The following is a 144,179-nucleotide window of genomic DNA, read 5'->3' as shown; positions in this document are numbered from 1 at the left end:
CCAGTCCCACATCCAAGCAGAACTCCAAGACGACGCTCACACCGGCCAAGCGCCACCTGACCATTGCCTTCTTCAACAAGCGCCAGGAGGAGCGCGGCCAGCGCCAGGCATCCACACAGCCCTGGAAGTAGGCGCTCATTTATGGCTTATTTCATGCCAAAAACCTTTCGGCTCAGCTCAGCTCGCATTTCGTTTTTGGAGCTACATAAATTTGCAAGTATTGATGAGTTTATGGCAGAGTTTTTTCATGGGTTCAAAGACTTATCTTTGAGGTTAAAACTTTCCACAAAGATGACAAAGATGCCAAAGAACCTGTTGAGGCTGCTGTTGAGAGTCCCAGCTTGGATCACACACTGTTTGGCTTTGCACTGAAAACCCTTGGGGCTTTGTTTTCCACTTAAAGCACTGCTGCTCGGCTGCCAATACCAATATTCGTAGCAGTTCCTAGCCAGTTCCTCACCACTCTAGACCTCTGAGCTCTCTCCCCCCGACAGGCTTGGCATGCGCCTGCTTATGTCAAAAATTTCTTCATGCATGCAGCGACAGAACAACAAAACAACAGCGTCAAATTCCATGGGGAGTCAAGAGTCAGGCAGTCGATGGCTTTGGCGGGCAACCAACAAGCAAAAAAAACACAGCGAAGAAGACAACCCAAGTTGGGAAGCAAAAAAAAATATATATACATATATAGGAAAATGAAGAGGCAGCTGTGGGTGGCAGAGGGAGGCGCAGTGGCAAGAACAAGCCCATAATTTAAGTCGGTAAAGTTTTGCGCCTTTTGTTCGCTGCTTTCACTAGAGAGAAGTTATTGAAAATCGCGCAAGGGTTGAGAATGGTTCGGCGGCTGGGTGGAGGGGCAGGGAGGCGAGGAAGGTTTCCTTTCGAAAGGGTTCGAAATTGAAAAAGAAAGCGAATGTCAGGTGGCGGCGGCGGTTGGGTGGTGGTGGCGATGCCACTGGAAAAATGCTGCTCGTGGTGTGGGTGATTTAGTGTTAAATAAAAACTTTTAAATTGCCATTTGATCGTTTGTTTAGCGACAATAATGTCGTCGTTGTCATTGTTGTTCCCCCAACCCACCCAGAGATCCCTATTCCCTGGGTCCTGTGACAGGTTTATAGGTCGCTTCCTTCGCGACAGTCAATGCCGAGTGGGCAAGGGTGAGGCAAGGTTCAACTCGGAATTGGGAACTGAAGTTGGAATTGGAGTTGGAGTTGGAGAGGGCGTCGTGACAATGACATTGTTTCGCTGACAGTTGTAGCAAATTTATTGAAAAGGTGTTCCCTGGTATTTCTTTCCTTTCCTTTCCTTTCCTTTCCTTTTCGGTTCGTTTCGTTTTGTCCTGTGCGGTTCGCTGTGTCTTTGGGCATTGTCAAAAATTTATTGATATGTTGAAATTGCTTCTTGGCCCTGCCATAAAAACTTTGACAGCTCCATTCTTTTTGTGTGTGTGCTGGCTCCGCTGGCTTTCAGCGTGCCGTACGCTCATTGTTGTAAATTTGACAGCAATTGTTTTGTTTGACAGTTTGTCGTCTCTGCCAAAATGATGATGTCAATATGCAAAGCAGTTCTCTGATGGGTGAGTGCGAGGGCGCTGCCAATCGAGGGTTCGACCCGTCCCACATATGTATGGAACGAATGAATGAATGAATGAGCGAGGCAATGGCTCTGAATGGGTTATGGGAATATTGCGAAAAGTTGACAGCGGGATGGCAGGATGTGCTTGAATAAATAAACGCTGATTTTTCTCCGATTTGGGCTTGGGGCGACGCATGGCTTCCACAGCTAAATTATGCCACAAATTTAGTGGATTTTAAAGGAGTTTTAAGGTTCTTTGAGCACCAGAAAGATCTCTATACTTCCTATCATTATATCTGGAAATATTAGTGACCAAAAGTGCTTCATGTTCCACATGAAATGGCATCGAATTTCACACTTTTGCCATTGAACTTGGCCAAGACACAAAGCTGCAATTTGCCTGCCGATCCCAAGCTATAACAGCCACCATTTTCTACTCATGCCAACACACATGCCAGAAAAGGACAGATAGATAGAGAGAGAGGGGAATATTTTTTATGAGACCGTTTCGTTTTTCGCTTAATCGCACTAGAAAATCTCTCGGAATGGTAGAATGGAATACAAAAACAAAACAAAAAACTTGCCGAGCGTTCAACTTGAAAATATGCCAAAAGACAATTGGTTGTCGGTTGTTTGGCTGTTTGGCTGTTCGGCTGTTTGGTTGTTGGAACGCTAAGGGCACGGCCCAGTCCGCAGCGATAGACTCCGGCCTCTCCGAACGTCTTCCAGCTCCGTCGCCAGTTCCAATCCCCTGGTCTTGCTCTTGGTCTTGCTCTTAAGTTTTCTTCAATGCCAAGCGAAGCGTGAATATTATTAGAGAGCAGGGAATGACGGGAGGGGGCAGGCGGCAGGCGGCAGTGGCGGCATTTATTAATAATTACCACAGAATGAAACAGAAACAAAGAGCCAGAGAAAAAGAGAGCAAAGAAATACCCGCAGGGAGAGAGAGGGAAGATGGCTCAAAGAACATAGTAAGAAATTTATTTGTTATTTATCTTTTTTGGCATTATGCATGAATAACAATAAAAAACACACAAACACACACACACACAGACAGAGGCACAGGCACATGCACACATATTTATGATCTTGCTGGTGGCATAAATAGTTAGCCAGAAATGCGGCAGCAGCAAAAAGTACGAGTATCATAAAAATTATAACAATCCAGTCGCTTGTTGCTCGGTTCTCAGGTGTATCTCGCTCTCTCTCTCTCTCTCTGTCCCTCTGGGAGCTCAGTCAATAGATTTAGATCACTTTGCAATGCCAGAGAGAAGGAAGTTGCTGGAAGGTGAAGGGAAGCAGCGAGAAACGAGAAGCCAGAGAATACCCAGGGACCAGCGGCACAAAGACTCATAAAAATAATGAGCTGGGCACGACGACGATGGCGACAATCATGATGTTGATGATGAACAGCAAGACGTTGGCACTGGCCATAGATATGGCCAAATCTACTCAAACATAAATGTGTTCCTATGTATGTACCGTGCGTTTCGTGAATGCTAGGCACAGGGAGCGATGGCTTGAAATATCGTTTAATAAATGGCGAAGCTTTAGCCAGTTTCCAATAACAATTCCTATCAATCAGCTGCTTAAGTTTGAAACTTTCAGTTGAAAATTCAACCTTTTGAAACATTCAAAGATATCGATGCAAAGATGGCAAACGAACCTCAGCTATTACCGATTTCCAGGTGGTTCTTGCCTTAACAAACCCCACTCTATGGACACAGCCACAGATCTACTTAAGTGACAGCATGGCGGGCACACATCGCACTGCTCATAGTTCCAAAAATGTATGTGATGGACAACCTGGCCCAGATGATGATGATGATGGGGATGATGCTAATCTTATTGACTCTCGTAACTGTACCCAAAGTCACATGTCAAAGCGATAGAAGTGAAATATGCCGAGTGCTGGGTGTGCGTGGGGAGGCCTTATCGGTGTGCAAACAATAAAATTCTGTGATTCCGAATGCTAAGTGCGATTACTTACTATTTGTGTGGGGACAACTTCCCTTTGGGGCAACTACTTGTAGCGGCAACAACCACACTCGCAGCACAGCACTCAAGTCACAGAATTATTCTTAGAAAATTAGCCTCATGGCTTTGGCATGCTGTGGCCTGCTGATGAAACTGAATCTCTAGCTGAACCCTCAAAAACACAAGCACAAAAACAAAAACCAAAAGCAAGAAAAGGAAAAGAAAAGAATGAGATTCGTTTTTGTTTTCGTTTTCGTTTTCATTGCCGGAGTGGCCGGCCGTATCTTATCGTTGCCCAGATACACATGCACACACCAAACAAACCGCTGGAACACCACTGGAACACAACTCCCCCGCAAATGCACGCAAGCCCAGCCTGATAAAGTTCAAACAAGAGCATTTGTTTTTTCGGGTGGAAGACGGAGGGCGAGATGCAACGGCCAACAAGCAGAACAATAAACGAATCCAAATGCAGGGCGAGCTCGAGCTGGCTTATCAAAGACTGAAAATTGTGTGCTGCAGATCGCTGGTGTTGTGTACTTTGTCAGGGGATCGTATTGTTAAGCGTGGAACTATTTGGTATTTGCATAAGATCAACAGGTGCCCAGAGGCAGCATTTCAGAGCGACAGCGTCTGCATCCCCCGCGGCGATCGCTGACGTTCCGTTGCGACATCCACAATGGGAATTCGAATCTCATGACGAGCTCTTGAGCGGTTCATACATGTGTGGGGGTTGGACAGTTTGTTAGTCGCTAAAATCATGTCAATAGTTGGAAAAGCCACAAATGGATGTACTCTGAATAGGATCCACACAGGTTCCACAACCAATCCACAATTTACTATAATGTATATTCTTTATTGTTGCTGGAAAACCACAACCAAGTTGCTTACGATCCACATAGGTTCCACTTAGCATCCACACTTCTAAAAATGAGTGGAATAAGCACCTCCAACTAATTCCCACAGTTGCTTACCTCAAACCTCGAATCACACTAATCACAACAATCTTTTACCGATGCCAAACGACGAATTCCCCCCCACACCCACGCTCAGTGAACAACAAAAACGGGGAAAACGGGGAAAACGGGGAAAAGTCTCATCAAACCCTAGAAGGAAATACCCGCAACACCTCTCTCCTGGTGCGCACCGAGCGTCGTCCCCCCACACCCAGCCGTTGCATTTGAGAAATTTCAATAATTGAGGCTCATTAAAAGTGGCCGGATAATGGGAGCCCCCGAAACACTCGCAACACTCGAAACACTTCAGACCACCTAACACTTCCGATTATGAAATTTATTCGTTTGACAAAATGCCATAAGAGATCCGAGTGCTACTCCAGCAACTACTCGTAGCTGCTGTTGCTGTTGCTGTTGCTGTTGGCGTTGTCTGGCAGACAACGGTAATCATAACATGGAAATATCTATAATGTAATTACGGGCAGATCGAGGTGAGTGCGAGTGCGAGTAAAATTAACTGAACATCGCCATCGTCTCTGTCTCCGTCTCCATCTCCATCTCCAATGTTGTTTTTGCCGTCGTAGTTGGAAAATCAAGTAAAACGCCGAAACGATCAGAGCCAACAACGAAGACAACGACAACGACAACGACAACGGAGACAAATACAGCGAATGCGATGCGACTACGACTCATTAAAACAATTTTAAAAAATAATACAAAATAATTACAATAAATTATGATTACGCTTGACAGTGACAGTGGCCACGAATGCTGATGCGTTCCCCCAGTCTGTGGATACTTGGGCGACTCACGGCTTCGACTCCCGACTGCCGACACCCGACTTCTACTTCGACTTGGCTGGTGGTTGTGTGGCACCACCACAACAACACTACAGGTGCAAGTGGGAGACGGCGTCACTGGCTGGTGACGATGAGCAGGGAACAGCAACAGCAACAGCAACAGAAGCAACAGCAGCAACAGCAGCAACAGCAGAAGAAGACCAAAGACGATGACGATGATGACGACGACACCCAGGAATCACTCAACTGTGGCCAAAAAGTTCGTTGTTCATTTGCGCTCGACTCGGGCTTCATTATGCGGGGTAGTTTCAATTATCCAAGTGGGGTATAGCAGACTAGAAGCTGCTTCGAGTTCTTTCCAGAAGGTGTGTCCATCGGTTAGGGTATCAGCGAGTCGCTTCTTTCCGCATTCTCTGATGCTTTCTGGCATTGCTCTCCGTGTGCACTTCACTTCTTCGCTTTAATTCAATTCAATTTGGCCACAAAAATAATTACAAACTGTCCAGGCTAACGCGCAGCGTGTGAGAGCCACTGCCGGTGCTGTTGCCGTTGCCGTTTGCCGTTGCCGTTGCTGGTGGCGCCGCCCAGTGCTGATGACATGTACTACCCGGGGGCAAGGGCACACACACACACACACATCAGACTAAAGATACTCGCTCAGGTCACACGGATATGTCGCAGAGAAGGAGGACGGAATTTATCAAAAGGCCATTAAAATCAAATTGAGGCGCAGACAAGCGACAAACAAGTCCATATACGAGGGAGTACGAGCTGGAGATTGAAAATGGAGACGGAGATGGAGATGGAGATGAATGTCGTGGCGGTGGCGGAGGTGGGTGTCACGAAGTCGCTGCTGAGATGTCGAATGTGATGGAATGATGGACATGTGTATTCGTAGGGCAGGCAATACATCAGCGGATCGGCTCTGTCGATGCTCTGTCAAATGCATTCCTGGCGACATAAAAATCTTCTCGAATCGTTAAAAATGCATCATCATCAATTTGTTGATGCATATTTAATGTAACAAGAGGCTCGCAGAGCTTTGTATCTTTGTATCTTTTGCAGTTGTAGCTGTCTGTGTGTGCCTGTGTCTGTGTGACTGACTGTTCCTGGGGGCCACCACATGATTCCCAGTTTAACTGCAAAGTGCGACATAAAAATTGATTTACTTTCAACGTTGGCAGTCCAAATGATTGGGGCCATATCGAAGGCATTATGGCTCAATTAGAGGCGTTAAATCGCTGACCAGACTGCCCTGTGGCTGTGGATGGAAGTGGAATATGGAGTGGGTGCAGGGGTCCATCCGGATATCCTTTGTCGGCACACGGCACACGGCTGCGGCTGCGGCTGTACCTGTTTAGCATGTCGGTTAACCTCAACAGGTAATCAATCCCCTGCCCGCGGCTGGCAACAAGTGAACGCTACATTTCACAGGCAAATAAGAAAAGAAACGAAAAAACAAGAGCACATCCATCCATCCATCCATCCATCCATCCATCCTCTTCCTGGAAGGCACATCAGCACATCCTTCGCCTGCCCTCGGCGCTGCTTTGTCGGTGAAAGTTCTGACCGCATCTTCCGCCGCCTATCAGCCGAACGCATTTCAATGGAACTATTCCGCTATTTGCCTGTTACCCAAAAGCGATTCTATGCCCCCACCCCCGCCCAACAACAGAGTGAACCACTTTGATTTCCGGTGGTGCGCGGGCTAGCCAAAAACCTGATGGAAACCAGGCACAGGTACATGAGAGTCAAGTCGGGCCAACTTTCATAAATTAGTCATTGAACCCGGCAAATGGCCAGGCAACAATGAAACAACAACAAGCACAGCAACAACAAGCAACAAAAATCATAAAAATAATAAGCTAAATGCGAGCGTAACAACAAAAGAAGGGGCACAACTAATTTTTTTATAGTGTGAATCTAGCGCCAAAGCTTAAAACAATATACGCCATCCGAGAGTCGAGAGTCGAGAGTCTACGTCTACGCTTTAATAACTTTGGAATCTTTTTCCAAATGCGCTACACCCAAGTCCATGGGGGCATTTGGCTTCTTGAATTCAAAATTCTTGCCGCTGATTTCCGCTGAATCTGTGCCGATTCTTTGCTCCAGATTTTAGGTGTATCTTTTTACACCCAAAGGGTTTCTCGGTAAACAGAATTCTTTGTCAGATGAAACGTGTGTGAATAGCTTTTGGAAATGATGAAGAAGGTGCAACTATTTCGTGCAAGATTCTGATGCACATCTTCAGCGTCTTCTGGCTGTACTTGCTTCCATCTTTAAAGCAAGATGCCAGCGCACTCCCCTACGATTAACTCAAGAGCCTCGAAAACCTGACGCTCCGCTCCGGCAGTCCCCGCCGATGCCCAGTCAAGTGGGCCAAGAGAAGGCAACCTCACCCAGCCCAGCAGCAAATGGCGGCACTATGCCCAAAACCGAATAATATTTAATTTATGCAAAACAGCAGCAACATCAAGCGGCTATAACCGACCTGGATGTGGCATTATATATGCTGCCACTGCCTCTGCCTCTGCCACTGCCGCTTCAAGAGAAATTCAGTTCATGAGCTGCGGGTGCAGGCTGAGGGCGGGTGCGGCACATTTCCCCATGTGTTTCCCAGGGGCTACGCTAATTAGCCAAAAACAAAAACCCCAAAATATACAAAAAATACACAACTAACAATGAGCATAAAAATTTGGAATAAAAAAAAACACACACATTTTCATTTCTTTCCATTTTTCGTCTCTATGTTCTTGTTGTGTTTTTGTTTTATTTTTCTGTTAACTCATATTAGAGGCATTCGTCCAGAAAACGAAATTCCAAAATGGCGCAGAGAGATATGTGATATGGGGTTGGGGGAGGGAGGGTTGGAACTGCACGGGGCTACATGGAGCAGGTGGAATTTGAGCAGAGCAGAGCAGAGCAGAGCCACTTGAGCAGAGCCCAGAGATAAGACAACTTGAACTCAGAGACTGCCACTGAGGAGACCCACACCAGGCCCGTGCGTGGCCCTACGCTTGGCTGAATGACTGACAGACGACTGCCTGACTGACTGAGTCTCTGACTGATTCGGCTTATCCGCGGCAACTGTACGGCCACAGCATATTTAAATTCTTCGCCTATTTTTCGGTTTTCAGTTTTTGGCTTGCTCAGTTTTCTGTTGCTGGAAGCCCAGTCGGTGCTGTGATCCATGACCAAGGCAGCGGGGTGGCGCCATCTTAATGATTTGCCAAAAAATATAAGCTCGGAAAACTTTCTAAAGTCGGATCAAAGATCAAAGACAAGATCAAGCGGCCAGTAAAACCAATTCCAGAGCAAAGTTCCCAGTTTGGGGAGTACTCTAGCTGCTGCAAGTTCTGCCATTAAACTGAGAAATCTATTAGCTCAGCGATCACGTTGGGTTCTGTTCCCTTCGCTGGGGAATTTAATTTCTTGATTTGGATTACATTTTTGGGGGGCGCCAGTGCAAGACGAACGGATGTCGCTCACAGGATGTCTTCAATAAGCAAATGATCTGCATCAGCAGAGCCACAGCTGTAGTTGTGTCTGCATCTGCAAAGAGCATTAGCATCAGCATCAGCATCAGCCTCAGCCTCAAGAAGAGGCAGGAGGCAGGAGGCAAGCGGCTAGTGCAACAGACAGCAAGAGCAATGCATTTTTAGTGTAAGCAATAAAATTTACTTTTATTAAAGAAAAACGAACCGAATTCAAAAGAATTTCCTAGCGACTTGTTTTGGCGTCGACGACAACCGACAACCGACATCCAGCGACAACGACAACGACAACGACGACCACATAAATTTCAAACCACCTACACATAAATTTTTGCTAGATATTCGCTACAAAAAATAAACTGCAATAATCATAGCAGCAGCAGCAGCGGCAACAGCAACAACAACAGCAACAGCAAGTGCAACTGTCAACTATTAAATGACATTTAACATGCCCCCGAAGTGGTGTGGATCCGACAGTGAGGCAGGAGGAGTGTGCGTAGTGCCACAGCCGAGGGTGGATAAGACACAACACTCTGCCGCCCCCTGCCGGCCTGCACTCTCTGTTTGTGCCTGTCATCGTCGAGATATGGCGGCATTAGTTTCTTAAAATATCATTTCAAATTTCAAATCAAGTCATCAACAGCCAGTGCGCTCCGTGCTGTTCGGTTCGGTTCTGTTCGGTTCGGTTCTGTTCCCCAGACATCCAGAGATTGCAGGCGATTGCAAATGCTTTTTATCACGGGGACTACACAGAAATTTCAATTACAATTTATGTACTATAAATGCGCTCATCTTTGTATTTTTAGACACACATTCACGAACTCTGCCGCGACTAGCAGTCAAAGCGAAGCTTTCAATGGGAGCACAAGTGCATTCCATGCCCAAATGGCTGATCGGAATCGCACAAGGTTGACCCAGTCTAGTGTCCTCCCATCCCAGCAACCAATGAAAAATAGTTCCATGATTTGTTTATAAATATTATTGTTAATCTAAAATTTCTCTTGCACTATTTGGCAGCTATTTACCGGCTTAAGGCTGGACACGAGCGTGCGACTGGTACTAGTTCTGGTTCCTAGTTTCTGTTCACTTCGGTTGCCGGCTGAGCCTGGGGCTGCAGCTTGATAAGTCGATCAAGAAAGGTCGAAGGCTTGTTTACATAGAACTCTAGCAGAACTTCATTCCTCGTTCGCTCCGCGTTCAGCTCGTCGGTCAGCTTGGCGCACAATTTGGCCAGGTTCTGTGTGTCGGAGTAGCGCTTGAGAATCGAGTCCCCATTGACGTAGCTCTTGTGATCCACGACGGCCGGTGCACGCTGCCTGCAGGCGTAACGCCTTACGTTCCCCTCGTCCTTCCTGTCAAACTTCTCACGTTTCAGAAAGTCCATAATGATTTGGTTGAACTTGTTGGACTGATCCTTGCGCTGCTCCTGCTGATGCGGTTCGCCCTCGCTGTCCTGCATCTGGGGCAGCGGGGCCAGCAGCTTGGTATTGCAGTTGCTGTCCTGCACGATGTGGGGACCCACGCGGTGGTGTGCCAACCCCATCGCGATCTTGGCTGTCTGAATCATCGAATACACTACGTACATCATGGCGTTTAGCAAATGGGAAAACTAAAAGGGAAAACTGCAACCCGAAAAACACCAATAATTAATTTAATTAACCGTTTATGCACCGAATTGTTCGTTACCGAGCTCTTACCAAAAGTGAGTTTTGCTAAGGAAAAAAAATTTCATTTACGGAATTTTACGGAATAAAAAGTTATTTAAAAACAAAAAAATTTCAAACAATGAAACTACGAGGACTGGCCAAACTATACTGAACTGAAATCGTATCATGCCCTACGACACTCATTTGACAGCTCCAAGTTCGATTCCAGCGCCTGCTGATCCCAGAACAAAATTCAAATTCATCAAAAACGAGAGTCGAACGGAGGAGTCGAACGGAGAGTTGAGTCTGGCCATATGGAAGCAGCACGCCATATGAGCATTACCAACAGTGCCAGTCCCAGTGCCAGTGCCAGCCCCCGACCCAGTATCAGTCCCAGACCCATTCCCCGATCCGGCAGCACATTATTCATTATTTCGAACAACTTCATCAGCGGCAGGACAGGGGAAAACAAAGGGAAAGCCAACGAAAGGCAAAGGAAAATGCTTCCATGAACTATTTTCCACATATTCGATGAAAAATTAGATTTGTTTTGCATACAGGGGCTGTGCGGTGCGGTGTGGGGGCGGCTGGGTGTGCTCTAGGGGTGATGCCAATCCCCTAACCATCCAAAAAAAAATCGTTAGAAGTCGTCGTCGCCGTTGTCGTTGTCGTCGTCGTTGTCGTTGTCGTTGTTGTTCCTGCTGCTCTCTGGCCTCGTATTTTGATTGATTTGAATGTTACGTTGAGTGCGCTCTGGCTCTGGCTCTGCTCGGCTGAATGTGTGACTGATGATTGATGGACTTGGCCAGTACCCTGCACCCCAGCACCAGCCCTAACCCCGCACGACCCTCCAAGAAACCCAACCAAAAAAAATTAAATGCACATACAAATATATTTTCTTGTAGCCCCCGAAAAGGAAAAAAAATACTTCCGATTTCCACGAGAGAACAAAAAAAAAAGAAATGTAATTTCCAGGGTCTGACAGGCGTATGTCAAATTCGACGACATGCGAATTTTAATAAACAACAAATTGGCAACAGGAAAAAAACCAAACATAAAATACCCCGAAAAAATACAAAAGAAAAACCGAAGAAAAATGGCAAAATAAATGACGAGGTCTCCGCACTCTAATTGAGAAAGTTTTCGGCGAGAACTTGTGGCGATGTGCTCAACGGATTGGGAAAATTAATGGCAGGGAATGGGAATTGTATATGGAAAGATATTATTAGCGTTAAACCTTTTAATTACTTTCTAATTTAATTCCCAAAATATAAAAAAATTTGTTTGAAAATTAATTCAAGGAGCATTTAGTTTTCCAGGCATCCGGAAAAGAGTTTATCTTCAACTTATGGCAGCAACTTACGCAACTGAATGCAGATTCATTTAATAAAAAATAAATTAAAATAGCTTACAATGTAGCTCCACAATTGAGAGAGGCTTAGGTCTAAGATTTGAGGTGTTTGCATTTAATTTTGTAGATTTTTAGCAGCAACTCTCGACACTCGACAGCTCCCACAAGAGTTCACGCTATTCCCACAGTCGCCGCCGCCTCCTTTCGAAAATGGCAGCAAGGGAATGACCATAAAGTAATGTTCTAAATAATATTTTGAAGTGCTAACTCGCCTCGACCCCCCACCTGGCTTGACCCACTGAACTTTCTCGCTGTCTTTGCTCTCTCTCCTCTCTCTCTGTTTGGAGCTTCCATCTTATAGCTCACGTGTGGGAGCGCACTCAGCTCGGCGGACACTTCCCCGCGCGAACGGACGAGTGCCGGATGTGGTTGCGTAGAAAGAGGTGGCCCTTGAGATTCACCGAAAAAAAGTCAGTGGCAGTGGCGGTGGCGGTGGCAGTGGCAGAGTGGGGAGCACAGCAAAATGTCAGCGGCATGCAACGCTACTTTCTGTTTGTCTACGGCCGCTCCAAGCGACTAAAATAATAACAATAATAGTACATAATACTAAGTCAAAATGCCAACTTCCGAAAGCCGAACTCCGTCATTACTCCATTTTTACCACAATTAAAAGGCAGCCCCACAGCCAGACACAGAGACAGTCGGACGGACGGACAGACCGACTCCGGCAGCGTCTTTTGAGTGTCTGGGTGAATGTCTTTTCTATCTTTTCCCCACTTTATTCCAATTCATTTTATTTATTTTTTTAATTTCCATGTGTAGACCTTTCCTCTCGCCACTTTTTGTGTGTTTGCCTTCGTTTGGTATTTTTTTCTGTTTCGGTTTTCCTCGGGTCTCGTTCAGCTAATGTCAACTTCCGTGGGGGGGGCAAGTTGGGGGCATGGGAAGAGTAGTTTCCTACGGGATACTTGCACAGACGATTAGGCCCATTGAAATGGCAGGTGTGTGTGCTCCGAGCCAGTGGAGTGAACTCGTAAATGGGAGCACAAATGGATCGTTTCCTTCATTGATACATTGCACATTTATCGTACTCTTAGCGAGTGATATTTAATGGAATTCATCCAAACTAATTCATTTAAAAATACGCCAAATTACACGCTGTAAAGTCTGCCTAAACACTTGAGAATAAATGAATCTTTATGCAATAAATCCCCAATATGCTCGCACACAGCTTCAATGAACAATGCACCGATGAGCCACTGCCTCCGCATTTGCATATAATTATTTATTTAAATAAATGTGCAAGCGATATTTCGCGATTAGAAATATAAATAGAGGGAAAGGCAGCCATTATCAGCTGGTGCTTCCCCTTTCCCATTGCAAATTGTTACCGCGATGGGAACCCAGACTCAATCCAATCCAATCCATTCCATTCCCGATCCCAGCCCCAGCCCCAAACCCAGCCCCAGCCAAGGTTCGTGCGTGTAAAGTTTTTTAGTTTTGTCGAGGCATTGTATTTCGAAAGTAGCCTAACTGACAATTTAAACGAAAGATACGAGTACGATGGAAATCGAGGAAAACGCGATCCGCAGCACGCAACGCTGCTGGCAGCGCAGGGGGGGAAAGTGTCTGCAGGGGAGTGCGAGAGTCCGTCTGGTGGAAAGTCTATAAAAAAGGATTCAATATAGAAATTAATGTTGAGCCGCCTCCCAAGAAATCAGCAACCAGGCCGTGGCCCTTGGGGGGATGGGGTAACAAGAATGCCAAATGAATTACGATAAGCAGCAGGCGGCCGTCCACCCGCCAAGGATAAACACGGAGAGCCCTCCAGAGGGGTGTGGATTGCTCGTGGGGCTGAGAGGGGGAGAGGGGAAAGCGATGAGGTGCAGACAACCAGCGAAAGGGGAGAAAAATTGCACCAAAATTAATAAGAAGTCGGAACAACAAAAAAACAAAACCCACACAGGAAAAGAAAACAGAAGAAATTCTTGAAAATCTTCAACGAAAATTTATCAGATTTGGTTGACCCAAAAAATACTCTGCAAATGTGGAAATTAAGCAAAAGGGAGGTAAAGTGGGATAAAGTAACTAAAGTTAATTTTAAGTAAATTTACAAAATTGAGATGAGATTTACACAAAATTTAGAAACGGCCACGGATGGGTGGATAAGTATAAAAATAAAAGGCAATAAATCGATTGAAAATGTAATAAAATAATGGTAGTTCCACTCCATTCACTGTACTTGTCGACTGATACGCCGATCACTCTTTGGTGGACCCATTTTCCTTGCCTTTGGTCATATGCCCCACCATTTCGATGAGAGCGCAGCCACATCAGCCCAGCCAATGGGCAAAAGTAAAAAATTATTGAAACTTTATGAAAATAACAAGGGGAAGAAGGAGTAGCAAAAAAAAGCAGCAGCAGCAGCAGCAGCAACAGCAGCAGCAGCGTAAAAGAAAAAGAATAACCCAAAACGCCCAACAACAATTGTTGCCGGTGTTGGTTGTGGCTTTCTTTCTGCTCTCCCCTTGTTCCTTTCCTTTCTTTGGCCTTTCTTTGCTCCTCACTCTTCACTCTTTACTCTTTTTTTTAACTACAGCAACAGACGGTGTTTGTGGGGAGAGGGGTGTGGGGCTCTGGATGGCATATTGCAGCCTTTGATTCCTTTTCATTTATTTTCTCCTCCTTTGCCATTCCTTGGCAAAGGATACAGCCAACCAGCAACAAACCAAGCCAAAAAAAAGAAACAAAACAAGAAAAATCGAAAGGGAATGGGAATGAGAAGGAAATTTTATTGTTACACCAGAAAAATAACAACAGCAAACGGGCGGCCAGTGCTGCTGCTGCTAGAGGGGTGCTGGGGGGGCCAGACCTGCAGGGCGTCGCATTTCGGCTACGTTTCCGTTTCCGTCGAAGACCGGAGTCAAAGTCCAAGTCGAAGCCAAAGTCGAGGCATATCGAAGGCGATTACCCAAGAAGCAAACCAGCCAGAAAGGGGTGGCGCGGGTGGGGCGGATAAGCACTCCGAAAAAAGTAAGCGAGGACAAAGCGAGATGGCAGTAGGGAATCGGAAGGAGAGAACGCACATAACCAAATGGCTGCAAAGGAAATTGTAATAACTTTTTCTTCTCTTTCTCGCTGCCTCCCCCCCCAGCCCAACTGATTGCTGGACAACGGCAGCAGCTGGTGGCCAGGAGTGGGTTAAGCAACATGGGTTAAGCATTGTGGGTGGGCGGAGGGGGGCTGGGGCACACGGGTACACGAGCCACTGTTTACATTTTTAATAATGCAGCAGAAAAAACTGAAAGACGCCAAAGAAATCGAATTGACTTGCAGGAGATTTTTGAAAGGAGAACGCAAAAAAATTAAAATTAATTATTGAACAGTGGAGTGGCTGGGCAAGGGGGAGCAGCTCCGGCAGCTTGGCACAACCCATGAGCGTAGTCCAGAAGGGGTAATTGGGGTAGCCAAAGGAACAAATCTGCTTGCAAAGGTCACTTCAACGGAGGGTTTTCCCTAGCTAAAATGCCTCCCAAGCCAGCTGTTGGTGGATTTGGGTCTCAAAAGGAATTTGCTGCTACGGAACCACGATCGCGATTGATGAAAACTCTCCCTAACAGCAGCTGTAACGCCTCCAATGACCTCAAATCAAATGAAAGGTTACGAAAACGCGACACCCCTCTTGGACTGCCACGCCCCTGACTAGCCAGGGGCCTGTGACTCTTTGCCCTTTCTTTTTTTTGCTACAATTTACCATTTTTATTACCCAATTTTCTGCGACTCAAATTAAAAATTAATTGTATGCAACAACAACAACAGCCAAAACGGGAAACTCAAAAAGGAACAGAAATACGCAAAAAAAAAAGAAAAGAAGAAACGCAAAAATCTTTTTGATTTCTTGACGACGTTTTTTGCCCTCATCATTACTGTTGTTGTTCGAAATAATTCAATTAAATGACGCCACACGATGATTGCTCTCCGAAAGAGAGATGGGGGACGATAGAGGAGGGGTCTATGTGGGGAGGGGGTGGGGCTGATATGGTTAGCTGCCAGTTAAAATTCACGACGCAATTAAAAACTTCCTGATTAAAGCCCCCAAACAAAAGCCACACGAAAGAACAGGCAGAGAGAGAGAGAGGGAATCAGATCCGAAATGGAATCTGAATACGAATCTGAATCGACTTGGGTACTCACACTCGCGAGCACTTACAGAAATATCAATTAAGTGAATGATCCACGCTCCGCACACCCACCACCCCCCTGTGGCTCCATCCTCCTGGGGCAATGATGAGTAAGTGAATGTGAAATTCAACTTTATTTGAATTTGAATTTATGATGCCATTTCCGAACATCCACTGACCAGAGAAGCAGAACCAGAACCAAACCCCAGTCCCGCATAAGTCTACACATCTTCTTGTGTTTGTGTGTGGATCGCCAAGTAGCAGCTACTAATTAATAATGAAGCGACTGGCGGTGGGGGGACACAACTTAATTGGATTGCAGGAAGTGATGCTCAGTATGTGGCAAGAGTGGAGCCACTAATCGAAAGACAAATTAAATATCAAATCATATTTCAAGTAGGTCTTTATACATTATTCTTAGCTTAAAATATTTTACAACCCTCAGAGGACAAAACAGATTCAGAGAGTATTCAGAAATATGCAGAAAGTGGCATCCAAAATCTCTTCAAAATACTGATAAAGCTCAAAAGAAGCGTCCTGAACAGGCCAGATCGAGACTCATTATCTATGGCTGTATTATAGAAATATCTTTGAAGGAAACAGGTACTATATCAGGAAGCAATCAAATCGACTGCCACATGGAGCAGGACTGTTCTGCCAGCAGTTGAACAATTTCCCAAATAATGAAATGAAATCCCTTGCTCGCACAATGAGTTTTGTTGTCTTCTGTGTTTCGGTTTCGAGTTCGGGGCTGTGGCAACAGTTTCGAATTAATCATTTAGCAGGTAATGCAATAACAATAAAATATTATTATTAACAACCAGTTTGGCCCGGCTACTTGCTGCTTGTCGACTGGCCGCCTCTTGAGTGGCTTCAATAGAGGCTACTGGCGGGCGGTACAGTCGGTGACAAAAGTTGGATTGATGTTTCAAAGTTTGTTTTGGGGAGTTGGTCGAGCGGTCAGCCTAATGCTGCCACTCACTGTGGCCCAGTCATGACAATAAAGCAAATCAAGAGTTGAGCTGGGGGGAAGACAAAAAGTCACCAGTTTATGGCAGCAATTAAGTAATTTTTTAAACACTCTCCGCACTTGGCCAACACAGCAGTCAACCCCAGCCTAAGTAAAACAAATATGAATCTCGGTATCTGGTTATAATTTGTATCTGTATCTGTGTACCTGTGTACCTGTGTATCTGTGTGTGGCTCTTGCTTGAGCAGCAGCAGCAGAAGCAGCAGCAGCAACAAAAGATTGTCATAAAACTGCCAAAAATATACGTTAATTACCTTTTAAAGGTTTTTCAAATTAAACTCGTTAAATTATGAATCTCTCTCTCTCTCTCTCTCACCATCTCTGTCTCTCTCTCTCGCGCATTCTGCTTGTCTTTCAAAAAAAAAAAAAAAGAGATGGCACTATGGACAGAAAGCACCGTTCAGCCAGAGATCCATTGCACATGGCAGTACATATGTACATCCTATACATATGTACATATACATATGTGTACTGTACATAACGTGTGAAGTTAATTAAACCTGTGTATAACTTTATTACAAAATATGATTTTGGTTCACACACACACAGGCACACAAGTGCGAGCGAGATGGCTGGCAATGTCCGCACAATATGGCGGGGCTTTAATTTCATATTTCTGTCAGCATTTAGCATTTTGAACTGTTTTCGGAGTTTGGCTTTCATTTGTGTCGATTCTCAGGAATTTCTCAGGAACAAGGAAATGCTGTGGGAAAGAGCAGGCAGCATTTTGCAACAGCAAACGAGATTCCAGTTCCAATCGAAGATTGTAAACGCAGAAAGACATTTTTGGTGTATGTTCTGCCGATCTTCGTGTGCACTTAATCACTGAAAAACTTCAAGAACAGAGTCCTAGAACTGAACCAAGATAGTAAGTAGTTCCTGTTAAAAGATCTCATAGGCATTTAGCCAGGTAGGCCACTTTCAAAGTTTCCATTTCCCAGAAAGAAAACTTCAATCCAAACCGATGAAAGGGAAAACATTTGCTGCCTTTGAAATAGAAACATTTGCTCCACATCAGTGTCCATCATTTTGTTTGCTCAGCAAGTGCTTCAGTAGCTTTGACATATAAGGACCAGTTGGCCCTCTGACCTTAGCAGAACTCTCAAGAGGGATTGAGAGGGACTGAGAGGATGATGGGAAGGGAGGGCTTCAACACATGCACTGACATATGAATACGAATATTATTAATAAATGAATTGCATGTTAACAATAAAAGTTAAGAGCAGCGACCAAAATGGAGCAAAACGAGCGCCAAACATGTGAAATGAAAAGCAGCTGAAAACTCGTGAAAATGACGACGTCCCTCTGCCACATGCATGGATGTACATGTACAATTTATTTGCGAGCTGGTGTGTGTTTCTGTGTGAAGGGAGTTTGCAGGTTCCGTTCAGTTTTCGTTCAGGTTTCGGGTATCAGGTTAAAGCCACCGCGAATAGTTGGTAATAATAATGAACGAAACGAAACGAAACGATATGAAACGCCTGGCGCTGGCTCTGGCTTTGACTCTGGCTTTGACTCTGGCTTTCCCTTTGCCTTTGCCTGTTTGCTGGTGCGGACCGAACGAACCAGCGAAAAAAAAAACGAAAAACGAAACTAGATTAATATCTCCCTCGAGTCCTTTCAGTCAAGTTTATATACATATACCAACACATGCAACATACACATATGCAAATACGTATCTTTGTGTGTGTGCAAGTTGCTTTGCATATGAATTGTGTGCGCTTCACGGGTCCAGAAGTGGAAGGCAGCGACTTCAGAGACCCGCTGAGGTTATGGCATACTGAAAAGCCATCTATCTATTGGTCGATAAAGGTCCTTCGAAAAGGGAGAAATGATTTTCCTGCTCAAAATGCTGCCAAAGCTCAGCCATAAATGAATGATAATGAATCGGAAGGATTGTCTGCACTCCAGCCAATTCCAATTTACTCTTCATTTTGTGTCCAACAAGAGCCAAAACCACTCCACAGTGCCCGTTTGTGCTCGTTTGTCGTCACCGAAATTGGTCCCTCTTCAGCCCAAATGGCAGCGAATGAGTTCGCGCATGCAATGTGTGTGGCGAGGGCCACATCGACTTTCGTCATCTATTGGCTCTATATGCAAACAATCCCATGTGTGTGCGTGTGTGTGTGTGTGTGTGTGTGAATACACCCCACCATTAACGCTGATTAGCAGGGACGGCGCTGAAAAGGGGTCACCAAAGCGAACTTTTGCAGCAAAAGGTGGCTCCGATCGCACAGAAGATTGTGCCCAAGTTGGGCCAGAGCCGCGCTCTCCCTCTCTGGCACCCCCTTGCGACTACGTCACTGATCTGTTGTAGGACAAAGAACAACAGAAACGGCACGGCCACGAACAGCGAAAAGAAAAAGAGTGCCACAATGCCGTCGTTGACTTTAGTCGTATTCGTTTTAAATGAAAATTAATTTATGCGAATCGATAAGCCCCGTCGGTGGGCCCAAGCACACACCAGAGCAGGGCTCTTGGGGCTCTTGGGCTGTTGGGCTGTTGGTAGGGGGTGCCCGAGGGGCTAGAAACCCATTTAGTGTCCCCTACGTTGGCCTATAGGTGGCGCCAGTGGTTCGATCATTTGGGTCGAAGTTTTACCTCTCACCACCGCCGCCTGCCAACGTTTCACAGCAGACCTGTCCAACCCTTCAACCCCTGGGTCCACTCCAGTCCATGTGTGTGCGTGTCCCAATGCCGTGTCCCGTTTCGAGCAGCAGCAAACACCACCCCCGTGCTAGAACGGCCCCCCCCCCCCTGCCGAGGCCCTGACTAACCAAAAAATGGTTAGTCACTGGTCAGTCGAATGGTTAATTGAAGTCATTTTTCCTAGCCCTCGTTTACCTACGCCGTGGACTCGCCTCGACTCGACCCAACTTGACTCTTAGCACCAATTGGTCATGTGCATTTTATTATTGAAAGGTGATAACAGGCCCAGTCCTGCGTTTGGGGGTGGCCCGCACGGTGTTAAATGGGGTTAAGTACAGCGGTGCGTTTGGGCATGTCCACCATCGACGATGCCCAACTCATGTCGGGGCATGCCGCAGACGAACTAATGGGCTGTCCAGTGCTTGGGTTTGCTGTTGTGTGGGGTTTGCTTTGGCTCTTTAGGGATAGGAAATCGTCTTCAGAGTAGTTGGAGTTGGTTGGGCTTATGTTTTGCTGTGATTCAAGGAGCTTCTGGCTATTTCTTTTCATGGAAATAGTTTGATGAATATAAAGAAATTGGCTTTGCAAATATTTTTAAATATATTTCGAGTATTTATTCCATCAAGAAATAAACCCACTGTTTTCCAGATGAGATCGCTGTACCGTAGAGCTCCTCCTTGATTCAAGAATCCACAAAAAACGAAAGTCTCTCCCGCCAAACTTATGCCCAAAAAGCAAGTGTATGCACCCTTCTTTTTACTAACCAAAAAAACATATTAAATTATTTACACCATTCTCCAAAGAAGCAACCCAAAAGTTTGCATCAAAAACAAAACAAATTGATAGGAAAAAAAGTAGCAGCAAAGTTGCTTCTCTTGATTATCGCACGTCGATCGGGCATAATGTGGCAATCGTTAACCCCGAATGGAGGCCCCCGAAGTATCGATAGCCAAACGGATGATGATGATGATGATGATGATGATCCCGAGGCCTGAGTGGATGCCGACACGTGCCCCCGGTGGCAAAAAGCTTTTGTGTGGAAGTGTGGATCGCCTTCGGCTCTCTGGCTGGGCATCAGTTGAGTTCTGCGTAAAGATTCCCATCGTTGGCTTCGGGATGTGATCATGAGATCTGTCCGAATGCAGCGCACGCATAAGTCATAAGAGATATATGTACATGGGCGAGTGGAGGGGGAAGGGGAAGGGGAATCGGGAGGGAGCTGAACTTAATAAAAATTATTACACCTATATGGGTGATCACGTACGCCAAAAGAGACACGCAGAGAGAGAGAAAGAGAGAGAGAGGCAGAGAGAGTGAGGAGAGCGATAAATTGTACCTAGAAGAAGCGCACAAAGCAAATAAGCTGATGACAACAGACAAAAAGAAGAGCAAAAGATGCGGAGAGAGATGACTGAGAGATAAGAAGTGGAGTGGGAGAGGGAGAGGGAGAGGGAGGGGGGGCAGAGGGACTCCTCTAGACTTGTTTCCACTTATTTTTTTCCTTAATTACACACGGGCTCTCAATGTGGATGTGGAAGTGGAAGTGGAACCTCCTCAGACTTCTGCTTTTGCTTTTGCTTTGGTGTTGGATTTGAAGGCGGGGGGTGGGGTGGGGTCGTTGTGTCACGTAATGAAAATCCTCCCCCAGGGGGGCGGCTGGGCAGGCAGGCATATGTTAAGTCGGTAATAATGTAATAAATATTCAAATTACACTTTTCTCTCTCACATTCGAGTGGCCATATTTCCATTTCCATTTCCATTACCATTTCGAATTTCCATTTTTCCACCTGGTCCGAGTGGCCAGCGGCCAGTGGCCGAAACAAATAACCAAACGTCAACATTAACACAACTAAATGTATATATCAAAAGGTGGACAGCAGCCCCTGCCCCTGCCGCTGCCCCTGGCCCACCTTGCAGGGGGGAATGAATGCCAACTGAGGCGAGGCGAGGCCTGATAGGTCGCCGCCTCGAAGCTCTGCCATGGGGCATATACGAGTATTGGTAGAACAGTAAGCTATGGCACATTTATAGTTGCATTATGCTAATCAAATGACACCCAATGGTGGCATATCGAGTCCCGGTGCCGCGACTCGCGACCCGAGACACGAGACGCGAGACCCGCGACCAGAACCCCCACCAAAGCTGACCCTCTCCCTGTGTCCACTGAGCTGTGTCCCCGCTCTCGAGGGTTGCTTTTGACATTCAAGTTAATAGATCGGTTTTGGCTATAAATTAGCATTTCATATAGGCTTACATAGGTGTGTATAGGTCCACGAATATATACACAATTGCTACATATACATATGTAAATGTAAATGTAGATGTAGATGTCGATGTTCGTGTGAGGGTCAAGTGTGAGTCGCTTGGTGGCGGGTTTTTCGCCCCGCACAGAGAACAAGCTGTCACGACCCATGGGGGAGTTCATTTGGAAGTCCACTATGCCCAGCACAACTCAACAAATTAACCTTAACTTTGGTGCAGAATATGGCCAGGGGAAAGCCCAAGGCAACTGTCGATATATCTAAAGAATATTTTAAGGAATGCAATGAAAGGATCTCTGGATATACTTGTTTGCACTTCCATATCTCTCGAACTTCAGTTTAAAAATCTTCAGCGAGTTGCAGAAAATATTTCACACATATTTTGAGTTACTTTTTGTTGCCACATCAAGTGGCATTGATTCCCAGCGCAGACTTGAACTCTCAGCTGCTGGGCATTAACATATGAAACAAACTCCAACACACACAGCCACACAGCCACACAGCCATGCAGACAGGAAGGAAGCAAAGGATCAATCAATAGGCATTTTGGGTTATGTAAATGATGAGAGCCGTGGCCCAGAAGTCTAGAACTTCATATTTCCAGCATAACGACCTCCATCTGGAGGCCATCGAGGCAGCCTGTCAGTGAGTTATTGAAACATTGAGCCAGCCGCACAGCCAGTGACTTGGACGGAGGTTCGCTGCTCGCAAGGAAGGACAAGGACGAGGAACTGCATTTATAATTATGAGAAAAAATGCGTTGGCCATGGGCAAGACATCTGCACCCATTAGAGAAGACACGAGAGGAGGCTGGCAAAATGTTCTCGGCACTCGGCACTCGGCTCGTCGCTTTGAACGGGGAAAAATAATGAAAATAAATAATATCCGCTGACTGGCATTGATATGCAAATGATTCGCATCGAACCGCACCACACACGGAAGTGTATTGAAATCAACAACACAAAATCCTAAACACAAATCTAAAGGAAAAGGTTTCAAGATCGCATCAGCCTGAGCAGCAACCCCCTAAAGGAAAAGGAATCTCTCTCTCCCTCTCAACCTTCAAGATTATGATTATGCAAATCGGCCAAGGAGCAGGCTGCAGGCTGCAGGCTGCACGATCATCAAGCCAGAGGGTTCGAGCGATGTCTTTGGTGGAGGCAAAAGGGGATTTTGGTATTTTGGTATTTGGCAAATTTGCCAAAATCAAATTGATTGTTCGCCTTTGTGCGATTTGCGACAATTTCGAGTGGCATTTTGTGGTAATTGATACGAGAGTTTTCATCCATAACCGAAACCCTATCGATTCGCCTAACCCTTTTCACCGTGTGTCTATCTGTCTCTCTGTCTGTCTGTCTGTCTGTGTGCCGCTGGGCGATTTGTGCGAAAATTTGCCAGGCCAAAGAATAGAAAGTTGGCAAAACAGTGCCGCAAAATTTCGCCCAAATCCCAATCGCAGGGGTGAAAGTAACCCTTTTTGCCCGGCTTGTAATGAGATCAACTTTGCATCGTTTAACAGTTGTTTCTCGGGGGGCATTGTGATTGTCTGAAAGTGATATGATTTTCCCAATATGTGGCAGGGGACTGTGCGATTGAATACAAATAAATCTGGGTTTCGCCAATGACTTTCTGGTGTGCCCCAGAGCCCGTTGAATATTACAGCGGCTTTACGGAATATTTTATTTCAATTATCAATGCTCTTTGGGTTTATATTTGTTGATGGTAATAAACTTTAGGACTGAAGGTGTTTCATGTAGTTTATCAAGGAGCCAAAGATGCTTCTTAAAGCTGTTCTATCCATCTCCTTCCTAGGTTCCATTCACCTTCCTTTGATTCTTTCATTTCATTTCCAGCTTGAAAACTTCTTCAAAAATCTACTCTGAATAGTTGTGCGTTCTCCAGTGTAGAGATTATCTCTTGCCTATTTCCGTTTTATCTGCACTTTCATCTGGCATCAGAACAAGAATCTGCCATCATATCTGCTAGTCCTCCCAGAGCAAGTTTTATGGCTGCTCCACTTGCACGCTCATCTCCGCTCTGTGCCATCCATAATCATTCGCATTCGCATTCGCAATTCACATTCCCACATTCCCAGCCCAGAGCCAGATCCCGGCACAGATCAAGATCAGCTGTCGATGGCTTTCGTAGTTCCGCTCCCAATCCCGGACCAGAACACAGCCGCTCGTCGAGTGGCAAAGGCAAAGTCGGAGGCACAGTCGGAGGCACGCGCACTCTCTGTGGCAACGTGTGTGAATTTTTTGCCATTCAGTTTTATTGAGTGTATCCACAAGTAACCTTCCTCTGCCCAGCCCAAAAAAAGTAGAGGGCTGGCGGCTTCACGTAAGCTCTTGTGGTCGCAAATGTTTGTCTATTGTTCTAGACGCCGGCTCCGACTCCGACTCCAACTCCGATTCCAGCTCCGACTCTGACTGTTGCACGAAAATTAATTTCCAACGGCAAGTGCATTGGGTCTGTGTGTAGGGGTGTTGATAGAGAGCGGGGGAAGGGGAAGGGGAAGGGGAAGGGGTAGGAGTGGGGTGGTGTGGTGTGGTGTGTTGCAGATTTGCCAAGCGCTGATAAAAACCAGACGCCAAGGCTTGAAAAGGTCGTCGCTTGTGGTTGTTGCCCCTCTGCTGTTGCTGTTGTGTTGCTGTTGCAGTTGTTGTTGCTATTTTGCCATTGTTGGTTGGGGCACAACCGTTTTCGCGGGCCGCATAGCAAAATGCACCGTTATGCGAACAACGAGCCACGAACGAGCGAATGGCGGATGGCGGATGGCGGATGGAGGCGAAGTGCAAACTGTGTGGCGCTGCATTCGGCCTGGCCTGGCCCGGCCTGGGCTGCGTACTCGTGTATCTATGAGATACAAATGTGCAAAAGGCAAGTTTACATATGCCGCATGCCGCCTGCCTGCCTGCCTGCCTGCTGCCTGTTGGCCAATGTTATTTAGTAGTTAATAATGAGCATGTTGCCGCTGTCGTTGTTGGTTTTTCGCCCCTCGCACTGCCACCCCCAGCACCACTCTCCAGCTCTGGCTCGCTCTCTCCCTCACCCTCAGGGGTAGGGTATGAGCGGGGCATTTGGGCATTAGACAAGATCAATCTCAAGTGGATTGATAATGCCTTGGAACTGACTCTTCTGAGGAGTTCGGGAGTGACTTTGAGACATCTTTTGAATGCTTTGAAGTAACTTCAGCTCTACTCAAAAGAAGCTCCCACTTGGCACCAGTAATACAAACATATTTTAGGGAGAGTTAATTAATTTTCTAGAATTATTCAGTCCTACCAATCGCAGCTAAGTATACCCCAGAGCAATCCATCTTCCATTGTGATTCATTTCCCCGCTCTAGGGTAGAGTATCCACCGACTGAGAGCCTTTCTCGAATGAAGAGCCTACTTACTACTTCCACGCACTTGTTGCCCGCGTATCGGTGCGTATATCTAGCCTGAGTTACCCACCTCCTCGCTGGTGTCCTCCTCCGCAGAGCGCATCCCCATTCCCAACCCCATGAGGAACGCAGCTCTACCCATACCGAAGGACAGACGTTGCCTGCTCCTGCATAATGGAATATCGCCTGCGTGTGTGTCTGTGTGTGTGTGTGTGTGTGTGTGTCTGTTGCATGAAACAAAACTCAAGGACATGCCGCTTCTCACGGCGCGTTTGCCCCGTGTATGGTTATGCAAATTTGGGGCAACAAACCGAATGAGATACAATAATAAAATGCATTTGGCGATGGGCCCATTGTTCATCGGAGCTCGTTCCCACAGGGCCCAGGGCGCACGGAGGGATGTCCCAGCCACATAGAGCTCGTAAAATGTATTTAGCTGGGAATTGGAGCTGAATCGGGGTCACCTACGCATTGATTGGCTCACGCACTTGTTGTTTCCTCCATTAATCAATATTACAACATGTGTGTGTGGCTGTGTGGCTCTGTGGCTGCGAAATGTCTTTTGGTTTTTATGCTAATGCTTCGCCCTTTCTCCAGGGGCTGAGTTTTCGCCCGGCTAAATGCCTGAAAATGCCAATAAATCACATACTCGTATGCGAGAAATGCAGGAAAGGGCGGGCAGGGCCTCCACTCTTGTCTCTCTCGCTCTCGCTCTCTCTCTCGGCTTCACTTCACTTGTCAGCGGCATCATTAATAATCCTTTACTTGTGCCCCATAGCCTACTTAGCCGCGTCTTCGCTTACGCAAATCAGGAATGGAGGCGATGGAGGCGATGGATCTGCGATGGAACTTCGCTTTTTGTGGCACAGCCACAGACGAAGGTAAATGATGCAAATAAACAAATGTCATATGCGACTCGACGGCAAAACCCTTTTCCGACTGCCGCTGCTGCTGTCAACCTCAAAAATGTCATTAGGCAGGACGTGCTCTCCTTTCCAGTTTCACTTCCACTTTTCTCCCGCTTTCACATATGCTCAATTCATGTAATTCGATTCGAGGAGCGAAAGACCCCAAAGACAGGCTGGCAGGCAGGCCTTTGCTCACATTCCTTGATTTGGAATTAATGCAAATTAATGATGCTCCCGGCCATCGGTCCTTGACAGTGGGTTTCCTCTCCCTCTCTCTCTCTCTCTCTCTCTGTGTGTGCAATGAAATGGTGTGTCTGGGACGCTTGCAAATAGTTTTTTAATGATTTTCATACTCTGTTTAGTGTGGCATTTTTCTTGGCAAAACATTCGTGGGAATTTGTATGGAAAGAGGGGAGAGATTGAAACATTTATGTGGCTCACAGCTGCCAGAGTGATACGAAATAGTCAAAGAACTGCTCAAACCAATTGGCACATTGCCCCCCCACAGCTCAAAGTCCAATCAAACTGATCCCATCTCGCGTCTGATATCTGTAATGCCATTCCCGATGGCAGACTCAAGTACAATCCACTGGCGAGTGGCACTTTGGCAGATATGGAAACCGAACAATCAAATCTGAATTATTATATAAGCCATAAATGGGAAGTGAAACAAAAACAAAACCAAAACCAAAACGTATCAAAGTCTAAGCGGGGCAATTTATAGTTGCCCCACTCCGCTCCTCTCTCCACTCCTCGCCGCCACAATGAAGGTGGGCTGGAGGGGGAGCACAAACAAAAAATGTGTAGCTGGGAAGCTGAAATGATTTCAAGAAGCCCCATTAACCTCAATTAGTGACTTTGGCTATGAACGAGATGCAAAACAATGGCAAAACCGAAAACTCAAACTGAAAACTGAAATGAAAACAGCAAAAACAGAAACTGGAGCTCGAAGCTGAAGCTGAAGCTGAAACAGACACACACAAAATATGTATACGAAACACAAAACTCGAACTGAAACTGCTAATTAAAATAATGTCAATAAAATTGTTGTCCATTATAAGGCAGCCGAAAATTGCATCTGAGGCCCCACACACACACACACACACACACAAGCGATTGGCAAATGGCGCGCCGAGAGGGCCAAAAGTCGAAAGAAACTGAACGGCAAAAATAATCACAACCTGGCCATAAAACCCAAAAAACTCGAACCCAAAGTACAAAGCCAGCCACATAAACGAAAAGCGAAAAAATTGAAACAATAAGTAAAGGAGTTAGCCGGCAGCAGGTACAGTGCGTTTCACAATGCACACAACACGCGACAGACACGGTGTCAAATATGGAGTGAAGGCCAATTCATTTATCTGGATTAGTAGATTGCAGAAATGTTTAATATAGAAAGAGGTCAGAGAGGTCGGGTCAGACATGTGCAGCAATCAAATATGTTTGCTTGTAGTCAATCGATAGTTATCGATGACTGTGTTGAAAAGGAATCGAATTGGGAATCGATAAACAAGATCGCTACATGTGGGGCATGTTTATGGATTGAGAGTTGCATCAAGCGTTTGCTTCTCGAAAAGAAAACCAAAAATAGAACCAAGTCTGTTAGCACTGAAACGCACTGTCCTACAGTCACTCACATAAGTACACACATGTGTGTGTATAATTTGATAGGTGCACATACGAATATAAGCAAGTAAAACTGAACAATCGAACAAGAAAATATTCCCACAAATTTCGTAAGCTCGAGTCTGCAATTGCCGGTGGGTCGGCGGCTGCAGCTGCTGCTGATGGCAGAGCCAGGCTAATTATTAGTTAACTTGTATCTTTAAGATACAAGAGAGTCAGGTCGCAGCATTGCTTAATAGACCAGAACACACCAGAGCTAGAGTCTGCCTCTGTGTAGAGTCTCCCCCGTTCCTGCCCATCTCCATCTCGCCCAGTGCTGTCCATTGTCATAACACGTTTCCGTGCTGTTGTCGCTTAGAGTTTTGTTGTATCTCATGGATGCACACAGACAGACAGAGCTAGTCAGACAGTCGGAGAGTTTGTCTGCCAGTCCATCCAATAGTACAATTCATTGGCTTTCCCAGCGTTGTCAAATGCATGATTTTCACATGTATCTATTAGATACGTTTGTATCTTTTTTTGGCGTACTGCAACGAGCAGCAGCAGCAGCAGCTTCAGCCCCAGCCCCAGCCCCCCAACAGCAGCAGCGTGTCAATGCGTAGCAAACGGCACAGTTTACTCCGAGCCCCCAGCCACGCCTACACTCGGACAAATTATATATGTGGCCTGCCAGCAACTAGGTAATTTTCCAAGAAAGAAAATCTCTCTCTCTCTCTCGCTTGCTCTCTGTGTGTGAATCTGTGGGAAGCGACGTGTAGCTCATATCTCTAATGAGAGCAGGGCATGTGTTCGTTGGGGGTGGAGGAGTGCAGGTCAGAGGTGGAGGGGCAGGGGGAGGTCTAAAAGCTGACAGCTTGCCGAAAAACACAGCAACAAAAAAGGCAACAAAACTTCAAACGATCATCACTCGAATGGCAGAAATTTGCATATTTACAACTGATGCCAGGACGCAGATACATTTACGGAGATACACCAGCCACGCGCACAGTGGCTCAAGGGTCAGCGGAAAATGGGAGTGGAAAAAGAAGAGAAAGTGGCACAGCAAAGTCTCAACTAAGAAGTTCCGCTAAAAAAAAGCCTCAGAAATATTTTTAAATTATTTTCGAAAAGCTTCAAGATTAAATTGAGGGATAAAATCACAGCTGAAGATTTTTTATTACCAAAAAACTATTTAAAATGTTGTTTGAAAGTGCTGGCAAACATCTAATAGTCTTCGAGTGTTCAACCAGGCACAAAATATGAAGGCAAGAGTCACATTTTCCCTTCTATATTTTCAAGCAAATGTCCCTGAAAACTTTACTTCAAATGAAATTTCTGCTTCAAAGTTGTTGTTCAATTGAATTTATACTTTCTAGTGCCACCACCTGACACGTGCAACCACTGTGCATTGGGGAGGGTTCGGTGGGATTGTAGTTGCTGTTGCTGTTGTTGTTGTTGCGCACTCATTAGGGAAAGGTCAGAAGTGGGTTGGAAAAATCAAACATTTGTGCAGTGGATGTTCCCGCAGGACGCCTGTGCTATCTGTAATGCGTCGTGAGCGTTTGTATCTGTGTGTATCTGTGCCATTGGTAATTGTATCTCTGATGGTGTTTTGAGCCAGTGGCATATGCAAGAGTCATAAATCGTTGCTCTGGCTGATGCTGCATTGGGTGCTGCTGCTGCTGGCGTATTCGACACCCGCTCTGATGATGAGCTATGCGTTTTCTATGCAAATCACAGCAGCAGCAACAGCAGCAGCAGCTCCGCTTTCCGCCTTTAATTGAAATGCAAATTCAGTGAGCGAGGAGATTGGCGACCGACTCGCGTCCATTGTGTAGTGGATCCACGATGGATCACGCTCTCTCTCTGTCTCTCTGTCTCTCTGTCTCCACAAATCCACAAAAACACGATCAAATGCGAGCGTAATCCAATACCAGAGGCGGATAGCTGACGTCGGTTCTATGCGCCTGCATCATCCGCATCTGCATCTGCCTCTGTATCTGTATCTGTGGCTGTAACTTTTGTTTGGCCAGATATCCAATAGCCACATCTATGGCCCAGGTATCGGTGTCCATTAGACGTAATTAGAACGAAAAGCTCTCAAAAAAAAACGACTTCAAAAAGGCAAAGATGGTGTAGAAATATTTGTGTGGTTTTTTTTTTGTGTGCAACTGAAATGCATCTGGCGGATTCCAATTAAAGACGGATCCATGGAACGGCAGAGTGGCAGCGTCAACGGCGCTTACCCAGGCGTTGAAGGATGATGTTTACCAAAGCGAAATGCGATCTATATCTTATAACTTGGCCGCGTGATCGTGGCCCCCGATGATCGCGACGTTGCCAATTTTCATTGTAATCGAAACTTGAGGCAGCTGCTGCCGCTGTCGCCCTGTCGCCCTGTCACCCCAGACACGTACAATATTTACCACCCCGTTCGGCGTCTTCGCCCTTCGATGATTATAATAATTTGGACGCGAAGAAACACAGCCATAAGAAAGGAAAAATTGTTGCCTTCGCCTACTTAGGAAGTGGGACGGGCAGCCAGTTCCTTCTCCTTCCTCCTCCTCCTACTCTACCAGCAATATGCAAATTAGCACGAGCCCCGGCAGTACACACCCGGCGAACCTCGCAACGAAATGAACCCCTCACGAACAGCACCTTGAATCGCATCGCATCGCATCGAATCGAATCGAAAGGAGAGATCCCTTTCAGGCTCCGAGTGCTCAGAGTGCTCGATGTTGAGTCCGAGTAATGAGCAAAGGTGTTTAATTGTCGAAGCACCCATTTGAGGGAATGAAATGGAATTGTTCCGCTCGCGGAGCAGCTGGCAGCAAGTGGGCAGTGCCACGCAGGCAGTCAGTCCATCAACCCTCTTGAACTTCATTACCATTTGCCGTTCATATCAATCGAAATGCTTCGAAAGGACTCTCCAGACATCGGACACATAAAGAACTGAGAAAACTGTATTCCCTCCATCATAAATTTGACTGCCAAGATCCACAGATACACGAAATGAACCCAACAGGGTTCCTCTTAATTATAGCTTTGTCTCTGTGGATCCCTCGATTTCTGGCACCCAAAAACCTCAAGGATACATATCGAAGAACAATCCCTCTGGAGACCCAATAAAATCCAACAAACATCCTATTGAGCTTCGCTTGTAATACTTTTTAATTTATTTTTGTTCTTCTCTTTCCACGCATTGCTGGCCCCCAAAAACATTTTACACCCCTTTTCCCACCTGTTGCACGCCCAACAATTTTGCATTGCATTTGACCTGCGGCCATGTAAACCATTCTAGGGAATCATTTATCTATTACGCAATTACAACGTGCAACAATTGCCTGCCGCCTGCCGCCTGTTGCTCCTGCTGCTGTACCACTTGCTGCCACCGTGTGCCCGTGGCACCACCACAAGGGTTAAAGTTGCGAAATTTGTGTGTAAAATTTACCCTTGCCGTGATGGGATGGGGTATGGCGATTTTCGCGAATCGTTTGCCAGGCATTAATGTTAGCAGGGCATTCATCATTAAGTCTTTTTCTTTGCTACGGCTTCCTGGTTGGCAGGATGTGGAAGGGTATTGATGATTCGGTGACTTGTATTTCCGTTGTGGCACGCACTGTTAGCACCCCTTTGCACACTGCCTTACGCATAAAACACTCTTCTTCCCCCTTGCTAACTTTCTCTTCTTAGGCAACAAATCCTTGGGCTGCTCTTTGGCTCTATCTTAAATCTCTTTCTTCACTATTTCGGCTTAGCTATTTCTATACGATTTTTGACACCTTTCTGCAGCTTGCCATGCAGCTTGCTCCTCTCCCCACCACCTGCACCTTTTCTAACACTCTGAGCCCCTTCTCTGGCAACAGTTTCTTGCACCCTTCACTGCAGCATTCCGCTTCCCTTGCTCTGGGGCACTGCTTCTCCACTGTATCTCTTTCTGTCTGGGGCTCTTCACCCTTTAGACCACACGTACGCACACACATCCCCTGCCACCGCTAACCCTCTCCCTCGCTCGCTTACTCTTTCCCCTTATCAGTAACTTCCCCGTTGAGGCTTGCATTTTGCAACACCTTTCGCCTGGCCCTCGCTTCAGCTCACTCGGCGGCACCACCTCACGCATTCCTGTCTCTCTCCCTGGCAAACACACACTCCGCAAACTCTCTCCTCTCCTCATCCGCGCTCGCTCTCACTCTCCTCTGCTCGCACGCACTCCACTCCAGCAGTGTGTGCATTTGCAATTATCGCGCGTTTATTGCAAAACAATGCAAATACAAATGCAAAAGCAAAAGAGAGCAAAAACCAAAAACAACAAAAGGTCCAGTTGTATCAACTGTTGCTTCTTCTCTCTCTGCCTCCCCATCTCCTTCTCCTTCTCCTGCTTCTCCTATTCGCACGCATGTCGTGTGCGTTTGCGTTTTCGTGTGCATATTCCTGTGAGAGTGTGCGTGTGTGTGTGCGTGTGTTGTGTTATGCAATTTGCTTTTGTTTTTGCTGTTGTTGCCATTTCCCTCGTTCCTTCTTCTTTAATTTCGGCAAAACAACAAAAAAAGGTCAAAAGGCAGAGCCGCTCCTGCTTCCGTGGATGTCCTGCGGCGACGCAACGGCGCTGCTCCTGTCGCTGCCGCAGCCACTGCCGCTGCTGCTGTTGCCCTTACTGTAATTGCTGTCAATCTGCCACTGCCACCGCTCTTCCTATTGTTGTTTTTTTGTTGTTGGTTTGCTGATTTTTTTTTCATTTCGAAAGGGAAAGCAAATTTTCGGGGTTTTTTTTCTCCTGTGCGATTTTTCATGTTTACGTCTAATTAACAGTAATTAACGCATTAAATGGGCGTGTGTACGAATTTTGTTATTGTATTTTTATTAAGGTGAAAGTGTTTTTTCTTTACCACCGGACAGGTGCATGCGGGTCCAAGGGGTAGCCCTTGGAATTAAATTAAATATTTTTGGCAATTAAACAATTGCATACGGTAAAGTAGATGTGTAAAATACATTTTTTGTTGCTCACTCAATAATATAAAAATAAAATATTCATAAGAAGCATACATTTAATGTAAGGAAATGCTACCTTAAGTGCGCTGCAAGTTATTTGGGGCAAGGAAAATAGTAATAATGCCAAGAAGAAAAAAAAATAGCATTTTAAAATTCCAATTCATTTATTTTATATGCTTTTTCTTTCTTTCTCAGTTGATAATTGAAAATACTCCCACACAAGAGGAACACAAATAGGTATTCCCCATGAAAGAGAACCACTTGAAAGATTTACTGAAAATCCCCACCGTACCGACCTACCTTCCACCTATCAGATAGCCCCACAGAACCCCTTCTTGGATCCATCTCTTTGAAAACAAATCAAATCAATTTGCTGCACACACAGACACGCACACACACGGAGACATGTGTCAGCGCGCTGTCGAAGCAGCCAACCAAAAAGAACGCTAATATGACACTTTAACAGTTAGGCCCCATACACACTCACAAACTGGCAAGCACACAGCTCGCACACACACACAGCTACACACACGGACGCACAACTAATCAAAAAACACGAAAAAATCTGTCAGCTCTTGGGTAGAATGGAAGTTTTGATACCCTGTAACCAGTCAGTGGATGCAGTTTGTGGGTTATTTTTGTGGCATATCCATGATATGGAATTTGACGATTTTAACACCTATTAATATATGGGTAAGACGAGAATCTGTTGCAGTTGTTAATGGACCAGGTTTCTATTTTGTATGCGCCCCAAAGAATGTGACCAAGAATGTGCTTCCGATGCTTCTGTGTCTCAAGCATCTCGTCAGACCCAACATGCCCACCCAATCCAAGGGTACCACAAAAATCATAATTTCAATCGGCTTCAAACAACAAAGATAACGAAAGATAGAAAGAAGCAGCGAGAACGCAAGAAGATGAGCTATAGGGTGGGAGAAAGAGAGAGAGAGGGACAGAGTGAATGGGAGTGAGAAGAGGAGCAGCCAAGAACACGCATCGGCACCTGCATAGCGCGCACTCTCTTACACCTATGCAGCCAGACCCCAACGCAGCAGCAGCAGCAGAGGCAGTGGCAGTGGCAGCGCAGCAGCAGTCAAAAGAAATAAAGCAAAAATGTGTAGTAAAAATAAATGAAAGAAAAAGAAGAAAACCGAAAAGCTGAGCGCAGAAATCAACAGCCGCACTCAAAACGAACTCAAGCCTCAGTCGCAGTCGCAGTCGAGCGCGTGCGCGCATCGAAAGAGAGACCAGCAGCAGCAGCGACAGCAGCAGCAAAAAATAAACTTGAAAGCAGAAGAAATCAAAGCCAAAAGCTGTTTGAGAAAAAAAAACAAAACAAAAAAATAAGCCAAAGAGAAGCCAACACATGCAACCAGACGGACAGAGGGAGAGGCCGAAAGCCAGGGCCCAGAGCGAGATGGAGCGAAGTTAAGCTCAATTCAATGGCGTTTTGGTGCGAGCGAGTGAGCGTTTGCCTTAACTGATTACAACAACAGCACTAGCAGAGGGGCAGAGAGGGCCGGCCGGGCGCACCAGCTAGAAGTAGTAGAAAAACCTAAAGAGAGCGGGTGCTGGTGGGGGGAGGGGAGTCGGTCCCAGCAAATTTGTTGCGATGCTGCGTCGTCGTTGGCGTCGTCGTCGTCGACGCTTCGTCTTCGTTCGATGAATGATGTTGGGGCTTCTGCTACCTGCGCAGCGACAGCGACGACACACACACATGTCGTGTCGTCGCGTCGCGTCGCTCGCCCCTCGTGTGTGTTGTCCATTGACGATGTCGTTGTCGTCGTCGTCTGCTGCTCGCCAATCAAATGGGGCGGGGCCTAAATGGGTATTTCTTTTTTTCTGCCTTTTTTCTTCCTCCTCTTCTTCTTTTTTTCTGTTTCTTTTTCTCCTCAATTGGTGTTGGTGTCTGTCGTGGCGGCGCTGCCTTTGTAAGCGTGTGTTAGTACATGTACCTGCATAAGTGTGTGTGTGTTTCGTGCGATTTGGTTTTGGTTTTTATTATGGGAATTATCGGGAATTGAGCGAAACGACTTGCTTGGCCTGTCACACGAATGAGCGCGAGCTACCCGAACATTGCCACGTTGGGTGAGTGGAATGGCAGAGAGATAGAGAGAGAGTGCAAGTGTTGGTGAGAGGGTGGGTAAGTGAGTGAGTGAGCTTCGGAAGGCTAACGGTAAGCACGATCTGAGGGGATTAAACTCTATGGAAGCTGTGATATTCTTTATGCTCTGAAATATTTGGTATGTAATATATTAACCCTCAATTTACATTAATTATTAATATTTCCGGGTTGAGGTATTGTATTTTTCGTACATTTCAATGGTAATCGAAACGGGCAATAAAAATTCCTTCCTCCGCCTCAATTATAGTAAACAAATTGAAGACTCATTCTCAGGGCTATGTCTTTCTCTGCTAAGTTGCACATTTTGTTGAGAATTCATCATTACATTCGTGGCTCTTTCCTATTTTCCGATTAAACAAGTAAGCAGGATACAAGAAAATGCCTTTGTGAATAAATATTGCCTTACCGTAATTTTGAACTGATAGTCCACATCCCATATTAACTTTTATTTCATATCCATATTTTGAATAAATAAAATAATATTTGTATTGCCATGTTGCCTACTGCTTTGTTCACGCTTAAAACTCGAACTTCATCATCGATAGAAACTTCCAAATAAATAATATGTATCAATATTAAAAGACAGCAAGCAATTCCATAGAATCAAGAATGGAGAACTCAAGCCCCAATCAGGTATAAAAATGTATTTTTCTATTTAATTTTCCTGGTGGATTTTCCACTCAACTCTTGTTCGAAAGAGCTCGAAAGACTGGCTCTCTTTCGAACTTGTTTCGGCTGCGACCCCTGTGACCGCTTGCAAATGCAATTCAAACTCAAACTTGATAGAGTAAGAGAGGGAAAGAGAGAGAGAGAGCGCGCTCTCCAGTTTTTGAGTGTGGTTTGGCTGATTTGAATGCTGTTTTGTGTTTGAGTGGTGTTTGCCTTTGAATGGTGTTCGTCGGTGAGTGCTTCTCGCGCAATGTAATCTTATCAGACACTTGTTCGAGGGAGAGTGCACCAGCAGTCCATCCATCCAGCCAGCCAGCTATCCATCCCATCGATTGTCAATCACATGTGCACAAATGAGAGGGCATGAAAGCTCTGCCGCTGCCCCCCAAATGGTTGGCTGAGAAAAAAAATCGAAAAGCAGAGCGGAGGAGCAACGCAGCAGCAGCAGCAGCAGCAAAGCTAGCGCCAAGAGCCGAGCATCGTGTTCTGTCTTCGTGTGGGTGGCTGCCCTTGCTCTCGGCTCCACGATGCGGGCGCCGGAGCCACTCTTCTTGCAAAAACTGCAGCTCCGACTCCGACTCCGAATAGGTGTAAGCTTCCACCCCACTATCCCCTTACCAAATTTTACTTATTGTTACTTCGCTGGGTGTGTAGGCGGTAGGAGGGGGTGTATGCATGGGGTTAAGGTTGCCTTTGGCCTTTGCTTTTAGCCTCAGCTGTGGGAGTGAGGCATTGCTATTCGATCCATTTAAAACAGTAGGAGCAGAATTTGGTACATACGAGTATTTATTATAGATGAACGTTAGTTAATCTCTAAAATTTGTAAAAAGTGCAGATCGCGCACTGACTTAATCTTCGATAAAAATTATATAATATAACCAATAATTCCTCCTTAAATTTCTGTTCTATTTTTGTCTATAAAAAGAGCTCCACCTTTAATTAACAGAACATCCTCTTTAAAACTAGAATAAAAGTACCGACTGCCATGTCCATGTAACATGCATTAATAATAGTAATATGTAATGGAAAGAGGTGGCTGGATATAAATTCTGGGAATAAAGAAACAGCAAGGGCTTGTGGGATATGTTATGGATTTAGGGTCCACTCTACTCTACTCCATATTAATGGATGCATATTGGAACTACATAGATACTTTGGTTAAAAAATTAACAAATTTGTGATAGCAATAAGCTTCAAATTGTGCTGCATTTTTGCTTATTAAAAACACTCAAAAGTAACCAGAATTATTTACAAATGGCATTTAATTGCATGCTTCAGTGCCGAATTTCATCACGATAATGGAAGCCTGAAAGAATTCGCCAAACAATTTTGTATTGGCACCGAAGAGGTAGGAAATACTCGCAGGCTTAGTTACATTTGCCGGGCTTAAATCCAACGGAGCTCCAACTGCCCGTAAAGGAGTAAAGGACTCTGCGCCACCACAGATTCTATTCCTTTGTCCTGCGACGCGTCGTTCCGCCATCGAGAAAATAACCGAGGAAATCCCAGACGCAATAATAATATTACCTCCCTCCACCCACTGCACCCCCTCCATCACGAACAGTCCAACAAAAAAAAAATAGCATAACGGTAATTCATAAGCAAAACCAGAAACAAAACACAAAACAGTAACAAGAAATCACTCACGAAAGTCAGCCACAAATCTGTTGCTCTCTCGCTTACACTCTCTCACGCTCTCAGCGTGCTCGCGCGCTCTCCGTCTCTGTCGCTCTCTCTCTCTCTGCGTTGCACTCAATCTGCGGCTCAATAAACAAGAACTACAAAAGGAGGTGTTGGGCGGTGGGCGGTGGGAGTGGGAGGGCGCAAGTCCCTATAAGTTTTTCCCAATAAGAAAAAAGGCATTGCTCTGCCAGCAGCAGCAGAAGCAGCAGCGACGGCGACAGAGGCCCTGCTGGCTGGGCTACAAATTGAATGCCAGAGCAGCGAGCAGAGGCGTCGCTGCCCGCCACACATGCAAGAAGGGTCCCCCCCTCTCTGTGAAGCGAGAGCGAGCGAGAGGAGAGTAGCGCCAAGAACGGGTATTTTTTGAATGAATGAATTTCAATACATGCAGCTGACAGCAGTTATCAGTGGCAGTGGCAGTGGCAGCGCAGCGCGGCGGGGCAGACAGCGACGGCGCAGAAAAATGCTCCAACAACAACACCAACAAGCAGCAGCAACACAGAAATCAAAAACCTATTGAAAGAAAAATCAAAAGCAGCAGCCAGCCAGCCAGCCCAGAGACGCATTGAGTGACTCTCCTCTCGCTCGAGCGCGCTCTCTCTCTCTCCATCTCTCTTGAGTGGAACCAGAGTCTGCCTCTGCCAGTCTCAGCCTGTGTGTGTGAGCTGCGACGCAGCGCCATGCCGCCGTTCGTTCGCCGTTCGAGGGTTGTCGCTGCTTCGTTCATTCTTTCCGTTTCATTCTTTCCGTGGTCGTCGCCTGCGCCGTGCGTGTGTGACTGAGACTGAGACCCCGTTGAGGAAAAAACGGAACGGAGACCCGTAGACCGTGGACCGTAGAGTTGTCGAGTTGTGTCGTCGTACCACGCTCCACACAACGAGAGCAGCAACAAATATTGAAAGAAAAGGCGCTACGGCCGCCCCGCCCCCCAACCATTCGCTCTGTACGTCAGTGTGTGTGCGTGTGTGCAAGGTGTGTGTGTGTGTGTGTGTGCCCGTGTGTGTGTTTTGGTCTCCGGTTGCACGGCACACACGATATAAACAACAACAACAAAACGAAAACAAAAGAACGAAAACCCGGAACCGGACCCCATAAAGGAGGATAGATCGATCCCCGCCCGAAAACAACATCAACCAATTGGAAACCCCCAAAAAAGATACGAAAATCGGTTATTTTTTTCAAGTGATTTTTCTGTTTTCTGTTCAATTAAAAATCAGAAGAATGTGCGCGTGTATTAGTGTCGAGTGGCAACAACAACAACAACAGCAGCAGCAGCAGCAGCAGCAAGAGCAACAGCAACAACCTGAAACATGTGCAAAATAATCAACAACAGCAACACGATCCACAACAACCACAGCAACACCTGCAACACGATCCACAACAACAACAGCTGCGTTTGGGCCCAGGATCAGCAGCAGCAGCAGCAACAACAAACAACAACCAACACAACAGCCATGGCCTAAACTCAATAATCAACAACAAATATCCAATCATCGATCAACAATCAACAATCTTCCCCCCTAACACATTCACTCACTCACTCTGTCACACTCTCTTGCAACAAAAAGCTCTTCCTCTCACAACAAATTGCTTTGCATTTTCTTTGGAAATTGTTGGAAAATAATCAAAATCAACAACAACAACAACAGTTATTGAGCAACATAAATAAGAGAGGAAAAATCAAAAAATAAAAGGCTTTGGGTTTTTTCAAATGTATTTTATGAATTTTTTTGGGCACGTAAAAAGTAATTGCAACAATACACCAACCAAAAACAACAACAAATCAGGTGTCAAATGTGATGTGTGACTAAAACTTAATCAAACTAACTTACTAACAAACAAACGAGGAACAAACAAAAAACAAAACTGAAGAAACTAAAGTGTAAAAAGTGGGAAAACAATTTGCGGCATTTAAATGCCAGGCCTTAGCCACAGATTTATTGGCATTACCAACACCAAAAACAACAACTGCAACACTTGCAACAACAACAACAACAACAATTGACAGTCGAATCTTTGGAGGAAAGCCCACGAATGCAGCCAACATTGCCACAAGCCGCTGGGACAGCCGATATGGATCTGACGGCTGTTCAATCAATCAACGATTGGTTTTTCAAAAAGGAGCAAATTTATTTATTGGCACAATTTTGGCAACAGGTAAGAGGAAAACACCAAACAAATCCCCACCATTGAAAAGTGCCTTCCATGCAGAAAAAGTGTCGTCGTAGGGCTATCTTTTAATGCGAGGTTTATCCAGCTGATATTTAGCTCATTTTGTAGTTGTGGCACCCACCAGAAAAAGTTCTTAATGAATTCTTATGATTTGGGTGGATTTTTGTTACATCAGCAAAAAGTTAACTGCGGTTTAGTGATATCCAAAGTGTCAACAAGTTCTCCTAAGTGTAATTAAACCCCCCCAAAAAAGACTTATTAATGAAATCCGAAGAATGTTTCTGAATATTATGTTCTCTGTTTACGTATATTGTTTTCCTTTTGTTTTGGTTCTTCTTTTGGGATTTTATTTTGGGTGAAAAATATGTCGCTAAATTTGATTTTTTTGTAATTTACAAAAAAAGTATCTCCTAGCGAAAGCTGCGACCTCATGCAAGAGATGCCATGGAAATGAAATTTCACCCATCAACAAATTATTGGAATTATATTTAGGGCGTTCATCTATCCATGAAATTATTTAAAAGAAAAAAAACTGCTGCAAGATGCAAAATGTGTGGCGAGGTTCTCCCACAACCGGGCCTGCAGAGTGTGGGAGCCAGCGGGGGAGACGGGTGGCCTTAAGTTAACTTTTTTCACTAATTGAGTTTGCGTGTCTGTGGCAAATGTATGTTTTATTGTTGCTAGCATTTGTTGCCTGCCTCTAATTTGTGTTGTAAATGTATTTATTTGTTGTTCCCTCGATTATTGATTTCTGTGTAAAAATGAAATGCAAAATGCAACAAGCAAATAATTTAGTGAACAATTTATTGCATGAATAACTTCCTTTATGTTTGCTTGTTTTGCTTTTGGAGCAGACAAGATCGTCAGGCAGACAGACGGATACCCTCTAGGGAGGGAATTTGGATGGGGGGTGGCGGAGGATGCCCAGACGATGTTGAAAAATTCATTGGCTTCATGCCAGAGTCTGAACAAATAAGGCGGCAAAAGAAGTGGCCTGTCCTGCCCCGCCCCTTCAGGACCAGACATATGAATATTTCCCTTAGATATACGAATATAGAATGAATGTGCCTTAGAAACACGAATGAATATTCTCTGGGTGCTGTGGCAAGTTAATTAGGTTTTGAGGGGCACTTTTTAATTGGAAGAGAGAACTCCATCTCCACTCGATTGATCCTCCAAAAAAGAGTGAATAGTGAGGGATTTCCCGTGAAAAAATAAAATCTTGTGGGGGGTTTTGCCGTCGGCAAATGCAAATATTTGTGCACACGATGAGTGGCATGTTGCAAATAAAAAGCCGAAACCCAGTTCTCAGAACTCGTTAGCCAGAACTCCCCTTCTCCAGCCATTCAATCTCCGCTTCTCTAACGATCTTTTGATGATCGATTGCCGCTCTATGAATCAATATTTGAGGCCAAAACAAAATTATAACTCGATCCCCACATCCCGCCATACAATAACAAAGAAAAAAGGTAATTTGCCATACCAAAAATAGAAGTTTTATTAAGTAAATTAAAGACAAAAAAAGAAACAGAAAAGCATACATGCTCCCCTCCAGTCGGCAGCTGTCCAAAGACATTCTTTTCCCCTTTTTTTTTTATTTCTTTCTCTCTGTCGTGTGTGTTTGTGTGTGTGTGTGTGTGTGGTATTTTTGTGGACATTTATTTATTTACATTTTGTCTGCAAAATTGACACAAATCGAAATCGAAAAAATGTGCTCGCATTGGCATTTAATATTTTTCGGATTTCGAATGTGGGGCAGCCCCAAATAAAAAAAGAAGAACAGAAATTAATTTCCGTAATGCAATCTATAAACTTGACCCAAAGACCCGAAATACAAAAAGACAGAACGAGGGAGCGATGGAGCGATGGAGGGTTCTACAATTACCAAATAATACAACAAAAAAAATGAAGAAAAAAACAGAATTGCAGACTGAAAATTTGTCATTGATTTGTGCTGTGATCTGCAAACTGGAAAACGCGGGGAAACACAGAAAAACTAATTGCCAAATGCAAACGAAACAGAAACCGAAACCGTATACAAAAAAAAAAAAAACAAAATATACAAAAAATTATATATGATGATAGAAATTCAAGTTTTTTGGGTTCCGTTTTAATCAAATCAAAAACCGGTTCAGGGTTTAGCCACCACCACATCCGAGACACACACACACCATTTATGCCCGAGAGATACAGATGCAAACAGGAGGCGCCGCATTGATGATAGTTTATAAAAAGTTTTTAATTTTCAAAGATGGCCGATGTGCAGGCAGGATGGCATTTGCATATGCCGAAAAAATCGAATCGAAATGAGCATCAGCCATGGGCCAACCCTTGGGATGTCCACGCGGGCTTAAGCCGTTAGATACACACGGTTACAGATACACAGATACACCGTGGATACGTAGATACAGATACAGATCGCTGCGTGTGTCGTGTATAATTTTTAGCGTTTTAAGTGCAATTTACCCCCGTGCTCGTGCTGTGAGAGAGCAAGCTAATGAGTCAGAGAACCCCCGAGAAAGAATCATTCAACCACCCCGTCCAACCCGTCCGCGCGTCCAGCCCGGTCCGACCGGCCACCCACCCACACACACAGAAAAGATACAAGATACAAGCAGAAAAAATATAAATTTGTGAGTTCTGTTCAATCGTTCGATCGCTGGAAAGATATGTTAATATAATTAAATTAATTTGTCAGCGCGGAAATTAAAACACAACGAAATAAAAGACCGAAACAGAAACAGAAACAGAAACAGAAATATCCCCCACACACCAACGCACACAGATGCATGGCCACAAATTGTATCTATGAGATGCGACAAGCGATACGAATACGAAATGAAAATCGAACAATTAAAAGCTTGTGGTGGGTGTAGTCTGAACCACGAACCCCGAACCCCGAACCCCGGCCTCGATCTGAACCACGCCACAAATAATTCCAAATAAAAAATCGTTTGAAAATTATTATTAAAAATTGAGTTCATGAACTGTGGCTCGCCATAGATGTACATATCTATGCCTGTATCTGTATCTGTATCTGTATCTGTGTGTGCGTTGATCAATTTTTATATGATGATCATTTGATGTTCTTTCTCTTTCCGGTTTATGGCATTAATTATGAATTTGTTGATGAAGCTAATTGAAGCTCTCTCTCATTCCCTCTCTCTCGATGTGCGGCAAGTGAAGAAGTGTCCTCACTGGAACTCTGCATTCCGAATGCATTCCAGCCATCAAAACTCTGACCCCAAAAACTGTTGTAAGCGCTTAGGCCAGTAATTAGTTAATTTGGCATCAAATTAGTGCCATTCGGAGTGCATCCATCTATGAAATGAGGTCTCAAGTAACTCTGATTTCAATCATTGAAATGGTCCACAAATTTTCCTCCCATTTCATCTACATATAGAATAATGAGTATTCAGAATGGTTTTTGTTCAATTTTGATTAGTTTATTTTGGAATAGAGTCGTGTATCACAAAAACTATGCACAAAATCAATGAATCTCCTGAACTAACTCAGCCCATAACCATCAAATAGTCTTTAAACTTCGTGACCATTCGATCCATGCAAATATTAATAAATCAAAAAGGTTTCCGCTCATTGAAAAACCTCAAGGAACTCAGCTTTAAACTTTTTGGTACTCTGGAAACTTTTCTCACACTCAATCCGCACAGTAACGAGCACATTCTGACAGATTTGGATGAGAAGCTCAAGTCTTCTGGCCATCAAATCAACCTAAAAAGCTTCACACATGCCAATGGCTGTGGATTGGGTGGCGGTGGGATGGCAGCAGGGGAGATGGGGAGACATGACACTAATTGAGCATAAATATCATAAATGCTAAATGCGCGGTGTATTGCGTGGTGTGCATCAATTGTCATTGCATCATTAATTCCGCATCTAGAGGAACCACCGTTCGTTCATCTTGCGTTCCAATGTTCCACAAAAGCAACACACATGTACACGTATCTCTGGATGGGGATGCCAAAACCCAAAAGGAGAGGAAGCGAAGAAAAGATTCGACGGCTTTTGTGTACAACTTAATAACAACTAATTGTCTTTTTATATGCATATACTCGTACGCGAGTACACAGAGCACACAGACGCGAGATATAGGAGCTCTCTAAACCGAAAAGATCGAGCCAGAAAGAGCAAAAGGAGGGGTACGGGGACGGGGCTGGGAAAGGGAAGAAGGATGGGATGGATGGTTGGGATGGATGGCAAACCTGTCTTGAAAATCTCTTTTGTTTTTTGTGTTTGGCTGCTGCTGCTGCTGCCGCTGCCGCTGCTGTCTTTCATCTTTCAGTTGTCAGTAATTTGTGCAGCTCAATATATCAGTCGATATCTTATGAGTTTTTAATTTCAGGTTTCTCGTACTCCGTCGATCTATGTGTCTCTCTTCAGCTGTCTCTGTCTCTGTCTCTGTTTCTGTAGCTGTCTCTGCCTCCAGTCAGTCTCTCCATCAATTTGATTTCCTACACCGAGGCACAGAGAGTTTTTCTTTTGCTTGAAAAGGACAAATCGTTAAGAGAACCTGATGTTGGAGGATATTGAATAAAATATCATTTTGTGCACGCCCCTTTTTCGAGAACTTGACTCTGAAATGTCGGAGATGGGAGATGGGAGATGGGGCATGCGGCATGGGGCATGATGATGATGAGTTTTGAAGTTGCTGTTTCGTTTGGGGTTCCTTCCTTGCAGTATTGGCAACATTTTGTGGTGTGATCGATACGGTTGAATGCAAAAAAAACGAAAAGAGACAGAAACAAAAAGCGAGTGCCTCTGCCTGCCTGCGCCTGCCTGCATCTCGGCATTCTCAGAGATCTCTGTAGATCTCCTTCAAAGTTTCGTTTGTTTGAGTAATGACCAAACGCCTGGGGAGTGCACATTAAAAAGGAATCATCATTATTGGCAGATACATGCCAGCCGGGGGGAAGGAGCAACGGGGCAGCGGGGCAAGGATTTTATTGGCAACATCCATTAAGAGATCTCTCTCCCAGTCTTTCTCTGCTGTAATTTGTGGAATTTTGTGATTTTGCTGCCTTGCTGCTTTGGTGTTTCAAATGTTTTTACAATTTTTTATTGATGCTTTGATTAGGCTGTTGGTTTTTGCAAGCAGAAACAACACACACACACACACGCCCCCACACGTTAGACCGTGCCCCCTGCCCACTGCCTCCCCCCCGTGTTGCAGTTCTGTCACCGTCTATGGGTCTGCCTCTTGCTCTCCTTTTCCGTTTTTTTTTTCTTTCGTTTTGTTTGTATTTTTTTATTATTTTTGGCACGACATGAAAATTAGTTTAGAATTTAATTCGCTTTGACTTTTGAGTGCTTGTTACCATTTGCAATCATTCCTGGCCCACTGCCACGCCCCTTTTTTTGTGAGTCGTTTTGTTGTTGCTTAATTTGATTTTATTGAAATACTATTTGATGTGGGGCATAACTTTTGCTGTTGGTTTTTGGCTGCTTACACGCGTCGATTTTTCCACACTAAAATCAACATTCAACGTTCGCGTCTCTCGGTGTTCCCTTTTTATTTGTTTAAGGAAAATATCCAACAGATACAGAACGGATATCTACGGAAATCATACGCCAGAGATTTCGCTGAGTGTGCAATTGTTGGTTTTCCACCAAATTGCATGCCTTTTGGGGTCTTTGTGGGGGGAAATGTTAATATTATGATCAGTTCTTGTTGTTCACACAAACTCTAAGAGATTCACACAATGTTTTTCGAGACAATTAAGGGCGGAACTTGAGAAAGGAGAATTGCCTGAAAGTTCCACAAAATTCAAAGCGATTCAATGGACATTTTCTTAGGATCCGCAGAGGTTTTCCTCGGATGCGCATGTCCCACAACTGGACCTATAATAATCCCCTCTAGAAGGAGAAACTCGTTTGCATGTGCCTGGGTAATCCTTTGCTTTATCGTTCGATTAATTTACGGCGTGTCATCCCATTCATCCGATGATTCCGTTCTGCTGTCTTCAAGAGAACTCTGCGCTTCTTTTCCCTGCCTGACCCTCCGAAAGGGGAGATGTTTGACCCTTTCGAATTGGTGGTTGCACCAACCACACACACAGATCGTGTCATGCCGGAAGGGTTGCCTGCGGCCGGGGGTTGGGATTGGCATTCACATTGGTTTCGGGACCATCTCTCCGTCGAGGTCCTGTTTCCCAGTTCCTGCCTATAATTTATCAGTTGGCATGCAAATGAGTTTGATTTTGATTTATTCAATGAGCTGAAGCACAATTCCCAATTTTTGATATGAAAAAAATAGAAATAAAAAAAAAACGAATCAAACGAAAATTATTTGAATCGTTGTACGCGCGACCCTTTTTTTGTGGACAGCTGGGATTAAATTCTCGATTTTTTAGGCCCTTTTTTGCGTTGCATTTTCTAGTTTTCATGCCGCTGCCGCTGCCGACTGCTGCCCCGATGCATGCCACAAAGGCAAATCAACGCTGCGCCTCATTGCAAGGCAACAGACGTCAAAAAAAGGAGAGAAAAAAGCCAACACACAAAAAAAATATATATCTGCGAGAGAGATCCACGCGGCGGCTATGTGTCTGTGTGTGTGTGTGTGTGTGTGTGTGCGGCTGTGTGTGTGCCCCGTCTGCCCCACTCAATCATAAAGCATTGGCAGGCGTAAATCAAATCAAGTAGCAACGGTTGCAGTTGCACACACAGAGTGGAGTCGGGAGTCGGGAGTCGGTAGTCGGGCCGATGCTTGCTGCATGTTGCACGCACCAGGCAGAGGCGAACGCAGAGGCAGGCGGCAGCGGCAGACAATGATTAAGTAGGCAAAATACACACACAAACACACACTCTCTTGCCCCCGTCTTGCCGTTCACCCGTTTCTCCAGTTGCCTCCTCCATTCTTCCCTTAACCGTTTCCCGATTCCCTTGGTTGTTTTTTTTATGTTTTTAATTATTACCGTACGGTGCCTGACAAAAGTCTGCGGCCCTAAACAGTGACAAACAATGCGCACATGTGGCTACCAGTCGCAGTCCCCTACTCTTTGTTGTATCTGCATATATAAAGCATAAGCACATATAACCCATTGATCTGAAGATCTATGAGGCATCCATCTGTGTGGAGTTGCCATTCGTTTAGGGGATATTTAAACAGCAAATCATGCTATTGATCTTCTAAGCATCTACTTAGATTCTAGATCTTTATTTGTTGATATTTATTTCTATTTTTTTCTATTTTTTGCTTCAATCCTATGACTTCTTCTCGACTTGTGTTTTGTCCATCATCTTCTTCGCATATCGTTTGCATCTTTCCATTGAAATGCAACTTCAACGATTGATAGAAAAATGAAGAAAAGAAGCAGAACTCAAGAACTGCCATAGAACGTACTCCAGAGCCAGAGTTTTCGTTGTTCTCAAGAGTTCGATTCTCTGCTGCTCAGAGATCTGATGGATTGATATGGGATATGGGTTTTATGATGAACGAACGACCGAACAAACGCCTACATATAAATGGGAAAAATTCTCATCACGCGGGGAGAGCCCGCTCCTCTCCTCTCCTGGCTACTGTGTCGAAGCTTTCGATTGCAGTCCCAGTTCAAACTTTGCTTCTCTGTCGCTGCCTCTGTCTATGTGCTACCACCAATTCGTAGGTTTCTCTGCTGACGATGCTTTTTCAAGTTCCATCTTCGGTTCCAGCTTCTGTTGTTCCCCAAATAATGCTTAAACATATGAATTATTATATAGATCAGCTGCAAATGTACACCACATGAGTGTAGTGGCGGTGGAGGAGGATGACAGATCCCACAGATACTTGAAAATGTTCGCTGTTGTTCGGATCTTGTCTTCTGTCTTCTGTTTTACTAAATACTCTGGCTGTTTAGTGGCATAGTGATGGGGCGGTGGCGGTGGCGGAGGCAGGGGCAGGCCATCAGCCGTCGACCGACCGTCTCTTTCGAGCGATCAATGTGATCAATCGTGCTTCAATTTTTCTTCTTTTGAAAATGAGATTTCATTTCGGTTTCGTGCTGCTTCTGCTGCTGCTGCTGCTGCTGTTTCTGTTTTTGTCAGCGGAAATCTTTTGTTGCCTCTCAAGTGGCATGGACTCCGCCGCTTGTGTGTTGTGTGTTCGTTGTGTTGTATTATTAGCTATAGTTCAATGTTTTTTTATATTTTTTGTGTGTGTTCTTTCATTGCTTCGTACGAGAGTGCGGGTGTCGGACTGGGACGGGACGGGACGGGATGGAGGTCTCCAACAAGTGGCAGTTGAACGGTTGCTAAGTAGCTCGGATAATGCCACAGCGTAATGCCCACACACCCCCGCCTTCAAATAATTGAGTGTCAATTATACACAGAAGTCGGAGAGTGGGGAGCAGGAGGCTGTGGCGGAGGCGGAGTCGGAGGCGCAGGCGGAGAGTCCCCCCTCCTCGCCTCTCTTGAGATGAGTTTTTCGATGTCAGCTGTTGAAAATATTAGGGAAAATTATGGGTGTAAATATTATGCATTTCAATGGGATGCCTGTTGGGGGAGGACGGGACTGTCTCTTAATGTATTTCCTCCGCTCCGCTCTTTGGCGGAAAAACATCTTCACTTATTAATTTATGGCCTCTGGGAAAATGTGTGTGTGTGGAAATCTTGAGTATTTTTCAAATATTTTCCACTCTGGTCAACCGCAATAAAGGGGGTGTCGAAAAATTGGAAACTCTACACGGTTCAAAGACTCTACAGCTTTTTACCCACTCTCTCCAGTCTCTATGGAAAGTCTACAAACTCTCCAATGTGAAGGAGACAGCTCCAAATGGGTAGCCAGTGATCTGAATGGTATTTGCTTTTGATTTTATGCATTTCCCAGTAACGCTAAAAAGTCTACAAACTCTCCAAAGTGGCGGAGACTCCTCCATGTGGCAAAAAGATGATCTCAGAGTAGTCTGCATTTGATTTTATGCATTCGCAGTAACTCTACAAAGTCTCCACAAAACTCTCCACAGCCAAAAAATACAACAACAAAAAATGTGTCTGTTGGCCACAGACATGCCGCATGCACATATAGATATGCATAAAATCAAATTGCACTTGTTGGCAGCCATCGTCGGTCGTTGGTTGTCGGTCGCCGTCATCTCCGTCTCCGTCCCCGTCTCTGTCCCCGTCTCTGTGTTCGTCTCCGTGTCGTCTCTGTGTGTCGTGGGGCAGGGCACCCTCTCTGGGGAACATTGGTGGAAGAGGCTAATAAAAAGATACAATTTTCGCTGCTGCCATATCGAACGACATAAAAACTGATCGACAACGACAAATATAACTCGGTGAGGCGGTGCGGCGGTTGGGTTTTGGGGCGGCATCGCCAGCGAAAAGCAACAAAAACGAGGAAGAATATAATGTCCACAACAAGCGAATGAATGGTATGACTCTGGTCTGGTCTCATGGTCTGGTCTCTGGTCTCTGGTGTTGTTGTAAATTTTAATGATCTGTCATTTCGATTTATTTTATTTTCAACCGAAAAACCCCGAAAGAGACAGCAACAGAGATACAAAAGAAGCGACTCTGATCACACAGAGTCCGATCGCAGAGCGCACGTCAGCTGCATATTAAATTAAAAGGTATTATATTGTACTAAATATATATGTACATATGTATGCCCGCTACCTCCACCTCAGCCACCAGAGGGTAGGGCTGGGGGCGACACATGCGACACATGACGAAGTGATCTGCTCCGGGGTCTGTTGTTCGATAAAAATATCCACAACACATCGATAGAATTTGAATTTTTCAGTTTCAGTTTCGGTTTCAGTTCTGTTTTCAGAACCGAACCGAAAACCCCTCCTCTAGCCATTTGGCATAGTTTTTTTCCTCTCTTTTTGCCCTCCCCCCTTTCGGGGCTCCCATTGTTGGGGAACTAATTCTTCGCCTGTGTGTTTTCTGATTTGATTCGATGGGAACTAGAGCGCATTGCATGCCTTTGTTCTGCCCTCCTCCCACACCCCACCCCACACCGCCTTTTGCCGTTTCCCACTGTCCCCGCCACATTATAATTTTTTTTTATTTTGATATTTTTCCGTTTAATTTATTTGTTTTTTTGATTTCACAATATTTCGATCGACCAAAGCTAATAAATTTTAAAAGCCAAAAGCAAAAAAAAAAAACAAGTTAAATAAAAAAATAAAAACGATAATTTTCGAGGCTTTCAGAAGAAATGAAAATTTATTGAAAATCCGAAAAATCACAGGCACAAAAGACAAAGGAAAGCAAAGTTTTTGTCATAAAATTTTATAACTTTTGCGCTAAAGAACACACAGATACAAATGCAGATATCTATAGATACAATAAGTATCTATAGCTGCGGCATGTGTGAGAGATTTCTTTAGCGCGTTGAGTAGGATATCAGTTGTGAAAATTTATTGTGATTGCCAATACTCTGCTTGCCGCTTGCCGCTTGCTGCCTGCTGCCTGCTGCTGCCTTTGCTTTTTCGTGTGGTGTGGGCGTGGGCCCATTGTTTGGGATTAGTGAGTGCCACACTGCCACTGTTAATTTGTTAAAATTTATTTCAAATATATCCACTATTGTTTCTCTGGACCTTGTTGTCTGTCTTCGCTTTGTGTGGCATGCTGAGGGGGGGCAAGAACGGGGGTATTTATGGCTGATAGTTTTGCTCATTTTGGCCATCGCTATCTGGGCCCCATAAATATTTAAGAGCTCATAAAACGTACCACCCCACCATTCTCATAATTGGCAAGCACTGATAAGCCCTCCAACCCCAGTTTCCCTTCCCCTTTCCATAATTATGATATAATGTTGCTCTTTTTTTTTTTGGTGAAAGTTTAGTCCCTTGCTTTCCAGCTTAATTGCCAAACGATTTTTGGATGTGGCATGTGTGTGTGTGTGTGAGTGAGTGCCTCAATGAGGGTTGCACGGACTCTGCCGAAATGTGTGTGTAAATTTCTATTGAATTCTGATGTTTGGGTTTCTGCTGTTCTAGGGGGTTTTCAGATAGATCTCTTAACCGTTTATGAAGTCATAATTTTGTGTCATATCATCATCATGCCAGAGATCGGTGGCACGATGATAAGCCCCCGGTACACTAGTGCCAGGACCTCTCCGCTCAAGTGTTTAATTTGTGTGTGTTTCAACGGAATCTTTGGCTTCGATGTGTCATTAACCCTCCACTCAAAGAGGCATTCGGAGAGACAGGAAGGCAGTGCCAGTGCTGTGTGTGTGTGTGGCATTAACTGCTTTTTGGTGGCAGTGCCCCAAAAACTATGCCAAAAACTTTCAAGGACAACCATGCATCCACAGGGGGAGGGCGGCGTGCGGAGTGCGGAGGGTGTTGCGTTTGCGGCATTTCCTAGACGCACACACATGCTGCACGTTTCTCTGTCTTTTTGTCTGTCTCTTTCATTTGGTGGCGCCACCGCAAAACGTGCGTAATTAAAAGTGTTTCAGTGTGGGGCGACTGTGTGTGCCCCCACCCACCCGTTTACCGTTCCAAACTCCACTCTTGCTCTCTGTTTGGGAGAGCTTTAACTGTTGCTTGGGTTTAAAGTTGTCTCAAAACGGAGGCATAGGCCTCCGTCTCCTCCACACAACACTCTGCCAGCACCCTAGACACAGGACTCTCTCCTGCTGCTGCTCCCGCTCCTGCTGCTGCTGCTGCTGCTCCCTCTGTTGTGGCATATTTGAAGCTCAAGGACGTGGCGGCTCCTAAGCTTAAGACACAAGCAGCAACAACAGCAAAAAACCAGCCACACAAACACTAATACAAAAGCCAGCAGAAAGTGCCTCCCCCTCAACGTTTTGCCTGTTTTTTTGCTACTAATTTTTGCTAGAGAGGGTCGGGTGGGTGGACGAGGGAGACCTTAATTTACTTCTTGGGTGGAAGGACGGGGCCAAGCGCCTTACACTAGGCTACAGCTATTTCGACTCTTCCGACTTTTTTTTGCTTGCCTGCTTGCCTGCTTTTCCTTTAAATTTAATTTCTTTTGCTAGTTTTTCAGCCAGCCAGCCAGCCAGCTGTCGGCTTTTGCTTAGAATTTTCGTTATTGTTTTGTTGTCTGAGGTTAGTTTTCACTGCCGCCATCGTCGTCGTCGTTGGCGTCGTCATCATCGTCGTCGTCGTCGTTGGCGTCGTCGTTGTCGTCGTTTTCGTTGGCGTTGCCTCTTGGCACATTTTCCCTGCCAGCCAGCCTGCTGCCTTTGCTGTCTGTCTGTCCGTCTGTATGTCTGTGTGTTTGTGCGCCTTTTACTGTTGGCTTTAATTAGAACATTTCACTCTTTTCGCCTGCCAGCCACTGGGGGTGGCAACAGTTGGGCGGCTTTAAGTTTTTAGAGACAGGCCGAAAAACACTCACCCGACTCTCGCCTCCCCCGCCCGACTTCCCAACTCAACTCTGTCTTTAAAGCAGCAGCAAAAGTCAGAGCCACGTAAAGTAACCCTTTTTTCAATGGCATTCTGGGGTTAATGCATGGAATGCCACAAGGGGCATGGCATGCGGGTGGTCAACTGGGTGGGGAAGGTACTTAATTCCTTTGCTTTCAAATCAAATTTCAGCATAAAATATTCATCGATAATTAATATTTTTCTTATTTTCATTTCATTGCAGGTATGTGACAAAAAAACGAGAACTTATCGATAACCGATCGATCGATAAACGATATTTTATCGATCATTCTTTTCGGCTGCTGTACAAAATATTTTATTTTTTAAAAGTGAGTCAAAGAATTAATTTTATGATTTGTTTATCGATCACATTTCGATAAATAATCGGTTTGTTTTTTTTACGAATTCATATGGAATTTTGGAGTGTTATTAATTGTGTGTGTGTGTTGGGGTGTGTGTGTGTGTGTGGCACTTAACGCGCACATCTGTTGGACATAACACACTTCCCCTTGCCACACATGCCCCAGCCAGCAGCCAGCAGCCCCCACGTACGCGAGGGCGCATCTCATTGAATTCGTTGCACCGTGGCCCGTCCTCCCGTCCTCTCAAACACACAATATGATGTGATATGATATGATATATGGCAAAAGTCAGCAGCAGCAGTCACACACCTTTTCGGGGACACGGACCCCAACACCAAAAAAAAAAGACAAAAACCGAACAAACTCCTGGGAGGAAACTGAAACTCCGAAAATAGAGACAGATCCCCGAAGCGGAGTTTCTCGATGCTCGCTGCTCGCTGCTCGATGCAGTTCGCTCCCTTAATTAGGGTAATTCCATATTTCATTGTGGAAGAAACATAAGTCCACATTCTGATTTATATGCACGCCCGCGCATTTACACTTTGTTTTTTCTTCGCTGTTGTTGGATCTTCGATCCACAGCAGAATAAATCTCTTGTATGCAAATCTTCAGACCAAAAACTGAAGGGAGAAATCAAATTAAAGGCAAAAGGCATCGTCGTTGCATGCCCCTCAATTTTTAATTTGAATTTCCGTTCGGCATAAAAACAGGGCACAGGAAGAACAGTGAGGAAGAGAGATGGAACACAGGGACTGCTGCGCCTAATAAATCTATAAAGTGGCAAACGCAAGTACACGCATTATTACTTTGATTTTTTATGATGGAAGAGGCACACACACAGGAAACAGACCCAGAGATCCCACACACCACACACCACACCACACCGCCGGGGGCAGAGACAGAGACAGCAGCCCCGAGGCAGTGTAGGAGAACAATAAAAAAAAAAACAGAAAATAGTAGATCTCTGGCTTCTGTGTGTTTCGACTTTTGTTTCATTTGCTGATTGCCTTTGATTTTTCGGTGTGCTGTGTAGCTTCCAGTCTCAGCTTCGCCGTCAGCTTCAGCTTCAGTCTCTGGCTCAGCTTTGCTTTCAATTTATTTTGGACCCCGCGACTTCCGTTTGTTCTACATTGACATGCCAAAGTCGGCTCGTAGTCGGTCGTCATCGCTCGAGTCGTCAAATCGAATTCAATTAAGTGTCTTTCCGCCGCCAACGTCCGGCGCGGCGGCGCGGCGGCGCTCATCTCCAGAGACTCGCTCAGCGGATCGCTCAGCGGAGACCAAAAACTGATTTACCAGTTAAACGCAACACTTTTTCTGGCTGAGGCAATTGATCATACTAATGATTATTATCTGGCTGTAGGAAACCCAAACCCAAGCCCAAATCCAAAGCCCAGCATCCGAGTCTCTCTCTCCCTCTCTCTATGTCTGATAATTGAAGTCAACTTTAGGCTGGAGCTTAGGCTGAAGCTCATTGTAAGATTGTTTAACTACCGGATGTTTTAAGCAGCGTCGATTGCCATATGTGTGGTTGTGGATTTTCTTTGATTTTGATATATGAATGTACAGTTCATTCCCCATACAAAACTCAAGGTTCAATCGCATCAAATGTGATGTGTAATAGAAGTTTATTCACTGGAGATTTCCATGAGCCAATAAAGTCGTTAAGCCGTTTCCCTTCTTCGATTGATTCGCTCCCAAAATATATTCCCATAAATGAAAGGATACATGCAGCCGCCTCCCCAGTGACCTCAGTTTAGTTGGTGGTTTTGTGGTTTAAAGTCAAGCTTTTTGTTTGGCCATAGCCACTCCAGTAATCGAGTTACGTGAGGAGGACAAACACACAGACTCATCATCAGAAATAGCGACTGGCAAAGTGAGGGCCAATTTATTGCCCATGTACAGCGCTCACAGCCACACACTCAGCAGCTCCGCGTGTCCCTCCTCCTCCTATGTAGTAGTGCCATCATATATACAAATATCTATAGCTACAATCTACAATCCATGCATACATATGTATGTACATGTCCCTCCTGCCCGTTGCCTCCTTCTTCCTTCGATGCTTGTATATAGAAAATGGCAAAAATCCTGCGCGCGCTCTCGAAAAGAAATAAATTCCCTTATATTTTTCTTCCTTCTATTTTTTTTTCTTATGTGCCGCGATTGCTTCTTCTTCGTTTCACCATCTTTTTTTCTTTGCTTTTGCTTTTTTTTCTATATATATTTTCCTCCCGATTTTCATTTCTGCTAACGCGCGCAATCAAGAACAGGAGCTGCACACACACACACACACAAACACACACACACACAGAGAGGGAGAAGGAGAGAAAGAAAGAGAGAGAGAGTCGAGTCGAGTCGAACTCCTAGAACCTCCACCCGTCCATCCCCCTGCCCAAAAGCCCCCACAACAATCCCTCCCATTCCCCATTTATTTTTCTTGTCTTTTCTTTCGCTTCGAGTTTCCCCATTTGCTTCTTTTTCTTCTATTTTTTTTGCTTTTTGTTGCCCTGTTCTTCCCACACATATCGGGAAATATCCTTGAATCGGAATGCACACGGGCTCCTCCCCCACAGAACCCACCCACCATTTCTGCTGGCAATCATCCCTACCGTACAAAAATCTATACACGTCAGAAAAGAAAGAAAGAAAACGAAACCCGAAAGTGAAGATGAAATGAAATAAAGCAGCAGCTGGAATGAGTGTTAGAGGAGGACACTCTGCCGGGGCTTGAAGGGGGGGTAGGTAGGGCTGGGAGGTTGGGGTACAAAAAAAAATATAGGGAGCGCATAAAAATTGGCAGCAGTTTGGGGGGCCAGCAGTGGCAGTGGCAGAAGCAGAAGCAGTCGTTGTCGTTGGGTTCTCGGGGCAGACAGCATCGCAGACAAGTAAACTTTTTTTATGCCCCAAACCCCCGTTCTGCCAAACACACACACACAGTCCCTCCATTACACACACACATACACACACACAGCCATAGACAGAGAGACAGTCAGCGGAGGAGAAGCTCTAAAGCTGCCATCGTCTCGACCAAAACGACAAATGTGAAAGGACATTGTCGTCGTCGTCGTAGTCGTAGTCGTACTCGTCGTCGTCATCATCATCGTTGTAGTCCTCGGCTTTGGAGTCCCTGTCCTCAGGATCCTGCTGCTACTTCTCCTCCTTCTGCTTCTCCTTCACCGCCTCGTCCTGCTGCCTGCTGCTTCCTTTCCATCTCGTTATTACGACGAGGACGAGGACGACGCCTGCAATGACTCGCAGAGCTTGGGTGTCTCTGTGTGTCTCTGTGTTTGTGTCAATGTCCATGTCCGTTCGATGCTCTGAGTGCGTCGACACTGGCTCCCCCTCGAACCCCCAACCATCATAGCACCACCCCACCCAGAGAAGACCTTGCGGCAAGACCCTCCTCTCCCGTACAACGCCCCTGCTTTTTGTATTGGCAGGACTTATGGGGGATCTAAAGGGGATTTGTATTTGTCTGTGTGAAAGGATTCGCTGCTGCATCCAGCAATCGGAAACCAATCGGATTCGGATTCGGAATCGGATTCGGTAATCGGAAGACACTTGAGCAAGGGCTCAAGGGTTTCCTTCGAGTTGCTTAATAGAGCCTTGGAATAGGTTTCATTAGGGATGCACTTTACCAATCGAAATCGGTTATCGGCAGATAGCCACAAGGGAAACACCCAGGATAATCCTCCATCAGAATCTGTAGTCCCTCTTTGGCATCTGGCGGACAGTCAGTCATATGTGGATTCCGTAAGCGCACAGAACTAGGGTTTTTGCTTTCCTTTGCTTCTGCTGCCACAACCATCGAGAGACTACAACAACAATATGTGCCCACAATATACTACACACATCTACGGCACGATATATAAGTAACCATAAACCAAAAGGACGACGAGGACTCCACAACGAGGAGCAACCGAACGACGTGGCTCCCTTTCATTTCATTTTATTTCTCTTTTTTTTTGTTGTAGTCCCCGAATGTCCTTGTGTGTGTGCGAGTGTGTCCGACCCGTCCCGACCCTACCATACACGCTCCCCATTTTCGTACGTTTCGTTTCGTTTCGATTCGTTCTGCTCGGTATTTATCGACCAATGATATTGGAAATATGTCAGGGAGATGCGCACAAGGAGCCGGCATTTGCTGCGCTTCGGACCAGCACAGCGGCAACGGGCAGAGAACGGGGGAGACCCCCTACACCATGGCTTGCTGGAGTAGTGATTGGGGATTGGGGATTGGGGGTGGGTTGGGTCCATCCATCGGTCCGTGTGCATCGATTTGGGCACATCCCTACTGCCGTTTTTTGGGGCTACTTTTTTTTTTGCTGCTTCTGCATGTGTGTGTGTGTGTCTCAGCGAGGGATGCTTACCCCCACACACACACACACACACACGTGTCGCATCGCTGTCGAACGCCCCTTTTGCGACGCTGACAGAAGCAGCAGCAGCAGCAGAAGCAGCGCCAGGCGCCTGCCTGACTGCCTGTCGTTTACCGTACATTTTCGCTGTGTGCCATTTTGATTGGAAAATCGCTACGCAATTGGAAATTTTTGCTATTGGCTGTGCGTTCGATACACACACACACACGCACGCACGCATATAGCGTACACACACACACACCCATAGAAGCAGCGCTGCCGCTGCCGCTGCCGCTCTGTCGCTGTCGCTGCCCTGGGGTTGGCGCTTTTATGGAAAATCAATCAGCAGCAAAAAACAAAACAAAAATACAGCTGTAGCATGAAAAAAAAACCACTCAAGTGCGCGCTCTCTCGCTCTGCCTCTCTCTCTCTCTCTCTCTCCCTTTCGCTCTGGCTGCAAGTTTTCGTCCAAGAAACTGCAACAAAAATTATTTATTTGCGTTTGTTTTTTTTTTGGTTTCTTTCGTTTTTGTTGCCAGAGAGCGAGAGCAAGAGCGCGCGCGAAAGCACTCGAAATAAAGCTCAATACGAAACGAGGCATTGAGTGGAAAGTGTGAGAGAGCATGAGTGAAAGAGAGAGAGAGCGCCTGCTCGAGAGAGAGAGAGAGTGAGAGAGAGGTCGTTCGTTGCAGCTGATAAGACACACACAAACACATCTGCGGAGTGGTTCAATGTGTGTTCGATAACCCAGAGCCAAATGAATGAAAGAGCAGAAGCAGCAGCAGCAGCAGTGGTGTAAGCAGTGGGAGAGGGAGAGACGGAGAGAGGCAGGGTCGTGTCGTGTCTGCCGGCTAGATGGAGAGGGTGGAGGCAGCAGGGCGGAGCGTATCGAAGGGAGAGGCCGGCACACGCTGACTGCTGTTCCTGCTGCTGCTGCTGCTGCTGCTGCTGCAGGTTTCGACACTGCATTGAGCTCGAGTCCGTTTTTTGGTAGAGATGTCGGCACTCGCATTCGCACTCTCTCTCTTACGTTGACTCTTTCTCTCTCTGGCTCTTGCTCGCATGTGTGCCTGTGTCTGTCTGTGTGTGTGTGTGTGTGTGCGGACATCGACTGCGTCGCCGTCATCATGAACATCATATATAGATAGATTTTTAACAAACCTGATTGGATGTTATTGACTGGCGCACACACACACGGCCACCCGGTCGATGATTCGTGCGCCCTGCCTGACTGGTTTCCACACACACTCACACACACTCTCGCACACACATGGCACGTATACACACGTCTGCAGCTATGTGTGTGGTCTATTGACAGGCAGCGGCGACGTCGGCGGCGGCTGGTGCGAGTGTGTGCCTCGTATGTGGAGGGGCCAATGGACAAGGCTCTTGCCTCCCACTGGCCCGCGTCCCGTCTCCCGTCTCCCACCACCAACCATAGCCACATACTGTATGTATTTTATGTACACACAAAATGTACAATTCATGTACGGACAAGTGGTGCTGCAGAGCACCGATCTCTGTGATTCACTTGGCTCTTCGATCCGTATCTGATTCATGCCACAAGCCACTCACAGATAAGCACTGCAGGCAGTGATTCATTTCAGCAAAGAATTTGTATTGGCTCGTATCATTGAATATCTCATATTTTATGGCCAGATCTGTGTGTACTGCTCGGAGTTTGCCTTTGGGGGCTATATATCAGGGAGTTGCTTCAGATCTTAGCTTTAAATTTAAATTTCTTGAATCAAGTGTATCCGAAAAACGTCTTTAACATTCAGAAGTTTTTTTACCTTAATATTTACTGAAGACTGAAGAGTTCCTTGAGGTCTTCGATGCTTCTGGCAGCACTATCTCTTTGTAATTGGGAATTATCTCTGTTATAAATATCCCCGTCCCCAGTTTCATATTGCAAAACTGTTCAGAACTTTAAATCTTCATTTAACTGAGTTTCTTGAGGTTTTCTTTTATAATATCTCTGATTAAGATGCCAGTTTTTGTTACTTTATAGCCTCATATAAAAGAGTTCGTTGAGGTTTATCCTTGAAAAGTTGCCATCAACAGACAAATCGATTGTTTACAATCCATTTTAAATACTTAAAGAATTCCGTTCCCTAGTTTTCGGGGCCAAAGCCACTTTGCCGAGCTGCAAACCCAACCCAAAGCGGCACCGACATGCACATAGTCCATAGTCGCATCAGCTCATCTCGGCCAGGAGCTGAGTTACTTGAGGTCAACTTGTGCTGGAAGCTTCCCCCACTGCCTCGCCCCTCTGCTCCGCCCTTTGTATGTACACGCTGGGTGTGTGTGTGGTGGAAAAACCAATCAGAAGTGGGGCCCGAAAGGCGTTGCCAATATTATTGAAAGCAATCCATATAAAGCGCACAGCTGTAAATACAGTTACAGGCACTCTATATCTCGCTCTCTGTGTGTGTGTGTGTGTGTGTGTATTTCTGTCTCTGTGTGTGCGTGCATGGATATCTTTGTGTGGCTGTGTGTGTGTGTGTTTATGTGCGAAAGGTTAACAGCTTTTCGTGCTCGTTTGGCGCTGGCAGCGCTGCTCGTTGCCTTTTTTTCCATTCTTTCTTATGCTCCCTACACACACACATACACACAGAAACACAGAAACACACACACACACACACACTCACACTCACGAAGATACATGGATACTTGGGGCTGGCTCTCGTGCTCGTCGCTCGGGGTTTTCGTCCAATCGAATTCAATTGACGCACAAATTTTTATGTACGGGCGCAAAGGAACAAAAAAAAATACCCAAACCAAATGGAAAAAGTAAGGGAAAAGCAGAGAGGAAAATCCTGCAGCGACTCCAGCCTCACTCTCAACCCTCTGCGGGCGCCCAATCACCCAAAAACCCACCACCCCCTGCCCACCCGGCCAACAGTAGAAACCCCGCCATAAAAACCGAACCCAAAAACCGAAACCAATCCAATTTGGTATTGCCCCCCCGTATGGGTTCTTTTTTTTTTGTTAACTTATTTTCCCCCACCAATATCGCCTCTCTCTTTCGCGCTTCCTCTCTGGTGCTCGCTCTCTCTCTCTCTCTCTCTGTCTGTCTGTTGCTGTTCTTGTCTGGCCAGTGGCACCCGAACCGAAGAACCGAAGCTTCAGTTCTGGAGAAAAAAAATGAGTGAAAAAAAGCAACACAAAAAACCATTGAAGGGGGGGGACTGTCGGGGAGTCAGACCAGACAGCCATAAAACAGAGGAAGAAGCAGCAGCAGCAGAGGGGGGTGGCATCCTTCGGGGTTGCGGGGTGAGAAAAAAGAATTTACAAGCGAAGGCGAAGGCGATGGCAGGGCAGAGGCACTTTCACTCGACTCAATGCCGACGACGATGACGATGAGCATCGTTGAAGCCTTAAAGCTGCCCCAAGGAATTGTCAACCGAACTACTCCCCACCAGCCCCCCCTCTCCCTTAAGTGCAGAGAAAGAGAGCGAGAGCAAGAGCCAGAGCGAGTGAAATTTCTATTTTGGGGTGGAAAAAAAATAAAAAGGCGAAGGAAAAAAAAGAACGAAACGAAACCGAGAAAAAGGAGCGAAATACATACGAACATCGATTTCGATTGGGAAGCCATCAACAGCTACAACAACTATGGAATGTTGCAGGGGGGTGGGCACTAGGGAGGATGTGGCACAACGAACACTCCCCCCGCCACCCGTCACCCTAAAGGAGCTTCGTTTCGTTTTCGAGCTCTGCGCTTCGTGTGTTTCGCCTGTCGATGTCGGGATGTCGTCTCTCTCTCGCTCTCTCTCTCTCTCTCAGCGCCCTTTAAGCTTTGGTTTTTTTTTCTTCGCTCCTCCTGCCCCCCTCCGCAGGACCCTCAATGGATGCGTATGTGTGTGTGAGAGTTGGTTTTCTTTTTCCTTTTCCACTTTTTTTTTGTCGTGCGTTTTGGGGCATTGAATTGGGGAGAGAGCGAGGATGAGGCAGTGGGTGGCTGTGGGGATTGGGATTGGGATTGGGTGTAGAAGGTTGACAAGTTTCATGCCAAAGGCGCCCAACCAGCGATGAGGAAACGTTGGGCAAAGGCAAGGAGCAAGGGGCACGGGGTGTTCGGTGTTCGGTGCTGGGTGTTGGGTGTTGGGTGCTGGTGGCGGTGGTTCGAGGGGATGTACGGGCGGCACGTCAATATATTATATACATGTGTAGGGAGGCGCTCCCCAAGAGCTGCTTCAAGAGCGGCAGCAGCAGAAGCAGCCACAAAAAAAAACGAAAAGAAAATGTGTGGGCAACGGAGGAAGGACGAAGGATGAAATGTAATCAAGTGCACACATACAGAGAAGAGACACTGCTCCTCTCTCTCTCGCTCTCCCTCGCTCTTCCTCGCTCTTCCTCGCTGTGTGGCAAGTGGAAAGCGCTCGACTGTAGAAAAATAGTAGCATGCTTTTAGGTGCTAAGCAGCGCACTCAACGATGAGAGGTGTGTGTGTGTGTGTGTGTGTGTATGGGTTCGTTATTTATGTCATTATTGAATATGCGTTCGAGGCGCAGCCAACCCAAATCCAGGCAGGCCCTCTTTAGACATGTGTATCTTTTGGATACACAGATACACACATCTTTAGCTACAGATACAGATACAGCCACAGCTTATGTACCACACACACACACACACACAGAGACACAGAGACAGAGAGAAAGAGCGGAGCAGAAATATCTTTATGGCATGCGTTTTTATGCTTATTCGATTTTATTCGAGTGCTAGCAGGCAGCCACAGATACACAGATACACAGATACAGATACAGACACACACACTCACACATCTAGCACGCGGGAAGTGTGTGGGGGGGCAGATACACAGATACATTTGTTGGAGCATCAGGATTTGCTGATGCTGAAGCCGATGCTTCCTTCCTCCTCCACTCCACTCCACTCCACTCCATTCCACTTTTCCATTTCCATTTCCATTTCCATTCACTCTGCCACTCTGCATCGCATCGCAAGCACCGACTCCCGAGTCCCTCCTGCCTCCAAGCCGCCACCTCCCTCACGTCTCCGATTTCTTTTCACTTGGTAGATTTTTCTTCTTTTTTTGCTTTTCCATTTCTCGTTTCCTTCATTTCTTTTTGTGCCACTTGTGCTCCGCCCCGTTTTATTGTAGGGATTTTGCTTTATACATATGTATACACATATACATATGTATATATTGTATATCTATCTATCGGTATGTGTATAGGTTTATGTATCCCCCCCCACATCGCCACCCCTGCACCCGATTGTATGTATAGATAGGATGCGATATATAGGAATTTTTTCGCTTTGCTACGTTTCCTTTCTGTATTTCATTTCATTTCGTTTCGTTTCGGATTCCTTCACTTCCTTTGCTGTTGTTATCATTTCGATACTGGGCGCTGGCCACTGGCCATTGGCCCCTAGAAAAGAGGCATGCAACAGGGGAGGGTCTCCACAGGAGCTTGGACTCGCTGGAAAGCTATTAGGTTGCATTCTCGTGATGGAAATTCATTGAATTATGAATGCGAAAAATCTCCACAAAAACTCTCCACAACAACTCTCCAACTCTCCACAAAAACTCTCCAGCTCTCCACATAAGGAAAATGTTGGGTTTTAACCCATTTTGCACCCTAAACGTATAATTTTATGGTAATAGTTGCAAAACTAGAGTCTCCAAACTCTACACTAAAAGTCTCCAATTCTCCACATCAATCATTATTCGCATGACATCAAATTATACCGACCAACCATCGAATCGTATGTGTTTTCCATACATTAAACAAGTCTCCACTCTCCAATATGTTAACATCAGCCCACTTTAACCTGTCCATCAGCACCCTGTCAGCCACCGAAACGAGCTCCAGGGCAATCTCTACACGAAACGAGAGCACGGCACACAGAAAACTACGCACCCAAGTAGCTCAAGGCTTTCACACCCAACTAACTAGTCAGAGAGCTAACCGACGCCATTGCCTAATCACATTGCGGGCCACACATAGTAGAGCCACAGTGCCACAATGCCGTATACTTGTGTGTGTATATCTGGCCGATTTCTTACAAATCATTATATGATCGCGTAGAGCCCTCCCCATAAATCTTTCAACATGTTTAGCCAACAACTAAACAATTTATGACGATTGTCTCTCACTCGGAAAGAGGTTTGAGTGTGTGTGCGGGTATATGGCACGCCGATTAACTGATATCATGGCTATATCTATATATACGTATTATATCTCGTGCTCGTCAGCCAGATATGACTGCCACTTCTTGAATTGCCTTTTGGAGGCTCTTATCTGTGGATGTCTCTGCTCTTTTTTTGTAATTCATTTTTTATTTATACACCTATTTGTTTGTCCACTAAGCAGGCGGCGATAAGCAGCCGAGATCTTATCTGTACATGTCTAGTATATGGAATATATCCATAACAGCTATGGCTGTTTCTGTTTCTGTATTTGTATCTGTATCTGTATCTAAAGACGGCTGTTGGTTGGGGCTTCGCCTCGACCAATAGACGACATTCGAGGGTCTCCACTTGACTGACTTGATTACGTATCTATATAAATATGGCAGCTATATGTCTCTCTCTAGATATCTTAAGCACACATTCGACTCAAGTCTAACTCTTTATCTTTATCTGCCTCCTGCAATGTATCTGTACATCCCTTGCTGGCTGTATTTGTATCTTTAGCAATATTTGCATTGCCGGATTGCCACACACCAGAGACTCTTTCCGAGTATATTATGGCTATTATAGCACCTGATTCCCCAACACCCAACGGTCCCCCTTGGGCGGGTGGGGCTGCTGTTGGAACAGAATTGATAAAAAACCAACAAGAATTTAATTTTATAATTATGATGATGATGATGTATTTGTTTAGAAATGGTTGCTGCCGCTGCCGCTGCTGCTGTTGCTCCTCTTCTTTGGCTCCATCTAATATTCGTTTCGCCCTCCTCCAACTAATTCCACACAGATACTATTCGTACACACACACACAGAGATGCCTTTAAGAGCGAGTGAGAGGGCTACAGCTTCAGTAGCCGCCTTGCGATTATTTTATTTCATTCGTTTATTTTTTTTGGGAGCTTTAGATTTGATTTTATTTTGCCGTTTATCACAAAATGCTGCGGCCATTGCGTGCGTTCACACACGTACATACAGACATACAGACATACATCCATACAGACATATATAAATCTGTGCATATATATTTGTGGAATATATTTGTTTGTCTGTGGCTGAAGTTATTTTCGCGCTCAGAATTTTTTGTCCAGTGATTATCTACATCAGTTGTTAATTGCTATTTGACGCGCTATATCGGCTACCGACGTGTTTTCCCTGCCAGAGTTCTTCTCTTTACATTGTTCCTGCTCCGCGAGCCAAGAGCCCACAATTTCCATCCGAAGTTCAAGTGCAACGGCAAGCCCAAAGCTCTCGCGTCATTTGGCTTCGGAAAGTCCCCGATTGATATTCGATTTCCAGGGAATTGTCCTATCGACAGCTTCTCTGCGGTGACTGTACTCTGGAGGCAGAGCCAAAACGGAAGTGTCTCATGAGTGACTCTACTTCATTCATGCCCAATGTGAGAGCTCTTTTTCTCTTGTTGAGTGCTTTAATCAGTGGAATGTGTTTCAATAATTCTAAAGGAATACTTTCGGTATTTCCTGCAGTTTATTTCTACAGCCATCTTACAGTATTTAGTTGTATTTTGTTTGGCATTTACCTCATTAAACTTCACAATTAAACTAATTTCTTTGCTCTCTTGTCGTTGCAGGTAATTTCAATCAACCAATACGCCTTCAACTAATTTCACATTCAAAATTCGTAAGTTCTTTATTGTTTTTGTGTTTGTTTTGTGTGTTCCGTGCCCCTTCCCGCCGAATCTCAATCAGCGACAGACAAAACACAAAACGACAACGTTTTTTTTTTGTGGCCAGACACTCTGCTCCACTTACTTTTAAGGTAGAGAGCAACTAATGATGTTTGTCGCGACTCTCACAACCGAAAGGCTTTGGGGCCTTATAATGATAACTACACACAGCACACACAGCACACACACACACACACACACACATGAATCGCTGGTTTGGGGTCCTCCTGGTTCTGTTTTCAGATTCAGAATATGTTTGGTTTTTCTCTCTTTATTTTTATTTTATTTTTTTTGCCGCACATTTCATTCATTTGCGTTTCATTCATGTTGTCGTCGTCGTCGTCGTGTGGCTGTTGCTGTTGCTGTTGCTATTGCTGCTTGTCCTTTCCAGCCACCAGGCCTGAACGCAGCCTCACAACCTCGCATTCTCTTTATGCTGCTCTCCTGCAACAAAATATGTCAAAACTTGTCTCGTCTGTCTGCCATTAGCAGCAGCCAGCCAGCCAGCCGCCCAGCCACAACAGCAGAGGCGGCCAGCCCTTGGCACAGACAACAGCACACAGAGAGTACGGAACGCCCACACAAAAGTAGGCGCAACAACGTCATCATGCTCATTACCCAACCACATGATGATCCTCTCTCATTGTCATCCCGCCGAAGAACCTCAATTTGCAGACCCGTTTTTTGGGCTTAAAGATTTGTACACTCTGGTTTTCTTTTCTTTTATTTTTGTTGCTTGCTGTTCAAGGCTAAAAAGGTGGAGTATGAGCGGCAGGGCGTAGGGGGGGAGGGGGAGGAGAGAGCTTCACCTTAAATGTAATTTATGTGCCATTTCACAATAGAGACGCGACGCCTGATCCTTGGACCGTTGCACACGACTTGATTGCAGCTACTGTGCAGGCGAAAGAGGAGAGACTTCGCCTTCATTCACAAAAAAGAAAAAGATCTTCCTCTTAGTACCCCCCCCCCCCCCAATCTCTCGCCCCCTCCCTGGGACTCGCTGGCATTGAACGCCCCCATATTATATGCGAGTGTCTCCTTCATTATATGCAAATTTCAATTATTTGCACAAATCAGACGCTCAAGATCTCTTCAGGCCTCAGCGACGGCAACGACGACGACGACGACAACGACGCATTATTATCAACCCCTTTGGCACTGCCCCCGCCCCCTCCCCCACCCGTTCGATACCCCGCCCCCTAGCCGATCCCCAAGCAGAAGAAGCAGCAGCAGCAGCAGAAATATTGTTCAATTTCGAACATTTTTTCTGTGGTTCGGTCGCGCTTTATCGGAGCAAACAGGAAGAGGCCATAATATAATTTATTGTATTAATGCTTGCGGAGCAGCGTCCCGCATAACGCTTGCTGCCCTGCCAGGCCAGCATCATCATCGTCATCGTCATCGTCATCATCATCATCATGAACCATCATCGTCAGCGTCACAGTTTTCTGTGTGTGTTCGTCGTTCAATGGAGAGCCACACATTTCATTGATACCCGCCGAACAACAACAGCAACAACAAGAACTACACAAAAAATGCCAAAACTTGTATTCTTATATTACATTTGGTGTGCTTGTGTGTATTATTATTAATTTAAACATAAACATGGATTTCCTGTTTGCCCGCGTTTGTCGATATGCAAAATCCCCAGAACAAAACCCCGCGAGAGCGTGGAAGTACATTCATCTCTTTCGGGGGGGACACAAACGGACCAGCGAAGCGGTTGATACTCTTGCTGGAGTGGTTCGATTTCGGGATGAAAATAAAGGAGAGTTTTATGGGAACAAATCTCTGGAGTTTTACCTTGCATGATCTCTGATTACAATGGTCCATCAATCTATATCTATCTCTGAGAACTCTTTTGAACGCTTCTACAAATGTAGACCTCCCTCCCACGCAGAAAGGGTATTAAAAGGGGGCACAGAAATAATATAAAACTCTTGATTTGAGTGATTCTTTGTGCGGATTTTGGTTCTGGTCTTTTGGCATACATAATTCCCATTCGATCGAATTTCACATTTTTGTGTCTGGAGGAAATTAAATGAAGCCTTCTTTCTCTTTCTGTTCTGATGATCATCAGCCAGAAGCAGCGACAGAGACAGAGGCAGGCAGGCAGGCGGGCTGCCAGACAGGCAATTCCCTCATTGAATGCGTGGGAGCATTCGATTTTGATTTGCTTTCGGTTTATGGCCAGATGAAGGTCACAGCTTTTGGCTGGCGACTCATCGCCAAAGGAGAGGATGGGATGGTGTCTGTTTGTCTCTCATCTAAGCACCTTTGACCCACTCTCCACAGATCAAAGTTTGCTTCTTGATCTCCTTTGCCTTGACCCCCGCTTGACATTGAAAAATCCCCGCCCATACTGCCACACGGCAATGAGCCCAACACAAAAATATTTGCTGCTCTTCCCCCGTTCCACAGTTTTCGCGCAACCTGCGCATGTTGTTGACATTGCGTGAATGTGGGGGGCGGCTTGGGGGGCAAGGGGCATCTCCCAGTGGCAACTGCAATTGACACAATTTTGCACACAAAAGAGAGAGAGAGAGAGAGAGAGAGAGAGCGAGTGGGTGAGTGTGAGTGTCAGTGAGTGAGTGAGAGGCTGGTGTTGGGGGAGACAAGGCCGGCCGGCTGGCATTGACCAAACGCACAGCAGAGCACAGCACGTGGCCTGGTTTTTGGTCTCGACACCCAACTCCCCCCACAACTGTGTATCTGTTTCCAGTATATCTGTGTGTGTGTGCGACGAACAGTCACCGCAGCATACACATGCAATTGATTTGTACTTTGGGGTCAGGCCCCCAACAACAGCAGCAGCAGCAGGAGCAGCAGCAGCAACAAGCGAAAAGAGCAAAGTGCGAGGGTATCAACAGTTTGTCGAAGGCCCTCCTCCACTCCACACCACACCACACCACACCACTCTCTGCCTCTGCAACAGCCGCAACATTTGCACACACACACACAGGGGGCAGCAGACCCACATTCATATTGTGGCCTGGCATCCCTTTCTGCCTGTTTTTTTGTTGCCGCCGCCGCCGCCTGTCATTCTGTTGTTTCTCCCACAGAGCGATGGAAGCGAGAGGGGAGTAGGCTTTAAGCTACGAAATATCTATTCCATCGGGGGTCTTCTATCTGTCTACCTAGCTGTTCTCATTTTCCAACTGTAAGTGGCTTAAATGTGGCTCAAAATTCAAGTGGAAAAAGAGGAGTTTCATGGCTAAAAAACTGGATATTCGCTTTGCACTGCCCTTCATTCCATTCTGTCATTCAATCCCAGCGCTTTCTCCACTCTCTCCTCTCCATCTTTCTCCACTCAATCCCGACTATTTCTCTTCATCTTTCTGCACTCAATTCTGCTTTGTCCTCTCCGTCTTTCTGTTCAGCTCTTGTGCTGCTCCTCTGCTCCACCGCTGTCTGCTGTTGTCAATTAGTGAAAATCGAATTAATATTGTAATACTTTAATGAAATAATGCATGCCATGCCAGACAGCGGGGCATGCCGCACGGGGCATGGCACGTGGTGCGTGGAGGCGACAGTTATTTATGCGCAAACGACAAGATGAATCTGAATATGCGAATGTCTCTTCGGTCTGTCTGTCTGTCTGTCTGTCTGTCTGTCTTTCTGCCTGTCTGACACTCCGCCAAAAAGCCAAAAAAAGCAACACCAAAGTTTATAAAAATAAACGAAGAGGCATCCACAGATAGAGGCAGCAACAGCAACAGAAAGAGAGCCACAGGAATGAAGTGTGGAAATATGAAGAGAAGGGAGTTGAAGATGCAACAGACAGAGGGCCACAGGAATGCGTGTGTGTGTGTGTGTGTGTGTGTGTGTGTGTGTGATGTTGCAACATTGTCAATCGTTGGGGCGGTGGTGACACTCTCTCGCATGCTACATGCGGGGTGGAGGGAGTGCCAAGGTGTGGAATGCGTGAATGTCTATGAAATATGCTAATTACTCGCAAAAGATAGATAGAAAGGCCAGAGTGGATAGCAGCGTGGGGGGAAGGAAGATGCTATCTGATTATTTATCAATAAAAGCATTCATAAATCAATAGTTGAATCGATAAACTATCAAAAGAGATACCAAAGCGAGCACTTGAATGATAAATTCCTGCAAATACCTGCTCTAACATTTCGCCTTAAAGCCACATCTTTCAGCCGCTCCTCTCACGATTCGCTGCAGCCATCAAGCAATCATTCCATCAATCATGCCATCAGTGTAACAATTTGAACCAAACAATGAAAGCCTCTTCCCCAATGCCTTCTCGTTACTTAATGGCATAGCAGAACATGGCAGAGATGCCTTGACAGATCGCTCTAGATTTCAGCTCTCAACTTCTTCATTGCAGTCTCTAGGCATCCATCTAGCCATCTCTTTCTCCATCTATCCTTCTCTTTCTCCAACTAAATCTCTCTCTCTCTCGTTGTCTTTCGGTCTGTGGCATTTATATAAATTATTGGCAAAAATGCATAACGGCTGAAACAATTGAAAATGCAATCAAGTGTTGGCCAAAATGGCGCTGCTGCTGCTGCTGCTCGCTGCCACATCGTTGTTGCTGTTGTTGTCGTTGTTGTTGCATCTCTTGCCAACGACGGCGGCAACATTTGCATGCCCCAACCAGCAGCAGCAACAACAACAGGAACAACAACGTTGCCAATTAATCAAGAAATTCTTAAATAATTATTTGCCTATTTTTATAGTCGTGGCAGCGACACAAGAGGCAGGCGGCAAGAGGCAAGATGCACCATATAGAAGAGAAGAGTGTGCTGGTGGAGGGGGGCGTCTATCAGTGCTGGCATCAAGGGGGTTTCGAGCGGAGTCGGAGGCAGGGGGCTGCCACATTATAGACAGCCGCTGCGGCTGACTGACTGACTGGCACGACGACATCGTCTGTTGGAGTGTAAATTTGTTGTTTCAGATACAAAGTACATAGTATTTTGATATACATATGTGATTTGCATGTACATACAGCTGTGTGTGTGTTCATTTTTCTGATATTTTATATAGGGAGTAAAAAAAACACACCATGCACTTTTCGATTTTCATTTTCTGTGATTTGTGGTCGCTGCCTCTCTCTCTCTCTCTCTCTGCCTCTCTCGTTCCATCTCTTTCTGTGCACTGGTTCATTGTTGTTGCAAAAATAAGTTGCACAGCCAGCGACAGAGACAGAGCCAGAGCCAGAGCCCTGCCCCTCCCGCTCTTCTGGCCACTCTCCCGATACTTATGCGCCTCCGGGCATACAAACAAATTTCTATGAAGCATTGCAGTTAGATGAGCCGTTTAGTGACAGTCAAGTCGCTGCAAAGGGGCACGGCGTGCGGGGCACAGTGCGAATCAGTGGCATGCATTTTTTTTGTCTATATGTATATCCATATGCGAGCACATACATATATGTACGTACATATGTACATATATTGAGTGGTGCTCCCCCCGCTCCTGTTGTGTGCTGTGTCTTGAGTGCATTGCCATCGCCATTTGCGGGTCGACTAATAATAATAAATATTTTTACAGAAATTAATTAACAGCAACAGCAGCAACAATGGGCAACAAAGTGTTGAAAGGAGTCTGCCCATATATCGGATTTACATATATGTATGTAAATATGTACATATGTATGTACATATCTCTCTCTCTATATCTGTTCGATCTTTGTGGGCTACGAATAGGTGCAGGAACAGCTCAGGGGAGAAGGAAATATATCGAAGTTGGCAGCAGAAGATGAGAGCCAAAAGCGAAACCCGACAATCGTTGGACATATTTCAGTGTAACATTAGACCCCCAGTAGCCGCTGTTAACGCGCTGTTAACCCACTGTTAAAAGCACAGCACAACAAAGCGAACATATTCACGCCTTTGGCCGCTGCTTAAGGTTCCTCTAAGTACAACAAAAGGAAACTCACCCTCTCCATGTGGCAATTACTCAAATTCAAATTAAGTGGCAGCACACCCACACACACACACACACACACACACATATGCACCCAACCCTGCCCCCCGAAGAACAGCGAATGCCAACCCCGAGAAACGAAATACCAAAATGCCGCAACTTGTCTCGTTTTGTAAATAACAAATCAGGCATTTATAAATGATGTGAGCATAACATTTTCGGGGCACCCAAAACCCCCCAGCCCGGCACAGGACTCTCGATGCTTAAGCCAGGACTCGGAGCACTTGAAACAAAAGCCAAGGCAGAGCGGCAAAGGCAACTCTTTGGCAGCTGACACGCGCTGCTGCCTTGCTTGTTGTGTGCCCCAACAAAACTGTCTCTCTCAACTCTCAACTCTCGACAGAAGACCCCTCGCACTCCTCCTCCACACCCAATCATGCCCCATCAGAGCCAAAGGACAAGCAACGTCTTCGTCTTCGTCTTCGACTTTCGGTCCTTGTTTGTGCCGCGCCGTCTTCATACGTCTCTAATAAGACATGATTGTAATTAATTAAATTAATTCGTTTCGGTTTTAATACACGAAATGTTTTTCGATTTTGCCAAAGGACTCCCATGCCCATCCCCCCCGCACAACAAAAGGGATGTGCCACAAAAGGATTGGGCAAATGAAAGCGAAGAAGAGATTTCTGATTTACGTTCTCAAATATTTGTTTGTCACACACTCTTCAATGGATGGATGGGATGGCTGTCTGACGGCAGGTGAGGGTCTGACGCAGGAGGGGAGCTCCTGCTATCTATCACTCGAGCAGAGCAGCCACCCACTCTCCCGCCATCCACAGCTGTCCCTCCCCCCACCAGCCTCGTGGCGTACCCTTGGCAAACTATAAAATGTTGTCGATTTTGATTAGGCAAACTTGACAGGCAACTTTCTGGGAGGTGGGCTGGGGGAGGACTGGCTTTTCATTAAAAATGCCAACTGAGTTTTCTCTCTGTCTTCGGGGGTTGCTCCGGCATCCTTCCAGCCCAGCCACTGGGTCCTTGAAGTTGCCTTGGTTTTTGATTGGAGCAGCACGGGAGAGGGGTAGGGAGTGGAGCGGCGGTGGAGCTATGACGCTTTGGTGGAACTGGGAAGCATAATGAATTGACATTGATTGGAAATTTTGATTGAAAAAGGGTCGTCCTTCGTCGTCGTCGCTGAAGACTAAAACTTGTGTTTAATAAATTGCTACAATTTTTGGTTTAATTAAGAGATTTTTCGATAGAGCAGAGAAATGGATACCGCCTTCGGGTTGGGGGCGGGGCGGGGCGTGGGAGTGGCTGTATTGATTCAAACATTAATTCGCTCATTTATATTAATGCTTTGGTCTGATTAAAATGGATAAAGGACAGCAGGCAGGAGCGCCTAGAAGGGCAGCTAATTTTCATATATTTTAATGAGATTTTTCATGGGCACAACTGTACCTGGTTTTCCCTTTTTTGTTTCTGCAAAATCATTAATTTCGTTTAGATTTTAAAATGTCAAAATTTATGTAGCACACACACACACACACACACACAACCCTTATGTGGCAGCCTCCCCCCCAGAAGCCGCTCCGCTTATCCCTTTGAGGCCCGCATAAAAATGTCAAAAATTACAAAAGAAGGAAAGGAAAGCTTTCTGCTGGGACAGGGGGGACAGGGGGACTTCTAATCATTATTTGTATGGCCTGACCGCCACACACATCCACATCCACATCCTCCCTTTTATTTTGTTGGGCAAAAGACCCACATATATGAGTTATATTTATTTGTATTTGTCTGGGGCATGCCACACGCCCCACTCCCCTGCCCCGCTGCGATATCCTAGTGCTATTTGGTCAGTGTAATGCTTAATTATTTACTTAGCAACACAAAAAAAGAGAAAGAAAACACACACACAGAGTGGAAAAATGCCAGCAGCCGAAAAGGCCTACGAAACAAAGTGACCAAAAAAGTAAGGGAGTGGAGCAGGGGTAAGAAGAAAGGGTGGGGGTGGGCCAGAGGGTAGACAGAACAATGGATCCCACACACACACACACACACAGAGAGAGAGAGACCATCATCATCATCCTGCTACAACAGGAAAAAAAGGGTCATCCACATATGTATGTGCGTTCATTTTTGATGTACGATTCGTCCTGTGAGGAGGTGTGGGCCGGGGGGTGGGTGGCAAAAAAAGGTATGCATACGTTATGTAATAATAAGGATAAGCCAAAAAATTATTATTACTTTTGGTCACTCATTGAGGCAGGGGCAAGGGGACAAAACAACAGAAATCCCCAACAAAAAAACAAAAAAAGGGTTGACCAGCGGACAAACCTTATGGCAAATGGCAGGCGAGTATTGTTAATGATAGATACGGGGAGCAAGCAGCCAGTGCAAGCACAATGCTTGCAAATCGATGATTAGGCAAGTTAAAACTCAGAGTTTTCCCGTTTTTTAGGGGGTTTTTTTGAAGCATTTATTGATTTGGGTGTGCTTAAATTTTCCTCTAAGCTTACTGATCCTTTTGCTTTCAACTTTAAGGATCTAATTCCCGCTTCAAGATCTTGCAAGATCTGTTTGTCAGCTTAATTGCTGCCTCAAGTGGCAAGGCACATGCCCCTGGGAGCAACAGTCTGTCTGTCTGCCAGTCTGCCTGTCATGTACATAAGTCCAAAACTTTTGACGGCGGCTCGAAGCGTTGGCCCCATGCCACCAGTGCCTTTGGCAATTAGAAATCGTCTAATTTGATGCACGAACACACACACACACACACACATGAATATGAATGTGTAAGTGTACTTTTTTTTTAAAAAGGAGACTCCACCGCACACGCACACGCAAAGACAAAAAAAGCGAGAGACAGACATTAAATTCTTCTTTGACACTTTTCCCCAGTAGATCCCCCAAAAGCCTTTGCCTGCCCCCAAACCCTTTTCCCTCTTTGCCTGTCATATGACGCATTAAAAATCGAAGCCAACCCCCTTCCTGGACGGGGGATTTTGTGTCTTCTTCTTTTGCTTCTCGTGTGCTTTTGGCGCACGCATTAATCCTTTTTTCCAGCATCTTTTCCCCACACACACACACACACACGAAGCACGCGTGTATATAATCCTTTTTTACAGCCCAAGCCGCCCCAACACACTCGCTCATCCCCCCACACTCATTCCGCATTCGACGCTTCATCTTCGTCAGCAGCTTCTCGCATATCAAAGCTAATTTATATTTTGTATAGCATACATTTGGGCGTGCACGCAGTTTTCTGTTACACACGCCCACACACACCCCCGCTTCCTTCTATCACACTCTTAGATCCCCATCTCTTACCCCCCCAGTGCTCTTCCCCCTAGTTCTATCGCACCACCACCCAGTCGCTCTTTTGTTTCACTGCCTGATTTTTGATAAGTAAATAGAAAATTTTATAAAATTTACATACACATGTGCACGAGTGTGTGTGTTGTGTGTGTGTGGGTGAGTACTTGTGCGGGAGGGGCAGGGGGGGTGTGTGCATGTGGGTGGTAAAGGGGGGACTGCTTGTGTGGGGTGGAAAGAAAAAAGAAACAGAATTTTAAATTAGAAAATATTAGTTGGCCAGAGCCAAAAAAAAGAAACACAGAGAGACAGCGAGAGAGGGAGAGAGAGAGAGAGTGGGAGCACAGAGAAAAAAGCAACAACAAAAATGGAAGGCGAGAGAGAGAGAGAGAGAGAGAGCGAACGGTTCACAGTCGAATGTACAGTTATGTATTTGCATGTGTGTCTGTCTGTCTGTCTGTCTGTGCGTCCTGTGGCCATCCTTTACCCCACACACACACACACAAGCACACACACACTCCTTGCTTCACACTCAACTGTACTTTGACTTTATCTTGTGCTGCCTCCTCCTGCCTGGCCGCCTGCCTGCTGCCTGCCTGCCTTTCTCCAGCTGCTTCTTATTTTTGCTGCTGCTGCTGCTGCCACTGTTCCTGCTTGTGTGTGTGTGTGTGTGCCACTTGCCTCCTCTTTCAGAAGCAGGCAACAGCATCAATACATCATTTTCGTTTCGTCTTTTCTGTTGCCCCTTTCTCTCTCTCCCACTCTCTGTGTTGATTTTCCTGCCACTCTTTTCAATCTTTTTTGCTGCTTTTTTGTTGCAGTTTTTTGTTTTGTTTTGGGGGAAGGGTTTCGCTCTCTGTGTGTATTTTGGGTATTTTTTGTTTAATATTTAAATAAATAATTAGCAAAAAGGGATATATGCATACAGACACACACACACACACATGTACATATCCTTCTACGTCTGTATGCATCAGCATGTGTGGCGTTTGTGTGTGAGGGCATGCCCCCCAGTCTGTGTGTGTGTGTGTGTGTGTGCGTTGCTAATGATGTTTGAAATTGTAAAGCAAATGCAAAGGCATGCCCCGAATCCAAAGAATAATACGGTGGCACGAGGCATGGGGCAGGCAGCGCACTTTCATGGCAGGATTCGTATTTAGTGGAGAAGAAGCAGCAACAGCAGAGCGGGGAGAGGGGGAGCAGCAGCAGCAGCAGCTGCAGGAGGAGCAGTAATTAATGGATAACAGTTGAGCAGCTTACCAGTAAATATGCAATGCTGGGGCTGGGGATTATTCATCAAGTGGTGGAATGGGAATTTTAGTGCCGATCCCAGAGGGGGAAGAGATGCCAAAGTGCATACGCTGTGGCCGCATTCCTTTGCTCTTTCATTCCAAATCGAAGCGAAAACGAAGGCAAACAATGCGGTCTGTGATGAGTTATCGATAGAGAAGGAATACAAATTGATAAAATTTATGATAACATCATGGAAAGATTGTTTTATAGAGAATAAGCAATGATAAATAGGTAATTTAATGTATGGATGATAGTTATCAATAATAACTGCCAATTATCGATTTTTACCCATACCTAACCTATCGATAAATGATCGATATACGGCATAATACATTGATTGATCCATTAACGCTCTTCTTTCATTCGTTTTTCTGTGAATTTGCTCCCATCTTGTGGCTGTGCTCGCTCTCTTTTTATTTCGTTCTCCCTCCTCCTGTTCCACCCACTCCCTCTCAAGCTGTCATTTGCCTATCGTGCCTTCACAAACATAAAGATATGTACACTTATGCTGCTTCTTCCTTTTGGCATTTGTTGTTGCTGTCAGGGGCATAAGCTCTCCTTCTGCCACACACACACACACACACACACAGAGAGGCCTTCCTCCCTCCCGCCACTTAAGCGATGGGCCATGCCAAGGCTTTGTCTCTGCGCCTAATGTCAGGCTACAGATTTGTCTCTTGCACACACATACAGGCCTTCCCTTTACTTTTAAACACTTTTCTCCTTCCGCTTTGGTTCGCTTTTTCTTCTTGCGATTTTTCTTTTCTCTCTCTCTGTCTTAATGTGTGTAATTGTGAAAATGCTGCCTACTCTCTCCTTTCGATTGGAGCCAAAGCAACACCACACCACTCCCTTCCATGTCCCATCACGTCATGTCATGAAGGCGTTCAAGTGGCAGTACGGGGGAAAGCCCAAACCCACCGCCACTGGGCTTCAAAGGGAGCAAACTCGAACCCCCTGTCATATCGAACACACAACCCCCTTGGCTGCATCAACATCATTTGTTGCAGCATTGATTTGCTTTGATTTATTGTCCAAAAACCGCACAATGCGCTGCAATCGTCTTTGCCGCCGTGTTACCCCTTCGAATGTCGCCGCACAGAAAGAAAGAAAGCAAAAAAAAACTGAAACTGAAAAAGGGGTTGCCCCTGCGGCAACAAGAAGGCTCGCTGGGGCACTCGAGAGCTTAAGCTGAAGCACACAATTCATAACATTGCCTTCGTACTAATTACAAAAAGTGCTCTACCCCCTGAAGTCCTGACAGCTGCTGCCGCTGCTGCTGCTGGAAGCTCAAGCTCCTGGAGTCCTGGAGTCCTGGAGTCGCCCCTGAGCCTCTTGCGTGCGCGAGTCTTGAGGCAGCCACACAAACACACGACAGAGAACTCACTTCAGACAAACAGCTTGAGACAATGCCGCATGCTGCAACTCCGCATGTGGAAAGGGGCAAGCGCAAGAGTTGACATGTGCCAAGCACACGACAAACAGCGCGACGACAGGAACAACGCAAGGCACAAAAAAGAGAAGCAGCAACGGGAGGCTCCTGCCACAGCGCCAATAGTTGATACAATTCCCATCGAATGATCTCTGGCATTTGCGCTTGCTGCCGGTTAAAGTAATGCCCAACTGAGCTGGCGGTTAGCTGGCATGCAGATGGGCAACGGGGATGGAGGAGGCCACCAACATTTCACTTAACATTTTTTGGGTTTGTGCGCGCGCGAGATTTGTGTGTGTGTGTGTGTGTGTGTGTGTGTGTGTGGCGCTCCTTTGAAGTGGCAACGAGGCCAAAAAATATTAAATGAAACCCAACAAAAAATGCTCCGGGAGTGGACGCTAAAAGGGTGCTCAATACGGGGAAAGCCTTTTCTGCCATAAGCTGACCACACACACGAGGCATGGGGCATGGACCATGGACCATGGGGCACGAGAGCCATTGAAGTGGGCCCCAAAAATATATATACAAAAAAAAAGGGAACACAACCGAACGGTTCGGCTCGGTTCGGTTTGGTTTGGGCCAAAGCCACCCGCATTTTAGTTAATTAACTCATTTGGTTGTCCGTACCGACTGCTAAGCCGGACTCGGACGGACCTCCTCGAATTTGGGCCACACAAAGAAGCCTGCTGCCTGCTGCAAACCTTTCACCAAAGTTTCCATTAATTGATTTGCCAAAAAACGAAAAAGAACGTATAGCTGCCAGACGAGAGAAGAGAGCGAACTATTTTCCAAGAGCCGGGAATGTCCAGAGCAAGTGTTGGCGTTCCCACGGGGATTGCATTTCATTGGGCGCCAGGGCCAGGTCCCGGACGGAGCAACCCGCAGTTTAAGAGTCGTCGCGCAGTTGGACAGCCATTGATCGATTCCTCGCCAGGCATAAAGTCAACCCGAAAGAAATGCGGCAAAAAGTATCCTTCGCTTCGTCGTAGTCATCATCAGCCATTATGAAAACAATTTTCAAGCTTAAGCAGCTCATGGAATGGCAACAAACAAACCAAACAAGCCCCCAGAATTGCTACAACCCCAGCCCCGGGCTCAGACCCAGACCCAGACCCGGGCACTGGTGTCCTGTCTCTTCCCTGTCTGCTGCCTGCCTGTTGTCTGGGCTCTCGAATGTCTGGCATTTGAAAGGACACGAAAATGCAGCAGCTTCCATGAGAGGCAACCGCTTGTGTCTGTTGTTTGTACTTAAGAGCTTTTAAATATCATAAATATATATCTGCACTCCACACAGAGAGGGAGAGAGAGAGTCACTCCACTCCCCCAGTCAGCGGCATAATGATGATGACGATGACAAATACATGCCTGGAAGGGCATAAGAAAAATGATTTGCTTTTCCCAGGGATATTGTCATTAAGCGACAGGACAGCAGCCCCACTCCTGCCCATCGATTGTTTGTGGGGACAGAGTTGTTTAAACACGAGTCGAGGATCAATGTACACGACATGCATGTTGTTTTTTGCTTGGAAATACTCTCTCTAAAAACATTCAAGAATCAGCTTTGAATATCTTTTTCCAAACTTCAACTGCAAAAGCATTTCATGGGAATGGGAATGGGAATGGGAATGGGTTCCTTACCGACTATCCTTACAGCCATCGAAATATTGGTGAGGTCCTTACACCCTTTTTCTATGTAACGACTTCCTGCTTAACTTCTTCATCGATATGGAATAGAACTTGTGCCCCAAGGAACGGCTGTGGCAGCATTTTGGTGGGCCTGGGGCCTGGGTGCCATCGACTAATTTCCAAAGTTCTTTATTGCCTGCAACGCCCTGTTAGAACCCCCAAAACTGTTCCTGCCCCCTCGACTTGCTCTCTGTTGGTTTGTTTTTTGTTAGCTTCCGGTATTTATACAAATAAAATTGCACAAAACCCCAAGCCAAGCCAAGCCAAACCCAAACCCGAGCAGCAGCAGCAGCAGCAACAACAAGTACAAATCAACATGAAAATCGAAGCCAAAGAGCCGTAAAAGTCATTGCCATTTGTGGGGCTTAGATCCTGGCTTTGGGGTCTGCCCCGAAGGCGAAGCCCTAAAACTTGTCGGGAATGGGAATGGGAATGGGGATGGGTGCGGGCGGGCGGCAGGCGGCTCCTGGAATCCCAGACTAATTTGCCAAAAAAGTTTACACCGCATATTTTTGTAACCTTCTCTCGCCTGCCCCCCCAGCCTTTCTTTTCAACTGTGTTGGGTCGTGCTTGTGTTTTTTTTTTGGCTCTCTGTGTGTGTTTTGGTTTGTTTTAATTTTCGATTCCTTCTGCGAGGATTGCTTAGTGCTTGATGGTGCCTCCTCTTGCGGCATTGAAGGTCAGGCCTGCCGCCTGCCGCCTGCCGCCTCCCGCCCAATGTTCAAGTTTCAAGGCTTATCGATACGAAGCGATAAACTATAAATTTGCTGCTGCTGCTGGAGCTTCTGCCACTCCTTTGGCTCCTCCTGCTTCTTGTTTTTTTTTGCTGGGTTGCCAATGCAGACGGCATTAGCCATGGAATGTTTTTTAAGCCTTCCTTCCGTCTGAGTCCTTGGAGTTGTTCGAGTGTCCATTGGTGTGTGTCTGTGTGTCTGTGTGTCTGTGTGTGGGTGCAACAAAAGTTTTTGCAACGTATTAATTTGGCTAAATTTAACCCGTAATGACTTTAAAAGTAAAATTAATGAGGGTCGATAGTTGTGCGGTGAAACCTTCAGCCTTTTCCTCGGCAACAACATATGTGCGGCAGCTCCATAACTAATCTCCCCGCTCTCTCTCTCTCTTTTTGTGGCTTGCAGCGCGCTACCCTTGCCGAGAAGGAAGTGAACACACTCAAGGAGCAACTGTCCACCAGCAATACGGATCCCGCCAGCGGCAGCATCCACAGCGAGAGCGACAACAGCCACAACCACAACACAGGAGCGTCAGCCGCAGGAGCAGCAGAAGGGGAATCAGGCGCACAGGAGGTCGAGGATTCGGATCTGGAATTGGCCAGCGGAGGCGCTGGATCGGGATCTGGCCATCAGCTGAACAGCTCCATTGTTGCAGCGGCCATCACGCTGCAGCAGAACGGCGGCAATCTGCTGGCCAACACCAACACGCCGTCGCCCTCGCCGCCGTTGCTCAGCGCCGAGCAGCAGCAACAGTTGCAGAGCAGCCTGCAGCAGAACGGTGGTGGTGTCGGCGGCGCCTGCCTCAACCCGAAGCTCTTCTTCAATCACGCCCAACAAATGATGATGGAGGCGGCGGCAGCTGCCGCAGCAGCAGCAGCAGCGGCGGCGGCGGCTGTCCAACAGCAGCAGCATCAGCATTCGCCTCTGCATTCCCCAGCAGCGGAGGCAGCAGCCGCAGCGTCGGCTGTGGGACCCACAGATCATCAAACGGTGGCCACCGAGGCCACTGCCACCACCACCACCCACACAGCCACCACCAACACCACCAGCAGCAGCAGCAACAACACCACCACCAACAGTAGCAGCGGCAGCGGCAGCGGCAGCAGGAGCCGCGGCAGCCACCTCCACAACGAGGATGAGGAGCAGGACGAGGACGATGATGAGGACGATGAGGAGGAGAACGCCTCCATGCAGTCGAATGCAGCGCATTTGGACGATGATGACGATGACATGGAGCTGGAGCCCCATCAGTCCCTGGAGGCCATCGAATCTGCGGCAAGAACTGAACCACACCAACAGCAGCAGCAGCAGCAGCAGCAGCAGCGGCAGCAGCAGCGGCAGAGGCATGCGGCGACTGGCGATCTGGAGGAGGTGTCTGCTGTGGCGGCTGCTGGCGACTCGGAGCCTGTGGCAGATGATGAGGAAGCTAGTTTAAATGTTAGCAATAATCACAATACCGATAGCAATAATAGTTGTAGTCGAAAGAACAGCAACAGCAACAGCGTCGGCCCGGGTGTGGCAATGCGTGATAGCAATGATGATGATGATGATGATGATGATGTGGACGATCCGCATGTGGCGGCATCGGTTCACAGTGCCGAGGATGATGACTGCACCAACAACAATACCAGCAACAACAACAACAACGGCGAGAAGCAGCGCAGGAAGCGCAACAACAACACAAACAGCAACAGCAGCAATCAGCCCGCTGTGCAAATTGCTGCCAAAGACAAAGAGGTAAGTGGCAGAACCCCGCCCCCCCTTGCATCTAAGAATTTATGCTAAGTTGGCAGCTTCATTTGAAAGTTTGATGCACTGCTCAAAGTGCCCATAAGCGAAAGGCTTGCTTTAGTTTTAAGGGAAACGAGAGCTTCGGGTTGGCATAACCCTTAGAATTTGCTTGGAACTGCTGCAGCCAGCTAATCCTCGCTCTGGCATGGAATTCCTCCCCTCCCACTGAGCGAGTTTAAGTGACTTTTTAATTTAATAAACTAGAGGGCCGTCTGTGCCCGCTTCCATCATCAGCAGCATCGTCGTCGTCGTGGCGCTCCCTCTCGTCCTACTGCAGACAATTACCCGGCGCAATGAAATGTAAAACCGTTAAGATTAGACAAACGTTGCCGCCCACAGCTGGCAAATTCCTAGAGTGAAAAGGATGCAGAAAAAAAGGGGAAAAGGGAGAAAGAAATTCCAACCGCAGACGACGACGCACGACTGACCCTCGCTCACTCTCCATTGCCATCGCTCCCGCCCCCCGTCCCTGACCAAGCAGCACGCACAATTGAGAAAACACTTGCACAAATAAGCAAACACCCCCTTCAGGGAATCCACCGCTCCCCCCGCTGCCACGCTGCCACCGTTTTGTTAGAACACTTTTCTTGTAATTTTCTAGCCAAACAGTATAAATGTTGCCCCCCCCCCAGAAAACAGAAACAGAAACCGAAACTGAAACCCAAACACAAAAAGGAAAAAGCGAAAGAAAAAAACCAAAATACAAGGCAAACAAATGAGCGGCAGAGAAACAGGGACAGGAAGAGGTAGGGAGAGAGAGAGAGAGAGAAAAGTAACGGGACTTTTGACTTCTTCTTTACACGCCCAAGAACAAGAAGCAGAGAGCAGAGAGCAGGAGAAAGAGTGGCCAAAGGGAAGCAAGAGGACTCCGAAAAAATAAACAAGGGGAAAAAATACAGCCGCGTCCCGTGTGGATCTGGGAGTCAAAAACCAACAGCAACAACAAAAAAAGGGCAGAAAAAAAAGGAAAGAAAAGTTAAAATGAAACTTTTTTCACAGGGTTTGTTGGCCGAAGGGGTAGAGTGTGGTTAGAATGGGATAGGACATGGACAAGGACAAGGACGCGAAGGACCAGGGACCAGGGACCAGGGACAATGCAGGCCATGGCGTGGGTTGGGTGTAAAGTGATATCATTAAAATATTGACAAGACAATTTTTACGCCTACAAATTTGTTGAATGCCTTTGTGTACACTGCTGGCAGGCGGGGCAGGGACAATGAGTGAGTGCAGCAGGGCGAGAGAGCGCTGGCTGGAGCTCCCCAAGGGATGGCATGTCCAATGAGGCATATCAGCTCCAAGGAGCTGCAAGCAATGCCCTTCCCTGGCTATTCCCTGCAACTCTGCACATTTCCTGCTGCTCGTTTCGGTGCATATTTAGCAGCCCCAGCCCAGCGGAGTTTCCTTCTAATTTCTCTAATGCAAAACGTGTGGCAGCCCGCCCCGTCGCGGCGCGTTGCACTTGCCACACACCGCATTGAATGATTGCTTATCGCCTTGAAAGAGCAAGCCACATCCTTGCCGTGCAGCACCCTTGAAGGAAAGCTGCGACTTGAAGTGTTTTTGTGTGGCTTTTTGTGTGGACAGAGTTCGGGGCAGAGCTGAGGGAGGATGCATTTCAGCATCAATCATTATCATTTGCCATTAAGTGCAGCAGCAGCAGCAGCAGCAGCTTCCATTAGCAACCCCTAGGTGTTTGCTGCAACACAAAAAGAAAGAAAAGAAGAAGCCCAAAGTCGAGTCGCAAGCCTCCAAAGACGAGCAGCAGCAGCAGCAGCAGCAGCCAGAGCAGAGCAGAGCATTTCTTTAATGTTTTATCACTTCACTTGGCCAGACAGCCAGAAGCCCACTGGTGAGGCGGCTTTTGCTTTTAGCCTGAGTTTTGTTTGCGTTTTATGCGCGTTTTCTTATTTGAAATCCATTAAAAGCTATTTTTGCCGCTCTGTCGCTGCCTGCCTGTTGCCTGTTGCCTGCCTGCTGGTGGGCCCAAGCTCATTAGTTTGATTACTGGCGCCCCGACCCCAACCCTGGCCACCAGCCCCATCCCCTCGTCCCAGTCCCCAGCCAGCCTAGTCCTAGGTCCAATTCCCCCCCCCAAACCACAGTCACTGCGACACATTCACTCCCTCATTCGCATGCAGGCTGTGATAAATGCACTCGCCTGACAACTAAATCACTTATGCGAGTGCATCAGCGAGTGTGAGTGTGTGTGTGTGTGTATCCATGAGTGTCTCTCGTCTGTCTATAAGCAACAGATTCAGATTCAGATTTATCTGTTACACATGTTCATAAATATGCGACAATATTTTCTGTGTCCTCGAGCGTCCAAAAAAGATGATCGACAGGAATGAGATGCCAGAGAGCGGTGCAGTGCGGTGGCTGCCACAGAAATGATGTTAAATGGAATTGCAACAGTTGTTTGTTGTTAGAGTCACGAGAGTGCCACAGCAGCAGCAGCAGCAGCAGCAGCAGCAGCAGCAGCACCCCTCCCTGCCACTCTTTGGGATCCCATCTGGCCGGATCCCCAGCCTGCAGTCTGGTTGCTGGCTTCTCCGTTTGTTTTGGCTATGGGGCGTGTGTTTATTTTTTCGCAGAAGTGCATTTTTATAGACAAAGTGCTCGCCTCCATTTGGCCAGGGCTAAAATTAAGCATCGCAAAAGCCAACACACACAAACAGAAAAAATTAAACGCTCAAAAAAGCAGAACAACAAATTAGCAAAATACAAAAGCTTCCGCTTCGATTTGTCGGCTAAAATATACATTATTTATATCTGGATTTGGTTGCCCCTAAAACCCCAATGACACGTTCGTTGCCCCAAAAATGATTGTCTTTATCACGCGGCAAACAAAAAAAAAACACAAAAAACAAACAACAAACAACAAAAAGCGGAACCACAAACAAAAAACACACAAAACAGAAGAAAAACTAGAGAGGGAAACAGAGTAGAAAAAAAAGAAATATATTAAACATTTTGCAACCGCAGTTTCGATTTCAGTTTCTTTTTGTTGTTTTTGTTTTCTCTTTTTTTGTTCATAGTGTTATCTGCATTTGCGTATATTTATAGAAATTCTTTATCGACACACATTTTCAACATTTATGTTCATATTTATTTTATGCACTAAATGGAAACAGCAACACGAAGAAGAAAAAAAACCACCAACGAAATCCATTTTTTATGACTTTGTTTTGTGGTTAGGATTTGGTGTTGTTTATCCTAACACTACACACAGATGTATGTATGTATGTATGGTGATGTATGTACATATATTCATTCATATCCGATTAGCATTGAGAAAAACAGCAACACAAATCCATCAAGTGGAGCGTCAGTCGGGCACATTCCTCTGCATTCATTGATAAGTGCAGAGCGAGCCCTGGGAAACGATTGATGGATGCGGCTAAGCAGTTCCCTTAGGTATGCCTTCAAATCTAAAATAATTAAAACTACATGGCACAAGTGGACAGCACTCGAAGATAGAGCAGCGATCGCCCACCCCATCGGGGGTGATAAGCATCGCCGAGGGTCGAGCACACACACTTCCCGTCCCGCATCTCAGCGCACCAGCATAATTGTTCGACCCCTCTCCACGCTCCTAACATAGATAGATAATCGTAATCATAATAATAATAACGAAAATAATCATCATTTCTCGTGCACAAAATTCGATTTTGTGCTTATCATCGCGTGACGGCTCCATCGGCATATTCAATTCGATTCGATTCGATTCGATGCCAATGATGAGCAGCTATCAAAATGAATGTAACACGCATTGATGGATGGTTTTTCCGCAACTAATTCGAATTTAAATTGAGGCAATCGTGAGTGCATAAGTGAGTGTCTCGCACTTAAAAGATAGTTATTGTTTGCTCGGCCAATCTACGTCAGAGGCAAAACCCCACAGCAGGAATTCTTCTTTGGAGGAGCACAGCAACAGGCAGCAAGGGGTGGAAGTTCTTTGGTACATGTCACGGTTTTGTGTTGACACATCTAAATATTTGGACACACTGGCTGAATGCCCGACATGCCGAAATGCCGAAAGACAATGGACAGGAGACAACAACATCCATTCGGGGCCGGGGGGCGGCTGCTGGCTGCTGGGTGCTGGCTGCTGGGTGCTGGAGTGGAGAATGAAATGTTATTTTTAAATGCAAATCAAGCGGAAAATCCATCAAATGTCTAACGCAAATGGTCTAAAATTAAACCCACTCAAACAAGCGGAGCCAAGCACCAGATCAGCTCTTTTCTTGTTCAGCAACTGTTTAAACATCTCATCGATTCGATCCCGATGCCTTTGCCCGAGAGTTTTTCTTCCTCTCTTTCGGTGCTCTCTGTGGCCATAATCTTTGATTAGAGGCAAGGCCCCCCAATTATTTTAGATTTCTATTAATTTAAATCTCATTATGATTAACCACGAAAATAGAATAGATTTCATATTGTGATTCCCATATTTTTGTTGTGCGATGATCATGGATGGTTTTTGTTGCTCTTTTTTGTTTGTTTGCTGCTTGTCGAATGTCCGGAACTTGAATTGAAATCAAGCCGAACCGAAATTATTGGCGATTATTCGAATTTAGTATGATTTTTTCCAATCAAAGCAAAAGTTCAATTTCAATTGTGGCTGCCCGTGCGGATGTGCTGCCAAAATGAAGCGGGTAAGCCAGTCAGCCAGTCAGCCAGCCAGCCAGTCAGGTGTGTGTGGCGTGCTCAGGGGATATTTAGTTGTTGCGATTGACTTGTCCATCGAATCACCGATTCACCCCCACACCAAAAGAGCACCATTTTCTTGTCATTAGTTTCAATTCAAAGAGCAAATACAGCATCAGTCTGAATACTCGCAATGTTTGTGTAGAGGGAATACTGGGCAAGCACAATTGCAATTATTCAATTCAAATCAATCAGCATACAGCTACAGATACATACTCTTGCAGATAGATTACTGGAGACATTGAGCTTAGTTTAGGATTGGACTCGGCACTCTCTCTCTCTCTCGCTCTCCCTCTCTGGGTCTGTCGTTGCCTGCCATGATTTCGCCTGCTAGTTTTTTGTATTTGTATTTGCTTGCTGACTGTCACCGCAATTTCTGATTAAAGTGAACAAAAAAAGAGAAACCAGTCATTATCATATTGTACAATACAACCAGTACATGCCCCCCCATCCCCCTCGCTGCGCCTCTTTCTTTCGCTGTCTGTGTGTGTGTGTGTGTGCCCCACAAGTCAACAGCCCCCTGCCTCGTGGCCAGCTGCTGTTTTTTTTTCGACCAATTGCGGATAAATTCAATTTATTTATCGCATATGGATTCTGATCAGAGAAAGACAGAGACTCTCTCTCTCTCTCTCGCTCTCTCCGTGTGTGTGCGTTGTGTGTAGATTGCCACTATCTAGCTCTCCCTCTCTCTGTCTTGCTGTGGCATGATTGCTGCTGCTGCTCTAGTGGATGTGGGATGGTGCTCCTCTCCCGCTCTCTATCCATCTCTCTGTGTTTGAAAATGTGGGTAAATGTGTGATTTTGATTTTTTTAAATTGATTATTTCCTTATTTTCGTTTTGCGGTTCGCCTCCCGTGCCACCCGCGCCACCCGCGCCTCACTCTGCTGCCATTGTGTTGCGTGAGTTAGTTCAGTAGTCAATTTGAATTACGAGTATTTTGCTGCTGCTGCTGCTGCTGCTGCTGCTGCTGCTGCCATTGTCGCTGTGGACATCAGCGGATCAGCAATTGCTGATTGAGGCTGAATTGAAAAACTTTCCCCAAGGGAAGTGCCATGCCCCATGACAGGGCCCCACTCATGACTGACTGCTTAAAAATCCATTTGCCACCTCGCACGAAGAAATATGATAAACATAAGTTGTGGATGAGCCGCTGGTTCGGTGGCGACTCCTATCTAATTAGAGGCCATTAAATGCCCGACAGCCAGAGAAATGCAATTGGCAAAAATGTCCAAATTGGAAAATCCCCCGCCTGATTTATGGCCAACAAATAAGCAACAGCAGCAGCAGCCACAGCCAAGCGGCACCTGGGAGGTGGAGTGGAAGTGCCAAATGAATAATCTAGCAAGTCTCTTGGGCACCCAAAATCTCATGTAGCCATCAATTTGCCCTGCATGGATGTGTGCCTCTGTGTGTGTAGGTGGAAATCTGTGAAAATTGTCAATTTCGATTTCATCTTGTGGCACCTCCGCACGGACACTCGAGGACTCCGTGCCGTCTCGGACTTCCAAGTCAATTACAGGCATGAGCGGAAATTCGAAATATTTCAATTAGAAGAAGGAGCAAGACACATCACAACATCTCCTCCATCCACACGCCTGTCAATAAATCAGAAATGTAATTTAATTTTTTATTTCTTGTATTAATTTACCATTAAATTGAGTTTTGCAGATACTTTTTGCTGCTGCTCCTACTCGTGTTCGCACGAGGTTCCCCCGCACACTCATGGCTAAAAGTATCTGCCTCTGTTGCTGCTGGTTGCTGTTTGATTAGCTTTTGTCTTGCTCTTCTTTTTGTGCTCGCTGTTTGCCCAACCTTCAGGCTTCCCAGACAGCATCGTGTGTTTGCAGCTACGTGTGACAGAGACCCCGATCCCGTGCTGATGAAGAAGTGTACACATCTCTTTTGGCTTTGTCTTAAACAGAACGAGGAAGAGCCATTACTTAGACAATTGATTTCAAATTAAAACTAGAGAGAGAGAGAGAGAGAGGGAGAGCTCCAAAGCCTCGTAAAAAGAAAGACTCTCGTTGAAAATGAGGAAAATATGTCATTATTGACGTCCTTCTGCGTTTAAGTTTCGGCCATCAAACGCAGGTCTTCAGACACCTCCCTGATCCACCCCAATTGAACAATTAAAAAAGGCTAAGGCATAAAAATCGTTCAATTTGGGGGGGAGACTGCAAATGAAATGGGGCTGGCCAGGAGCTGGGTTGGGGCGTAAATGCCTGGACTTTAATTAGTTTGCTTCAATTTTGATGCAAGCCAACCGCGACGTGGCCATCATCCGCTATCCGCTATCCGCTGAGAAATCTCCAACTCAACGCAAATTAAGCGTCGTCAAAATAATTGCCGCTTGCCAAACCAGACACAAATGACAGTGGGACGCATAGGCAGCGCCCAGCGTTTGCATTTGCTACCTTCGAATGATCAGTTTACCGATTTTGATATAGATTTGTGTACCTTAAATATTACTTTGCTTGTTTGTTGTTGTTTAACTTTCGATTTTGTAGCCTTTTATCGCCGATAGTTCAGAGCTTGAGCCCACTGTCTGTTCCATTGCGCAGCACCCTGACCCCAGTCCATTTGATTCCGTTTCCTGCGCTCCTTCCGCGAGTACCAGCTCCAACCAGGCGGGCAATTAAAATAAGCTCTTGCCATATCTGTGTATTTTTTCGCCCGACTTCTTTTCGTGGCTGTCGGTTTTATGCATTTCCAGCGGCATTTTCCGCCCGCTTAATAGAAATGAAATTGTCATCAAATGAAGATTGAGCTTAGAGCCCGAGACGCAGTCGAGTTAATCGATGCACAGACACAGACACAGGCACAGGCGATGACGATGACGGCGCTGGGCGATGAGGGGCCAAATTCAATTAGAAGTTGACGCTGATGTTCAAATCAAATTAGAGTTTCCCTCCCTACCCCCACCAGCGGCTGGCTCTTCCTTTCCTTTTGCTTTGGCTTTCCGTGCGGAATTTCAGTTGCGGCTTCGACATCGATATATGGCGGGGGGCCTCCAATCTGTTTGCTCCGAGTTGCAGCTGTCGTCGTCGGTGACTCTGTGCCCCCGGACCCAATGCCCCACTGCTCTTAAGTAGCTTTATGTGTTGCAGTTGCAGACCCACCTGCTTAGCCCACACAACATTTCAGCAATGCCAACAGAGACAAAAAAAAACACACAAATAAAAAGGACAACTGCAAGCGGAAGGAAGTTGAAACCATTAGAAACTGACAAACCCACGAAATGGCAGTTGGAGCTGGAGGCTGAAGCATATTAAGGTGTTGTGCGGCACTCTCTCTTTTGTCTGCCGCACTGCCACTGTGCCTCTGCCTCTGTCCAACTTTCAACATGATGTGGCATATAGCATCCCGAGACCCGAACATCCGTTCATATTTTTATATCCCCAAAAAACAAGAGCTGCAAAAAAAAGCACAACAAAAAACACAAGCGCCACACAAAAGGCACACAACAATGACAGACCTGTAGCCGAAGGACGAAGGACGACCAAGGACCAGGATCAGAACGGCACTGCTCTATGCCTTACGAATGTTTGCTCGAGAGATGTTGATTGGCATTGCGTGGATGGGGGGGCAGCAGGCTCCAGCACAGGCCAGGGTCCATGTCTGCGCTTTGCTCTGTCCAGAATGTCGAGGAGGATGCGGGCGGACACACACACACACACACACACACAACGGAGCAATGCTCCGTGCTCATAAATTATTGTCTAGACTATGATTTTAACGTTTTTTGATTATGAAAGCCACCACTCCACTCCACCCCCTCCTTCCTTAACCCTTGTCCGCAATATATAAAATAAAAATCGGTGGGTTATAACCTTTTTTTTTGGTTGTTTGTGTCCTGTTCCTGTGCCTTTTGCGTGTGTAGATATCATATCAATAAGCAAAAGGATTAGACATGTGACTGGGCTCCGAATACATCCCACCCGCGCCCCCTCCCCTACCCTACCGCTCTCCGCGGGAGGCATAACCCACTCAAGGGCCAACATTTTTTGGGTCGTCGTGGACGTCGTTGAGTGCTTATCGACAAAAAAGACAAAACACAGCAAAACCCAGCCAAAAATTGAAACAAAATTTGGATATAAAATATTTTTTTGTACTTTCGGGCAATATGAATAAAAGTCAAGTTCACATGGAGCCCGGAGGAGGGCTGGGGGCGGGACAGCCAGACAATTATTAAGCAAAAGTTTAACGAATTAGAAACAAAAGTGCGGGGCGGGGTGACTGGCTTTGATTAAAAATATACGCAAATGTGCCGTCATTCATGTATGATGGAAAGGATGAACCCAAGCAAGGATGGAGGTAGCAGCCAGGCAGGCGGCCCCCACTTAAGGGTTAAAGCCCAAAGTAACGGGCCCGCCCGTTCCCCATCTTGCGCCTTGCGCTGGGGGGGGGGGAAAGACAATAAAATCGAAACATAAATCGAAAATTGTAAAATTCTAATAAGAAAATGTGCGCGGGTGGCGGATGAGTTGAGGGAGGGGGGGGGGAGGAACCGTGGATGGTCCTGGGAATTGTAAAGCTGTCAAATTTTAATTACAAAACTTTATAATCCAAAAAATACAACAACATCAAGCGGTGGCAGTGGAGGCGGCAGCGGCAGCGGCCCACAAATGAGAGGGATAGAGGGAGAGAGACTGAGTGAGTGAGTGAGAGAGACGCACAAAGACAACGCGAGTTGCGTGCCCCCAGGGGGCACGGCTCCACCACCAACAGGCACAAACAGACATCCCATCCGAATCAATTCAATAACTTCGCTACCGCTCCCTGTGCGTGTGTGCGTAAATAACTGAATGAATGAATGAATGACTGTTTGACTGACTGACAAACGGAGCAATCGGCAAAGAACGCAAAACTTGACTGAGTTCCTCAGTCCCCCCTGCCAGCCCGTTTTTCGGTGGCTTGGGAACGGCCTTTCCGTGCCAACTTCAACTTGCAAAATGTTTGATTTATGCCTTTGAATTGTTGTAAATTGCCATTGCCAGCACTCCGCCCCCCCACCCGCACACTCCTCACCCCCACCCACGCGCACCCCACCCCGAGGCAATTGACAAATAATGCAAAAATTCCGGGGGAAATTACCTGCGATTTAAGGTCTTTAAGCTGATGAATTGTCTGTCTGTCTCACTGTCTGGCTGTTCGTTTGAATAACTGAATGAATGGCTAAGTGAATAAATGAATCGCTGATTGAATAGGTGAGGGCATGGACTAAGAGCTATGCCCTGCGATCTCTGCGACACTCGAAGATCACTGCAAAATGACAGGAGCCCCCCACTGCCCAGCACACATGTGAGGGGGGGGCCTTTTGTTTCTGTTGCTGCTTTTATTTCATATTTTCTGCTTCACTCTTTGTTATCTTTTGTTGCAAATTGCCAACTTGGGCATTGCCAGATGCAAAACAAATGCGAGCAACAGCAGCAGCAGCACACAAAAGCCCCGGCGTCAAAGCTCTCTGGGGTGCACTTGGCAGACTTTAAAGCTCCCCCACCCCACAGCCAGGCGCTGCTCCTTGCTGAGACGAACTGCTGCCAACACTTGAAGCAATCGAAAATCAATGACAAAAAGCAAAGCAACAAAAATGCTCAAATATGGAAACGAAAAGCCGTGGCAGCATTTTTGGGATTGTGCTCAAGCCTTGGCTACCCTCGGGCAGCAGATTATTTAGAGTAAAATAAAAACAAAACAAGAAGCAAAGAAAGACATTTGACGACATTGAGACAATCGATGCTCTGCCGCTGCACAGCACTACCCAATCCTGCCCCCCACCCGCGCGGTGTTGTTGCTTTTTACTCATTTGTCTTTTGGCTTTTTGGAAATTAACAACACAACGTCCCCCACCCACCCCCCTGCCAGTGTGGCTGCGGCTGCTGCTCCTTGTGCTGTGCAAAAGTTACCCCTTTTTTATATGCGCCATCTCCATCCATCGCCCACTCTACAACTGCCTCCCACTCCCACTGCCACTCCCACTCTGCCCACCCACTCGTCGCATATCTACAAAATATATATTTTAAAATTTTTATGCCCGAATGAATTTTAATTCCTTTGACGGTTTTTGCTGCCTGCCAGCCAGCTCCAGCTCCAGCTCCAGCCTGGCAGCTGACGGCCTAAAAGTCTGATGATGCTACAACAACAACAAAAACGACACCCCCGCCCCGCTCCTTCCGAGGCAAGAGTGTCTTTCTCTGTCTGTGTGTGTGTGTGTCTTTGATTGCTTATTGTTAATTTGTATTTGTAGATTGCTGTATCTCTCTGTGTGTGTGTGTGTGTGTGCTGCTGTTCGCTGATTAAACCCTTTTTTTCCAGAGAGGGAAAGCCCAATGCTTGAAGCAAAACCCTTTGCCTCATGTGGCACACACACACACACACACTCGAAGTGCGAGAGAGAGACAGAGGCATAACCTTAATTCCTTTTGGCATTTTATGCTTCCTTCAGCTCCTGCTTGCCTCCACCTGCTGCTGCTGCTGCTGCTGCTGCTGCTGCTGCTGCGACGTTTCTCGTCTTTTGCCTTCGAGTGTTTGTTATTGTTCTGCCTCTGCCATGTGTGTGTGTGTGTATCTGTATCTGTGTATTGACTGCTTTGTCAATTGTTATGCAAAGGGTAAAGCCAAAAGGGTTGGAGCATTTTTGGCTGCTTGGCAATTTTGTTAATTACAAATCGTTTGCTTTTCGCTCGATGCTAATGTTCACTCTCTGTCGCTCGCTCGCTCTCTCTCTCTCTCTCTCTCTTACTCTCTGCATAAACTAAGACCCCATCCATCCATATATGACACCCCCACCTATGATCCACCGCTGCTGCTGCTCGTGTCCAGCCTTTGTCCGAGCACATTTCTCGAGGGGCGGGGAGTTGCCATGAAAAATGTAAATTTTCATAATTTTACAGTCAATACGAAAAGGGAAAAGCCACCACCTAGTGCCCATGAGTATTTGTTATAGTTTGTTTGATTGCTGCCTCCACACTCCAATCCGATGCCTGTCCCATCCCGTATCCCGTATCCAGGACTGGGATACATCCCACAGGCGGCAGCAGCAGCAGCAGCAGCAGCCTCATCAACCACAGAGTTGCAAAAACTTTCTGCTTTTCAAGGGTTGAAAATGATTTCTGCTTTCCGTGGCACAAGGATGGGGCAGTGCCACGGCCCACGGGGCAGGGGGATTCATGTTGAAAATCCAAAAAGTTGATTTATCGTTTTAATATTTCTTTGGCACCCAAACAGAGAGAATTCTCTGTGTGTCTAAATACAACAAATCGAAATGACAATATCCAGCAAGTGGCAGCCAGCAGAAACCTTTCCAGCTGATTTTCCATATGGATGGTGATCAAAATGCGGGTACAGTTGCCACCACATATGACTATGCAATGTAAAGAAAGGATGAAAACGCGAATGAGCGAACGAGAGAGCCCAGGAACTGCCGCTAATTACGTTTATTTAAGAAAAGCTGCAAAAATTCCGTTCACTCTTTCTTTTCTTCTTTTTTTGTATTTCCTCCGAGCAGTTGGCGGTTTGTGTCTGTCGAGCAGTTGGCAATTAGAAGCCACCCCCTGTCGCCGTCACCGTCACCGCACCCAAAAGATTTTTATGCAATTAATTTGAGTCGTTTGTCGTCTTGTCATGTCTTCAGACCCGTTGGCAGGGGGGCAGCCATTGGGGTTGCTGCTGCTGCTGCTGCTGCCACGTCTTTGTCCCGTATGCTAATGAAAAATCGAACACGCATGTGGCATGGGGGCACATACTCGACTCCACAGCGAACCCTTTCACGTGTGTGCTGCATGTGTGTGTGTGTGTGTGTCCTTTGATTGATAATAGAATTAACGGGGCCTGGCGGCTGTTTTGCATTTTTCGGCATGCCATCCATCCAGGCATGTCATGAGGAAACATGTGGCAGGGCACACACAGGCATGCATGATGCTTTTTTAATGCCAATTATGTATTATTGCCTCTACCCGAAAGCAGGCCATTGTTTATGGCCAATAATCATCAGGGCAGCCCATCCACAATTATTGATAAAATAGACACGAATCGGAGCCCCCCGACATGTGTTCCCATGTTGATGAAATTATTGTTTTATGCCGCTGTTCGACACAAATCACGCAGTGACACGCAAATTTGTTGTTAGAATTATGCTGATGTCCCCCCACTTGCACCGTTAACTTATTTGATTAACATATGCGAGGGTAGACCAGCCCCCCAGCCCCCAGCCCCCCCCCCCCCCCTGCTACTTCGATATTCGATGCCTGATGGCGAGGTACAGTTGAGCGCAAAAGTTTCTGCCAGCGACCGACCCTTTCCACTGGCATATGCTTCAATTAAAAACCGCGCCATAAAATTAATTTTAATCACATAATAAGAAATACACACACACACACACATGCCACGCCCACCTGCCCCACCTGGCTGTCATTAAAAAATTTCGTTGCATGCCACACGGCTGCTGCTGCTGCTGCCGCTGCCGAAAAACTTTATCTTGTCAACTTTTGCCGAACAAGACGACGACGCAGGAGACGACACTGTGGCAAGCGGGGAGGGGGAGGGGCAACACACACACACACACACACTCCAGCACACACATCGTTGATGTTGTCGCTCGACGCACTTAAGAAAAATTCCCTTGTCAAATTTGCCAATTATCATATTTTCATCAAACAAACAAAGTTCCTCCTTCAAAACAAAAGGATGCAGGAGCAAGGCATAGGGACAGGGGTGGGGCAGGGGGGCACTGACTGTACCTGGCGGCGTTTCTCGGTGGGTTTTTAACGGGGGGGGCTGGCAATCACCGCCAACCGACATTGACGTTGTTGTTAATTTTATTAAAAATTATTTTATAACTCTCTGAAAACTTTTAAACCAAAAATGAGACGAGGGGCTAGGCCTGACTGGCGTCTCGATAAATTTACAGAAATACAACCCTTGAGCCCTGTAGACAGAAAACTGAATGATCCGTCACTAATCTTTGACTCTTCTTCTCATTTCTTGCAACAGATTAAAGCACTTCTCGATGAGCTGCAGCGCCTGCGTGCCCTGGAACAGACGCATCTGGTGCAGATCCAGCGCTTGGAGGAGCATCTGGAGGTGAAGCGGCAGCACATTATGCGCCTTGAGGCACGCCTCGACAAGCAGCAGATCAATGAGGCGCTGGCCGAGGCCACGGCCTTGGCTGCCGCCGTCAATGCGGCTGCCAGCAACAACAACAACAGCCAGAGCAGCGACAACAACAAGCTGACTGCCACCTCGCCACTAGAGGCAGCAGCTGGAGCTGGAGCTGGAGCAGCAGCAGGCAACGACCTGAATGCCAGCCAGGCCTCAGTCCAGGCTGAGGACGATGACGAGGAGGAGGAGGAGGATGACCACCATCAGGCCATGCACGTGGACAACGATGAGGGAGAAGAGGCCGCCGCCACCACCAGCACCCACCAGCAGCAGGTCGACGAGGAGGACGATGATGAGGAGGATGACGAGACCGAGGATCAGGAGCATCATCAAGCGGCCATGTCAAACCAAGCCACAGCCAACGCAGACAGCAGCGAGCTGAAAATCAAAAAGGAACAGCAGTGAGTAACCATCAGACCAGTCCATGCCATCTACATCATTCATCCGCCCCGTATGCCCGGCAGCATTTTGATATCCTTTTTCTATCTTGTTCTCCACCCACAGCAGTCCCTTGGATCTGAATGTTCTGAGTCCCCAGTCGGCCATTGCGGCCGCGGCCGCTGCCGCAGCTGCCGCCGCCTGTGCCAACGATCCCAACAAATTCCAGGCTCTGCTCATGGAGCGGACCAAGGCCCTGGCCGCCGAAGCCATCAAGAATGGTGCAGCCGGCGGCAGTGACGCTGCCAATGCGATCAGCGAAGGTGAGTTCCACAAATTCCATTTGTTTTCTTCTTCTTTTTTGTATCTGTTTCGGTTTCTGTGTGTGTGTGTGTGTGCGCGCGCCTGTGTGTGGGACTGTACTTCCGGTGCAACGGCTGCTGTTTGCCTTCAGCGCCTCCTCTCTCTCACCCGCTCTCTCTCTCTCTCTCTCTGTCTGCCTGTCGATCAATAGCCCTTCTTATCAATGGGGGGGCCTCAAGCCAGTCGAGCTTTGATTTTGATCCGACTGTTGGTCGTTCTTTTATGGTTTGTTTGAGGCAGCGTTATCGCAGCAGCAGCAGGAGGAAGAGGTGGAGGTGGAGGCCAGCAGAGGGTAGACGCAGCGGGCAGGGGTGGCTGCAGGTCTGGCGCCAGCATTTATGACTCTTTGGTGGGGGGTGGGGGGCAAACACGGTCAGAGTTGCAGTTTTTTTTTTTTTTTTTCTTTAATTTATTTTCTTTTGCAATTCAAAATAAATATTTGCATCGAGCGATTGATGTGTGGATGTGGTGCCATGTGGTTCTTCTTCTTCTTCATCTTGTTGTTGTTGTTATCGTTATCGTTGTTGTTGTTGTTGTTATCGTTATCGTTGTGCATGCTTATCGATAGATCCGACCATCAGAGAACCATTCAAAGAAAACCAAAAAAAAAACAGACAAAACATGCGCCACTCTCTCTGTCTCTCTCTCTCTCTCTGTCACTCTGTCTGTCTCTTGCTCTCTCTCTCTCTGTATTTAAATATATCATATGCAATTCTATCTACCAATATATAATCATAAATACCACACACACACACACACACACACGAGATTCTTTGTTATTTTGTTGCACTGAAAATTGGCGATAAAGTGATGAAAAGTGATGAAAAATGATAAGAAAAAGCACACAGAAAAAAAAAAGAAACAAATATGAAACCGAATTGAAAATCTAATCAAAAAGTAAGAGAGAAAAAAGCAAAGAAAAAACAAACAAAAAAGAATAAACAAATTTTGATTCATTTTTGGCGTTTTGTTCCATGGATGTTGTTGAATAATATGAAAAATAAAATCCCCCCATTATGATATTGCCACCAAAACAAAAACAAAAAGCAAAAGCAGCAGCAACAAATCGCACAATTTGTCTGTTGTTTCCCGTAGAGATGCCGCCGCCAGCAGAAGAGGTCAACGCCTCCTCCGACTCCGACTCCGGCTCCGCAGGAGCAGCACCTGCAGCAGGAGCCGCAGGCGCCGCCGTTGCATCCCAAAACCCAAATGAAAGCGAAACGCATGAAAACGAAACGGAAACGGATGCTGCTGAGGCAAACGATGAGCAGGCGGCCATCACGCGTCCAAAGCAAGAGCTCGAAGACGACAATGAGAATGAGAACGAGGATGACGATGATGATGAGGCGATCTTGCAGCCGCCCGCCACGCTTGAAGAGCAGCTGGTCAACAGCTACTGGCGACGCGGCTTCGAGAGTGCCAGCCCACTGCCGCCCAAGCCTGCCACAACAGCTGCCACCATGCCACAGCCGCAGCCAGGGAGCAAAACGCCAACAATTTATCAAAATGTTAATGCGGGGCAGCAGCCACAGTTGCTGCCGCCACCGCCGCCACCACCGCCAACCTTGCAACAACAACAACAACAACATTATCAACAACAACAACAACAACAGCAGCAGCAGCAGCATGGACCCTCGTCCACAGCGTTGCTCAGTCAATTGGTTAACTCCACTTTCTCACATGCCAATCACTCCTCCTCCTCCTCTCGCCTAGATGCCGGCTCCCATCCGCACCACCACCACCAGCAGCAACCACAGTCGCTGCATCAGCATCAGCAGCACCACCAGCAGCAGCAGCACCACCACCTCCAGCAACAGTCGCAGCAGCACAACAGCAGCGGCAGCAACAGCAGCAGCTGCAATTCGGGTCCTGGCAGCACCACCGATGGCGCCCTCAACCACCATCACGCGCACGGACATGGCCACCATTTGGTGGGCCACAATCCGCACGGCCTGCCCCACGGGCATCCGCATGGACAGCTGCTGCATCCGGCAGCGGCCCACCACCTGCACCACGCCGACTCCAACTCCTCCAGCGCCAACAGCACACCCAGCAGCACCGCCCAGCTGGCGGCCAGCCTGGCCAGCACCCTCAATGGCAGCAAGTCCCTGCTGCAGGCAGCCGCTGCCGCCAATGCCGCTGCCGTGGCAGCCGTCGCCGAGGACAACAACAACGGCCTGACGCCCAATGCCAATGCAGCGGCAGCAGCAGCGGCCATGGCCGCTCACGCCCAGCATGCGGCGGCCCTGGGACCGGGCTTCCTGCCCAGCCTGCCGGCCTTCCAGTTTGCCGCCGCGGCGGCCGCCAATCAGGATGCGCGCGGCCACTATCGGTTCGCGGACGCGGAGATGCAACTGCCGCCGGGTGCCTCGATGGCCGGCCGCCTGGGCGAGTCGCTGATACCCAAGGGCGATCCCATGGAGGCCAAGCTGCAGGAGATGCTGCGCTACAACATGGACAAGTACGCCAACCAGGCCCTGGACACGCTGCACATCTCGCGCCGTGTGCGGGAGCTGCTCTCCGTGCACAACATCGGACAGCGGCTGTTCGCCAAATACATACTCGGCCTGTCGCAGGGCACCGTCTCGGAGCTGCTCAGCAAACCGAAGCCCTGGGACAAGCTGACGGAGAAGGGACGCGACAGCTACCGCAAGATGCATGCCTGGGCCTGTGACGATAACGCCGTCATGCTGCTCAAGTCGCTGATACCCAAGAAAGGTGAGTGGATTAGCTATATCCTAACATGTTTATCCAGCTGCAGCTGCAGCTACCGGTCGGGGTTTGGGCTTACGAAGTTTGACAGCTGCCAGGGCGAGGCCACAGGGCACAGACACATGGGAAATGCGGCTGGAAGTTACTCCAAACAAAAAGGCAATTTAAAGGTTATTTCAATTCCAATCCATTCCATGCGCTGCGCTCTTTGAACTAGTTCTCCAAAGAGATTGTTTCTTTCCCATGAATCCCTTTAACTGCAGCTTCAAAATATGTTTCTATCTCTCAGCGCAATCTCTCCCTGTCTCCACTTCTTACTCACTCTTGCTCTCACTCTTGCTCTCTCTCTCTCTCTCTCTCTCTCTCTCTGTGTGTCTCTCCATTTGTGGCTTATGGCGTTTTTCATTTCATTTGGCCCGCGGCCAAAACATTAAATTGTGAAATTTTAATTATTTTTGATTTTTGCGTATAATCAACGTGCCAACAGCACAGCACAGAGACTTCCACACAGCCGCACAGCCGCACAGGCACACAGTCACAGTCATAGTCATATAGTCGCAGCGAGTGGCGCGCTGTGGCAAAGGGGGTGGTGGCAGTCAGGCAGTCAGACAAGTAGAGAGACATTTCAGTGCATTTCGAGCGGCCATTTGCCTGTCGCCATAAATTTCACCAAATTCGCACATTAGGCGTGAAAATGAACAGGAATTTGGTGTGTTCGTTCGTTTCTCATCTCATTTCAATTTCGTTTCATTTCGTTTCGTGTTTATTTCATTGTTCCCCCGGCTGTTTGTCAGCTGATCGTCAGTCAGGCCGCTTGCTAGCTCTTGTTATCTGTTGCCTTGGTTGCTGGCGGCTCCTACGCTCTTTCCGCATATTGATTAGTCATCAATTTTATGGAACTCCCCAACCCCCAACGACGAGTATGTCAATGCAAAAGTATTTTTAAAGTGCCGTTGCACGCATAGCACCCGTTCAAATAACCATTCCATGCCATTCCCCTGCAACCCATTCCATTCCACGCTCCACCTGGTGGACAGGGCATATGCGTGTGTGTGTGTGTGTGTGTGTGGTGGGGGTTGGTCTAAGTGCAGGCAAATGTTGACAATTAATTTATGACGATTACTCATGGCAGCTAAACTAACTGTAGCCCATAACTGTAACCGTAACCGTAACCGTAACTGTAACTCTGTTTATAGAGCGTGTGGCGGTGGTGGCAGGAGATTCCCCTTTTTTTCCCTTCCACTCCCATGCTAATTATAAGCAAATATGGGGTTTTAGCTATTAGCAGATCTGTTCTTTGGATTAATATGCCACTCCCCCCATGGACAGAAGACAGCATTTAGCCTTGCCTACTGCTAGGGGCAGGAGCATGAGCAGGAGCAGGAGCAACCCACCTGCAGGGCGGTTGGTGGCACTCTGCCTGCCACTACTGTGCCTTCTGTCAACTCTGTTGGTTAACAATACTTTGAAGTCATTGTGGCAAAAGTTAACCCAGGATCCGCGTCAATGAATTTTGAATTGTAATTGTTTAAAGCGCGTTATGAGCGAAACGGTTAAGCGGGGGTCTGAGTTGGGGTGCAGGAGGAGGAGTAGCAGCAGCAGACGACTGCCGTGACAATTGGTCTGTGAAAGGCTTGAAACAAAATACAACAGAAATAAAAAATCATAAAATAAAAATTCCTATATACATAAACTCCCTATTGCACATACATATATATACATATACATATATGTATATATCTGTGTATATATATAGCGAAACGGCAGCAACAACAACAAGTTGCAACTGGCGCTGGCTCGGCTTCTGCCACTGCCACTGCCTCAGTCGCTGCTGCCTTCAACGAGGCATGCAAAACGTTGACGTGCCGAGCGTTTGAAGTCGTCTTTGTGGTCGGTCGAGGATGGGGCAGTGGCACTGCCACTGGCACGGGGTTGAATGGTTATTCCGTCTAGGGTTCTCTTTCTCCTCCTCCTCTCTCTCTCTCGGTGTGTGTGTGTGTTTGTGTGTGTGTGTGTGTAGGGCCATGAAGGAGTGGGAAGCGCCGCAAAAGTTTTTGCGTTTTCGGTTTTTGCTTTTGCTGCCTCTATTCCTCCCTAGGTTCTTCATGTTTTTGTAACATTTAACGACAATTGTTGCATATTAAACTGTAAAACTTGGACAGGACAGGGCAGGGGCAATGGCAGGCAGCAAGGATTTGCACTGGCACTGGCACTGGCACTGATATCTGTCAAATCGATCAAATGGTTAGGGAAAAGCTAAAATAGATACAATAAAAGAGACAAGATTGGTAAAGAACGAGCTAAACATCGATTTGCAGTCTTGTTGATGATTACCAAACGATAATTAATCGATTTACACAAACATGCATGATAATTAATCGATTCAAACCATTGGAACACATTCCAAGATCAATCTTTCCTTCGCTCACAGCAAGCTCAAATCACAGTTATCGCACAGTTATCGCTCTTATCGATAACACTTCGATATCACTTCACTGCACAACTCACTCCACTGTGCCAGCACTTTTGTGTGGCTCAAAAGTTCTAGTCAGAGTACACAAAAAAGGAAAAGAGAAGCCAGTTGACAGAACTTTGCCCGAATAAATGCCCGATGTCAGAGGATTTGGGTGTGGCAGCTGCGGGGGGGGGCAGTGTAAAACTGTAGAGGTAGCACCGGGTTAAGTGCTCAATTGAAACTCATTTAGCCTGGCCAACGCTCAAAGCCAAACAACACACACAGCGAAAAAAAAAGCATTAAAAGGGAAAATTACTCTGCGTATACGTAATGACAAAAGAGAAATGCAGTGGGAGGAGGGAGGAGGGAGGAGGGGTGCTGTTGCTGGTGGCATGGAGTGCTGCGGCAAGGGGTCTAGAGGAGGGGAGCCAGCCATTATAGCAGCTAATAATACTAGCATATTAACACATAATTTCTGAGCAGACATCGCCGTTGTCGTCTATTTGTTTTAGCCAGGCCAACGCAGGCCAAAGCGGCGGAGTGCTGCCAGTGGCCAAAAATAGAGCCGCAAGAAAGCAGCGCAGAGAGCAGAAGGGGGGGGGAGGGGCATGTGGCAGCACGGGAAGAGTGAGAGACAAAACAAAAGCATTCCAAACGCCAGAAGATGCCGGTCCGACTGCCTGCCTGCCTGCCACACATTTATTTGCGGCCGCTTCACAAATTATTTGTCACAAGCCATAAAGCGCGCTATGCATGAGTATATGCCTGTGTGTGTGTGTGTGTGTGTTACCAACACTCTCACGTGCTTCGAGAGAGAGAGATGGAGGAGACATAGGCATGCGATCTGGTCTGACTAAGTGACCAACGGGGCGTATCAATTCCTTTGCTTGTACGCGATATTTCGGCCTCATCTTGATTGTATTTTATTTGATTTGATTTTATTTATACACAAACACACTCACACGCCACGATGCGGCCATTAAAATTGTTCATTGAGTGGCATCGCATAAGTGTGGCGACTCATTGCGGCAGCAGGCAGACAGACAGACAGACAGACAGACACACAGGAGGAGCAGCGCTGAATGGGAGCGGATGGCCTGCGTGGGCAGACAAAACAATAAGCATAAACTAGCATAAAGCTCGCTCAACAATTTTCATAAATCTGCCGATCACCAAATAAGAATGCAGGGGAAATTCTTGAAAGCGCAAAGGATTGGATACCCTGGAATGCGTGGAACATTTCCATGATTTATCGAATGGAATATCAACACCAGATATTGCTGCAGCTGTAGCAGTGTGGGGGAAAAGAGTTCCAGGAGAATCTCTTTGGTTTATTTTAAAAACAAATCATCATACCCTCTCGCTCAATGGGTATTTTTCAGAGCAGCGGAAAATGGGTAACAAAATGATGTGAAATTTATTTTATTTTGAATTTCTTTGATATCTTTTGTGATGAACGAAATGGGGCAATCAGGCATATCACGGGAATGGGGCTGGGGCTGGGGCTGGGGCTTTGGCCGAGCAACTGTAGGGGCATCGAAGAGTAATGGCCTCCGATCGAGGAGTGCTAATTTGATGGGGTTGCCAGCAGCGGCAGCATGAAAAATAATATCTACCACAAGTCCCAGAATAAAAATATAAAATGTATACTAGAGGTACGACCCATACCCTCCCCCCCAGTAAATTAAAGGAAGGGGAAACTTTTGGGTTTTGCTACTGCCTGCCGCAAATTAATGTTGCACATGTCGTGTTCGTGTTGCCAGTTCTTTTTGCTTTTTGCTTCTTGATTTTTGTATATCTTATTTTGCATATAAGGCAGCTAATTACTTTGTAATGAACTTTGACAAGAGCCAAACACAGGAAGAGAAGCAGAAGGCAGGGACTGTGAGGTTGGGTTGGAAGGGGAGGCAGGGGAGTTGGAACAACAAAGCGAAATCATGACGAAAACAAATTAAAATGCAAGACAAAGTTGCTGCTGCTGCTGCACACACACACACACACACACTGGCCCGTTATTTCGACCCATACCCATTCCGGGCATTCCTAACACGCGTTCCAGCCATGCCGCTCGTTCCATCACCTGCTGTTGTCTCTCTCTCTGTTGCTCCTGTCCTTTCTGCTGCTCCTCTCTACGCTCTCTCCATCCCAGAGTTCTCTCATATTTTCTGCTTAATTGCAAGACAAACAATGTGTGAGGGAGAGCACAGGCAAAGAGTTGCTGTTGGAAGGTGAAACGTTTTCTTTTTTTGTGTCTGATAACAGGTGAGACTTCTGCAGTGCAGTGGCAGTGCCAGCCCCCGCCCAATCCTGTCGAAGCTCTTCAATTCTCCATGCTACGTTTGCCCTCCGCTCAGCCAGAATGAGCAAGAAGCTTCCAATTGAACCAAGTCCTGCTGCAGCGCGCCTTCCTTTTCTTCATGTGTTTTCTGTCCTCTCTTTTTTGTTTGTTTTAATTGACACTTTTGCTAATGCCAAGCAACAACAAATGGATAACTGACAAAGGGAAGGCAAAGGCAGGGGCACGACGAAAAGAAATACAAATGACTGGCATTTTAATTAGAAAATTTTTCTTGCAATTAATGCAAATTGCGTGCGTGTGCCAATTTCAATGTGCCGTTCAATTCCACCCAGTCCATTCCCTTCCCTCGCTGGCTGACTGACTGACTGAATATTGTGTGGTGGAAAAAGGGGGAACGTGGTGAACCCTTTCGGTGCGACGCGACGCGACGCGACATGTTGAAGTATGATTACATATTTGTGTGCTGGCAAATATTTATTGTATTAGAATAAAAAACAAACGAATCAGCCCCACATGGCAACACCCCCAGCCACAGCCACACCAGGAAAAACCCAAAGACGAGGAGGAGTATCTCCTGAAGCTGAAGCTGAAGCTGAAGCATCCAACCACTCATGTGTCTGGGCGGGCTTCTTCTTTGCCTCCTCTCTGATTTGTTGCATAAAAGGCAAATATTCATCAGGCAAATGGCTGGAGCGGGCTAGTGGCCGCCTGCCGAGATGGGTTAGGATAGATTGTCATATATAAAAATATACAAATACAAATACAAATACAAAAATATATCCACTCCACATGCACGGCTACACACGGAGGTAGACAAATATGATAGCTCATATCTGGCGTCCGGCACAAATCCGAAATCCCTTTGAATGACAATTTGGTCAACATGTTCCTCTCTAATAAATTACAAAAAAAACAAAACAAAACACAAAAAAGAATTGAGGATTGGGGAAGCACAAAATGTAAATTGCAGACAAAAAAAGTGGCCATCCATATCTATATCTATATATATTTATATATATATTTCTGTGGAGTAAAAAGTTGAATGATGGCCGCTGGAACCCAAAGCAAAAAAATAGACTGCAGGCAATGAATCGCTGAAGAAGGTTTGGGGCGGGCCAGCAGGCTGCTTTGTCTGCCACATGAGACGCTTAAATGATGGCAACATCACTTAAAGTCGCTGCCTAAAGTGCAGAGCTTTAATCTATGAACTCCAGGCCATATTCCATGCCCTCAGAGCGGATTGCCCATCGCCACAATCTTCCACTAAGACCGCTTAAGCTGTCTGTGTCTGTCCATAGCCAAAGCCACATCCATTTCCATTTCCATTTCCATTTCGCTCAATTTCTATTCTTTTATATCCTGTTGCAATCTGTGGAGTCTGTGGCCCGGATCTACTGCCATGGTCTGGGTCATTCCAGGTGTCATCAATGTCATCTTCGACTTTATAACACAAAAACACTTTGTAATCCCCAAATGAAGCGACGACAAGGAGTCCAATTCACATAAGGAAAAAATGCGCACAAAAATCATTTTTCCAATTTTTATTCGCCATCAAAAAATGGAAGGTGGACAACGAGTGGGAGTGGAGAAGGTAGCCAGGACTGGACTGGACTGGAGTGCTCCGATCTATTGTAGTTGGCCATTTTATCGCCTTTATCCATCTATCTGTGTGCCGGCCACTCCCACACTCTCTTCCACTCTGAATCTATGAATCTCTCGCTTCAATGGCTCTGTCCAGCAGGGGCTGTGGCTTTTCTTTTTGTTGTTCTGCCGCTGTGCCGGGGGTACATTTGTCATTCATGTGTTGATTTCCGTTTCCGCTTTTCCGTTTCGTGGCGATTCTTTGGCAGTTTTTTGTATTCAAGTGTTTGCTCCTTTGGGGCATCGATTATGCTTGGCAATTGTAAAGCGATTTTCAGTTATTTCATTTCGCACAGTCCACAGTCGACAGTCCACAGTCGACAGTCCACACATTTGTGCCCCATTTGAAGTGCCCTGAACGTGTGCGGCTGATTGATGTTTGTGCTGTGGCAGCCACAAAACATGCCGCAGGACATCACACAGGAAATTCTATGCTGGCTTGCGAATGCGAACCACTTGTGTGATTATTTTGCAATTTACCACTCGATTCTCTCTGCCTCTCGCTGTGTCACGTGAAAAAGCCAAAAAGCAAAACGCTTCTCCATTTCAATTCAATTTCTGCACAACAATTTTTTCAGTCTTTCGTGCATCGTTTTTTTGTTGCTTGTTGAAATATGTTGTACACATTTTCGTTTGCATCCTTTTGCTCTGCTCAATTGCAATTGAATTCATTCATTTATTCATTTCGTTTATTCAACTTGCTGCTCGCTGCGACCAAACTCCCGCTTCGATGAGCAAACTCCACTCAGAGGAGGAGGAGGAGCAGCAGCAGCAGCAGGAGGGGGAGCAGGAGGGGGAGGAGGGTTGCCAGGCGCGTGCCAAATTAGCGCAATGCTCTCCCCTGCATCGAACAACTATTTCAGAGTGTGGGGGGAGAGGCCACAGGGGCACAGGGAGCCGCAAGTATAAATTTTATTTGATTTTTTTCGTGGACCATTCATCGTTTTGGCGTTGGTTCTTGTTGCGGGAATATAATTGAGCAGCCCAGCCCAGCCACTCGCCTGCAATTTCTGTCAGTGTGTTGGGTTGGGGGGGAATTTCTCTCAGTGCTGGGGCAGGGGCCGGGGCCCTTTCAACTGCAGCGCCGCTTTATGGCCACAAATTCGCTTTGGCTTTTTGAACGCTTTATGGCTTAATTGGTTTTCGGTTTGGACTCCAAGTCGCAGGGCAGGAGTGGGGCTCTGAGTCCATGTCCTGTCACAGCCAATAGAGCGAACCTTCATAAATGAGCGGAGCGGAGCCCAGAGCCCAGAGCGGCGGCCACATAAACTTTACAACCTTTAATGGGATGTATATCCAGCCAGCCATCCAGCAGCCGCCTTTACGATCGCCCTCTCTAATCCGCCCACCCCCCTCTCTCTCTCTGTGCTCCTCCTTGGATGCTTCTTGCAGATTCGGGACTGCCACAGTATGCGGGACGTGGCTCGAGCGGCGGCGGCGGCGGCGATGACTCCATGTCGGAGGATCGCATCGCACACATCCTGAGCGAGGCCTCGTCGCTGATGAAGAGCACAGCCGCCCAGCAGCAGCGCGAGCAGCAGGATCAGCACAGCAACGAGGACAGCAAGTCGCCGCCACAGAGCTGCACATCGCCGTTCTTCAAGGTGGAGCAGCAGCTGAAGCAGCAGCAGCAGCAGCATCGCGACCAGCAGCACATGGCCTCCGAGCAGCGGGACGCCGTGGTGGCCGCCGCCCAGCAGCAGCACCAGCAGCACCAGCAGCAGCGGGAGCAGCGCGAACGGGAGCGCGAGCAGCAGCAGCGACTCCGCCACGAGGATCTGGCCCAGGACAAGATGGCACGACTCTACCAGGAGCTGATAGCCCGCACACCACGCGAGGCAGCCTTCCCCAGGTGAGTGCCGAACCCCGAGCCCCGAGCCCCTCAAGGGAGCAATCTCTGAACTGCCGCTGACATCTCTCCTCTCCTCTCTCCTCTCTCTCTCTCTTGCAGCTTTCTGCTGTCGCCATTCTTTGGTGGTGCCGCCGGCATGCCCGGCGCGGCCAATGCATTCCCAGTTCCCGACGAGAACATGCGCCACGCCTTCGAGCGGGAGATCGCCAAGCTGCAGCAGCAGCACCAGCAGCAGCAGCAGCAGCAGGCGGCCCAGGCGCAGGCCCAGGCCCAGGTCCAGGCCGTGTCCGGCTTCCCCAACTTCTCCAGCCTGATGGCGCTGCAGCAGCAGGTGCTCAATGGCGCCCAGGATCTCTCGCTGGCCGCCGTCAAGGACATCAAGCTGAACGGACAGCGCGGCTCGCTGGAGCACAGCAGCAGCAGCTCCAAGGACGGCGACCGCGACGATCCGCGCGACTATCCGCAGTCGCTGCATGGCCGCAAGTCCGACACACCGGCCCCACCCGCGCCCCCAGCTCCGCCCGCGGGCAGTGCCGGCAGTGTGCCCGGCTCGGCCAACAGCCTCTCGAGCGTCCGCGATGGCGGCGTGGGCGCCGGCGCCGGCGCCGGCTCCGTTGGGGCCGGCAGTCATGCCAGCAACTCGGCCGCACCCAGTCCGCTGAGCAACTCCATCCTGCCGCCGGCGCTGAGCAGCCAGGGCGAGGAGTTCGCGGCCACCGCCAGCCCACTGCAGCGCATGGCATCCATCACGAACTCGCTGATCACACAGCCGCCGGTGACGCCGCACCACAGCACACCGCAGCGGCCCACCAAGGCCGTCCTGCCGCCCATCACGCAGCAGCAGTTCGACATGTTCAACAACCTCAACACGGAGGACATTGTGCGCCGCGTGAAGGAGGCTCTGTCCCAGTACAGCATCTCGCAGCGGCTGTTCGGCGAGTCGGTGCTGGGCCTGTCGCAGGGCTCCGTGTCCGATCTGCTGGCACGGCCCAAGCCCTGGCACATGCTCACCCAAAAGGGGCGCGAGCCCTTCATACGCATGAAGATGTTCCTCGAGGACGAGAACGCGGTGCACAAGCTGGTGGCCAGCCAGTACAAGATTGCGCCCGAGAAGCTCATGCGCACCGGCAGCTACTCCGGCAGCCCCCAGATGCCGCAGGGCCTGGCCAGCAAGATGCAGGCCGCCGCCCTGCCCATGCAGAAGATGATGAACGAGCTGAAGCTGCAGGAGCCCGCACAGGCGCAGCACATCATGCAGCAGATGCAGGCGGTGGCCATGTCCGCGGCCATGCAGCAGCAGCAGCAGCAGGCAGCCGCCGCCGCCGCCGCAGCCGTGGCCGCACAGCAGCAGCAGCAGCAGCAGCAGAGCCAGCACCAGCACCCCCATCAGCATCCACATCCGCATCCGCACACGCACCAGCAGCATCAGCAGCACCAGCAGGCAGCCGCAGCCGCCCAGGCAGCCGCCGCGCTCCACCATCAGAACATGCTGCTCACATCGCCGGGCCTGCCGCCGCAGCATGCCATCAGTCTGCCGGCCTCGGGCGGCGGCGCCGGCTCCTCTGTGGTCTCGCAGCCTGGCGGCCAGGGCAGCGCCGGCGGACCCTCGGGGCCACCGTCGGGTGGCGAGAAGAAGCCCATGCTGATGCCGGTGCACGGCGGGGCACATGCGCCCAATGCGATGCGCAGCCTGCACCAGCACATGTCGCCCACCGTGTACGAGATGGCGGCACTCACGCAGGACCTGGACACGCACGACATCACCACGAAGATCAAGGAGGCGCTGCTGGCGAACAACATTGGCCAGAAGATCTTTGGGGAGGCGGTGCTGGGCCTGTCGCAGGGCTCCGTGTCGGAGCTGCTGAGCAAACCGAAGCCCTGGCACATGCTCTCGATCAAGGGCCGGGAGCCGTTCATCCGCATGCAGCTGTGGCTGAGCGACGCCAACAATGTGGAGCGGCTGCAGCTGCTCAAGAACGAGCGGCGGGAGGCGAGCAAGCGGCGCCGCAGCACCGGACCCAACCAGCAGGACAACAGCAGCGACACCTCCAGCAACGACACCAACGACTTCTACACCAGCAGCCCCGGACCCGGCTCCGTGGGCTCCGTGGGCGGTGCGCCGCCCAGCAAGAAGCAGCGCGTCCTCTTCTCCGAGGAGCAGAAGGAGGCCCTGCGGCTGGCATTCGCCCTCGATCCGTATCCCAATGTGGGCACCATCGAGTTCCTGGCCAACGAGCTCAGCCTGGCCACGCGCACCATCACCAACTGGTTCCACAACCATCGCATGCGGCTCAAGCAGCAGGTGCCGCACGGCCAGCCCGGCCAGGACAATCCCATACCGAGTCGCGAGAACACCAATGCGACGCCCTTCGACCCCGTCCAGTTCCGCATCCTGCTGCAGCAGCGACTCGTCGAGCTGCACAAGGAGCGCATGGGCTTGGGCGGTGCGCCCATACCCTACCCACCGTACTTCGCGGCGGCCGCCCTGCTCGGCCGCAGCCTGGCGGGCATACCGGGCGCGGCGGCCGCTGCTGGCGCTGCTGCTGCTGCGGCGGCTGTGGGTGCGGCCGGCGTCGGTGTGGGGGACGAGCTGCAGCTGCAGGCCCTCAATCAGGCGTTCAAGGAGCAGATGAGCGGCCTGGATCTGTCCATGCCGACGCTGAAGCGCGAGCGCAGCGATGACTATCAGGACGACCTCGAGATGGACGCCAGTGGCCACAACATGAGCGACAACGAGTCGCTCGAGGGCCAGGAGGCGGAGGACAAGGCCGTCTCCGAGTACGAGAAGGTCCTGCAAAAGTCCGCCCTCGCCTCGGCGGCTGCCGCCTACATGAGCAACGCCGTGCGCAGCTCCCGCCGCAAGCCGGCGGCGCCCCAGTGGGTGAATCCCGCTGGCACCACCACACCCAATGCGGGCCTGGCAGCCGCAGCCGTGGCAGCGGCCGCAGCGGCCGCCGCTGTGGCGGCCCAGGCCGGCGCGGGCAGCGACAGTGAGCGCATCATCAACGGTGTCTGCGTGATGCAGCAGGGCTCCTCCGACTATGGCCGGGACGATGCTGACGGCAAGTCCGTGGAGGCTGGCGGCAATGACTCGGAGCATGAGCACGCCCAGCTGGAGATTGACCAGCGGTTCATGGAGCCCGAGGTGCGCATCAAGCAGGAGGAGGACGACGACGAGGAGGAGGACCAGCAGCAGCAGCAGCTGGATGGCGGCCTCGATTGCGAGGCGAGCGAGGCGGAGAAGAAGCTGAAGGTGATCAACGAGGAGAAGCTGCGTCTGGTGCGCGTCAGTCGCCTGAGCACCGGCCAGGGTGTCGTCGACTCTGAGGAGTCAGCAGCGAGCTGTGTCGCCGCCGCAGTGGCCGGTGGCAGCGGGACAGTGGCAGCCGCCGCCCAGGCGGTAACCAGTGCCGCGCCAGCCGCTGCGTGGAACTACTAGGACAGTGCAATGATCAACGATGGAGCAGATGGAGTTCGAGATGGAGTTCGAGATGGAGACGACCGTTTACTTGTGATTAAGTTTGGATGTTTAGACCTAGACGTAGACCTAGACCCAGGACTCGCCTCGAGCGGGCTAGATATACATAAATATCGGATACATAAATAGCACCTAGAACGTAGAGAACTCTATAAACATAAACATATATTTTTTTTTGTTTTTTTTAATCATATTTACGTACAATATAAAATACGATACGGATACAATACCCATGGGAGTTAGGATAGCAGCGTAGCCTTAGGTGTCTGGCTTTTGCCCGGAGTTGTAATAATTGTAGCTAAAAGTTTAGAGACGCTATGCGAGGAGCGCAAAAGTATTAAAATCACCCATGAAGTCCCATAAGGCCCCTCCCCCCAACTACCCCAAAACAAAGCAAAGCAAAACAAACGAATAAGATAACAGGAGAGGAAGAAGGCCCCCACTGACTTGCCCAAGAACTTTAACCAAAAGCCAAGATCCAATGATAGCGAAAGAGATCTTGCAAAGATTTTTTTTGATTTGTTTCTACTTGAAGACTGTAAGCGAAGGCGGTAGGACGGATGGATGGATAACTGCGTACATAAGTATATGCAGATATGTCCATGCATCACTTTGTGTTTGTCGATCTATTATTACCACAATTACGATTATGATTACACGATTATGATAATGATAATGATAATGAATATGAATAATGATAGGGCACTAGGGCTCTATGCACCTTGTTCAATGGTTGGAGTGTAAATACGGACTAAGACGAACCCTGGAGATGCCGCTCTGTACATAGGACTCCTCGCGAGGCATGATCTTTCCTTCGTTACTTCGTTCTTCCTTCGTACTCCAGCAGATCTTCCCCTCAGTCCCCCGACTTGTTAAACTATCTTTTGATCTCAAGCAAAACACACACACAAAACGAACGGAGAAACGACAAACGAGAAACGAGAAACGAGAAGCAATTAAGAAACGAAAACCCAAAGTAAAAGATAGTTGAAGGCAAGCAACATTGCAGCGAGGAAAATGTTTTCGCCCTTTACCCTTTACCCTTTTTTTTTAACATATTTTTTTCTCTTTTATATATAAATAAATATTTGTTGAATAAAAGTTCAGTGAGCGGAAGGGAAGCGAAATGTGAGGAAGGGTTTAAAAGTTGAGAGGAGAAAAGTGAAAAACGTAAAATATATAACAATAAATTTTGTAAATTTTGAATTTACATAAAAAATCAAACACACACATACACACATACACACACACACCCCCACACCAACACACACAATGATAAAAAATTGAATAATTCATAATTATAGCAAAAGTAAAACCGCAAAATGCACTAAATTATTATTTATAATCTACTTACTCTATAAATAATTATGCATAAATACATACATACGCATATACACACACACACATACATATATGAGTATATGCAACAACAAAAAGCGTATGCGTAGAGGGAGAGGGAGAGTCGAGGAGGAGTTTATCAACGTGTAGCCTAACGGTAATTTAAATTCGCATTAAACCCTAGCATAAATACCAACAATTTCTTCTGTGACACTCAACTATTTCGAGATGGAAGCGTAAGCAAACACAAACACAAACACACTTTAAAACACAAACCGCATATCGTACTAAAGAAATTATATACAAAAAAAAGAAAGTAAAAGCAAAAGCAAACAAAAAAACAAAAACAAACAAAAAGAAACATAAAAACCCTAATGTAAGAGAGCCAATTTTTTTTTTGCCTAGCGCCTAAGTTTACAAAGTAATCGTACAATTAAACAAATTTCAAAAATAAAAACCAAAAGCAAGAAAAAACCGCAAAAAAAAAATCAATCTGTTTTCCTAAAACGAACAACAACCAGAAAAAAAAACCAAACAATTTTTAAGGAATATTTAATGCAACCTTTTTTTTCCTAGGCTAAATATTTAAGCATGAAAACAAATTTCTCAAAACCAAAAAGAAAATATACATAAATAAAAGCAAACCAGCAAAAACTAACTAAATTAAAAACTACACAAAAATAAAAAAACATTTTTGCATAGGCCCGAAATTTGCCGCGTTATTATTATTATTATTATTATTATTACATACATATATATGAGAAGTAAAAGCAGTGGTTGACGAAGAGGAGGCGAAGAGGGAGGAGAAAAAAAATACCAACATATACCAAACACATTTCAAATACCTAAAACAAAAATACAATTTGCGTCTTCAAACAAAATTTATTCAAGAATAAAACAAAAACGAAAACGAAAACAAAAAAACGTAAAGCAAAAATATTAAGCCAATATTTAAAAAATATGCAAAAGACAAACAGCAAATGTGTCAGCGAATCTGTTGAGATCTTCTTGAATTTACAAGTATATATATATATATATATATGTATATGTATATATTATATGTATATATAGTTTTTCCAATCGACATTTCCTTTCCTCCTGTTTGTGTTTAAGTTAACGTGTTAAATACTTTGCATTTTCGTACGCTTTAGCTAATGGATAAATTAAACCTAATATGGATATGATAAACGATATTTAAAGAACGTAAACATATATATAAAATATATATACACAAAACAATGGGGGACAATGATGGTGGGGACCGGGACAGGGACACCTGAGAAGACCCCACCCAACCCCATGGGAAACCCACACGACACGATGAAATTGTTCGCAACTTTTAGTTTTAATTATTTCGTAATACACACCATTTTTTTGTCTTTGTATTTTTATTATTATTATTATTGTAATTATTATACGGTATATATATATATATATGATATATCTGATATATATATATATAGAGGAAGGATCGCAGAGAAGGAAGAAAAAACAAAAGCAAACAACATACCAATAATACATGAACATGAACGAAACTTTATCAAATAAAAATGTTTTATTAAACGAAAAAAAAACCCATCGAGAATCCTTTTTTTATTTTCCACAAATTTGTTCCACAAGAAAAACCAAAGCAAAAACAAAAACAAAAACCAACGAAAAGTATTCCCTTGCTCCGAGTCCAAAAGGCCTTTTGATTTCATTTAGCAAATCGGATGCCGCTGAGGAACGAAAGTACTCGCAATCTCTTATAAATGTCGTATCCCTTCCTGACCCCGCCCACAGCCCACCCACACACACACACACACACACACATGCACTCAGATGTTGGCTCGCGTGTAGCATACTTTGGGGGAGCTGGAAATATGAGATCCCCAATGCCATGCCAGCCATGCGGGGCATATGCAGCATTTTTATACACACAACATTATATATAGTCACATTTATATACACACAATATGCGGTGCTAGCCAAGTAAATTAAAGCAAACGAAAGAATACTTCAAATAGAGCAACAACAACAAATATATTGAAGCAAGCACACAGATTATACAGATACAGATACAGATACAGATATATAGTCTATATGCATACATACATACATACATATATATAGTGACGTAGGCAGATGAAATTTTTTGCATAGATCCGTAGATCCTTAGGCAGGCGGAGCACAGAAGGGGGAGAAACATACGTAATTAATTGTAAACTCGATCAAGAAAAGAAGCGAAACGAAAGAAGGTGGACACACATTTGATTAAATCAAAACTCGAGCTGTAAATATGAAACACAACATGAATTATGAAATGGCATATGCGCAGAGATCTTAGTAATTATTGAAATTATGAAAAATATCCTTCCAACTTAAGCACACCAGAACAAGAGCAAGGCGCAGGAGCGAATATACTCAACACTTTTATACACTCCAAGATGAAAGGCAGTTTTTTTGAAGCTCAACTTTGGTAGAAAGTTCTGCACACATCTACATATGAACGGATATGGATATGGATATGAATATGATTATGAATATGAATGAATTTAAGCCCATGGTGATATACACACACACAAACACACCCACACACACACACACACACATATAAAAGTAAAAAAATACAGATATGGTTATACAATTTTTAAACAATGCCAAGTATCCCTTGCTGCCCCACTCGTTCCAGCCCGCGTTTAGCCCCTGTAGCTGTACATATTGACAAAAAGAGAAAAAAGCAGTAAAAAGCGAGAAACCTAAGAGTAAAATAATACAAGAAAAACAAGAACAGAACAGAAACACAAACCAGACCATATCAATATTATGTTTAATAATATGTACGACTAATATGCGAGTTATTTTAGCAGACAAGAAGCAAACCGAAGTGCAGAAGAGAAGCAGAACCCAGCCCAAGGGTTGGGGGCACCATGTCTTGATTATAATCAGATACAGTTAACCAACAGATATAGGATATACATATACAGATATAAAGATAGTTGAAAGATGATGCGAATGAGCAGAAAAACCGTAGTTAACACACACACACACACACACCAAGCGATTCTCCGACAGCCGGCAAAACCCCTCAGTTTTCCACCAACAATGATAACGATCTTAACGAGAACCAGCACCGTTTTTCAGTTTGAAATCCGCCCAAACAAAACAAACCAAAAACAAAACAAAAGCGAAAGAGAAAGAGAAAGAGAAAGAGCAATACAAAATGATGGTGAGAGAAGGGAAATGAACAACAATTAAGATTCTTAAGCAAATTAGCAAAATGTGCACAAAAAACGAAAGAGAAAGGGAAAACATAAGAAACACAATTAAAACAACAACAAAAAGCAGCAAAAATATCAAAAATATACATATAAACGAAATTAAATGCAAGAAAAACCCATAAATAGAATATATATATTATATATATATGTAACAAATAGATACTAAAGTTAAGCACATACAATTTTTGGCAAAACCTTGCAACCATTTTCTAAGATCTAAGCAAATCCAACACGAAAATTAGCCCCCAAGTAAGCATAAATGAAACATGCACACCCCGAGACACACACACACACACACACACACACACACACACACAGTCACATTTTTTTGTAGCATTTCTTGTATAAATGCACACGACATTGAGCATTGAATAAATAAATGGCATATTTTTTTTTAAACCTAAGCTAAATCGTAATTGTTCTTTGATTTGAATCATTGAAATTATGGATCCGCCGTGTACTTCCGGCAACGAGCATTTTGCTAATAAAATCAAATGAAAACCGAAACTGACACTGCTGCAAGAAAACAAAAACCACAACAACAACAACACCAATTATCAAACAACAACAACAACAAATTATATTAAACAAAAGTGGCAAACGATGAAAACGATGATGATGATGATGATGATGATGATGAAGAGGCGCACGAAATAATGCAAATATAAATAATAATAATAATATGATTAATAAATTAGTTTATATAGCATGTAAAACTGAACAGAGAAATCAAATTCAATAAAGACGAATCTACTGTATTCCAATCAGATGGCTGGTTGTAGAAGTAATGAATTATCCGGGGGAGCTGGAACTGAAGCTGGGAAATAGCAGAGCAATGCTCAAAATATAATTATGGTAGCCAGATTTATGGTTAAAAAGATAAATAAGCCAACAATCAAACCAATAGGCCATTAGCCATAAAAAAGCGCATCTACATCGATGGGCAATTTACGGCGTAGAATATAATTTATAGTTACATACGTGCAGAGTTGTAAACCATGAGTTGCAACACACAGCTGCGCCACCTGGTGAGCCAATCGTGCACCATGCAACGCAGCGCGTAGCTCACGTTTTTTTGTCGCTAGCCGGCTGCTCGTAGTTCACTGGTTTTCCGCCAGTTGGCGCTTTACTAGAAATTACGTGACATTTCTTATTTCGACCTAGCAGGCTCCCATTCAAAATTCCCCTTGTCCCAGATTCGTTTCGGTATTTCCCTTCAGTCTTTCGATATCGATTTAGTCTCACGGCATTTACACAAAATTGTTATCAAAATTTCTTAATGAAAATTTAAATCTTTGGTTCCTGCACTCTGACATCCCCTCGGCACCGCAATGAGCAACGGCAGCAACGGGAGCAACGTGCTGCCACCGAACGGAGATGGCGATCACGAGGAGTCGTCCCCCTGGCTGGCCATAATGGACACGGAGGCGATCGAGGACAACTTCACGGAGCACTATGGCGCTGAGGATGTACGCGAAGAGCTGCGCCAGATAATGGCGCGCCAGAATGCCGATGGACTGCTGAGCGGCTGGCAGCCTCTGGCGCCGGCTGAGAACCATTCACTGTCGGACACTGGGTCCTTGCTGACGCTCAACCCGTCGCCGGCCAGCACCAACATTGCCGAACAGTACGGACGACAGGATCGTGATCACTTGCGCAGCAACTTGAGGTTGGACTTAAGTCGATCCCATCATCTCCGGAACATTGACTCGATTCCCTACCTGCTGGAACGGCCGCCCTTGCCCTCACATTTGCGTGGATTAATCAAGGCGCCCGATGCCAGCGCCAGGGCCAGCGCCAGCGCCAGGCGGGCAGCTAAGAGATCGCCTCGCCACTTGGGCCTAATGGGCAAACTGAACAAGGTGCGGCTGCTGGGCGAGCTGGTGGAGGTGGTGGAGTCCGTGCAGGGAGAGGAGGAGTTCTGTGAGCAGCTCCAGCACCGACTAATGGAGTTCCGGCGCACGGGCTTCCGCGACATGGAGCCGCTGATGTTTGGCAGCGAAGACCAGGCCGAATTGGTGGGACAGCCGCTGGAGCGAGTTCGCTTTGCCGAGGCCATTGCCTATCTGGATCAGAATATGCGCCTGGACAGGGATCTCTATCAGCTGGCCGAAGAGTCCCTCAAGCGATTCAAGTCGCAGCGGGCTGTGCTGTACACGCGGGCCACTGAGGCACAGAATAAGTTCTACGACCTGCTCGATCAGCTCGTCGAGGGCGAGAACTGCAGCGACATGAATGTTGTAAGTAGACAACACATCAGTTTCCCCCTAGCTACTGAAGCACCTCCCGCAGTTGGTGCGCAGCGAGTTGCACGAGTTGTCTGGGGCACGCAAATGCCTGCGCCGAGTCGTCAACCAGATGATTAGGCACCCCCTCACGGAGAGAACGTACAGCGAGACAATGCGCCTGATCAAGTGCTTGGTGGCCAAGCTGTGCGTCCTCATGCCGTTCCACATACCGTGCACCGTCCACTGGGGACTGATCCGCAACGAGGAGCTGACCCAACTGGCCAGCTCGCTGAGCGAGGAGCTGGCGTGCCTGCAGCTGGAGCTCTTTCGCCAGCGGGAGCAGCTCTGTCTCGAGCGCAGAATGGCGCAGGAGCGCACCAGCGGCCATCTGCTGGAGCTTCGCGTTGGCAACGCCAAAGCTTCGGATGAGGAGATCTCCGACCGGTCCGACCGGTCCGACCGTCAGACCATTATCGAGATGCTGGCAGCTCGGCCACAGCAGTTCTCCGACTCGGGCTACGGCTCAGACAGAGACTCCGACAGCAGCTCCACCACGGACCAGTGGCGCGGCAGCGACCAGCGTTCGGTGCAGCAGAGTGCGGACGAGACGGCGACTCGCCGGCGGAATTTCGCGGCGGCCATGAGGCGCTACAAGGACGTCCAACGGCGGCGGGCCGAGCTGGGACTGCCCAGCTTCGAAGCGGAATTGGAAGAGCTGTCCGCCAGTCAGCAGCCTTGTAGTTTATGAAGAGATCAATTCTACTACTAGAGCTGCCAGAGGGTTTCAAAATTCCCAGTATTTTGTGATTATAAAATTAAAAAACAAAACACAAGCCGCTTTCCCACTTGCATATCCAATTGTTGAGTTGATGTCAGGTGCCAGGAGAATCTCCTCGAGCAGCATTAGACAAAGGAACTGATTGTTGGGGAGTTCTTCCGGTGTTACTCCACAACAGAAGTGGTTTCTGACCTAAGAACGGAACGGGTTTTGGTGGTGAATAGTTTATTTATTGTTTGACATACACAATTCGCTTATACACAGTGATGCAGGCCCAAAGATCAGTCCCAAATCTGTTTAGCATTTGGTTTGTTCGTACATTTTTCTGTTTCTGTTTTTGTTTTTGTTTTTTTGGTACATATGTATAATATATAATTTATATAATTTAGCAACAAACGAGAACCAAGTGGATGCTTTACATTTCAATTGGTTTTCTTTGTGTGTGTGTTTTTTTTGTGGTTTTTTTTTGGTATTACATCATCCAAAAAGTAGAAAAATGTTATTTCTAAAAAAATACAGGGTAACATTTAGCTCTCATATCCAATTTGTCTTTGCTTCTGCACGTATTACATATCTATATATATAAATATAATTCATATTTTGTTTGCTTCATTTTGTTTTCCTTGTCGATATATTTGTTGTTCATTTTCCTATGCTTTTATTTACTTGCTTTCCTTTTCTGTTTTGTTTTTGTTATTCTTGTGTTTGTACAGAGGTTTTGGAGACATAAAAACAGGCGCTAGTTGAAACCTTGGAGGGCAAACAGATTGATCATCCTCTTCCTCAGAGATATATATGTATGTCTTGTATATAGATGCTATTTAAGTTGATTTCAGATCGCACAAAGAGGTTGTTCAAAAGTGACACAGAGACGGTTCTGTGTGTGTGTTCTGTGTGTGTGTTTGCGGCATGCAACAAGGCTATACCAAAGGCAGGGCTTAAGGAGCAGGGAGACCTCGCTTCAAGCTAACAAATCCGTGGAAACTGGTAACAGTGCGGCCTACACCTCAATCAAAGTGGAGCAGTGGCTGGGGCGGGGTCTGGGGCAGGCACTTACAATAGCTCAACATAAACCGACATCTCTCGATCCTACGGATCTGCCCTATAAGCTAAATATCTAAATATAATTATATACATCTATGGACTAAATTCACAGTTCACGATCCATCAACGCATGAGAAAGCACTTTTGATGGGGAAAGTGTAGCGAGGGAAATCCCCATGGCCGGACGTCTTCCTTAGAGAGAGAGATGGAGATTGGTATGGAAACCCCATTGAGGTGTGCAAATTCCAGATGATTCCGGTACTCTGATTCCTCTCTGCTTTCCCCATTTCGATATATCAATATAAATACCCACTTAAGTCACTTCCGGAACACACAAATAGATAACGAAACAAACGAAAATTGATTCACATTTGGATTTGTGTGTATTTGGTATGCAAAAAAAGTTTTAAAATCGAATATATATATGCCCCACATCAATATGCATGCATGCATATATATATATCTCAATAATAATAGTAATAGTAATGGTAATAATAATATAATAATAATAATAATAATAAAGATGTTGTATAATAATAAAATAGAAGAAAAAAAAACACATTAACAAAACAGTTTTGCTCATCGCGGGCAGAAGTCGGGTAGGTTGGGGTAGGGTAGTGTGGGGTGTAGGATGGGGGGCCTAGTACCATATCGGAACAGATCAGATCGGACCGGCTCGGTTCGGTTCGGTTCTCCACCTGCTCTCTCTCTCTCTCTCTCTCTCTCTTTCTTTTTTATCCGTTGATTTAGTATTTGTATATATATAATATATGTGTGTTTGTGTATAAACAATAAAGCTTAATGGTTTATAACGATATTTATATATGCATCTATGTACTTTGCTATTGCCGTGTGTGTGTTTGTGTGTGTGGATATTTATATTTGTAGAGTGTGGGCTGTAGGCTGTTGTGTGTCCTAGAGCTATGTATTTAGAACTGTCAACTGTATTCAACCTAGGCGAAAAAACGACAACAATTCGGGCGGCGATTGTCTTTCGCGTGGGCATGGCATCGTATGGTGTGCCTGGGCTCGGCTCGGCTCGGAGATTTTACAATCATTTTGATGTTTTTTTTCCTCCTCTTTGCCCTTGCCACTATCCTCAACACATGCGCTTCACGGCCATTCTAGCATAATTAAACTAAAACATAATAGTAATAATAATAATATAAAAAAAAAGAGTTTTAATATTAAGATTTTTGAGCAAACAAAACACATTTCAACATTTGTTTCAGTTTTGTTTGTGGTTCTTTTTGTTGCAACAACTAGCAGATTGGTTTCTTTGACATCAACATTCAGTTTAAGTTTTAGTTTTTAGTTTTAAGTTTAATTATATAACTTTATAATGCGTTCTTTGCTTTTCTTTTCTTCTCGTTTCGTTTCGTTTTCTTTTTTCTTTGCTAAAAAGGTACATGAAGTGTATACACTTGGGGCGTCTTTGTCCAGTTCTCGTCCCTCCTCTGTTCTTTTCATATACATATATATATATATAGATATATTTATATGGTAATAAGTATTTCTTGGTTTCCACAGATGTATGTATATATATGTATATAGGATTTGTGTTTATGTTTTTTATGTTTTTGCATAGATTGCAGCATCGTTTCAACGGCGGCTCTTTCGAGGCATTTCTCGGGTATATACACATTCCGCTCTAGGCTCTGATTTAGAGGGGGCAGAGGGTCCTGATTTCAACTAAAGTCTGCTTACAGTCTGATTAACAATTCTTTTAGCATTTCAACTACGTAACCATTAGTGGGTAGAGGGGGAGCAGTGGGAAGGGGGCATGGGGCATGGGATTGGTGGCCTAACTTAACTAGGGTTTCGCTTTTGCTTTGTGGCTTCAACTTATGTCTAAATATCTTTGATTTAACATTTTTGTTTTGTTTTCTTGAGTGCCGTCGTCGTGTTGGGTGTGTTCTAGCAGTATATAGTGTACATGGCATATACCTAACTGTATATTGATCGCATCGTCCGTTTAACAAAGCAGCTCGAACAATTCTCCACAGATCTCGTTACTTCTTATTCAACTTTTGCTAAGGACTCGATTCGTAAGGCGCTAAGTGTGTCTGGGCTTCCTGCTTATGTATTACTCTTTCTCTTTCTTTCTCTCTCTCTCTTCTATATTATATATATGTATAAATGTATTTATAGATCGTGTAAGTAGTTTTCCATTCATGTGTGTCTCTGTCTGTGTTTGTGTGTTTATGATTCTTATTTGCATAGAAAACATTTTGCTTACAGCAGAAAACAAAAACTTTAAAAATAATTCTTTTTACCTTTACTTTTGTTGTTATTCTTAGTATAAAATTGTTTGCTTTCTTGTTTCTGCCTTTTTTCCTTGTTTTACAATTTTTATGGTTTGCATTCTTTTGCTTTTTTTACAATTTCATACTCTCTTTTTTGTACAACTCTCTTCTTCTTTTTGCTTTTCTTTTTACAAATTTTATGCTTTGTTTTAGCTTTCTCCTTTGTTGTACAAGTTCTTACTTGCTCTTTTTGTTACAATTTCTTGCCTTTTGTGTGTTTATTTGCTTTCTTTGTTTTACAATTTTTTTGTTTTTTGTTTTGTTTTGTTTTGTTTTGTGGTTTCTCGTTTCATTATTTTGTTAAGGATTTTCCTACTTAAATGAATTTTTGTGATTGTTTCCTTTGTCTGTCTGTCGTTTGATATAACGTTAACCGTCCCTTTGCCTGCCACTCTGTCTCTCCCTCTGATACGCTGGATATTATGAAACAAAGCCGAAAAGATCAAGGGCTGTACACTTAAATAATAAAATAGGTTCTTGCGGGTGGGTTCCACATGCTACACTACACTTTTAGCAAAAGCTTAAAATAATATTCTCCTGAAATAACATTAAAATTTTGATTTTCAATTTACAGTTTTTTCGATTCAAATCACTTTTCTACCTATTTGTAAAAACATTTTTGAACAAGTAAAAAAAAGATTAAAAAAAAAAGCCGGGAAGCAAAAGATATTTATAATTATATAAGTTACAATTTAATTAGAATTCGTTACGGTTTCAATTTTGTTACTTCCCATAGATGATGTGTGTGTGTGTGTGTGCGTGTGTATAATCGCATAAAATAATTGTCAAATATTGATGAAATGGCCAGCAATCGAGGACCGGAATCAAGTCCAAAAGACGTTTAAAAACTAAACTAAAACCTATCAAAAAATAGTCATAAATTTGTATAACAAACACAAGGATTAAAGGAGTAGCACACACATTCAAAATAAAGGAGAAGAACGGTTGAGGGGGCGAGGTGGCGAAGGAATCTGTTAAATCTTACGACTAAATGCTCTTATTTGAACAATTTGCAATTAGAAAGAGACAACAACACAGGGTACGTGGCCATTGAGGGGACATGCTAGTGGCTGTGGAGGGGTTAGGAGACTGTCCTCCGCCGGCCTCCGGCCTGTCGCCACATTCACCGCATCCATGCGGACTTGCGCTTGATCTTTGTACGCAATCCACGCACAGGCTTCACCTTATTCTTGGCCGCTGCCGCTGCTATTGCCGCAGCATTGGCCATCGCAGCAGTGAGATGTTGGGGCAACATGGCTGCCTGTCCTCCAGCCAAGTAGCTGCCATTCACGCTGCCAAACAGCTCTGTATGCTGTTGATGCTGGTGCTGCTGGTGCTGTTGGTGCTGCTGCATCTGATGTTGCTGCTGCTGCTGTTGCATCTGGTGGATCTGGTGCTGCTGCTGCTGCTGTTGGGCCAACGCCACATTGGCGGCGGCACTGCTGAGGAGTGCCATCTTGCTGCCGCTGCCATTCGAGTAGACAGACTGTGGTGTGGACGACAACAGTGGCTGGTACTGTTGCAGGAGGTGGTGCTCGTGATCCTCCTCGAGACTGTGGCTGGAGGGGCGCTTGTGTGGCGAGCCGTGACTGCTGCCGCTGCTGCCGTTGCTGTGATAATGCGTGGTGGCCACCGAGCCGCACTCAACGATGGATGAACGCGACAGTGAGAGCAAGGCGTCGACACCATCACGATGTCGCTGCTGATCGGCCAACTCCTCGGGCGTAATGTTGTGACTGTGGAGAAGAGGGAAGAGAATTAGCTTGATTCAAGGATCCCGCTCGCCATGCACTACGAGACTCACTTCTCCTCGCTGCTGTCGTAGGCCGCATCGGAGCTGGCGCAATTGCTGTCCGATCCACCGCCGGCATTGGCCTGAGCCTGAAGCTGCATCTGGGCGGGTGTTTGCCCCGCCAGAATATTGCCATTCATAAGAGGTGTGGAGGCGCCGCTATCCGCATTGCTATTGCCGCCAGCGGAATAAGTGTGATCCTCGCTGGGCGAACTCGTAATCACTGGAGCCCTGCGAGAGACAAGGACACATGAGGGTAGAGGAGGAGACTCTACGTTTTGTCCGGTTTGCTGGCTTACCCATTTTGAAAGGACTCGGTGAAGGCCTTTGGTCCGTGTTTGAGGAAGAGCATGGCCGCCGCAGCGTGCACATCGTCCATGCTGTCCGCTCCACAATCGCGCGCCAAGCGCTCAAAGTTAATGCCATCCCCATTGGCAGTAGGGCCAGCAGCAGCAGCAGCAGCAGCCGCACCTCCGTTGCCCACATAAATGTACCTGCCACCGGTACCGCTGCCGCTGCCGCTGCCATTGCCGTTGCTGCTGCTGTTGTGGTTTTGGTTACCCGCATAGTCGGCCGATACATCGTCATCGTAGACATCGCCGAGGAGCAGCTGGCGCGTGGGCGGTCCACCATCTTCGCGGATTTTGCGGAAGGCCTTGGACAAGTAGGGAAACAGCTTAGGATCGACACGCGCATGACTGGCACTGGCTCCTCCGCCGCCAGCGCTCGACAGTGGACTGGTTGGCATGGCGGCCGATTGACTAGCACCACCGTTGGCCAGCACCAGGCCATTGCTTTTCGTGGGTGTGGCCAGTGCCACTGGAGCCGTAGAGTTGCCACAGGCAGCGGCGGCGGCGCCGGCAGCCACTCCATCAAGTACATCATATCCGCCGGATGATTGGGCTGCGCCCTGTCCACTGGGACTCTTCAGCGATGTGCTGATCTTGTCCACCGCTGAATTCGGAAAGAATGGCGACCGATTGAGGGCCTGGATGAGATTTTGACGCTGTTGCGGCTCCACGCGCCACAACGAACCCTTGCCCATATTGGGCGCCTTCTCCACTTTGACGAAACTCTTGTTGAGCGACAAATTGTGACGCACACTGTTCTTCCAGCCATTGGGGGCCGTCTTGAAGTATGGAAAGTGCTGAACAATCCATGCATAGATCTCTTTCACAGGCAGCGCCTTCTCGTTCGAGCCCTCAATGGCCATAAAGATGAGGGAGCTGCAGGGACAATTTGGAAATCAATTTAGAATCGAATCTAAAAGAGAAGTTCACTGGGATCGCTCACCTAAAGCTATATGGCGGCTTGTTGTTTGTATGCACTAGCGGATCGTATGGCACATTGTTGGGATGCTTTTGCTTCTGCGGTGTGCTGCCTGCTCCTGCACCACCTCCTGCTCCGTTGCTGGTGTTGTTGGCGTTGTTGCTGTAGCTGGTGTTCTTGGGTGCCGATACCACATATTGGGGCGTACTGGTGTGCATCCTGGAGTTCACTGTCATATCGAACTCCTTCAGCGAGTCCTCGTTCTCGTAGCTGCTGTAGCTATTGGGACTGCGCAGATTCAAACCAGATCCATTATGATTCCCCATTGCTGCATTGATGGGCGGCGGTGGCGGCGACACAGACACATGCATGCCACGCTGTTGCTGTTGCTGCTGCTGTTGGAGATGCTGCTGCTGCTGTTGTTGCATTGGCGTGGCATTTGTGTAGTAGATGCTGCCACCTCCTCCCAGGGTCGTCTCCGTTGGTGCAGTCGAAGAACTGCCAAAAAACCAAACAGACAGAGAGATTATTTTTATGGACTGCCAACGAAGAGGCGGAGATCCTTGAGATACTCACATGACATGCGTTGAACCGGCGAGATTATTCACAAAACTGTAGCCACCCGTCAGGGGCGAGGCTGTGATCAATCCCGTTGTGGTTATCAGCGTCGAATGCTCGGGCAGGTGCTGTCTGTTGCTGTTGCTGTTGCTACTACTGGGATTGCTGCTGCTTGTATTCCAGGGCATTGTGCCAGCGCCAGAGAACTTGACCGTTTCGTAAACGGTCGTATAGCTGCTGGTTGCCTTGGGGCCTGGACTATTTCCGGCCCCATTGCTGCCACCCGATGATCCATTCACCGACATGGAGGAAGCGGATGCGGATGCGGAGGTGGACGTGGAGCTAAGCGATGAATTGTTGGAGGATGCGGGCGAACTGACCACCGTCACTGTGGAGGCCACATGGTTGCTATGGTCCACATGGACGTTCATCTTCTCCCGCAAATATTTCTTGTGGGGATGGTGGGTGGTTGTATTGTGGTGGTTGCTGCTGTTATTATTTGGGGAGCACGGCACTGCGGACGAAACGGAAACCGTTGCCATGGATGTGGGGGAGGAGGTCTTGAATGTTGTTGCACCCGTCCCATTGCTGGTCACATAGAGCTGTTGAGGCTGCTGCTTGGCGGGCGAAATTGTGGCTTGTGCTGCTGCTGGTGCGTTGCTGCTACTGCTGCTGGTCACCACCACAGGCATGTAGCTTGTTCTTGTGGCCGTCGTCGTCGTCGCTTTGGCGGCCTTGTACTCCACCACTGTGGTGGTGCCGCTGGGTCCCTTGTGCACTGTCGTGGTGCTGTAGACGCCTCCCGGCGTCCCCTGCTGTTCGCCCGTCTCCGCCATATCGATGCTGCACGCCGGCAGCTCCTCAATGAGATCGCCGACATGGCAGACTGCCGCAGGAGCCTTGAGGGCCACAGCTGCTGCCCGTTTGGCCTGCGATGCGGCCGTTGTGGCCCCGCTGCTCGTGACAATCCCCTTGATCAGATTGCTGTCGCTCAGCCACGACAAGGAGCGCAGCTCTCCATCGTCCGCTCCCGCTGCAGCCGCTGCAGCGGCGGCCAATGCATCTGCCGAACCCATTTCCAGGGGCTCGGCGGCTAAAAGTACAATATTTCCACCCGTTCCAGCGCCACCACCGCCCGTGGGCGTGGTAGCGACTGCTGTGGCACTACTGTCGTAGGCGGTGAAGCCGCCGTTGTGGTTCGGTTGGAGGACGACATATTTTGAGCTGGTGGCCTGCATGTTGCCACCTCCGTGATTGATGCTGCTGCTATTTCTGGTACTCGTGGTGGATGATGATGCTTGCGCTGCTGCTGCTGATATTATGGAAGATGCTGTTGATACTGGTGCTGCTGTTGATGCTACTGCTACTGGTGCTGCTGCTGTTGCTGAGGTGCTGATAGGTGGGGGGATTACGCTGCGGTATCCATGTACGGCACTTGGTGCCGACGCTGGCGCTGCTGTCGTCTGTAGATGGCCACGCAATTGGCCAAGATCCCGCGTGGTCAGCAGCTGTGCGGGATTATCTGTGGACATGCTGCAAGAGAGAGAGGTCAACAAATTAGTGAGGAACTAAGAATCGTAAGAATTGATTTGTAGTAAGCCTCAAAATTAAGTTTCATACACAAATTTCCCATAATCGAAAGGGCACCTCGATTCCTTCTGAGCTACGAAAAGCAAATATCGTGCGTGGAGGCGGGTAAATAAACAGTTTTTAAGACGAAGAAATCAAAGACAAAATGCTTGTGCTTTCATTATTATTTCAGCAAGAATAGTAAGGCCCATAGACTGACTCAGATCATCATCATGGAACGATCATGAGTGCTCACTCGACTGTATCTGGAAGATATTGTCTCATCGTTAAACCTAAAATTCTTTGGATAAATCACTTCGCTCAGACATGAACATCATTTCATCGAGTATTTTTAGCCATTTTGATGATATAATGATTGATTTGACGAAATTATCAATGTTGCTGCACTTTGCGGCGAGACAGTCATTAAATGGATGTCGTGAGCGTGACTAGACACAATCGGTTGTTGTTGTTGTTGTTGTAACGAACGTCCTTCACACAGCATTGATTGCCTACTTTGCTGCGCATTGTTACACACGTACAACGAATGTACGCGAGTGTGTTCAAACAGCAGCGGACATACGAATAGTTCCGCTGCTGAAAGAGCACACACTTTTCGAATACACAATTTTTAGACACTCTGAAAGATTGTCAATACCAAACATTTCACGGATTTTTCAACCTATCATCTCTTTCTGACTGTTACAATTACTTTGACCGCGACTGTGTGCTTTTCACTTCTGCTCTCCCACTCTGGCTATCTCTGTCTGACTATCTCTGCTGCTGCTGCTCTCTCGTTTGTCGCTGCCATTTTATTGCTGCTTTGCTTGTTTACGCGTGTTAGCTTTTTGTGCCGTTTTATGACGCGTCGGCAGGGCAGCAACAACGTCGGCGACGTCACCCACAAGCCCGAGTCGCGTCGCTTGAAGCTAATAGCGCGCTCTGTCTGACTGCAAGGGTTCACCTGCCATGCCCGCTCTCTCTCTCTGTCTCTCTCGGACTCAGTCACTCCTTATGCCTAGTGCTGTGCCTGCTGCCTCGCCTCCGCTGGCTGGCATGTGTGAGTGATTAGTGGATTATCTTATCAGCAGTTTTCATTTTAGTTTCGTGTGTTCATGGCTGTTCATGTGTGTGCGTTTTGGGCTTTGGCTATAGTTTGTTTTTCTACGCTTGCATTCGAAGAGTAATAGAAGCAAATGAAAATGTAACAGAAACGACAATAAATCAAAGAGCGAGTCCAAAGATTAGTATTTCATTCATGCATTCATCCCCACCTCATTAACCTCACTTTTACATATTCTCCTGCTTTTACCCAAGCTGCTCTCACATTGCATTTCAAGACATCACGGAAGAAATCAAAACAAAAATGCACCCCAATGCGATGGGCAAAGTGAGAGAGCAAATGAATCCTTCATTCATCATTAGTTTATTCTCTCTCCATCCTTTCAGTCAGTCTTAAGTCCTTCAACAATACCCAATAACCCCGCAATCAATAATTGCTTCATTCCATTTATTCATCCAACAATTGATTTCATCTAATATTCATTGAACCCCCTAAAGCGCAGTTTGCAATTAACTTAAATATTCATTTGCCCTTTTTGGGCCAACTTTTTTGCTGTTAGGCAAGCGGCGACACGGTACTATGGGTGGCATGGGGAATTTAGTGCGGTGCCGAGGTGGCAGCCAACAAAGTGTATTATTATTTATTGATTTTCAGCAAAGACCAAACATACACATGTATGTATGTATGTGGGTATAACAAAAACAAATAATACAACAAAATAAACACACTAAAAAATGTCCGGCAAAGAAATTTACTTTGACATGCCGTTAGTTGGTCTTCTTCGTCTCTCAATATTCGTTTTTGTTTTGCATGTGCAAAGAGCAGCAGCAACAACAATAAAGCGCGCCACAACAAACGAGAAAGAGAATGAGAACGAAACGCACAAAGCAATAGCAGCAGGGAAACAACAATAAGAAGAGCACAAAAACGAATAAAAAGCTCGCACTGTCGCTGTCGCTACCTCTGCTACTGGCTACGACGACCTCCAAAACTGGCGTCGCAACGCTGTGCCGTCTCTCCCACCTTACAGTGGCGTCTCAAATAAATAGACAAGGCTCTGGGAGCAACGCTGCGACGCAGTTTTTTCATACCTTTGCTAAGCGAAGTATTTGCGACTTTGCAATGCAGAAAATATCAACCATTTCAGTCTTTTATATGGAGTGAGTTTATCGTATAGGATCAAGCCGCAAGTGTATCAAGAGCTTCGGCCTCTGAAGCTGGCCTTCCTTAACCGATTTTCGAAAGTTTACGTCGTTGTCTTGGCAACTTTGTTTTGCTGCTGCTGCTGGAAAAACAACAACAATAAAAACTAGCGGCAAAACCAACACAAAATGTATAAACAATTCTAAACATTTTTGCAAGACAAAAGTGGGATGGTGGGGGGAAATAGGAGCGATGGAAAGGTGCTCCGAGAGTCTCCCGTCTCTCTCTTCTGTTCTGTACGAATGAGACACAAAGAAAATTGTTTGACTTTAATGAGAGCGCTCTCGAAAAGGCCTCACCTTGTATTTAATACACTTTGGAACAACGTGGTTTTTTGTGAGGACAGGCCAATGCGAAGAGCAGTGTCTGTGTGTGGGGTGGTGTGAAAACGTGAGGTGGAATGGGATCAGAGAGGTGTATTTAACCGGAGAGGGGCGAGTTATGGCTATGGCTGCCTTTGACATAATTAATTAGCAAATATGGCCGCTTAGAGACAACAACACAACTGCAACTATTTGTTAGACACACACACACATAGGCAGCCACATGTAAAAACAAACAGACTGTGGTAGCCGCTTGCATGACGTTCCGATACACAGGCCGCAGCCGATACACTTCGCTCTCTTAAATGCCGTAACACAACACGCTCTCTTTCCTTTTGCATTTGCTCTGTTGTTTATCTTTTTTGTTTGTTTTCCAAAGAGAGCGGGGAAGGCCTTGTGAGCCGCTCTTTATTTTCTCTTCTGATTTTATTTTGTTTATTATTTGCCTTTTCTTTCTCTCTCTTGTACGTTTCTTGTTTTGGCTGTGTGGAGATTAGGAGGAGACGCCGACGCCACCTAGTCACATTTTACGTTCTAGAAACGTCAAATGTTCTGTGACCTGCAGACCTTTGTGTTGGCAAGCAGTTGGAAAGCAGGAGAGGAAGCAGTGGAAAGAAGAATCAGCAGCAGCAGCAGCAGCAGCAGCAGCTGCTTTAAATGTCAACGGGAGGAGAGCTGCCACCCACAAATGTCAGTCAGTTGTTCAGTGGATAGAATGATGGAATACAAGGATAAGTGGGCGCAAGGATGAATGGGAGTGTTGCGAGTGTGTGGGAAGGACAAGTGTGCGAAGGAGAAGCGAGGTGAAAGGAAGCAAGGAGAAGGAAGAGGAAATGAGGCAACACTTGCATTTTGGTGGCACTCTTCTAATGGTGACTCTCCCCCAATTAGCCGCAAACTGTAGAAACAGGCAGCAGCAAGAAAGCAAGCAGCACATGGCGATAACTGTACCTGAGCGTATGTGTGCTGCTTGCTAAAAAACACACACAAAATAAAGAACATAAACAACAATCGCTAATGAAACGCCAGCCAGGCCAGCCACTGGATGAGGCCGTTGCTGATGATGTTCATACGGAATGATGATTCATCCAGATACACACACACACACACACACACACACACATGCATACATACGAAGGCATCAAGTGTATGCTATGTATATGCAATATAATGAGCATTCTAAGCCAAGGGGGAAAGCTCTCGCCAAAAAACCAGAAAGTATCATAGACATGACCTTTTCATAACACCCCCATCTGGAAGGAACGTAACCTTTGACCTTAAGGATACACACTGTCTATTATTAGCAAGAGATGCCGCTGTAGCTGCAAATAACTTTTGCAGCCTCTCCACGACATCCTTTAATAAACAAACTACTTGCAAATGGCTGATTGTGGTTATCACTAGCTCACCCTTGATACCCTATCAAACTGGCTTTCCCATAACCAAGACAGTTATGGTGCAGCAATGCAGTTATTTCATCACTTTTTTTTTTTCTCCCTTGGTCAAGCAGTACCCACGCATGGCATACCCTGCGCCATCGTAATACCTGGCTTCGACACCACTGTACAAAATAAAAAACTGCGTGTAATCATCGTGCAACTGATCATCCTGCCCTGCTGCAACTTCTCTGCACCCCTCCATAGTGACCAACAGCCAGCATGATTTTTGTTGTTGTGAAAATTGTCGCCCAATTGAAAAGCCAGAGAAGGAGAGGTATACATTTAGAGAGGGAGTGCGAGACAGAGACATAGAGGTATGGATGTGAAAATCTATATGGAGAAAATGTTAAATGAGTGGCTTCCTCTTTAAATACAATAAATAACAACGAATGTAAAGGAGCGTGAGAAATATGATGATCAAAAACAATCAAACAAAACAACAAAAATCAACAAAATATGCAAAAGAGAGAGGAGAGATAGAGACATAGAGAGAGAGGGGGAGAAATGTATTTGATGCCGGCTTTCTGCTGTGCCTTTTGCAGAAAACAAAACAAAAAAACAGCGAAATCGTAAATTAAATTGAATTATATTTTAATTTAATTTCTTTGTTCCGTAAATATGCTGCTTTTGCTTTTCTTTTTGTTCTATAAAAACATTCGTATAAAAATAACACAAAACAAAAATTATTGCCACAGCTTTCCAAACATTTCACGTAACAAGAAAAGAGAGATTGAAAGAAAGAGCGAGAGAGCGGGCGTAAGAGAGCGCCGAAAAGCTTTTGTATACTTCCGGCCATCAACAAGATAACAGGCAACAGAAAGTGGAATAGCAACCAAAACAGCCAACAAAAGCATCAACAACAATAGCAACAACAACAACATAAAGAAAGAACAGCAACAAAAAGCTAAAACGAAACAAGAATCAAAAGGAAAGAGAAACACAACAACAACATCTGCTTGAGCATTTTTTGAGAGTATGTACTGCAAAAAAGTATAGCGGCAGCACTCAATGCTCTCTCTTTCTTCGCGAGCTTACTCTCTCTCTCTCCCGCCCTCTTTCTTTCTACTGCATTCTCTCTGCGTACCTCTATTTGTGTGAGGCATTGATGAAATATAAACAAATATTTCTGAAATTATTTTCAAACAAAATCTATTTCATCATAACTCTTGGGGATTTAGGAACATTGTTTAAGAGTTTTCCAATAACCTTTTTTAACTTCAATTACTGTTGAATTTTCATTGTAAATATTTCGCTCGGATTTTGAATTTTTTTTTAGATAAGACCAATTTTTGGGTTACATCTTTAAATATTCAAGAATTTTCTCTAGACATAACAGAAACGATGTAGAAGCGTCGGAGGGGAAGAGGTAGTAAAACAAATGTTACGATGGCGACGAACCACGCGGCGTATACGTAATGCCCCCTGACGTATGTCTGTTCTCGGTCTCTCTCTCTCTCTCTTGATGTCTCTCTCTCTGTATTTTTCCCTGCACATTACGTATACGCCTCATCGAAAAGCGAAAAAGAAAAACTATTAAGAACGGAGGAGATAAAAACAACAAGAACACCGCTAAAAAATGAGAGTACAAATTTATAAAATAAAACAAAGTGGAAAATCCAACAACAAAATATAGAATTATTAGAGAATGTACAAATCGGAAAATGTGTATATTTTTAACAAAAAATAAAACTATGTACAAAAGAGACCATAGAAAAAGAGAGCTAGAAATAAATAACACAAATACACACACACACACACACACACACACACACACACATAGACACATACAGTAAATGTTAAACATGTATGCATGCATACACAGACAAAAAAAAACGCAACAAGGCCGCTAGAAAAACGCTTTTGGCGTTTATAATTGTTGCCCACTGTTCCTCTCTCACCACACTACAACATTCAACCCCACCCCCCCACCAGAACGAGCGACCAATCTTTGCATATATTTTGAAAAACAAAACTGCTTTTCACGCGTTCATGTTGAAGCGAGACAAAGCGTGGCTAGACATAGAGAGATAGAGATAGCGACCAAATGAATGGGCGCGGGAGAACGCAAAGAGCGAGAGAGCGGGAGCACTTTTAGTGTGTCACACAAGTCAAATCCCCCGACTCTTTGCCCCTCTGCACATACCACATCACCATCAACGTGTAGTGGTGGCTTTAAAAATAATTATTCATGATTATGATTTTATTATCACTTTTGAGCAGGATTCCACCATCATGCACAGTGGACACTCAGCGGTCCGCTCAACAGCTGCCCTCACATTCCAACAAAGAGAAAACGTTCTGGCAAGGCAAGCTTTCACTGTACTTTTATTTGCACACATCACAGTTGATGTGGAATATGGAACTGCTTGGCTTGGAGCGCACACACATGGCTGGCAAGCAGGCGAGAGACATAGATAGAGAGAGAGGAGAGTGAGTGAGTGAGAGAGGAGAGCGACGCGACGCTAACGCTTAGCACTGACGTCGCTGTCCACAATTTCAACGTGGTTTTTCTTTGCTGCTCGGTTGTTGTTGTTGTTTTAACTGGTGGTTTTTGTTTTGTTTGTTGTTTCTTTGCCTATAGGTTTTATTTTTTTATTTTTACACTTTTGCCGCGTGCCATTTAGTTGCTTGATTATGAAATCGTCTCGTACAAAGTAGAAAAAAAACTTTAAAATGAAGAGAGAGCTAAAGAATTTCCCAAAATTAAGCATTATAATCTCGGCAAATGCTTTTTGCTCCCCATCCTACACACACAATATTTGTTGTTTTTTTCTGCTCGCACACACAGACACACACTCCTACCACTACCTTTACACTCCATTGCTCTCTCATGTTCCACCGTTTGTTTTTCGGTTGTTTGCTGATATTGCCGTTGTTTTACTTCCACATACCTCTGCTCCTGTTCCTGCTTCTGCTCCTCCTTCTCCTGCTGTTTCTACACCCATACAAGGCGTTCTACTGCTTGTTATGGTTGTGCTCCTCACTGCTCGCTGCTTTGTTTTATTTTTTTGACTGCTTTTGCTTTTTCTGCTCGCTGTGACGCCGCGCTGCTTTAAACTGCCGCTGCTGTTTCTGTTGTCGCTTCCAGGGATGTACACGTTTTCATTAGCTCTCGCCTTCTATCACGTCAAAAAAAAAACATTTATATATACATTTATTTAGCAGACAAAAATTAGCCGCATGTCGTTTTGATTTTCATCACAAAGCTTGTCCGACATTCACTCTCAGTAAGTCTCAAAAGAAAAACCGTAAATACAATTTACTTTTTGTGTCGATTTCTGTGTCTTTATTTATTATTTTAGTTAATCTCGAACCGTAAGGCACGCGAGCAGGCAAACGAATGAAGCGAGGCGGCGGCGAGTGCGGCCGCAATTTACAAAAAATTCCCCAAGACCGCGTCGGTCGCACACACATACACACTCGAAAGCAGACACAAGCACACACCAAAGCGCGCTGGGACAGTGTGTGTGTGTGAATGAGCGGGATAGAGAGCCGGCAAAAGCAAATCATCGTAAACAAGATTTGTAGAGCGAGATGGAGAGAGAGCGAGATACGAGCGAAAGAGGGAGCGTGTGTGAAGCGTTCGCGCATGACATTGCCATTTATTGAAAAAGTGAACAACAGCTCTCTTTCGTTGGCAAACACTCACAACATAAACAAATCTCTCTCTCTCTTCGGTTTCCATCCCCCCCATCTCTCTCCACTAAGCATTACTAAAACATAAACAAGGACTACAACAAAGAGGCAGGCGGGCACAACAAACAGCTGTTTGGGCTAGGCTTCAACAAAACCAGTCACCAAAAGCTCTCTTTCTCTCACCCCTTTCATCCCGCTCTCACACAATCTTTGACCACGCAGTGAGTCACAAAAAAATAGCATTCGGAATGTTTATAAATAAATAAATTGCACAGCAATTACGATTATCATTGCATTTCAACCAAATGAGATAAACCATTATGGAAATCATTTAAATTTCAAGTATTTCAAGTACCATCCTGCCTAGGCAAACATTTGTCGCCTTTTTGCATAATCAAATAAAAAAAAAAAACAAACACCAACAGAAACCTAAACCGGGCTGTGCTTGATTAATGCATAATTAAATTAATTAAAAATCAACATCGGAGGAGCTTTGATCGAAATCTCGAACAAAATGAGGCAAAAGCAATAGCAACATTATGGGAAGAAAAGTTTTGAGGGTAGCCGAAACGTTTCATACCCTTTGCAGATGCATTTTCCATATTTTTGTTGAACTTGGTTGGACCCTGAGACTATTGGGTTAGTTGGGGTTGAGGCAGAGGTCCACTCCACCATTGATTCTACATGTAAACCTCTATTAATATGTTTGCAAATACACTTTTTAATCAAAAATCATTATGGCTTCTGGAAGGGTATAACAATATCGCAAGCGACACCGTCGTCGCCATCGACACGTGCGACAGCCACACACTCACGTCGTCACCCATTCCAGGCAAGGGGGGCTATAGAGCGGGGGTCGCAAGCAGAGCAGGCAGGAAATACAAGAAGCCGAAATATATACACACACACACACACGCACACGCAAGAGAGGGAGAGAGAGGGAATGCAGTTGTTGCCGTTTAACCATATTTAATTTTAGCAGAGCAGCGGAAAATTGAACAACGACGGCATTGTCGCTCGTATTTGTTGAAAATAAAAATAAATTTATACAACTTTTTTCCCCCCACTAAACCCCCCTGTCACGACCTCATCACCCATACCCATCCGTGCCGTCGCACGCACAAAGAGAGGGAGAGAGCCAGCAGCAAGAGAGCGGCCCATAGCAAGAGAAAAGCGCAGTGAAAAAGACAAGGCATGGCAAAGAGCGTAAAAATGAAGATTGCCGGCTTTTTGAATGCGTTCAAAATTCAGAAGCGGGAAGAGGAGGAGGCAAAAGAAAGGTAAAGAAGAGGAGAAGGCAACCGAAAGGAGAAGTCTGCTTCTAGAAAGGAGAAGACAGTAGCAAGAGCAGAAAATGACAGGAGGAAACACAACAAAAACAAAGAAAAACTAAATCGAAAAAAAGCTGCCAAAATAAAATAGGTGCCGAACCGGCAAGGATATACCTTGTATGTACCCTATACCTTCCATTGGATAGTCATTTCTCTTTAAATAAACATACTTACTATGTAGTTTTTTCACGTAAGCAAGACCAAAGCCCACAAAGACCTGCCCACAAATCGCTCGGGCTTCATCTGTGGAGCTGAGACGCTCGATACGAAAATGCAAAAGCGCATAAATCGCACAAGCGAATGGTTCAAAATGCAATACCTAATAATATCATAACAAATTGTAAGTCTTGGGCATGACGAGGCATATTTTCCCCGAGACTGGAACCGACTGCGCCTCGCTAAATACTGTTTACAGTTTGTATTTGTTATAGGATTCTGGGACGGAGTGAGACGCAACTGCTGAAGGAGTAAACATAAACTTTTCCGAGAAGAAATATGACACAATTGATGAACTTTGGAATGTATAGAATTCGTAAGACTCCGGTCTTCAGTCGTTTAGTCGATCATAATCCGGTTTTTACTATAATGTTCCTGTTCGCTTCTTTCACTTTGTTACCAGCGGCATGTGACCAAAATTGTAGTTCATTCTGCATCTATACATGTCATGCGGCTTGCATGTGCATTTAGTATGCTGTTGCTTTGGCATTTAAGTTTATCCAATGCCCTGCTCTGTCTGGCGCACTGCGTTACGCTCTACCACCCAAAAAACTAAAAAATCTGTTGCCAGGCGCGCACTCTCTCTCTGTCTTCAGTGCTTCCACCTCCCACACACACGCTAAACCCTATACCGACTCTCGTACCGTTCAAAGTGATATCGTCTCGAAGCCAAATCTGATCATTAAAATTTCAATTTCAATTGAATTCAACAGAAATAAACACATCGTGTGTTCGTCTCGACTCGTTCTCTGCTCTCCTCTCCACTAGCCACAGCATTCTCCTTCTATAGAGTAGTCTTCTTTTTCTTTTTCTGGTTTTTTTTTACTATAAGCAATTACACAAGGCATACTACACTCGACTCTTGAGGTATCGTGTCGCTGCTACAAGAACAACAAATTGGGTCAACCGCAATTAAATACAACTAAATATAGACAAAGCACATTTTCCTCGCAAAACGAAACTAAACAAAACAAAAGGGTAAAGCACAACTTTTGCAAGGGAGAAAAAAAATATAATAAATGAGAAAAATAAACAAGAAAAATATACACACATACAATGTGGGCACAAAGCGTTGTTTACTCGCTTCTAAGTCTCAGGCAGGGGCTGATAAGAAACTGAGAGAGAGAGAGAGCGATCATCGTTGCGCATACGTAATATGTATGAAGCTGGAAAAAAGATTTCAAGGAATGCAAAGGAGAAACGGGATAAAACGGGAGAAGTACAGGAAAAAAGGAGAAAGAGCAGGGAAGAATGGAAGTCAATTGTACCACACAACTTCGCTGCAAACGCAAGCTCTCACTCGGTCTCTTTCTTCACGCAAAATTTGAATTGTCAACCCACAAAAATGTCACTAGATAATCTGTACATTTAACCACAAATGAATTTTTTACATTATGTTATCCATTCGTGCGTGATGATTGAAAACGCTCAACAAACAAATGGGAAATGAAGCAAGAGAACATTTTTATTACCCACTCCCTGCCTTATTTGTTTGCCAGGGCTGCCCTTCAATCAACCCAATTGACAACCACACACACACACACACACACAACCAAAAATGCATACATGCACACAAATGCGATAAACGTTTCCCACTAATTAGCACATTTTGGAAGCAAACGCAAATGTTCAATGCTGCACAACATAGTCAAAGAGCACCCGACTGACTGCATGTGAGTGTGCGTTTATTTTTGTTAAACATTTAGTTAAATAGATGAATTGATAATTGATAGAAATAAGAGCAGAGCAGAGAAGAGCAGAACGACAAAGGGAGAGAGAGAGAGAGAGAAAAAACAGAAATAGTTGGCAACTAGTTATGACACAGCTCGAACGGAAAATTATCAAGGTTTGCATTTTAAATAGGGTACCTACTATTTGTGTATGTACTCGTATACCATTTCGATAAACAAAAAAAAGAGAAGCAACAAATAACAAAATGCCCCAGCTGTGAGAACAACAATTGTAATTCCAATAGATGAACAGCGGCGCCCTCCTCCCCATACGTGTGTATCTCCAGCGAAGCAGTTGCCAGAGTATCCTGCTCAAGAGCTGACTTTCGGAACACTCTACAATTTATGTTGTATCTGTTGTAATTTGTATTCGTGTAAAGAAAGTGTTTCAACTCTTTTGTTGAAATTCGGTTACAATTGATTACAGGACGCACTCCACTGTAAACAGTTACTACATATTTACATAGCCAATAACAGTAAATCCAACTTTATTTTGATTATTAGTTTCCTACTGCTTCCCCATGGATGTTTGTTTGTAATTCTCAACATCTCTTGCCATCTCTTTCTGTTCTCCATTTATCGTTTAAGCTCTGTCGCCTGTACTCTCGTCACACTGTTACTGTGATTCTGCTATCTACATCTTTCCTCTGCTGCTTGTCCTTCCCCCATCATCTATATTGCTATGTTACAGCTGTAACAGGCCGGGCCGGCCTCCCTATGCAACTGCAACTGCAACTGTAAATCTCCACTGTTAGCTCATCTTTGATCAGCTGTTACTGCATCTTCTGCTGCTTCATCTACTGCTTCTGCTTCTGCTTATGCCGAGTTCTGCTCCATTTTCTGTTGTTGTATAACAACCAACAAAGTTGTCGGCGGGTACAGGGCAGGGGCTGGGCAATGGCTGTCGTCGTCTCCTGTTGCTGTTGCTACTTTTAAGTTTTTTGTTTGCATTTTGCGCACTATTTCGCTGTTGGTGCTGTTGCCGCTGCTGCTGTCGGTGCTGTTGCTGTCGCTGCCACGCCATATCTTATCGCCTCAACCGCACACAAAGTTGTCGAATGACTTGTGTTGGCATAGTGCTTTGTGCATATGTACGCATACGCGCGTACCCATTTGTATCTGCATCAGCATCTGTGTAGAGTTTTACGCACACGTGTGTGACTCTCTCTCTTTTTTTCTCTCTCTTTACATAGTACACATATATCTGTGCATGTGTGTGGTGTGCCTGACAATATACAAAAGTGTACATAATTATTTTCATTTTTTATGTAATCAACAAACAGCGCCTCAGTTGTTGTAGACGTCGCAGTAGGTCTTATGCCGATGCCTGGCCTGGGTGGTTCTCAAAAAAAGCACACACACACATAGACGCACGACACACGCACACGCAATGTGCTCGCGAGGTGCAAAGTTAATAGAAAATTTAGACTACCCCTAGGATATCAAAGTTTCAGATACCCTTTCAGATCAATGGTTGTTACCGGCAAACTAAAATATTCCACCCCATTTACGAGTTTACTCAATGCGATTCTGGAGAAGGTTCCTTCAATGTGTTGCAAAATATTGGTCAAAACAATCATGCCTCTTCTTCAAAGGGGTATCGAAACAGTAATAGAGAAATAAATAAAAAGAGGAGGTGGGAACAGGAGAGAGGCAAAACTTTTAACCGTACAAGCAGCGTTCTGCGTCTTGCGTGATTCTTTAATAGTTTTCCCATCGCCCTACCACCCACCCCCTCAAGCATACAACATGTCGAAAAACGTTCCGCCGCGATATTCAATTTGTTTTTAATCCACCTAGCCCCGCACCACACTGCACCCTTCACCGTTTAGGGTCTGCTTGTCCCTGTCAAGGAATTTCAATTTCCAATTGGTTTTTAAGTCGGAAATTGCCATCAGACACACACACAAACGCACTCATATGAATGTGTGTTTGTACATTGCTTGCGACGAGCTTTTTGAAGTTTCCAGTATCCATTATTTTGTGTTTTTTTTTTGTGTTTCCTTTAGCATTCAATTGCGTTGCATAATCGCTGCCGCTCTTCCACTAACGCTGCTAATTGCACAAATACAATGCCTGAGCCATGGGCTGGGGTGGGTAGGAGAAAGAAGAGCGGTAGCAGAGTCTCACGTGAGCTTCGATTTGCGCTGCGCGCCTGGCTCTGCACGCTTTTTTTCCAATGCAATAAAACGAGGAAAAGAAAACTAACAAAAAAGAGAAAGAGAGAGAAGTAGTAAGCCAGGCAGGCGCAATGGCGAGGTCGCTTTATCAGAGGAGGACGGACTCAGCAGCAGTAGTGGCGACAGAGGTAGCGGCAGCAACCTTACAATTAGCGTCTCCGCGGTAGAAAGAGGGGGAGGCAGCGACGGCACACAACAAAAACTGATACGATCGCAAGCTCTCACGACGCCAGAACGCTGCCCAACGACGCACTCTCTCCGTCGTGTGAGATTGAGCATGTGTGTGTGTGTGTGTGCAGGGGTAACAGGCCAACACAAAAATAAAACAACATACAGGTATGGCCATCCGAATACGGACCCTATAGTGTTAAATTGTTAAAGTATTCTATTTTCTTGTACATCGAAAGACCAGAGCAACCGAATAGGTTTAATGGTGTTCGGGGCTTTCAATTGGTTAACTTATGTATGTATGTACATAAATAGCTATGTATTTATGTAAACATCCAGAAGAATCATTCAGGTTCTTGATTAATATGAAACCCCAAAATATTTCTTAGTTTGGTGACTATATTTGTGCACACCACTGTAAATCCACTCCTCGCTATACAACAAAAACACACACATTAACCGTGTGTGTATGCAAGTGTATTCGCAATCCACAGAAAAAAAAACATTTATTGGAAATTATGCGCAGCAAATAAATGTTTATGGCACGGTCCTCTCCCTCTATCGACGCTTTTTTTTAGAGAATATTAGAGGGGAAATTTATGTGTACATATGTTTCTTTGAATGTAGATACATATGTATGTACGTCATAGAACTATTAAAAATTAGCAAAAGCATGCGGGTGAATCCTCCTGCTCAGTACCTCCCCTATTCTACCATCACTCGTTTGCATTTTGCCCATTTTTCGTTTTTGTGTCGATTGTTCTACCTCGTGCGGGCAATGCTAGAAATGCAGTACGGGGGGCGTCACAGGAGCAAGAAGAAACCACAAGGCAGACGCGGGGGACCCGCACACATACCAACAGCATACGCACTCTGGTGACACACACAAAGCCAGAAAGAGAGAGTGAGACAGATATGCAACACTAAAAATATTTTTTTAATTTCGACTGAAACATTTGGTATACCCTTTGCATTTGCTCTCTCTGAAGTGTATGTACATACGATATTAAGATAGTTTTGCATTGGAAAACGTTTATATGTACATATACAATTAAATTTTTGGATACTCATTTTCATGACTTCATCAAACATTTTTTTACAGAAACACTAAGGGAATTCGTTTTTTAACCCTTGAAGGGTACATTCACTTCGATGCTTTGAATTAAGTACATATGTGAAGTCAGAACCACGTTGTTGTCGCTATCATGTTCTCTTATTCTCTCCTCTTTTGTTCTCTTGTTACTATAAGTTTATCTGCATGTGTGTATGTGTGTTATTTTAAAGCTTTTCGATTTGTTTTGCTGTAGAGTTTTGTTTGTATTTGTGTTTGTTGTTGAATCAGTTTTCTTGCTTTTTTATTTTCTTAATTTTTTGTTTCTGTTTCGCTGTTGTTTTTTTTGCTTACTTTCTTGTTATTTATTTTGCACTCACATTTTGTTTTTGCCGCCGCGCACGCACTGGCTACTCTCTTTCACTATTGCACTCTCCGTCTCCTGGTAACCCACACTCTTCCACACTTGCTCTTTCTACTTCATACTATACTTTTTGCGTCAGCGGCTCGTGTTGCTCTTTGGGTCTGGCTGCCTTACGTTTGTTTTCTCTCTTAGCGTTTGGGGCCGCCCCACACTCCCGCTCCCACCTCAATCGACTGGCGGCACTTGCAAACTTTTCGCTAATTTTGCGGTTTCTTTCTGTTGGTTTTTTTTTAGTTTGTTTGCAAATTACAGCACTTTTTTGGTAACTTTGTTGGAAATGTCACAGTTACAACATTTTGGCACTTGTAAAAAATTGTAAAACTAAAAACAAGATAGAAATGCAAATATGGATATACCTACTCAAGTTGCTATAGTTGTTTGACAGCGGGACGACTGGGTGCGGACATCAATGCAAGAAAGGAGTTGACTGCGTCTTCAAAGAGTTTGTCGTATTGGCTGCGGTTTGTTTGTTGCGTGTACGTTTGTGTGATTGTTTATTGGTCTGATTTGCTTTTTTTGGTTTTTGGTCTGTTTTTTGGCCAGCGCGCTCAAAACACGTCCGTTGCGCTGAACGGCACAATGCAAAATGAACATGGGATAGCCGCACAGTCTACAGGGCAGTGGCAGGGGCAGCGGCAACTCTATGTGGCAGCGGCAACAGCAACATGAAGCAAATACATAAACCAATGCAATGCCAAGGGCCTACACACAGAGGGTAGGGCAATCCTGCTGTGTTTCAGTTGTTTTCCATGCTTATCAGAGAGAGAGAGATGGGATGGCAATTACGCCGTGATGTCTGCCAGTGCATTGTCCTGATTAAAAACACATGATTTGTCTTATTCAACATTGTAGCGACACGTTGGTGTCGCATTGCACCTTATATTTTATATACCTTGGGCAAAACACAGCGTTGTTGTTTTTATGTGCTGTTGTTGCTACCGATTCTGACGTTCCGGTGCAGTGTCAATGGTGATCAGCGTTCGATGGCGTTACCAGATTGAAACTCACATTCCCCCCAAGCCGTTTTTTTCTCTGCCAATATTCATTAGCTCAATTAACTAATTTATTGCAATGACGGCTTTTGATTTGTTTTTGGAGATGGATGGGCAAGAAAAAAACACATGGTAGCGCAGCAGAGAGAGCGACTTGCTTGCGTTGCTGTTGCTCTCACAGTGCGAGGCCAAAGAGAGCGTGTCGATGAAGAGAGAGAAACAGAGAGAGAGAGAGAGAGAGAGCGTATCGTAAGCGCGTGGCAAACACATGGTTTTTGTTTTTGCCAAAAACTGGAAGAAGAAGAAGCAGTACCAATACTTACAGTTAGCTGTAGACGCAGCGTTTTTCGGAGCGGACAGTGGTATTATATGATTTTTTAATGGTGAAAATCTTGAACCTTTTCCAACTTGTATATGAATACACTGAATAGGTTGTACCATTAAAATTTCAAAGTGTCAAAACAAGCCGAACAATAGGATTACATATCCATATCCGAGCCTTTTCGGTGACACTGGAAGTTTACAGAACCTTCAACATAAGAACAGAGTTTTGCTCCTATTGCCCATTCCTCTCTAGGGTTGTCTCAACGCCGGCGAGGCCCACTGTGCACGGCCAAAGGTAATTCTTTATTTCTTTGCATTTACATAAATGTGCTTCGCTATTCTGTGCCGTACGTTGCGGAGCGGTGCGTCTGTAGGGTGCACACATGTGACACAAGCAGAGGCGAAAAAGTCAATCACACCAATACAACCGCAGCCGATAGCCACAGAAGAGGTGGTGGTAGCGTCGTCGGCGTCGCCGTACCGCAACACCCGCGCGCAAATAACAAAACACAGCGCCGACGCGTTGCTACAATGTATCGGCATTTACTTACTATGTACATTCGTATAGGGGAAGAAAGAGAGAGAGAGAGAGAAAAAACTGCCGTTATTGTTTTTACGTTGCGTGCGTACGTACATGCTCCGTAGATGTGTGTGCTTGCGTGTGTGTGTGTTCTAGTTTGGTGGCAGGCTATTAATGAAAATAAATTGTAATGCGAACGTGTTAATTAGAGAGACAAAGCGAGAGATATAGCGAAAGAGTGATAGAGAGAATAAGTCGATATAGCTGAAAAAAATGAAATAAGGCTACGGCGCAAACGCAGAGACGAGAAATGTGGCCAAAATAGATGGCCATTAAAACCAACAGAAATACCAAAGCAAAAGCACAGAAAGAAAGTCAAACGACAAAAAACAACATAAAATCAAATATGTACACACCAAGAGAGGACGTAGAATTCAGTGGATGAATGTTTTGATACCCTTTGATATGTTTAATAAGTGAGCTTTGCATCAGGAACATTGCAACTGTGCAAAAATCTGCGGAAATTAATTATACCCCTCCGCGCAAGAGTATGAAAAACGCTAAGCTACATATGTATGTATATACATGCATATGTACATATGTACATGCATACATATGTATGTAGTTCTTATCGTTTGTCACTCAAAATTCGTCTGCTCACGCAAACACATGCATAAAATCCCGAGAAATCCGTAGAGACAGAGAGAGAGCGCCAAATGCTCACGTAATTGAGTCGATAAGCGGGACGCGCCGAAGCGTCGTAAAAAAGAAATAAATGCACGGCTCGTTGTTCCAATGGCAATTGTTTGCCCGGTTTTTCCGGCCGGTTTTAGCCACAGATTTTTCTCTCCAACAACGTGGCTGCCAAAAATAAAGACCGTAGGAGAAAGAGAGAGATGCGGTTTCGGAAAACGTGTGCGATGGAAAATAGAACGAAATCGTTGTCTACCGGCAGAGACGCGGCGCCGACTCAGTAGCTCAAAGAATATGTGAAAGAAGAAGAGCAGAAAACTAACAAACAAAAATTATGTGGGACAAGCGGCGCATAAACAAACTGCAGGCGGTCGTGAGAGGGGAAAGAGCGACCGCACTCTCATGTGTGAGTGTAACAGCGAGTGAGAGAGTGTGAGTGTGGAAAAGAGAGATATGCATGGAATAGTGGAGACAATAGTCTATTAATAAAAGGTTAGCCCTTCCCGGAAAGCGCTTCTGAACTTTGTTTTTCCAAGTTATATGTATATGTATGCCTCGTGGACGATATTACAGAACTCAATGGCAACGCGGACGCAAAACAATCTGCTACTTGTAGATAAATAGTTCACCCCATATTAATACACCCTGGCATGGTGGTGACGAACAACTCCATAGCCGGCGATAAAAGCGAAGAGAGCGGCCCCAAAATTGTTTACACACTACTTTGTCGACGCTACTGTGTTGGCAACTCTGGGCACCGCACCGGTTCGTACGTTTCGGCTGCCATGCGGTCGGTCTGGTCTCGGGTCTGGCCATACTTAGTTATACAACCCGCTCCAAGTCCAATTACCAATTGCGCTGCCATTGAGACGGTGGCGGCGGCGACGGCGGCAAGTGAAATTGCTCCGAGATTGGTGTATTGGAAATGAATATGGCAATGTAAGGGAATTTCGAAAAACCAGTCAGAACCATGGTAACTGTAAAGGAGGGACGGGCGACGGGGTCTAGTCTGTCTGCCGACCCGCTCGCTCAACGAAAACAAAAACAGCTAAACAGGTGTAGAAAAGCATAACAGTGTGGACAGAGAGCAGACCGTCACTAAAGAGAGAGGGAGAGTAGAGAATCCGAAAAAAAGAGAGTCAGTGTTGAACCAACGCGGTAAAAGCTTATACAAAAATAGAGAAAGAGAGAGAGAGAGCATGCATCGGCTAACAAG

The 144,179-nt window shown here is 46.1% G+C and overlaps 5 protein-coding genes across 16 annotated transcripts in view; 3 read left to right on the top strand and 2 right to left on the bottom strand.

Moving 5' to 3' along the window:
- The window catches only part of LOC117903101 (serine/arginine repetitive matrix protein 2), a 2,021-nt gene extending 1,789 nt beyond the window's left edge, over nucleotides 1-232 (top strand). For both annotated transcript variants that reach the window (XM_034814913.1, XM_034814914.1), the window contains one exon: nucleotides 1-232. This exon is cut by the window's left edge. In XM_034814913.1, coding sequence (XP_034670804.1) covers nucleotides 1-131 — 131 coding nt within the window. In that variant the 3' untranslated portion in view covers nucleotides 132-232.
- A 9,575-nt stretch (nucleotides 233-9,807) lies between these two features.
- LOC117895957 lies at nucleotides 9,808-10,613 on the bottom strand. The gene is made up of 2 exons (XM_034803913.1): nucleotides 10,500-10,613; nucleotides 9,808-10,424 (listed from the first exon to the last, which is right to left on the bottom strand). The coding sequence occupies exon 2, from the start codon at nucleotides 10,388-10,390 to the stop codon at nucleotides 9,875-9,877; it is 516 nt and encodes a 171-aa protein (XP_034659804.1). The 5' UTR covers nucleotides 10,391-10,424; nucleotides 10,500-10,613; the 3' UTR covers nucleotides 9,808-9,874.
- Nucleotides 10,614-38,728: 28,115 nt separating this feature from the next.
- On the top strand, nucleotides 38,729-128,931 carry LOC117903278 (homeobox protein cut). Of its 6 annotated transcripts, XM_034815182.1 has the most exons (8): nucleotides 38,729-39,444; nucleotides 79,101-80,432; nucleotides 94,183-94,751; nucleotides 94,855-95,051; nucleotides 96,187-97,809; nucleotides 105,591-106,050; nucleotides 106,150-109,246; nucleotides 128,881-128,931. In XM_034815182.1, exons 1-8 carry the CDS (start codon nucleotides 39,322-39,324, stop codon nucleotides 128,914-128,916), a joined length of 7,437 nt encoding a protein of 2,478 aa, XP_034671073.1. In that variant the 5' UTR covers nucleotides 38,729-39,321; the 3' UTR covers nucleotides 128,917-128,931. The 6 variants fall into 6 exon arrangements, with proteins under 6 accessions (XP_034671073.1, XP_034671074.1, XP_034671071.1 ...); XM_034815183.1 differs by lacking the exon at nucleotides 128,881-128,931 and having other exon boundaries at nucleotides 96,805-97,809; nucleotides 106,150-111,169; XM_034815180.1 differs by lacking the exon at nucleotides 128,881-128,931 and having other exon boundaries at nucleotides 106,150-111,169.
- LOC117903280 lies at nucleotides 115,418-117,141 on the top strand. Its single transcript, XM_034815194.1, has 2 exons — nucleotides 115,418-116,366; nucleotides 116,419-117,141. The coding sequence occupies exons 1-2, from the start codon at nucleotides 115,458-115,460 to the stop codon at nucleotides 117,100-117,102; spliced, it is 1,593 nt and encodes a 530-aa protein (XP_034671085.1). The 5' UTR covers nucleotides 115,418-115,457; the 3' UTR covers nucleotides 117,103-117,141.
- Nucleotides 120,724-141,031, bottom strand: LOC117903279 (mucin-19). 6 transcript variants are annotated; one of them, XM_034815191.1, is made up of 7 exons: nucleotides 132,590-133,043; nucleotides 124,120-125,634; nucleotides 123,568-124,041; nucleotides 122,574-123,500; nucleotides 122,287-122,505; nucleotides 121,828-122,218; nucleotides 120,724-121,797 (listed from the first exon to the last, which is right to left on the bottom strand). In XM_034815191.1, the coding sequence occupies exons 2-7, from the start codon at nucleotides 125,631-125,633 to the stop codon at nucleotides 121,606-121,608; spliced, it is 3,717 nt and encodes a 1,238-aa protein (XP_034671082.1). In that variant the 5' UTR covers nucleotide 125,634; nucleotides 132,590-133,043; the 3' UTR covers nucleotides 120,724-121,605. The 6 variants fall into 6 exon arrangements, with proteins under 6 accessions (XP_034671082.1, XP_034671084.1, XP_034671081.1 ...); XM_034815193.1 differs by having other exon boundaries at nucleotides 120,724-121,690; nucleotides 121,878-122,218; XM_034815187.1 differs by adding an exon at nucleotides 140,795-141,031 and having other exon boundaries at nucleotides 121,606-122,218; nucleotides 132,590-132,817.
- Nucleotides 141,032-144,179: the final 3,148 nt, after the last annotated feature.

The sequence above is a fragment of the Drosophila subobscura genome, chromosome A (assembly GCF_008121235.1).
Source record: "Drosophila subobscura isolate 14011-0131.10 chromosome A, UCBerk_Dsub_1.0, whole genome shotgun sequence".
NCBI classification, from domain to species: Eukaryota; Metazoa; Arthropoda; class Insecta; order Diptera; family Drosophilidae; genus Drosophila; species Drosophila subobscura.
The sequence above is the reverse complement of the archived record's forward strand: the minus strand, read 5'-3'. Positions and strand labels throughout refer to the sequence as shown.

Bases quoted from the DNA above. Each gene is read 5' to 3' on its own strand.
- LOC117895957 (XM_034803913.1), bottom strand. From the start codon at position 10,390: ATGATGTACGTAGTGTATTCGATGATTCAGACAGCCAAGATCGCGATG.
- LOC117903278 (XM_034815180.1), top strand. From the start codon at position 39,322: ATGCAGCCAACATTGCCACAAGCCGCTGGGACAGCCGATATGGATCTG. The intron at 95,052-96,186 runs GTGAGTTCCACA...TGTTTCCCGTAG, and splicing joins TGCCAATGCGATCAGCGAAG to AGATGCCGCCGCCAGCAGAA. The intron at 106,051-106,149 runs GTGAGTGCCGAA...TCTCTCTTGCAG, and splicing joins CGCGAGGCAGCCTTCCCCAG to CTTTCTGCTGTCGCCATTCT.
- LOC117903280 (XM_034815194.1), top strand. From the start codon at position 115,458: ATGAGCAACGGCAGCAACGGGAGCAACGTGCTGCCACCGAACGGAGAT. The intron at 116,367-116,418 runs GTAAGTAGACAA...CACCTCCCGCAG, and splicing joins ACTGCAGCGACATGAATGTT to TTGGTGCGCAGCGAGTTGCA.
- LOC117903279 (XM_034815189.1), bottom strand. From the start codon at position 125,633: ATGTCCACAGATAATCCCGCACAGCTGCTGACCACGCGGGATCTTGGC. The intron at 123,501-123,567 runs GTGAGCGATCCC...TTGTCCCTGCAG, and splicing joins AAGCCGCCATATAGCTTTAG to CTCCCTCATCTTTATGGCCA. The intron at 122,506-122,573 runs GTAAGCCAGCAA...TGTCTCTCGCAG, and splicing joins ACCGAGTCCTTTCAAAATGG to GGCTCCAGTGATTACGAGTT.